Source organism: Equus quagga, chromosome 22 (assembly GCF_021613505.1).
Source record: "Equus quagga isolate Etosha38 chromosome 22, UCLA_HA_Equagga_1.0, whole genome shotgun sequence".
NCBI classification, from domain to species: domain Eukaryota; kingdom Metazoa; phylum Chordata; class Mammalia; order Perissodactyla; family Equidae; genus Equus; species Equus quagga.
In genome coordinates this window covers 9,825,110-9,947,005 of record NC_060288.1, presented here as the reverse complement: position 1 = coordinate 9,947,005, position 121,896 = coordinate 9,825,110, and the positions used below count along the sequence as shown (strand labels likewise).

At 43.0% G+C, this 121,896-nt stretch overlaps 2 protein-coding genes and 1 long non-coding RNA gene across 4 annotated transcripts; 1 reads left to right on the top strand and 2 right to left on the bottom strand.

Moving 5' to 3' along the window:
- Nucleotides 1–210: 210 nt before the first annotated feature.
- RNF122 (ring finger protein 122) lies at nucleotides 211–13,919 on the bottom strand. The gene is made up of 6 exons (XM_046648382.1): nucleotides 13,502–13,919; nucleotides 8,204–8,360; nucleotides 3,227–3,272; nucleotides 2,875–2,916; nucleotides 1,550–1,632; nucleotides 211–1,273 (listed from the first exon to the last, which is right to left on the bottom strand). The coding sequence occupies exons 1-6, from the start codon at nucleotides 13,524–13,526 to the stop codon at nucleotides 1,159–1,161; spliced, it is 468 nt and encodes a 155-aa protein (XP_046504338.1). The 5' UTR covers nucleotides 13,527–13,919; the 3' UTR covers nucleotides 211–1,158.
- An 11,524-nt stretch (nucleotides 13,920–25,443) lies between these two features.
- Nucleotides 25,444–31,271, bottom strand: DUSP26 (dual specificity phosphatase 26). Of its 2 annotated transcripts, XM_046648381.1 has the most exons (5): nucleotides 31,007–31,271; nucleotides 29,136–29,207; nucleotides 28,734–29,029; nucleotides 27,064–27,278; nucleotides 25,444–26,319 (listed from the first exon to the last, which is right to left on the bottom strand). In XM_046648381.1, exons 3-5 carry the CDS (start codon nucleotides 28,952–28,954, stop codon nucleotides 26,120–26,122), a joined length of 636 nt encoding a protein of 211 aa, XP_046504337.1. In that variant the 5' UTR covers nucleotides 28,955–29,029; nucleotides 29,136–29,207; nucleotides 31,007–31,271; the 3' UTR covers nucleotides 25,444–26,119. The 2 variants fall into 2 exon arrangements, with proteins under 2 accessions (XP_046504337.1, XP_046504336.1); XM_046648380.1 differs by lacking the exon at nucleotides 29,136–29,207 and having other exon boundaries at nucleotides 31,007–31,269.
- LOC124231600 (uncharacterized) lies at nucleotides 29,283–88,973 on the top strand. Its single transcript, XR_006886612.1, has 5 exons — nucleotides 29,283–29,595; nucleotides 30,551–30,626; nucleotides 45,714–45,757; nucleotides 46,606–46,681; nucleotides 88,381–88,973. It is a non-coding gene; the product is annotated as an uncharacterized LOC124231600 (long non-coding RNA).
- Nucleotides 88,974–121,896: the final 32,923 nt, after the last annotated feature.

Below are 121,896 nucleotides of genomic sequence, written 5' to 3'. Positions count from 1 at the left end.
GTTAGTCTTACCCCATGTTTTACAAGCAATAATCTAATACCAACTTTTCATTTTAGAGATTAGGAACCTTTGTGTGTGTTTGATCTGAGTATGGGGAAGTCGGGAGAGGCAGTTAGAGAACTTTGTTCCCTTTCTTGGCAGAAAAGGGCAGCAGACATGGGCCACAACCAGAGGCAAAGATTAGAGAAACTTGTTATTAAATTTAATTTTCTTAAATACATACCTTTCTCCCACCCTCACCCACTCCAGGGAGGAACGGAAAACCCCCACCCCCTCCACCCAGGGGATCATGTGTATAAAGCCTGAGATGGTGAGGATGCAGTATAAAAATACTATTTACAAAGGGGAAGAAGGTATCTGTTGCTACCTTAACCTTCAGACACCCCCATCCCCAGGCCCCTTTTGCTCCTGGGTATCCACTTGAGTGTAGAACAAGCCCTTCCTCTAGGGGGGCTCTCAAACCCCAACATGGAGTAGGAAGCTCTGAGATTAGCTGAGGAAGACAGGGAATGGATAAGCACCTCAGATCCTAGCAGGGGGAGGGGATCTGCCCTCTATCACCCCGTAGTCAGCAGGCCGGCCGGCCAGCCTTTGTTTCGATAGGTCCCATGTAAACATTGACTTTCCTTGTATATGTCCCTGTTCCTCCTGATTTCCTACCCGGCCTCCCTCACTTCTACTGGAGGCACTTGGTTCCTCCATCTTTCCTTCTTTCCCTTCTAACTTTCTTACGGAAGGAGTGGGGAGGGGAGGGGAGGTCACGGGTGGGGCAGAGCCCATCTCATCCCCTCTTTTAGGTCAGGGCAGCTTGTCCTCACAAGGGGAACTCTCAAGAGGTGTACTCCAAGTTCTTGGCCAGATAGAGGTGGCTTTCTTTCCCCAGAGCAGGGACAAGGCAGGTAGATAGTCCAGTACCAGGATACAGTGGTTTTGAAGGGCAATGCCATCAGTACTGAGTAGCAGGGAAGAAGACTTAGGAGGCAGAAAGGTGGGGCAAGACAGTCTCACCCTGATGGTGGGAGACCAGCCCTGCACTACCTCCCCTTCAGGTGAGCATGACCGTCACCACCCAACAGTCTTGTTCACTGCAGCTATGCAGAGGGACCAGGCATCCATGAGGCAAGAGGTCTTCTGCAGGCCTTGGTGTAGAGACAGCACTCACACCAGCTCATCCAATAGGATCCCGATGCTCTGAGCGGCCTCTGAGGGACCAGCAATGGGCTTGTTACACATAGGGCAGACACAGCGTACTTCCAGCCACTTCACCAGACATCTGCGGGCAAAAGAAGACCTGTTTTTCCCCTAAGAAGATTCCCCAACCTGCTCCAGCTGTCTCTCATTCATAGAGCCCAGCTGCTTCTCAAAACAAGAACATCCCTATCCTTGCCCCCATTTAACCCCTCTGGCTTGCTTGGTGTCTGGACAGGATGCAGGGCATTGCTGGCAAGGGGTAGATGGGAGGGGGTAGGGATTTGGAAGTTCTAGATGCTCCCTGCTTATTGCTTTCAAAAGGCACCCCTGGATACGCATCCCCAGTGTAGACACTTACTTCCGGTGAAAGGCATGTTGGCATGGGAGCACACCTAGCTCGTCCTTCCCCTTGAAGTCTTCCAGACAGACTGCACAGGTCTGCTGTGGAAAGAAAGGGGGCAGTGTGAGAGGAGATGGGGAAGACCCTCCTTCACTCACGCCGAAAGCCATTATCTCCTCCCTATCCAAGAAAAATAACTCTAGCACAATCTCCTTAACAGCCAGAGAAACTTGAGTCATTTCATAAAACTACACTGACAGCATGTTAGCCATTAACCACGTGACTGTTTTAAAGGTAAACTGACCATAATAAGAAGAAATTAAATTTACTTCCTCAATGGCACTAGCCACAATTCAAGTGCTCAGTAGGCACATGTGGCTAGTGGCTTCCATAATGGACAGGGCAGATAGAGAACATTTCTGTCATCACAGAAATTTCCACTGGGCAGTGTTGTTCTAAAAGAATGTTTTTAAATCCTTTCTATCCTAGAACATTTGGCAAGGGGGCATTTATCAGTAACTAGAGGTAAGGATAGCGGTATGGTATATAGTTTACTTTCTTTAAATCCAGCTCTACGTCCCTCTATAGTAATCCCCTCTATCTCAGCTGGATTACTCTTCCAGAGCAGGGCTTAGGAAACATCTGAACTTGTTGAGATGTAATAGCGGACATCAAAAAGAGGCGAAATGAGGCCATGTCTAGGCAGTCTCATGTCTAGCGATACCTGTGCTCCTCAGGCATGCAGACAACCACAAGCACATTGTGCAAGACAGTCGTCTGTGGTTATGGAAGGAAGCCTTGGGAAATGAGTTAGGTGACCTCAAAGGCACAGGTGGGGAAGAGGAAATGGCCTGTTCCTAAAGAGTCAGTGTTGAAGGGACCCAAGGAGTCGGGGTTGGGGTGAGGGTTAGGGGGGAACAGAGAAGACCCACAGCGATAGAGACACGAGTTAGTCCCATAGTCTGCTAGGATAGTGTACATTCAAGGGTAACTTCTTTAGTGAAAAACCAAGACATGGGGTCTGAAATGGGGAAAGTTAGCTGAAATCTGCATGGAGTGGTATGACCATCCTCCTCTTAAATCTTATGCCTAGCAGGCTTCCTGGGGCCCTGTGTCACCACTTACTCAAACACTTCCGTGATCCTGTTTTCTGCCTGAACTGGTTCCAGACACAATGAATTCTACACATTGATCACCTGCTGGGACAAGTCCTTTTATTTGGCTCAAGGAGATACGAAGCAGGGACTTAAAAGGTTCCTGAAAGGGTCCAGGCTGAGAGCTAGAGAAGGTGGCACTTGCCCTACCCCGCTGGGGCCCTCCCACGTGCTGCCCCAGACACTCACCCCATATAACTGTAACTTCTTAGCATCACCTTTAAGCACCACCTGGGAAGAAAGAAGGAGGCATGGTGTCAGAAGGAACCAACCACAGGGGCTAGGTGGTATCAACCAATGAAGGGATCCCCAGGTCCTGCACAGGAGTCCCTCCCTCTCCCTCCAGTGATGGGCAGGGCTTTGGGCACTGCCTGGCTCAAGGCAGCCTTGAGGACGTGAAAGGAGTTAGCCTCAGACAGGGCCAGAGGTGAAGCCAAGGGGGATGCCAGGCCAGGCCAGCTGACGCTTGCTTGCCATCCTTTCCTTTCTTGCAGGGCAAGTGGAAGAGGAGGAAGTCTCAGGGAAAGACGTGACAATTTACCTCCTTATATCCGTATCGTTCACTCTGTGCCTGGTTCCGGAGCTTGCTGGGGGAGAAAGAAAAAGGGGAGAGAAGAGGTTACTGTGCTTCTGTACAAACAGAGCCATTCAAAGTAGGAAAGGCAGGCAGGCTGGCTGCTTGGGGATTCTTCTGGGGGTGGGGAGGGGTGCTCCCACAGGGATGTCTTGCCCTGGATGCTATGGGGTATGGTTTGGACCTATGCAGGCCACCCAGAGTGGATTAAGGACTCAGACTCTTACTCAGGCTCAACCACCTCAAAACTTACTGCCAGGTCCCACGGATTGGGGAATTCAGTGGCAGAGCACCCCAAATAGTTCATTCACTCACCCTGCCATTTCCCAGAAGGTAAATTCCTACAGGCTCCCAATCTACACAGATCGACAGTTGCTTACTGAGTGTACAAAAGAAGTTAGATATTCTTAAAAGGGATACACCATTAAGTCAGGGTAGCAGGATAACTAAGTCTCTGTTGAACCCGGGGAATTTTCCACCCAGAGAACACAAGTATTCTAGAAGCAAAGCACACTCTTCCCTTCACACTGCCAGGCAAGCACAGACGATCCCTTTTTTGTTTTCTTCTTTTCGTTTCAAGCCGGTGGCCTGCATACAGCCTAACTCTCAATAGCCAAAACATGGCATGTTGTTACTAATGGCAACAGGGTACTAGTTATTGAGGACTCGCTATGCATGGACCCCCGCACTAATGTACTCACATACGTTCTCATCGATCCCAAACACTGCTAAGAGGGAGATACTCTCCTTTTCACAGAGGAGGAAAATGAAGTCCAAAGAAGTTAAGTAACCTGCCCAAACATCAGAGCCAGTTGGCAGCAGAGTCTGGATTTGAATCAAAGTCTATCTTATTATAGAGCCTGAGCTCTTTAACACACAATGTGGCTTGCTTCACCAATTAGGTAGAACTAACATCATGGTCCTGAGAATATGACCTGGTCTTGGGAAACACCCTTTCACTCAGCCACTGCAACTCTCTGAATGGCTTGCTATGCAAATGGCTGGGACCACATATGCATACGTATATATAGCTGTCTTATTTTCAGTGAAGTGAAACCTTCTGAATTCTGCAGGCAGCTCTATGGCGTCGCATATGCAGAAGCCAGATGGGGCTTTCTCTCTCACTGACCATTCTATCACAGGTCTGGGATATTGGCCTGAGTACCAAATCCAGCTAACCACTTGTTTTATAGGGCCTGTAAGCTAAGAATGGCTTCTATCCTTAGATGGTTGAAAGCAGAAATCAAAGGACTATTTCATATTATGTGAAAATTACGTGAAACTCAACTTTCAGTGTCCATAAAACTTTATTGCAATACAGCCATGCTCACAATTTACATATTGTCTACAGCTGCTTTTGCACAGTAGGGGTGGGTAGTTGAGATAGAGATCGTACGACCACAAAGCCTAAAGTATCTTGCAGCAAAAGATTGCTGACCTGAGTTAGAGGGGGAAAGTCTCACATCATAAGCCTCAACCAAAGGGAGTGAGATAAGACGCTCCATGGGCATCACAGAGAAGCAGAAACTGCCACCAGAGTGGTAGAAGATGCAGAAGGTGGGGCAGAGCCATGCCCAAAGCACACCCAGGGAGCAGATAAGAAAGATAAGTCTGCCAGCCACCTCCATCGTTCCTAACAGGAAGTCAGGGGACCTGGCAAGGCCATCTATGCCAGGAGCCTCCTAGGAACTCCAGTCCAAGTGGACTCCTGCCGTGAGGTTGAGGCCTGGACAGCACATCCACTGGTCCCCTTCCTCTTCCCTCATTGGAGGGTTTCTGGTCACTGGAGGGTTGGACTAAAGGCCTAACCAGGGCTCCCACTGTCCCATCCTTAACTTGGCACGTTCATAAATACACACACATCTCTGTCCCCACTTTCAAATGAGAGGGGCAGGGAAGGATGCATCCAAAGCTTAAATGAACAACTGTTACCTGACGGACATGGAGTTAAGCTGGGGAAGGAAGAAAGTGTTCTTATTGCTCACAGCTGCCTTCTGAGGGTGACGCTGTTGCTGTTACCAGTATGTACAGAGTAAACAAGGAAGTGGTGAGGAGCCCACTTCTTAACTCAGAGAATGAGCGGATGCCACGCATCTTTTGAGCATCAATAACTACATAGTGTGTGCAGCACCTTTCTGCTTGCTGTCTAGGATGCCAGGGGTGCCCTCCTTCCCCACCCTCATCCTTTTTGTCTGCCTGGCTCCCTTTAATGGTCTTACCCCAGGATCCTCCAGAAGCTTCACTCTCAGAGCCCAGGACTATGGGGACAGTGAAGTGCTTTAGGGCTGCACCTTCACCCTGCATGTAGATTTCCAGATCAGGAAAGTATACATTGTGAAGAAATGCAGCCAAAAAGGTTGCAAGGGAAACAAAGCAAAAAGCAAGGACCCTGGGCCATCCCAGCAGGGGAGGTAGTGCCAACAACTCCGGACAGGTGGCCTTCTCAGCTGCTGGGTGAGCAAAGCAACTAAAAATATCCTGATTTCAATGAGACCATTTCTAGCCACTGCCAGCGGGCTCTCCCTTACTTCTTTTCCCTTTTGGAACAAACAATGCAGCCAGGTCCTGAAAATAATTGTTCCTTTCCTGCCTATTTGTACTTCCCTGGCCCCTCCATCCTGTGTGGGGCAGAGGTCGCCTGTTGGGGGTGGGAGGAGAATGAGCGAGGGGCAGCTGGGGAGTGGAGGCTGGCCTTGGCTGATGAGCTCACGAGGTCAGGAGTGGGGGCCGGTCATGGGCCTATTTTGGCTGAGGAGGAAACCAAGAAGCAGGGAGAGGAAGTGGCTTCTGTGCTTGTGTGTCTTTCTATATATAGACACTCACAGGCTGCCACACACCAGCGAGCCTCTGGAACCATGAAACTCCAGGGTCGACAGGCTTTGGGCAGGCTGCAGAACAGAGGGCAGGGTGGTGAGGGAGCAGGCTACTGCAGAAGGGACAGGTGGTGCCGAGCAGCCCCACCGTGGGGAAGGCTTTTGGCATCATGTGGTTCCCGCTCTGCTCTTTTACTCTGGCCAAACGAAAATAAATCAGCCAGCCTGTCTTTCTGCAGGACCCCAATGTCTAACTGCAAGGGGGTGGCCACAGATGCCACAGCTGCTCCTCCACTTCCCGTTCATGGAATAAGAATCAGAGAAGGCAAATGTATGGAATCTGATAGACTAGCTAATTGTCACCAGACTAGCCCACCTCTCTCTCTTCCTTGATGTATGACCTTGGGCAAATCCTTTAACTGCCTGAGCATGAAGTTCCTCATTTATAAAGTGGCTTAAGACCGAAATGGGAGGGATGTTCTGAGCACTAAGTGAGCTAAATGTTTTACAAAATGCTGACCTCAACGCCTGGCACACAGAGGCACTTGGTAAGAGTAGCTAAAAACTAAAGATTACACGTATTAGTGGCAGATTTAGGAAATGAACCCTGGTCACCCACTTATGGGCCCAGAATGATTTTCTAGATTTTCTTCACTTGACAGGCATGTGTGCCTGTGCATGTGTGTTCCTGAGCGTGTGTGCCTGTGTGTGTGTGTGCATGTGTGTGTGAAAGGACCAAATAGAGTTGGTTTTACAGACTCCTCCCAGCATCACACATAAATCTTTGGTATTTGGTGTGTCTCTATCTTCTGTCTCTGGGAACTGCATAAATTGCTTGAGATGGGGAAATGGGGGCGGTTGGTGGTAGAAGAACCTGAGTTTGAGGAAGAAAACTTAGGCTTGGGGAAGGGGTGCAGGGACACCAGAAATCTACCCTCACCCCTACTTAATATAGATGCAAATTTTAGACTCCACCGTACAAGAGGGAAAAATCAACTACTATCTTCTCTGCAGATTTTTAAGTGGAAATTTCAGTCCTAGGGATTTTTCAAAGTTCTGAAAAAGAAGAGGCCCAAGGCAGTGGCTGGGAGCAGTGGGGAGCAGGGCCTGAGGGCACTTCCTCTTTTTAGAGGGAGTCTTCCAGCCTCAGGAATATGGACAATTGTCTGCCTTCCCTCCGGCCTCCTTCCAGGTGAAGCACTCACACTGACCAGGACATCTCTGTAGGCAGCCAGAACTTCTTTTTCTTTCATCTTCATTTACTTTTCTTAAATGATTTGATCAGACACTAGCCTAGACCCTAGCTGACGTCTACTCAGGCACCAGGTAATATGTGTACGGTGCGGGCTTGGTCATCACGGTGGCTCTAGGGACCACTATATGTTCCACTGGTCAGGAATGCTCAACACTCCCCAACATCCAGGACAGACCCATGCAATGAGGAATTGTTAATACCAACAGCACACCCGAGTCAGAAACACTACCCTAAAGACCAGTCCTGTCCCAAATTTTTGGCAGAAAACAGCACCAGCTCCCATGTCTTTCAACAGGAAGTGAAGAAACAGTTCCTGGAGCTTGGCTGGCCCTGCCAAACTCAAGTCCTTCCCTGGATTCCTACACAGTAAGAATAAGTGATGTTTTTAGACTTTTCACTCTCAAAAATAAGAACTTACAAGGCAGAGTAAACAAGCAGCTCTCCAGATAACAGTTTGCTAATATTAGTATCTGGCGGGCTGACAAAAGGATTTCCCAGAAGGGCAGAAGAACATGCCCCTCACGTAACTGATGCCCATCTATCCCTGGCCACCCAGAGGCGTGAGTGGGGAGTAGAGATGGTTACGGGACAACCAGTGATATTATTTGGTCAGACGGTAATTCTAGGCAACCTCAGAATAACTGGCCGAGGAGTAGGATGTAGCTCAACCCATGGTGACCTTATATGCTCTGGGACAACTTGATAGGCTGATGTAAATAGAAACACCAGGCCTCAGGGGCCCAGGGAAGGGCAGGCTAAGCCCTGTGCCCCAGTGGGAGGCTAGTGACCCTGCTGTGGGAGCCTCACACGGCCCACTCTACCTGTGGCCTGCCCCTTCCTGACTCCCAATCCCAGCTCAGCCAGTGAGCCACCCACCTGATAAAATAGCAGCAGAAGATGAGGCTGAGCATGAAGATAAAGATGCCTGTGCCAAAGATGACCATGTAGATGTTGAGAGGAAGGTCTTGGAAACTGATGGGTGGCATTGAGCAGGACTTGTTGGTACTAACCAGTCCCAGGCCGCAGAAACACCCTGCAAAGAAAGGGGAAGGAAAAATTACATTACGGGTGGAAATTTACCACTGGAGCTGATGGTACCCTGTGGCAGCAAGGATGTAGGGAGAAACGGCAAGTTCTGGGCTCCTAAACTAAACATCTGATTAGGGGCTTAAGTTTATACCCTAGCCCTAACACTTACTACCTATGTGATCTAGGGTAAGTTATTTAACCATCTAAGAAATGGGATACTACACATAGTTCTTAAAACAGTATCCCCTTCTAGATCCAGGATCCAGGCAATGGGCAGAAAATGGAAAACTCAATTCCATCAGGTAGAAGCCCATATAGTGTAGTAGCAAAATGAAGAGGCTGAGGTGAGTAAAAGAATATTTGTGTTCCAACTCCTCCTCTCCCTGGCTATGTGACCTTTTAAGAAATTACCAATCTAAGCCTCACTTTGCGTATGAAAACAAGCAAAACACAGAGACCACTGAAAATGATGGTGTAAGAAACATGCTTTGTAAATTGCAAAGTGGAGTTGCAAAGGTCATTTGTCATTATTAAGCCACCTGCTCAGAAGAAAAGCTGCACTAGGACCAGAATAGAAATTGTTCACTCCAAGGCTGGGCCAGCATTCCAGAGAGTGGCAGGGGAGCTGGGGGGAGGGGCAGCTGCAGCTTACTTTTACTGGCCACCTTCCCTCTTTCTACTCAAAGCCTGGACTACGTGCAGTCCCACAGTGGCAGTGGCATCTCCTGGAACTTGTTAGAAATGCAGAATCTCAGGCCCACCCCTGATGAAAATGAATCAGAATACACATTTTAACAAGGTCCTCAGCAGATTCCTAAGCATTCAGCGTGGGAAGCACTGGCTAGCTACTAGATGCTTTCCTTTCTCACATGAATCAGGGCTTGATCCTGATTGGTCTACCATTCGGGGTAGTCACCTTCCCCTTGCCAGGGTTTGGCATTGAGAAAGGTATGTGACAGGGTTATGGCCAAAGAAACAAAGAGAAGATCTGCTGGAAAAGGAAAGATTTTTCTTTTTTTGTTACATCTCCCTGAAACACCTGGAATGGTGGCAGCCAAGTTTTAGCTGGAAAGAGAGCAGTTCAATATAAAGCCAATGGCTGAGGGTGGCAGAGGGGCCATGGAGAGAGGCGGAAAGAGAAGAGAATATTCCAGTGGAGTTGCTGGATTAACTAATCCTGGAGGCACTCTCCATTTTGGGATTACTAGTTCTAAGACTTAGTAAATTTTCTGTAATGTTTAACAATAAAGAAACAAAAGGATATAAACAATAAACCAGTTGAGTGTTTTTTCCTGCTTGCAGGGAAAAATATCATAGTGACTCAAAAGTAAGCATAAAACTCTTGGACTACAGAAAGTGGTGAGACGAGAAAACTAGAATTTACCATATACCTGCTACATCTCAAGCACATTCTCATGCTACCAATTCAATCTTTGTAATGCCACAGTAAAACGGCACTTCTCCCACCAATGGGAAGACAGGCTCAATCATTAAATAACCCATCTGCAGTCAAACAGCTAAGAAGGCCTGGCTCCAAAGGCCTCTGTATTCAAGGCTTCAGCAGCATGGGTTTTAGGCAGTTTCCTGACATCTTGGTTAGGAGCCAGAACCCATTAACATACTTCGGAATTCTATGTTATAATTCCCAATGCTACCACAACTCAGCAGAAGACTGGGAGTCATCTTTGACAATGTACATCTCATTCCTCTTCATCCCCCAGATCAATCCAGTGGCCGTATAATGAGCCTCCCTCCAAACCTGTTTCAGATTTGGTGCCCAATTCTATTGCCAAGTCCCTATTTCAAACAGATTTTGGGCCCAATTCTATTCCAAGTCCCTATTCCAGACACCTAATTGATATCTGATCCCTCCTCTAATTTAGCCCACATGTCTGACATATCCTCCCACTTGGTTTCCAGGATCTGTTTCCCAAACTCATGACTGGCCTCAAGTCCTCTGAAATAGGCATGAACTGGGTCCCCTCTCTCAACCTCCCCTGCTCAGTGTCCTCCTGCATCACCCCATGTGGACCAGTCTCCTCACTATGTCTTGCCCAACCTTGTCCTCACCTGTCTGTCACCTCTGTTCATGCAGCTTTACCTGCCTGGAACTCTCTCCCTTCCCCATCTCCACCAAGGCTGGTTTTGTGATAACCCAGTGACCTCTTTCTTCCTTGAATTCTATAGTGCTCACAGCCTATACCACATATTCTGGCTCTTGCATAGTCAGCAACTGTCTTACACGGCCTAGGTGTTCCTAGCATTAACTTCATTTAACTCAAACATGCATTAAGCACTGATTATATGACAAGTGCCAAAAGAGACACTGAACACTGCAGATAAAAAAAGCAAAGAAGAATGACTGGCTGATTTTGCCATCTAGAGAAGGCAGACACAAAGGTTTCACCATCTTGAGTGAGGCAGCATAGCAGAGGTGTGACTATAATCCTGAGATCAGAGATGAGAGCCCTAACAAGCCTGAATGCCCCTCAGTCTAAGGACAGCAACTTGGACTTTTCTATATGCTCCAGTGCCTTGCCTAGTATTTGGCTTGTTTTTGATAACTAGTTAACAGATAACTGGTTTTCTCCACACAACCTGATACCCTTGGCAAAGTAAGGAAACTGATGTCGGGGAAAATTGCCTAAAACTGTCCTTGGCTAACGGATGACCAGTCAACTAACAACTGTTGTTGAGGGCCTGACTTATGCACTGACCTAGACATTGTCGGGAAAGAAAAAGTGAAAGTAGCAGTTCTTGTCCTGAAAGACTTTTTGATTAAGTTGAAAAAAATTAAATAACTAGCTACTAAACTTTGCTATGCCTAACAGGAAGCCCTGGCTTCTAGGCTCCAGCAGGGATTAGAAAAAAAGTTTTTACCACCTCTCCACCCTCCGCTCAAATATTTGCTCTCCGTAGGCCAAAGGGGATCAATTTTTCATGAAGACATCATGGTGGCCTGGCTAGAGAGGAACAACTTCCAGTCTGCTCTGGAAAAGGGCCTCATGACTCCCTTCCAGGAACTGTGTCAATGCCTGGGAGGTCTTCCTCCCCACCAGGCACATCTCCCCAACCCCTGCCTCAGCAATATTTGATGCTCCAAGAGGGTCGAACCCCCAAACTGCCTTGGCTCTCCATGCACCTTTCATGAGCTGGAGCCTGGTATCTTCAGGGTCCCAAAGAACCTCATTTGGTTTCCTGTTCTGAGATGTCACAGAGCAGTGACAGTGGGTTTGCAGAGGGTATGTGCACGCATTCTGCAGGCACTATGGCCTCAGCAGTCCTCTGATCAGTTTATCCTGTCCATCTTATCTTGTCTGATAGACGCTTTCCCTGGGGCTCCAGGATAGAGCCAATGAACTTGGGACTTTATGGGATAAAGAAGTGGGAATGAGAGGAGTTTCATAGCCACGAGGAGATGGTCCATTTGCTTGTATTACAATTAAAAAGACATGGCAAAATATATTGGCTAAAAACTGAAAGTGGAGTCTTTCTTCCTCTAAAACTTACAAGGACAGAATACCAACCCCAGGAAAGGGGGGCTCCAGATATTTTTCAGAAAGGGGTGGGGGAGGGATTGCTTCCTCATTTGGAGTCAAGGAACAGGATCTCTTAGTCGCTTTAAGTAGTGAAAACATAAAGCAGCAAGTCCTCTGCTAGTCTAAAAACCTCATGAAAGAGGGCTGCCCAGAAGAAAGGCCAGTGTTTCTGACAGCGGCCTCGGTTCTTCTCCTGAAGTCTCTGTTCCATTGTCTCAGCCGACCTATGAGAGCCTTGACATCAGAACGTCTCCTCTCCGTGAGCCGGCTGGGAGCAGGAATGACGTCAAGAGAAGGGCTGGCCAAAAAAGACCAGTGGATCTGGGAAACGCTTCTCTTTCCCAGTCAACGGGAATCTCTCCCAGATGCTGGGATGCACGGTCCTTCCTCACCCTCCATCCTCCTCCCCCTCCCGCAATGCGGGGCTATCACACACAGCTTGGTTCATTTTCAGGAAATTAGATCCTACCAGCCAAGAGGAAGAAGGGGGGTGGAGGACACTTCATACACATGCTGCCCAAACTCTGCCTTAAAACAAAAGCCTCTTGAAATAATTAATCCAAGATCTGGCAGGAGTCTGCTCTCAAGAATGGATTCTCCCCCCACCCCCAACAGCCAGCCTGCCATACTCGAAGATAAGGCCAGCTGCTTCCCTCCCCCCACCCTCTTCTCCAGAAACTCTCCAGGCGTTAGAACTATGCGGTCAAGACCGTAGAGCCATTGGACGGTCTCAGTACCCAAAGTTTTAAACTGACCAACTCAGAAAGGCACTCCTTTCAGGTAGCCTGGGTGAGGAATCAGACCCAAACCCAACCTGTGTCACCTGAACCGCCAAAAAGCCTCAGGTGAGATGAATTTGGCATCACCCAGGCCGGAGGGAGGGGAGGGAATGGGGTGGGAGTGGTGAATGGGTCTGGAGGTGCTGCTACCACCGACCTCGGGAGCTAGTACTGTAGTCCGGTCTTGGGGTCAGAAAGCACAGCCCCCGCCAGGCGAGCCCTGCACCCAAGGGGAGCCGGGCGCCGAGATATCTGCAAGGCTTTATCAGTTTAATAAAGCCACGCTCTTTAATCCGGCGTCTTCGACAGGCACAAAGCCCCCTAACAGTCAGCACGAAGGCAACAAAGACGCGGGGACGGCGCCCCCACGCCCAGTCCCGTACGCTGCATTGTATACATATTTAAAATAGCCTGCAAAGTTTCAGGCCGGGAACTTGAGCTCCCTCTAGGAGATCCCAGCCCGAGCGCGGATTTAATTCTCCTCCGACAACCACAACAAAGAGCAGAGTTTGAGCGCACAAAGGCAAGGGAAGGGGGTAGAAGAGCGAAGCCGCCACACAAAGGCCGCGGACCCCTCGGCTCCCACGCCCCCCGCCCGCCGCACGTTCAGAGACCCTTTCCGGCCCTGAGTTAAACCTGGATTTTTTTCAAAATTCGCGCTGTGCATAGCACAGTTGGGCGCCAAGGACGCCTTCTCGCCCGTCCCATTTCATGAGAAACTTGGCTCAAGAGGGAGAAAGAGCCCTCAGTCTGATCTTCAGGCTTGCGCACCCCTCCGCCTCTCCAGCCAGCCCAGCGCCCGCTCGCCCTCCCGCCCGGGGACTCACCGTTACACCACTGGAATGGGTGCATCAATGACCTCTCGGCTGGCTTCCTCGGGCGAACGAACGCAGGCAGCGGGTAAGGCGGGCGGGGTGGGCACCGGCTTGTGGGTCCGCGGCAGCCGCCTTTCTCGAGAAGTCGAACTCCCTCCGGAGTGCGGGGCTTCGGCAAGACCGGTTTTAGAGCAACAAAGAGGAAAGAGGAGAAAACAAACAAACAAACCCAAAGTCCCCCTGATCAAAGCAGCACAGAGGAAATGCAGGAGAGACCCCGGGGCTGGGGGAGATGCGGGGCGCCCACAAGCTTTCGCCCCGCGGAGGAGGGAAAAGCCTTGGCGGGCAGCTCCGCTCAGGTCCCAGGGCGCGAAGGTGCGCGGCAGAAGACTCCGAAACTGACACGAGCCGCGCACACCCCCTCCCCGAGAGTCCCCCCGACCCCGGGAAACTCCGCCCCTGCCCGTCACCCGCCCTCTGGCCAATGGGAGCCTTCCTCCTGGCCCCGGGTATTATTTGCAGATCCGCCCCCCTACAGAGGGGGAGCTTCTTTGCTCCGGGGCGCCTCCCTCTTCACCTTCCCAGTCCTCGGGAAACTTAAGTCCGCCCAGGAGCGCGCTGTGCCGGGCGATGGCCGGAGCAGGCGGGGGCCAGCCTCCTCCGCCCAAGACCTGGAGGACGCCGAACAATTAGTTCCACATTGTTTTCCTCCTCCAGATCTTTGACTGCTTAGCATTTCTATAGCTCTTTGAGAAGCCAGTTCTGGGGAGGCGTTCCATTTCTGCTCGGTAGGCAAGGACTTGGTCCTGGGTGGCGGCTAGCACGTGCCTTTGCTCTGTGCGAAAGGGGAAACTGAAGCAAGACGGTAGAGCAGATGAATTACAAAAGTGAGATCTGGAATGAGCGTTAGTTGTCATCTCATTTTTGGCCAGCCCCTCATTTCACAGACAAGGAACTAAGGTCTGACGCTTCAGCTTAAGGTTGACTTGCCAGGCCTCCACGCTCCTGACTAGCAGAATCAAACCCAGAAATCGATACTGGCACCACCTTAAGAGCAGTATCTTCGGCATCTAGCACCGCGAAGGTGTTGAATAGATAGTAGTTGGAAGAAAGACTGAATCTCTTAATTACCCGTCCAAAATGCTTTCTTTTACCTGACGTTGCATCGTTTCCTTATTTCTTTTTCTTTTTGTCTGTTTTTCTGTGTTTCATTTATTAGAATACATTCCCCGCGAGCCTGCTTTGTGTCAAGTACCGTTGCACCGGAGACCCATAAACGTCTCGGAGTCAGCAGTTTCTACTCTCCTGGGGTTTACATTGTGTGAGGAGACAGTAATCAAGCAAGCAAACGAATAAGAATGACTCAGTCTAATCTTCCTGTTAAACTTAACCTGTTAGTTGAAGGTGATAAATACTTTCCCTAACTCTTAAATAAGATTATGCATATGAGTGCTTTGTCACTTAAAAGCGTGATGGTTAAGGCATCAGGTGACTTGCCCAACATCACACAGCAGTCTGCAACAAACTGTTTAGCATTTCATTATGTAATTGTCTTAAAACCATTGTTTTTCTTAGTGAGCTAGTCTGAAAGGGCATCTTGTACAGATCCAACTCATTTCATCTCCTAAGTGGATGATTGCAAAACCTCTTAAGTGGAAGACTGCAAAAGCTTCCTAAGTGGCCTTTCTGATTTTAATCCATGTCTCAGACCTTAGAGCCCACGAGAATGACTGTTACATTAGAGGTGTTACATATGCAAATTCAAGGCCTGGAGCTTAGAGATTCAGATTCAGTATTAAAGGTGAGGCCCAGAAATGTTCATTGAACATGGCTTGTCCTCCAAAATTCTCAGGCAGTTATGCTGAGAGGAATAATGCTCTGATCTTCCTCTCAAGTCCGTCCTCTCTGCTGGCTCCAGACTTATGTTTCTAAAACATCAATTTGATCATTTATTTCCCTTGCTTAATAACTATTGGTCCCTGGTGTTTACAGGGTAAAGTGAAACTCTAGATTGTGGTGTTCAAATCGTTCCAGTCTGGCCTCGGCCTGTTTTCTAACACCAGTGCACTCTTCTACCCTACACGCTGTTCGTCAGCTATGAAGCTTCTGCTGTTGTTTCTTGAACACAGTATATTCCCTCTGGACTGTGATTTTGTACGTAGTATTTCTTATGTTTGGAATGCCCTATTTACTTTCTGTGCCTGACATTTGGTAAGATTCGCCTAAAAATTCACCTCTTCTGAGGCTCACCATTGTCGTCTTTTCCCTCTCTGCATCTCTTTCAACGTGTTGCATGTACAGTGTAGTGTGCTGTGGGATGATAAAGATAATTATGTGATTTCCTGAATTTGATCCCTTCATGAGCCCTCCTCTTAAGTGATTTTTCAAGAGTATGAACCACTTTTGTGGTGGTTCCAGGGTCTGGTTCATTAAGTATTTTTGGAATGGATGTATGTACGTGCCTGTGTATAAATTACCATACAATTGAAGCCATGTTCTAAGTACAGGGTAGAGGATTAAAAAATATGTATAATTATTACTTAGCCAATAGTTCTTTCTATTCATTGGCTCAGGGGAGAGGTGTTGATAGGTGAGCCTAATTGCATTATGGAGTTCCTGCTAGGGACCTGCAGGGCACAACTGCGAAAGAGGGAGAGCCTTTGATGGGAACATTGACAGGAAATGAGGAATACCTCTTCCCTCACCCCTGTACTTAGACTAAGGACCCCAGGTGTGAAGACACCTTGAAGGTAGGAACAATGAAAGTTCTCATGGAGATAGAGCTGATCAATTAGGACACTGAATATCTCGAGTGGCACCTACCTGGACCATGAGGACAGTCATTAGACAGAATGTTCTATAACAATTTATGGGTTGTTTTTTTTTTTTTCTGCTTTATCTCCCCAAATCCCCCCTGGTACATAGTTGTATATCTTAGTTGCATGTCCTTCTAGTTGTGGGATGTGGGACGCCGCCTCAATGTGGCCTGACGAGCCGTGCTGTGTCCGCGCCCAGGATCTGAACCAGCGAAACCCTGGGCCACCGCAGCAGAGCGTGCAAACTTCACCACTCGGCCACAGGGCCGGCCCACAATTTATGTTTTAAGCCCGACATTTTAAGCATTCAGTAGGGTCTCCTGAGGCACTGAAGGACTCTAATTTGGAAAACCCAACGCATCCCTTCCCAATCTCGCACCTTCATCCCTCTTGGCCGTTGTGGCCATAGGGCAGCCCCCGAGAAGACAGCTGAGTTTGGGAGGTAGAGTTTGAAGGACATTGGTCTTGGGCATCCCTGAAAAGGTTCATTCAATCCCAGCATTTTCCTAGGCTGAAGGTGCTATCAAAGACAAGCTGATTTCTCACATTATGTCAATACAGTTCAGATAACTCAACTCCCCCGCCAGTGACATGATGGTTCATACCCCCAGCTTCTTGCTTCCTATGAGTCAGGAAAACGAGTCTGGTTATTTTACTGAGGAAGAAACTGAAACACTAGAGAAATACATTCAAAGCCGCTTGAGAAATCTGAAATAGAATTACGTTCCTACGTCTCCCATGGAAAGAGGGAAAGGTAATACGAGGCATCCAGAAAAACTTCTTGGGAGTCAGGGATTCTCTTTATTTCCACTGCCCCACCCTAACATCCTCTAGTCCACCCCCTGAGGCCCCTCATTTTATGGCTTGCAAACACTAGAGAAACACTTCGGGGAGAGACAGCTAATTCAGTGGAGGAGCGTGGGGCCAGAAGCCTTCATCACCTCATTTCACCTTTAGTAAGAGACTCCCTCTTCCATGGGCCCCAAAATCCTGCCCTAAAATAGGGAAGAGAATGTTATTTCTCTTGTTGTGACATTTCCCCCAACTTTCATTTCTTAAGAGTTTTTATGAGAGGAACATGCAATTCTTTGAAAGGGTTGAAAGTTGTTCATAGTATATTTGGGCAAGTGAGGCCCTTCACTCATTTTAAAATTCTTAAAAGATTTGGCCTTCCTCTCACCATATACCATGGAGGTCTCAGTACCAGGATGCTTTTAGGGAATTGATGTAACTCTTGGCCAAGGGTATTGTTCATTATTTGCCCAGCAAGGCCCCCAGGTTCTGGTCTGTGTTCTCTAAGAAAGAGAGGTAGCAATTTCCCCACTCCCTACCCTAGCTCCCAACCCACATGGGAAGTCCAATAGGAGAAAAAGGCATTGGTGTGACTAGGAGGCAAATCTTTCTCTCTTGCTCCAGAGGTTGGGTCAGTTCTGGGATAATGTCTGGGGCTTTTCCCTGAGTATCTCTTAAGCATCCCCTGATGCTCTCTAAGTATGGGGAACCTGGAAAGAAACAGAGGCTATGGGGTTCAGGCTAACCTAGTTCTCAGGAATTCTTCACAGTCCTGCCGTGTCTTTGGATTTCTGGAATGAAACCAATCCTCAAGGCTGGAGCTGAATGGTTTCATTTATGAGAGTGGAGATTCAAGAAAAAAGCAGAGGAGGGGAGAGAACCGTCTTTTACTGACTGCCCACTGCAGGCCATGCCCTGTGCTCAGCACGTCCCATATTTTCATTTATCCCTCACCATAACCCTTCAGGTGTTATTATTTTCTACCTTCCTGTATGATAAAATGGAAGCCCAAGAAGTTTAGGTCTTCCCCAGAATCACGTAGCTCTTTAAGTGTTGGTGACAGAATTTCAACCAAACTTGGTCTCTTTCCACAAAACATGCTCCCGCTGTAGAGTCTGGCATGGTAATAACAATGTTAAACCTTCGTTTTGCCACCTGAAAAATTAGGGCTTGTACCAATAAATGTTAGTTATAGTTGTCGTTGAACTACATCATGAAGTGTCATGGCTCAGAAGGAGCACAGGACTAGGAGCCAGTAGATCTAATGTATTAATTAGGATACAAGCTAAGCCACTATGGTGGTTTTGGGAACATGCCTACAAGTTCTTTGATATTCCCCCTTCAAGGGGTGAAGCCTAGTTCCCATTCCCTTAAGACTGGGTTGGACTTTCAGACTCCTAACAAATAGAATGGGAGGTGACGGTGCTTGACTCTGAAGACTGGGTCACAAAAATGTCCTGCGGTTTCCTTCTCTCTCTCTCAGATCACTTGCTCTAGGGAAGCCAGGAATTTTGTCACAAAGACACTCACCTTTGGAGAAGCTCGGAAGTGGGTATTTCAGCCTTAGTCATGCTTCAGTGACGAGGCCCTGCCAGCACCCTGGCCGCAACCTCATGAGACCCTGAGACAAAACCACACAGTTAAGCTGCCCCTGAATTCCTGACCCACAGAAACTTGGAGACAACAGATGTTTATTGTTTTAAACCACTGAGTTTTGGGATAATTTGTTATTTAGCAATAGATAAATAATACCGCCACTGCACAAACAGACATAAAAATACAGAGGCTCAGACAATTGAGTTTATTTCTGTCTCATGAATATTCCAAAGGAAGGAGGTGGTTCTGCTTCATGAAGCCACCCAAAGACCCAGGTTCTTTTCTCTGGCTGCTTGGCCCTGTCCTAAGATGTGTTCCTTGTTCATACAGTAGAAGCTGGCTTATCAGTTACATATCTTTTGTTCCAACCCCAAGGGAGTGGGGGACAGCACTTTTTGGTAAGAAATAGAGCATTACTTTTGTTTCCATTCCCCTGGTGAGAACTTAGTCACATGGTCACACCTGTCTGTAGAGGAGGCTGGGGAATGGTCTCTAGCTGGACAGTCATGAGTCGGAATAGGCTGAGGGCAGTTCTATTAATAACAAGAAGAAGTGGAGAATGGAATCTGGTGGACGCCAAGCAGTCTCCCCATTCCTCAGTCCTGTTGTTAGTGCCTCCTCTGTGACTTCCAGTTATTCACCTCTCCAGGGCTCAGTTTTTTCAATTATAAAGTGAAAGATTGGATAAGACTCGTGGTTTCCAAACCTTTTTTTTTTAGTAGCAGAATGTTTTATTAAATAATATTTAAAAACAGAACCTGTGTGTATAAAAGAAATAAAAACAGAGCCGCTCTTTTTGAATCACCGTGGGGTTTGTCACCCCGTGCCCCCTGCACGTCTGTGGCCCCATGAAAGCTATGTGAAATGCTAGGGCTCCGTGAAGCACGATTGGAAAATCACTGAATGAGAAGTTCCTGGATCCCTTCCAGTTCTGGTATTTTTGAGGTTGCAATCATTCACCTGTGCCCTGAGCTGGGCTGGATCACAGCCTTGTCTTGCTTGGCAGCTGAGAGCTTATTTTACCTAACATCTATTGTCAGAGAAAAGTGGAATGAGCCTTTGCCTGGGGTGTCCAGCCTCACCTCACTTCCTTTCACCCCTTTCCTCGTCTTGTGACATAGCTTTCTTTTTTCTTGATGCAAGTGAGGGTCCCTCCATCCCTGGACCAAGGGCCGAGGTGCCGGCATGGGGCCAGGAAGGAGTGTTCTGATTGGCCAGTACAACTTAGACTCATGGTCCACCCCTCAGGTGGGGACGTGGAGATTCTTGGAGCAGACTCCCCAGGTTGATATTTTTACCAACTCTCTTGCTTTGTCCTCTTCTGGGCTGCCACTGGCCTCAACTGGAATTAGGAGCTCAGGCTCTGTCAAGGCCATAGATGGGGAATGTGGACTTGCCCAGTCCTGACCCAGTTTGTGAGTCAACCCCAGGGACCAGGGAGGAGAGGCCTCTCCCCTCTGACTTTTCCCTACCCAAATCAATCTCAGAATTCTCAAAAACACAGACTGTCTCAGGGAAAGTTACCTAGAGGAGAGGGTTCCTTTCTGTGAGTCTGCGGACTGTCAGAAGCTGGCTCCCGCACTGATAAACACCCCCCCTCCCTGCTTCCCGAGGACAGGGCTGGGCCTCTTTCACTTGCTTCCAAGGTTCCTTCCTGAGAGAGTGTGCCAGCCACCTTCTCTCAGGCCAGCTCCAGATGCTGAATAGGAATCTGGCAGAGGGCTTAAGTATCTGCCAAATCAGGGGAACAATCCCAGGTCATTTTGAAGGCCAGTGACCACCGCCCATAAACAGAACATTCTAAGAATGGCCAGGGATGGGGTGGGGATTGGGACAAGATGGAGAAGTGGACTTCTTAGGACTCTGGGCTTCTTAGGATGAGGAGTATGTTACATTTCTGGGTAAGACTTTAGGATACAGTGGTGGGGGGTTGATTTATCCCAGGGCTTGTAGGTAAATAATCTTAAGGAGTGAAGCAGGTCCAGTGTAAGAAAACAGACAGTGATGGGTCGTGATGAACTGGAGAGCAGGCATTACCTTACCTAAATGAGGCAGACCCTACGCAGACTATTGTCATGTGTGAATGTGGACTCACTCTCCCTTTCAATTTTTTAAGAGAAGCTGAAAATGCACATTTTGTTTAACGTTTCCTGGTATCGAAACACTGCAGGAAAACAGAACATGCTCCGCTGGGGAGTTTTGCTCCCAGGTTCCCTGTTTGCTACCCTGATGTAAAGCCCTTGCCAGATGAATCTTCCTCCGTGTGCTGTGCATCACCAGTTCTCAAGTTTTTTCTCCCCATAGTCCCAGCACATAGTTGTATATCCTAGCTGTAAGTCCTTCTAGTTCTTCTGCATGGGATGCTGCAACAGCATGGCTTGACGTAGGTCTGTGCCCGGGATCTGAACCCATGAACTGTAGGTTGCTGAAGTGGAGTGCGCCAACTTAACCACTACACCACTCAGCTAGCCCCAGTTCTCAATTTTTAAAACCACCTTAGAGATTAATTGTGGCATTCTTAGCCAGTGGCTAGATATTCATGGGGAAAGGTCTTCATGGTGAGTCAAGGGGCTTGTATTAGTGATACCAAACCTCTTAATCTCAAATTCATGTGCCCAATTCGCAGTAACCCAATCACTGAGACACTGGTGCTTGGAGGTAGAGAAAGGTTTATTCCAATTGGCCAAAATGAGAAGGCAGGAAGACAGGTTCTCTCAAATCTACCTTAATGAAAGAAGAAAGCAGGGGGTCTTTATAGAGCTGAGGGGTTTGAGAGGAGGAGTTTCAGAGAAACAAAGGGGAAGTCCGTATTTCTTTCACTCCAGATAAGCCCTTGGAGAAGCAGACTTCTGGGTATCATCAGCAGCTGGGGGCTGGTTATCTGGTGGTTGTAGCTTCCTTAAAAGCCTTCTTTTTCTTCTGCAAAACAAGCTCATAAATCCTTGTGACTCTTGAGTCAACCCTCAGGTTAAACAAGAAAATGGCAAGTTAAAAAACTGATAATGATGCATGGATTAACTTCTTTTCATCAGTGTCTGTGTTGGGAACAAGGTCAAAGGGGAAACATGTTCTTACTGAATATTTACAGTACCCCTCAGGAACCTGGCTTCATTAGTTTCCTATCCCTGTTGGGACAAATCACGTAAACTTAATGCCTTAAACAATGGAAATTTATTATCTTGTGTAAATCAGAAATCTGACGTGGGTCTCACTGGGCTAAAAACAAGCCCCGTCAGCAGGGCTGCGTTTCCTTCTGCAGTTTCAAGGGAAGAATCCACTTTCTTGCCTTTTCCAGCTTCTAGAGGCTGCCCGCATTCCTTAGTTCCCGGCCCTCTTCCTTGTCTTGAAAGCCAGCATCCGAGACCAATCGTCACAACAAATCTCTCAGCACAATTTGAAAAGGTTCTCTGCTTTTAGGATTCACATGACTGTGCTCCCCAGAGAATCCAGTGTCACCTCCAATCTCCACGTTGTGGTTTTAATCCCATTTGCAAAATCCCTTTTGCCACATGAGGTAACAGCTTGGGTTCCAGGCATTAGGGTATGAACAGGGCTCTCCCCAAAACTTTTGGATCTTTTGCTCTTCCTCCTTCCTCTGAGGACAGAAACCTATGACAAACAGGGTTTATCTTCCCTTCTCACCTGGCCCACTCTCCCTCTCTTCAGGCTGCCTTTTCTTTAAGGGGTCGTTTCTAGCGGGGGTCCTTGGGTGCAGCCGCCTTGAGCCCTCTCTAGCCAGCAGAATTCTCAGCCACGTCTCTGGTTGCAGCTCCATCTGTTACCTTGGGGCTCAGAGGCGGCAGTCTTCTCTCAGCTGCCTCTCCCTGTGGAACTCCTCAGCCAGGATTAGTTACAGGGATGAAGGGCTGGTGAACATTCCTCCATCTCCCAGAGGTGGCAAGGCTCCCGGGCCTGCCACAAGGGTTTGAGTCAAATCATAGAGCCGAGGCTGGAGGCGGTAAAGGGCAGGAGCAGGGCAGGATGACAAGATTGCTTTGGGTCGCAGCTCCCAAGGGGCGAGGCTCAGCTGGCTGGAAACACAGGCTGCATTTAACAAGAGCACATTTATTCCTCTTCATTTTCAACTCCTTTGCTTGGGTTCAAACAGTCAACTGCCCCAGAGCAAAATGTGGGAGACTGGACTTTCAACCTCGGTTTTGGCGGGTCAGAGCGAGACCCACCTGTGACAGGTGTCACCCTCAGCCCCTTTGGAGGATAGGTCTGATTCTATCTGTGCAATGACCAGGCTGTGGCCCCCCTTCTCTCCCTTGAATCATCTAGGTCCCCGTCATATGCGTGTGTGTGCACACACACGCACACTTACAGTCTCAAATGGTGGAGTTAGAGGGAGGTGAGGCACAGCAGCATGACGGTTACACACACAGATTCTGGAGCCAGAGCATCAGGTTCGGATCCTGGCTCTTCCCCTTACTATTCATGTGTCCTTGGGAAAATTACTTCACTTCAATCGCCCTCTTCCTAAGCAATGGCAATTACACTTATTTCATGGGGTTTTGATGAGGATTCAGTAAGTTGATATCTGTAAAGATGGAAGAGTGCCTGGGCATAGTCATAATATGGCTTTCTTAAATAATAAAAATACAGGGGCTGGCCCAGTGGCATAGTGGTTAAGTTCCTGCACTCCAATTCGGCTGCCTGGGGTTTGTGGGTTTGGATCCTGGGCATGGACCGACACACTGCTCATCAGCCATGCAGTGGTGGCGTCCCACATACAAAATAGAGGAAGACTGGCACGGATGTTAGCTCAGCGACAATCTTCCTTAGGAAAAAGAGGAAGATTGGCAACAGACGGTAACACAGGGAGCATCTACCTCACACACACAAAACACTAAAAATACCTAATCTGCTCTGTGAGGATAATCTGGAAGCCTGTTCTTTGGTCAAATATACTGTAGTAGCAATATCTCTCTACTAGAAGTTAGAATTAAATTCTCAAATTATTCAACTTGAAAGAAGTCTAATGGACGTAGCTGAGGCACATTCAGACCGTGCAAATATGGTTGTGGCTGTAGGTTACATTAGAAGTAATATATTTTCTAGACCGGAAAACGAGAGGTGACAGTTCTACTGTATTCTCTACTGGTCAGATCATTAGCTACGTCAGTCCCTCTAGGAACTTGAGTTATTTTTGTTTCTGTTTTTTCAGTTATACATAAGTGCTCTCCCCTATGGTCTGCACGGGGAAGCAATGCATTTTATTTAGAATCAACAGTCGTAATGAAGACCTCACTCTATCCTTTAGATAAATTTGTCCCTCAACAGTAACCAAAGTTTGAGACTGAAGTCAATAGGTCTTGCTGGCCTTCCATCTTCCATCTGGAAGCGTTAAGACCAGCTCTGGTTGCCACCATGAGAAAGAGCTGCCAATATTGGCAAGACTGGGGAGGAAACTTGGAACATGACAAATGCAGACTCTTGGAAACAGAGCCGTTAGGCTGAAAGTAGGAGGACACAGGAGAGCTGGCTCCCAACCATGGGAAGGGCTGTCATGAGAGCAGGAGCAAGAGGAAGAAGACTTATTAGCTACTGGCTGTGCTCAGAGCTTTATATCTCATGTCTAAGCAAATGCCCGTGGCAACCCTGTAGAAGTAGACAGCACTACTGCATGTAACCATGCAGTGCCCTGACTGCTGTGTACTCCAGCTGGGCCAGGGATCCTAGGCTGCCAGGTCTTTCAGCCTCATCTCACTACCACTGTAACATGACTGCATGATGCACTTGTAACATTAGAGCTTTCCCATATTGAGAGCTGGAAAAATGGTGTGGGAGTTATATAGTGTTCCCTCCCCACAAAGGTGTCCAAGCAAATGCTTGATGACTATCATCAAAGATATTGAAAAGGTGATTTATTTATACCTTGTCAGAGAGTGGACATGGATCATCTAAGAAGGCAGCTTCCAGCTTTGAGATTCTGAGTTTCCGTACTTTGGGATAGGATATAGACTTTAGATATATTAAGTGATTTTCCCCCCGTATTTTTCACTTTCTCTTCCATCCCATCCCCTTCTCCCACTCAGGCAGCTATCCTGTTCTGGGAACATGTCTTGTTTAAAAGGAGGAATGTGGTGTTTGGCAGTTTGGCGGTTGGGTAACAGAAAGACTGTGCTATTCCCTCTGGTCGTTGAGTCGAATTTTTGACTAAGTTTACTAAGGAGATTGTATTACCCTCCTCTGAGGCAAACCTGGAAAGATTAGAAAGAGGAAGCAGTTATAACTACCCTTCTTTCTTCCCCTCCAATTCCTTGGTATTAGGCTAAACCCAACCTCTGATTGTAGGAGTTCGGGCTGGAATTGATTTAAGACAATATTCTGCTATCCCACCAGAATGGGGACTTGACAGAGGAATCAGGTTGACTCTTTGAAAATAAAGTTATATTTCTTACACATCTGAGCTTGTGAACAGAGACTTATTTTAAGCTTGGGAGATGGAGGCTGTCCCTTTTGAGCCACTGCACAAAAGTGGTTGCAAACCTCAAGTTTTTGGTCCTCTGCTGCCCCTGTGTGGACATAGCTGGAAATAACAGTTCAAGATTTCACTTGTCGCAGGAGCGTCAAATTGGACTCGGGAGAAAACTCCCCACAAGCACTGGGGTAGACTTAAAGGTTAGTAGGGGCTTATGACCAACATGAGGGAGTCAGGAACTGTTGCTAACACCAGCAAGGCTGGGGTTCTCCGAAGATAGGTGGGGAACGCATTCAAGCTGTCAATGACTTCAAGAGGCGCCTTCATGTCCACCATCTTTATTTTTCCTTGGAACACTTGGATCTAGCAAGCGAGTGATCATCTAGAGACTCTCAGTCACGCACCTCTGCAGTTTTTGGCCATGACCAGCACCCACAGGCACAGTGCCAACCCTCCCACACCTCCTCTTCCCGGGCTTGGAGTAACAAGTCTGTAGGTTTCTCCCTCTGGTTTCACAGCTTTCACAGCATCTCTGCACCGTCTGTCTCTACACTACTGTCTCCACACAAATCTACACCATCACATTCATGCTGGCCGCATCCCTGACTCCCTTCACAGGCACAGGACAGGGTCGGCCTTTTTGTTTTAATAAGTGAGAGAGGGGAACACTTGAGCACAAAGAGGGGAAGGGACCGTGAACCGCTGGAGCAACCTGGCTGGAATCCAGTGGTGTCCAAATACTGGGACCACTTTGACCTATAGCCTAACTGCTCCTCTCCCTGGTCAGCTCCCTCCTGGGTGCCCACCACCCTGCCTAACCTCACTCCCTATGCCCTCCCGACAAATAGCAACAGTGGCCTGGGGCCGCATCCAAGCCCTCTCGCTCTCCTGCTTACAGGAGAGGAGGGTTATCTGGGCTTCCTACTACCTGCCACCTGAGCCTCCTCTCTCCAGCTGGGGACCAGGGACCCACACACCTGGCCTGACCTCCCTCCCCTCCCCTCATGCTTCCAGACCCTGCCGCAGCCTGCGGTCCAGGGCCAGGAGCTGCCTCAAGAAGCCCCGGTTGGGGATGATGCCTCGGTGGTCCTTGACCTTCTTGATGGCCTCCACGAGGGTGAGGTGGTGGTACAGCATGAGGTAGGCCAGCACCAGGGTGGCAGATCGGCTCACTCCCACAGCACAGTGTACCAGGATCTTCCCTGTGAGGACAGACACAAGAGACAGCTGGGGGACCGTTTGTGGTGGGTTGGAAGAGACTAGGGAGAGGGCTACACAGACAGGTGAGGAAGAAGACAGGTGAGCAGAGGTGCATGGAGATGGGAGGGGGTGCAGTCAAGGGGGATGAGAATGCAGATCCCGGCAAATGGATGAATGAGGTGGAGAACAGGCAGCAGCTTAGCGTCCATGAACCCCCAAAAGGGCTTCAAGAGACTCATCACTAACGTAAAACCGAGCTTCTCCCAGAGCAGGGACTCAGTGTATATTTGCCGAGTGCATCCAGGGAAAACGCCCTGTCTCTAACCTGGCCCTTCCTCATCTCCCCCACCCTTCTATCTTGCTGTTTCTATCAACCATTTATTGGGGTAGTGTTTAATATATTTTTATTTATATATATATATATTTTCTCATCACTGAAGCAAGACATACTCAAGGTAGAAATAATTGGAAAGTATAGAAATATGTAAAGAGGCAAAAAATTGAAAAATATATCACCCATAATCTCACCATCCAGGAGCAACTTGCCCCTCTCTTAACATTTTGGATTATTTCCTTCTCGTCTATTTATGTATTGCCTTTAAAAAATGGTTGAGAGAGTATTTTTCCTGCCCGAGCATTTTGTCATGTCATTAAAGTCTCTCTCTCTCTCTTCGTTCTTAAGCCCTTGGGCTGTTCCCTAACTCAACATCCATCGCTCCTTCCCTCTTTCTTGCTTTCCCTCCTACCTCCCGGCTGGCTCAGCGCCCGGTGGATGAAGTCGGCAGCCGTCTGGAAGTGGATGCTCATGTCGAAGGCTGGCGAGTCATGGGCCTCGACACCCAGGTAGCGGATGCCCAGCCCCTCATAGGCCTCGGGTGTGCCTCGCCACTTGCTGTGTGAGGCATTGAGGACGTGGGTGATGCCCAGGCGGCGGAGCTCGCGGCGGTTGTTAGCTATGTCCCTGCATTGAGTAGAGGTTAGAGGTTAGAGGGAGAGTGGGGAAGTTAGGCCATGGACAGAGAAGCCCTTGTCCCTACCCTGTCCACTGCCTAGCTAATACCATCGGCTCCAGGCCTCTGCTTTCCTTACTGATGACCCATAAGGGAGGAACCAAGATGGGCAATGACCTGGAGTCTGGTCCTTGAGCAAGGGTGGAAAGTACTGGGGAGGTTTTACCTGGAGAAGAAAAGACTAAGGGGGTGGGTGGACAATAGTCATAGTGAAATACTGAAAGAGTGCGCTGAGGCAGCAGAATTTTGCTTGATCTATAGGAAGCATTTGCTGGATCTGTACTTCATGTGAGGAAGTACATTCTAACAGTGGGATCTAGCTGAAGAAAGATTGGAGGACCTTGAGAAAGAGAGTGAGTTCTTGTCCCAGGGTATTCAGGCAGAGAGGAGGTCAATGTGTAGGCATGGATGCAGTGGGGGATGTGGACATCAGCTGGGCTGCTGGACGCATTCACATTTAACATCCCCACGAACCTTGAGATGATACGATTCTGACACTTGTTCCCACGCCTAACTGCCCTGGTACCATATACTCTCTTGGACACCCAGAAGCTTCTTGTGTTTTACCAGTTATTCCTTGCTCACATTTACCCTGTTTGGTGATGTCACCTTCAGGGGTTCATGTGGCCCACACCTCTCAGCTTAGTGGTAGACACCTCTCAGGCAACATGGTCATACTCAGGGCAAACGCCCTGTCCAGTGCAAACTCCTCAAGTAGAAAGAGCACTGAACTTGAACCTTCAAGTCCTGGCTCTGCTACTTACGACCTGTGTGACCTTGGGCCAGTCACAAGTTCTCTGAGCTTCAGTTTCCTCATCTGTAGCCTGGGGGTAGTGGTACCTACCTCACAAGGCTGTTGCGAAGATTAAGAGAGAAAATGCATGTGAAAAACTCCGTGTATACTATAAAGCCCTTGAGAGCGAGAAGTGGGGACCACTCTTCCTTCGACGCTCTTCTTGCCACAGCCCCCTTCTTGCAGAACCTCTGCACACACTGCGGCTTTGCTTGGTCAACCCTTTGGCTTTCTACCCACTGTACCTGGTTCCCAGTGACTACTTTTTTCTGAGCCATAGCACAATAGATGGAAGGTCAGAGAAGTCATCTATTACATCTGGGACATAGCATTAGCACTCAACAATAAATACTTGCTAAATGAATGATATTCTTACTCAAACATAGTCTTTCTGTCAAGAGATGGGTATATCAACCATCGTGCTCAAATTCCCCCAAACCCTCCAGCCTCCATTCTCTGCCCAAGCCCCCTCCACCCCATCCTCAACCTGGAATCAACAACGCAACCCACCCTCTCTGCCACCCTTCTCTTTTCTTCTTGCATGCACACACACATGCACACACATACATGCACACACACACTCAGCCATGGTCCCAGTCTGCCGGGTACATACTGGTCTCCGAGGTAGAGGCCTGGCCAGACCTCATCTGCATGGTTACAGGCTGTCTTGCCTGTGTAGAGGAGCCTCTCCAACTCAAAGACATTGAGAAAGGGATGTTGAACTGTTGGCATCTCCTCCAGGGCCCCTCTAGTGCGGACAGGAGACCTTGAGCTACTCCGGGAGAAGCGAGCCATAAAAGTCATGGAGGCCCAGAGCCAGTTACCAGGGCACATCTTAGAGGCGGCAGAAACCGTGGCAGCTGCAGGGGTGGTTGCGGTGATGGTGGGTCAGTCTCCAGGTAGCTGTTGCTGGAAGAGGCAGGGATGTGAGATACACCTGAGTGAGTCCAGAGTGGCTGCTTCCCTTCCTGCCAACTGGGCTGCACCCTGGGGAGAAGATTCGCAAGGAAGGTACCTCTGGCCCTGGTGGGGCCTTCAGGATTATCTTCTTCAGCTGCGGCAGCTCCTTTCTCCCTGCTCTTGGGCTCTGCCACGCAAGGAGGTGGGAGAGTCACATGTCCTTGTTTACGGGGAGAGGGAGCAGCCCAGCTGCTGGGTTTCTGCTCCACCACCCCACCCCCACTCCCAACATACATGCATAAACACAAACAAACATTTGGTATTTGGGTGGCAGTGCCCACTGCTGGAGCTCTTGCCAGCCCAAGTCTGGGTCTCATCTGCCTGGGGCGACAGGCAGAGAGGCTAGGGAGCTGGGATGGGGGGTGGGGTGGCTTTGGAGCCATCCAGAGAGAATTAGCAGGGAGACTAGCAGCTGAGGCCATGGCCTAGGCCAAGCCTGCCTCCTCAGTGCCAGAGAGATAGGCTGCCTTAACCCCTTCCTGCCCTCCCACCGCCTCAGAGAGAAGCCTGCTGTGGTAAGCGTATGTTGGGGGATGTGGTGAGTGGGGAAGAGCAATACAGAGGAAGCGTAAGTTTTCAAAAAATACTTGCTGAATGCATGAGCTAATGAAAGAAGGTGCCAATCTATGTGCACAACAGGCAACCACCCTCCTTTGATCACATAAAGAAATGATGGCTTAAACCTCATCTTTAATGTGGGGATTTCTGAGTCGAGGCAGGGCTGGAGTATTGTGTCTATGTGTGCCTGTGCAGGCGAGGCAGAGGGTGGGGCACTGGAGAGCGGGGAGGAAGGCAAAGGAGGAGGGATTCTGCCAGGCCCAGGGGCTCGGAGGCTGGAAGTGCCACCCATGTGTTGCTGTTGGAGTCAAGTGACCCTACAAAGCACAAGGGGTTGGCAATGAGGGGTGTAGCAGGAGAATCTCTGACTCTCTGTGGACAGCTGGTCCTTCTGAAAATGGGACCAAGCGTAGAACTGCAGAGCGGGGAAGGGCCAGCCTTGAGACTTGCCCTGGGACCCTCAGGCAGAGAGGGGACTCCAGCAAGAGCACTCCCCCATGCCCTCATGCTATGGTCCTGCATGTCTGAGACGGTGGGCTGGCCAAAGAAACCCGCCCCCCACCCCTCAAGTCTCCTGCCCCTGGGACCTCAACTGAAACTCCAGCAGTGAGAGGCCATCTTTGTCCTGCCCCTACTCTGAGTCCCTGTCCCACTCTCTGAGCCAGGGCGCAGCTCTCCCTTTCCCCCAGGCCAGGAGAGACCCAGCAGTTTATAGAGCTTAAGAAGCGGGGGTATTAGGATCAGCACTGGTGAGGGGAGACTAGATCTTAGGGGGTTTAGGGAGAAATGTTTTTCCAATGGCTAGATCAGAAGGGGCAAAGAAATACAGCACCACAGCCATCCTCCTCCTCCTCCTCATTATCACCACCATCATCATCACCATCATCCTCATCATCTCCCTTGTCTCCTTAGGCCTAAAGATCCCATCACTTTATTCCAAAACAACCTTTTCTGGAAACAGCTTCTGCTGCCTGGGTGATGCTTAAAGGTAAAGGGAAGCGGGAAGAGACTACGTGTAGGAAGGAGATCCGTGGGACAACCTTTCTCTTCGGGGTGGAGAAGCCCCATTCTGTCCCGGGATACACCCCTCGACATTCTCCAATGCCATCCGCCGGCTTTCAGGGGCCCGGGTCTACAGCCCCCCTCCCTCCATCTGTTGTCGCGGTTGTAACAGGTTCATGGCTGTCGCCCCAGCCCTTGCAAACCCAGACAGCCTGGCGCTGAGCGTGGAGGGAGGGAGCCCAGGAGAGCGCAGCTTGCTTGGCTCCCAGGCCCCCGTCCCTGTCCCTGCGCTCCCCACAGCCGCGATCTGCGCGCCTCCCCCCGGGGGAGGGGGTGTAGGGCGCCCACCCGCCGCAGCCCCTCTACCTCTGCGCGCGGTGGGGTCTCAGTCCCGGAGGCGGATCGCGGCGGCCGGCAGCCCCACGGCCATGACTCTCCTGCCGCCGCTGCGCTGTGCTGCCCCCGCCCCGCCGCCGCGCTGCCACCGCCAGACCGGTTGACGGATTAGCATCTATTTTTAAGCCATGACACGCACGTCGAAGCAGGGCTCACATCAGTCGATGACACACAGGGACACAGTCTCACACCCCGGGGTCGGCGTGGACACGCAGCGTGGGCTGGCCCGCCCCGCTCCGAGCCGGCGGTGTTTACAGACCAGACACACCGCGCAGCCGGAGAAGCCCCGCCTCACATGCAGGCTCGTGTGGATGTGTGTTTTCTCGAGCTGCGCCAATAACGAGGCATTTTGCCTAAAGATGACATTATACAAGTCGTCCCAGATAGTGTCTTAAACACACACGCTCCTCCCCGACATTAATTACACAGGCACGATTATGTACACTTACTTGTGTATTTCTCAGTCTCGAGAACACCGTGTCATAAATAACAAAAGTCAGTAATCTTTATTAGTATTTACTGTACACCATGTATTTCACCTATCTTCACTCATCGTATCCTCACTACAAGTCTATGAGGTAGGTAGTATTATTTCCATTTTCGGAGGAGGAGACTGAGGCACAGAGAGGCTTAAATAATTTGCCCAGGACACACCCTAGTCGTTGCCAGATCCAGCTTGAAACCCTGGCAGTCTGGCTCAGAAGTTTGTATCCTTAATGGCTTTGTAAATCAGTGCCTCTCACACAATGGAGAATGATTTCTACCGGGAAGCCATTTTACCAGCTCAGCTCATAGTGAACTCCACTTTCCCCGACTTCTCAAGAAATTCATGTCCATACCTCTTCCCCTCTGCTGCCTTCTAGTGATGTTTAGCTTCACTACTTTTCTACTGTCAGCACCTTGTCAGCTCCAAGACTGTAAACACTTTGAAGGCAAAGGCTATGTTGCCTTCCCCAGTGCCTAGCTCCTCTGATGGGGGAGGTGGCGGCCATAAATCTTATCAGATGATGTTGAGAATCAGGGGGACCTGTACTCCAGGAGAGCTGTCTCCAGGAGAAAGGAGGAAATAGATAAGGTTGGACCTGGTGTAGGATGAGAGATGGCATCAGCTTCGGCTGAAATCAGGATGGACCACATTCCCAGCAGGGGATCCAGATCAGGCTTTGATCTCTGGGTCAGAGAAAGTGACACAATCCCCAGGTCAGCTCTGTGCTGGAGAGGAGGTTCCATCACAGGCTGCCCTCGAAGATTAATTTCTCTCCTCCTAACCTTTTCCTCTCTAGAGAAGCAAATGCAATTCCTTTCCATTTTCCTTGTGCCTTCTTGTTTATATCAGTTATACGAAGACATGAAGTCTTGATAATTCAAAACAAAAAATTTCCCTGGGAAATTAAAAACTTTAGTTGGTAGATCCGGGAAAACCCAGGTGAAAAATTGTCACAAATCAAATTGTGAAAGGGCATGTATCATACTAACCTCATTTTAAGTGACAGAGTCTTAAAGTTTGGTAGTTTGAGAAGACGTAGATGAACTTGATCTCAATCTTTAGCAAGACTCCTGTTTCAACCCTGCCTTGTACTTTTCTCAAAAAGTTGGGAAAATACGCTTTAAAGCATACTGTGGACAATATGGGTAGATGTTTAGGGGTAACCAGGGAAACTGTCCACGGACAACATCTTCATCAGGACCATTCCAGGGGTCAACCTACAACTCAAGTAGCTTCATATTTTTCTTCATAACTAGGAAGTTTATTGTGTTTCCCGGTGACAACAAACTACACTAAGGATGGAGAGGAGGAGGGAGAATGGAGGAAAGAGTTAGCAGGGAGAAGGCAGTAGACAAGGTTGGACAGGAAAGGGGAGGAAGGAAAGAGAAATAGTATGTATTGATAATTTATTATCTGTCAATTCCTTGGGCTTTCAAATTTATCAGCTCATTTAATCCCACCCACCGTTTAGGTGGGCGTTATCATTCTGTTGACGACATGAAGACTGACACTTGACCAGATTAGTTAACCCACCCGCAGCTAGTGAGTGGGAGAGCATGGGTCCAAACCCAGGGCTCTCTGCTTCCAAACTTTCATACTTCAGGATTAGGCTGAAGAGTCACTTCCTCGATAAAGTCTTTCTGGATCCACTCTTATTTGTCCATTTCCTTCTTTGTGCTCATGTAGACTTCTACCAAAGGACCTAGGAGCTATATTTTACTTCACTTATTTCTACATTTATTTAAATCTCTGTTCCCAATACTAGAAGTCATGATGGACACCCTACACTGGAATGAACAGGGCAGAGATGGAAAAATGAGGCTACTGAAAGATAGGAAGGTTTCCAAATGGTATCAAAAGAAGTGCCCCCGCACCAAAATAACTAGGTAGAGACAGAAGGGGAAGAAGTTCAGTAAGAATAGAATGGGGAGAAAACCCTAGGAGAGACCAACAAATATGTGTTAAATGGACTTCTAACTGCTACCATTATCTATGGGCTGGGCACTGTGCTAAGCTCGTTAGGTATATTAGTTACTTTAATCCCGTAAAGTAGGTATTATTAACTTCATTTGACAGTTGAGGTTTAAAGGTTTACAGGCTTAGAGTGGTGGTAAACCCACTTTGCAGCAGCCAAATAGCTAATAAGTGGGATTTGAGCATGAATTTAAATCTAGAACTGTTTTAAATCAAAGCCTGTGCCTCAAACCACTGTAGTAAGTATACTTAAATGAAAATAATAGTAAATAGTTAAAATGTATCAAGCCCTACTATGTGCCAGGCATTTAGCAGAAATTCCATGAATTTTTCACAAGAATCAGGAGAAAGGCATTCGCAAGGCCCCACCCCCCACCTTGTCCCTTAAAGAGTGTGGTAGCTTCTGTGACTTGTGACGTGTGTGTGCTGCTGGTGGTTGGGAGAAGCGGCCTTTCAGAGCCGGGGCGCCTCCTGCTGCTCGGTAATCATTTCCCCTACACAGAGTGACGCAGAAAGAGCAGAGCCTTGTTTCCTCCCAACCTCGCCCTGAGTGCCGCCACGCCCGTCTTTCTCGGGCTAGACTGTCCTTGGACTACTTGGCTGTAGGTTTAAACAGCGCCTTCTCCTAAAGGTTCAAGTAGCAGAGGGCCGACAGTTGTGACTTTATTGAGCATGGGGATGTGGAGACGGGAGGCGGGGCAGAGGAAGACTCAAGTCCTTTGAGGGTGCCCCGTATTGATACTGACTTTTTCTTCTATATCATCATCCTCCCAGTCCTTTAGCTTCTTCCGCGGCCCCTGCTTAGCACCTCCTCTGCCCCAGGTCTCCGCTTGCGATGTGTGTTCCTATCCTCCCAGGCGTTATCCAGGTGTTGATGCGGATTATCCCTGCGGGCTCCTGTGGGCACTGAACTGGGGAGGAAGGCACGTGGAACCTTTGAGTAGAGTGCGAATCTGATTTTTGCTTCATCTCGAATACCTTTCTTCTTTGCCTCTCTGCCAGTGCATTCATTCCTCTTTCCTCTAATTTACCTAGGGGTAAACACATATTACCGCTGTGAATATTAATTTTCTTCTAAGAACCACACATTATCGCAAGGAGCAGGTATTCTTTCCATGAGGCTGACTCCGTAAGGAAAATAAACTCCACGGAGGCTGGTGCTCCTATAGCGGAAATACACCAGGTGCATTGCAAATAAAACAGAGTGCAAAGGAAATATGCCGTAAATTTTACCATTACAAAAAAAAAAAAAAAAAGTTAAACTCTAGCCAGAGTGGGATTACAGATACTTTTTATCTTCTGCTTTAAACTATCTACACTTCCCAAATTTTCTGCAATGAGTATGAATTAATTTTAAGTATGTCAGTTCTGTGAAACTGGTTGAGACTTCTTCCTGGCTTCATATGTGGCCAGTTTTAGTAAATGTCCCACACATGCTTAAAGAGAATATTCAGTCTGTTTTGGGATGCAAATTTCTGTCTTTATTTCTCTTTGATATCAGGTTTTCAAATATTCTAAATTCTTAATTGTTTGGTTTTGTTTTACCAGCTTTTGAGAGAGGGGTTAAAATTTTGCACGTGTTTGCTGGCTTGTTAATTTCTTTCTCTAATTCTGTCACTTTTTGTTTGGGACAGTACCAGGCTGTGTTATTACGGTACATAAAGTTCACAGGTTCTTAAACATTCTTATTATTAATTTTTTTTTGTCAATAGACAATCTCTAAGACTCTTTTTAAAAATATGTCTTTTGTATATATATATTATATAATATATATATATCTTTCTTCTATTTAAGAGTAACCTATAAACTGTTTATAGTTTGATTAAAAAATTAATCTATTTTAATCAATGAGTCTCTTTTTATATTTGTTGTGTTTACTGGTATTTTAAAAATTATTTCTGCCATCTTCTTTTGTGTTTTCTCTTCATCAAGGTTTCCCTTTCTTTTCTCCTTTCCTTTCTTTGGTTGAATTTATCTTGTGTTCTTTATTCTCTTTATTGAGCTCTGTTGATTTGGAAGTTAAAGTCTGTATTTAACTGGTACTTTTACGCTCTCCCTGAATAGGACAAGGATTTTAGTTTTAATTTCCCTCAGAAATACTTTCTCTCCTATCTTCTTTATTATCATTATCCAGTACTTTGAATCCAGCTTATAAAAAACTTGTTTTAATAGTCATCCGTGACGTAATGCATATAGTTTAAAGACCCGATGCTTTGTGCTGCTGCTTTATCCATTCATTCATCTATTGATAGGCACTTAGGTTGTTTCTGAGCCTTAGCTATTATGAATAATGCTGCAATGAACTCAAGAGTGCAAATATCTTCTCAAATTAGTGTTTTTGTATTCTTTGGATAAACACACAGAAGTAGTACAGCTGGATCATATGGTAGTTCTATTCTTAATTTTTTGGGGACTCCAGAGCGGCAGGGGGCAGGGGAGGGTGAAAGGGGTAACAGGGCATATGTGTATGATGGCAGATGGCAATTACACTTTGGGTAGTGAACATGATGTAGTCTTCACTGAAGTCGAAATATAATGATGTATATTACACCAATTTTACCTCAATGAAAAAAGAAGAAAAAAATCAATGCATTCTGTAATACTTATACAAAAATAGTGGCCCTCTGCCTCCTGTCCTCCTTCCACGTCCCACGCAAACATATTGAACAATTTCAGGTATTTTTAAAATTTTACATCTCTCAATATGTAAATATTGGTATTTCTTGATTTTTCACTTTTAGGCATTATCTATTAATTTTTCACTCTGAATGCTGAGGGTTTATTTCTCTTTTATTCCATCCTCTCCAAGATATATGTAAACATCCCCTCTCTATGCATTTTTCTTATACAGTTGTATTATAATTTCGTTATATAAGTATTCAGTATTTAAGATACTGCAACTATATAATTGTTTTAATTTTATTGCGGTAACATTGGTTTATAACATTATATAAGTTTCAGTTGTACATCGTTATATTTCGATTCCTGTGTAGGTTACATCATGTTCACCGCCCAAAGACTGACTATAATCCATCACCACACACATGTGCCTAATACCCCTTTTGTCCTCATCCCTCCCCCTTACTCCTGGTAACCACCAATCCAATCTCTGTCTCTGTGATTGTTGTTGTTTTTACCTTCTGTTTATGAGTGAGGTCATATAGTATTTGACTTTCTCCCTCTGACTTATTTCGCATAGCATAATACTCTTAAGGTCCATCCATGTTGTCACAAATGGCTGAATTTCATCATTTCTAATGGCTGAGTAATATTCCATTGTATATATATACCACATCTTTATCCATTTGTCCCTTAATGGGCACCTAGGTTGCTTCCAAGTCTTGGTTATTGTAAATAATGCTGCAATGAACATAGGGGTGCATGTATCTTTATGCATTTATGTTTTCATATTCCTTGGATAAATACCCAGCAGTAGACTAGCTGGATTGTATGGTAGTTCTATTCTTAATTTTTTGAGGAATCTCCATACTGTTTTCCATAGTGGCTGTACCAGTTTGCACTCCCACCAGCAGTGTATGAGAGTTCCCTTCTCTGCATATCCTCTCCAACACTTGTTGTTTCCTGTCTTGTTAATTATAGATATTCTGAAAAGAGTGAGGTGATATCTCATTGTAGTTTTGACTTCCATTTCCCTGAAAGTTAATGATGTTGAACATCTTTTCATGTCCCTGTTGGCCATCTGTATATCTTCTTTGGAGAAATGTCTGTTCAGATCTTTTGCCCATCTTTTAATTCGTTATTGTTTTTTTTTATTGTTGCAATGTATGAGTTCTTTATATATTTTGGATATTAACCCCTTATCAGATAAATGGTTTGCAAATATCAGCTCCAAATTGTTAGGCTGACTTTTCTCTTTTTTTGATGGTTTCCTTTGCGTTTTAGTTTGATGTGGTCCCATTTGTTTGCTTTTTCTGTTGTTTCCCTTGCCTGGTCAGACATGGTAGTTGCAAATATTTTGCTAAGACCGATGTTGAAGAGTGTACTGCCTATGTTTTCTTCTAGAAGTTTCATGGTTTCAAGTCTTACATTCAAATCTTTAATCCATTTTGAGTTAATTTTTGTGTATGGTGTAAGATAATGGTCTACTTTCATTCTTTTGCATGTGGCTGTCCAGTTTTCTCAATACCATTTATTGAAGAGACTTTCCTTTCTCCATTGTATGTTCTTGACTCCCTTGTTGAAAATTAGCTGTCCATAGATGAATAGGTTTATTTCTGGGCTCTCAATTCTGTTCCATTGATCTGTGTGTCTGTTTTTGTGCCAGTACCATGCTGTTTTGGTTACTAAACCTTTGTAGTATATTTTGAAATCAGGGAATGTGGTATCTCCAGTTGTATTCTTTTTTCTCAGGATTCCTTTGGCTATTTGGGGTCTTTTGTTGTTCCATATAAATTCTAGGATTCTTTGTTCTATTTCTGTGAAAAATGTTGTTGGAGCTTTGATAGGGATTGCGTTGAATCTGTAGGTTGCTTTAGGAAGTATGGACATTTTAACTATGTTAATTCTTCCAATCCAAGAGCATGGAATATCTTTGTGTCTTCTTCAGTTTCTTTCAACAAAGCTTTATGGTTTTCAGTGTACAGATCTTTCACCTCTTTGGTTAAGTTTATTCCTGGGTATTTTATTCTTTTTGTTGCAATTATAAGTAGGGTTATATTCTTAATTTTTCTTTTTGCTACTTCATAGTATATAGAAATGGAACTGATTTGTGTGTGTTGATTTTGTATCCTGCAACTTTACCATATTCATTTATTATTTCTAAAAGTTTTTTGGTGGATTCTTTAGGGTTTTCTATATATAAAATCATGTTATCTGCAAATAGTGACAATTTCACTTCTTCCTTTACAATTTGGATCCATTTCATTTCTTTTTCTTGCTTGATTGCTCTGGCTAGGACTTCCAATACTACGTTAAATAAGAATGGTCAAAGTGGTCATCCTTGTCTGTTTCCTGTTCTTAGAGGGATAACTTTCAGTTTGACTCCATTGAGAATGATATTAGCTGTGAGTTTCTTGTATATGGCCTTCATTTTGTTGAGCTACTTTCCTTCTATACCCATTTTATTCAGAGTTTTTTTTTTTAATCACAAATGGATGCTGTACTTGTCAAATATGCTTTCTCTGCATCTATTGAGATGACCATACGATTTTTATTCTTTGTTTTGTTAATGTGGTGTATTATGTTGATTGATTTGTGGATATTCAACCATCCCTGCATCCCTGGAATAAATCCAGTTTGATCATGGTGTATGATCTTTTTAATGTATTGTTATATTCGATTCGCTAGTATTTTGTTGAGGATTTTTACATCGATGTTCATCAGTAATATTGGCTTCATATTTTGTTTTGTGTGTGTTGACCTTGTCTGGTTTTGGTATCAGGTTAATGTTGGCTTTGTAGAATGAGTTAGGAAACTTTCCCTCTGCTTTAATTTTTTGGAAGAGTTTGAGAAGGATAGGTATGAGTCTTCTTTGAGTGTTTGGTAGAATTCACCAGGAAAGCCATATGGTCCTGGACTTGCATTTTTGGGGAGGTTTTGGATTACTGTTTCGATGTCCTTACTCATAATTGGTATATTCAAATTTGCTATTTCTTCTTGATTCCGTTTTGTAAGGTTGTATGATTCTAAGAATTTATTCTAGATTATCCAATTTGTTGGCATATAGCTTTTTGTAGTATTCTCTTCTAATCTTTTGTATTTCTGAGGTGTCTGTTGTAATTTCTCCTCTTTCATTTCTGATTTTATTTATTTGAGCCCTCCCTCTTTTTTTCTTGGTAAGTCTATCTACAGGTTTGTCAATTTTGTTTATCTTTTCAAAGAACAACTTCTTGGTTTCATTGATTTTTTTCTATTTTTTTTTTAGTCTCTATTTCATTTATTTCTGCTCTGATTTTTATTATTTCTTTCCTTCTACTGACTTTAGGCTTTATTTGTTCTTCTCTTTCCATTGCCTTTAGATGCACTGTTAGACTGTTTATTTGAGATTTTTCCTGTTTCTTGAGGTAGGCCTGTGTTGCTATAACCTTCCCTCTTAGAAGCGCTTTTGTTGTATCCCATAATTTTTGGCATGTCATATTTTCATTTTCATTTGTGTCTAGGTAGTTTTCGATTTCTTCATTGACCCAATCGTTGTTCAGTAGCATTTTGTTTAATCTCCACATATTTGTAGCTTTTCTGATTTTCTTCCTGTAGTTGATTTCCAGGTTCATGCTGTTGTGGTCAGAAAAGATGCTTGGTATTATTTCAATCTTCTTATATTTATTGAGACTTGTTTTGTGGCCTAATATGTGATCAGTCCTGGAGAATGTTCCATGTGCATTTGAAAAGAATGTGTATTCTTCTGTTTTTGGATGGAGTTTTCTTTATATATCTACATCTGGTCTAATGTGTTGTTTAAGGCCAATGTTTCCTTATTGATCCTCTGGATGATCTATCTATTGGTGTAAGTAGAGTGTTAAAGCCCCCTACTATTATTGTGTTACTGTCTATTTCTTCTTTTCTGTCTGTTAATAATTGCTTTATATATTTAGGTGCTCCTATGTTGAGTACATAGATGTTTATATCCTCTTGTTGGATTGTTCCCTTTATCATTATGTAGTGCCCTTCTTTGTCTCTTGTTACAGTTTTTGTTTTAAAGTCTGTTTTGTCTGATATAAGTATTGCTGTGCTTGCTTTCTTTTCTTTGCCATTTGCATGGAATATCTTTTTCCATCCTTTCACTTTCAGTTTGTGAGTGTCTTTAGGTCTGAAGTGTGTCTCTTGTATGCAGCATATATATGGATCTTTTTTTTTATCCAATCAGCCACCCTATGGCATTTGATTGGAGCATTTAGTCCATTGATGTTTAAAGTAGCTGTTGATAAGAATGTGCGTATTGCCATTTTGTTACTTTTTTCTGGGTGTTTTAGTAGTTCTTCTCAGTTCCTTTCTTCTTCTCTTGCTCTCTTCCCTTGTGGTTGGATGGCTTTCTTTAGTAATATGTTGGGTTCCTTTCTCAATTTTTTGTGTATTTATTATAGGTTTCTGATTGCCATGAGGTTCATATATAATAACCTACATATATAGCAATCTATATTAAGTTGATGGTCTCTTTAGTTTGACCTCTTTCTAAAAGCTCTACTCTTTTTCTCTCCTCCTCCTACATTTTATGTTTTTGATATCATATCTAACCTCTTTATGTGTGTGTGTATTTATTACCCTGTTATCATGGAAATAAGTAATTTTAGTACTTTTGTCTTTTGACCTACATATTTTCTTCATAGATAGTTGATCTGCTACCTTTACTGTATTTTTGCCTTTGCCAATGATTATATTGATTTTCTTTTGATAATTTTCTTATTCCTATTTGTGGTCTTCTCTTTCTCACTTAAATAAGTCCCTCTAGCATTTCTTGTAAGACTAGTTTCTTGGTGATAAACTCCTTTAATTTTTGCTTGTCTGGGAAACTCTTTCTCTCTCCTTCCATTCTGAATGGTTACCTTGCCACGTAGAGTATTCTTTTTTTGTTTTGTTTTGTTTTGAGGAAGATTAGCCCTGAGCTAACATCTGCTGCCAATCCTCCTCTTTTTGCTGAGGAAGACTGCAGAACATACAAACTTAACCACTGTGCCACCAGGCTGGCCCCCAGGTAGAGTGTTCTTGTCTGTAGGTTTTTTCCTTTCAGCAGTTTAAATAGCTCATGCCACTCCCTTCTAGCCTGTAAGGTTTCTGCTGAGAAGTCAGCTGATAGCGTTATGGAATTTACTTTGTATGTAACTTGATGCCTTTCTCTTGTGGCTTTTAGGATTCTCTCTTTATCTTTAATTCTTGACATTTTAATTATAATGTGTCTTGATGTGGGTCTCTATGGGTTTATCTTGTTTGCTGTTCTCTGTGCTTCCCGTACTTGGATGTCTGTTTCCTTCGTTAGGTTAGGAAAATTTTCAACTATTATTTCTTCAGATAGATTCTCTGCCCCTTTGTCTCTCTCTTCTTCTAGGACACCTATAATACAAATGTTAGTGAACTTGATGTTGTCCCAGAGGTCTCCTAGGCTGTTCTCATGATTTTTAATTCTTTTTTCTTTTATCTGTTCAGCTTGGGTGATTTCCTCTAGTCTTTCATCCAGCTTGCTGATCCATTCTTCCGTATCATCTACTCTGCTATTGAGTCCGTCTAGTGAATTTTTCATTTTCAGTATTGTATTCTTCATTTCTGATTGGTTCTTTTTTACAGTTTCCAATTCTTTCTTGACATTCTCAGTGAGTTCATCCATTCTTCTCCCAAGATCAGTGAGCATCCTTATGACTTTTTGTTTGAACTCTTTGTCAGGTAGATTGTTTATTTCTGTTTCATTTAGTTCTTTTTCTTGGGTTTTGTCCTGTTCCCTTACTTGGAGCATATTCTTTTGCCTCCTCATTTGCCTCTTTCTCTGTGCTTACATCTATGTATTTAGTGGGTCAGCCATGTCTCCTGATCTTGGAGAGGTGGTCTTATGTAAGAGATGCCTTATGAGGCCCAGCAGTGTGCTTCCCTCTCATCACCAGTTCCAAATGTTCTAGGAGTGACCGTTGTGTGGCCTACATGTGTCCTTCTGTTATGGCAGGCTTGCTCTTGCTGCAGGTGCCCAGGGAGGATAGACCATACCCCTGGCTGGCTGGTTGTAATGCTCAGCTACATGTGGCTGCTATGGACACTTCAGTCACTTTACTGGGTGTGGGGAGCCCCAGCACATTTGGCTGCAAGGTCTAATAGCATATTTTGTTGCAGTTTTTCTGTTAAGTGAGTAGACCCCTAGCGTGGCTGGTTGCTAGGCTCAGGGGCTTACAATTGATATAGGCCTCCAGCCTGCAAAGCTGTTAGCTCTCTCAGGATTGCAGCTGAGTGGAGCTGGCCCCAGGCAGAGGATCACTCACTTGTTTCCTCTAGCTTTTGAAGGTGGGGCCAATCCACTATGTGGCTGTTTGAGAAGCACAAGTCTTCTGCAGGTGAAAAGCCCCATTGCCCACAGGGCCACACACCTCATCAACATGGTCTTGCCCTGTGCGCATGCCCCAACCCCTTGCAGTGGACCCAGTTGCCCCACTACAAAGGCCCCACACACTCCACCCATGCCTTACACACTCCACCTGCTGCTCACGCATGCCCTGCCCTGCAGAGGTGGACCCATACTTCCAGCTGCAGAAGATGCAGGCATCCAGCCTACAGTCTCACAAGTTACCTGAGGGCTTGCTGTTGGGTGGGGCCAGTCCCAATGGAGAGCTGCGTGCCCTGGTTGAGCTGGATTAAATTGGTGTTCTAGTGATTGGGGCAGATCCTGTGCTAGCAGGCCAGGGGAAGAACTCCAAGGGCATCAACCAGCATCTGTATCAACACGCCTGTACAATAATAGCTGTTGCCAATGTCTCAGTCCCTGGAGAGGTTTTACCTCTCACCGAGATGCACCCAGAGGTTATCAGATGAGTCTCTTTTCAGCAAAGGACTGTGCACTTTTCTTTCTGGTGATTTTAGTTTGCTTTCTGAAATGAGTGAATTTGTGTATGGACCCTTTAAGAGCCAGATATTTTCCCCTTATGTCCCATAGTTTTTCTGGGGGTATTTCCTATTGTAGTTAGTAGCCAGCAAAGCCAGATATTATGACACTCGTCTTGGTTGTGCTGTGTTGAAAGGATGCTTATAGCAGTAATGTTCCCCCCACTCAGGTCCTCCACTCCCCCAGGGAAGGCTGCATATTTAGGATTGCTCCCAGCTGGCCATGAATCACCATGGCTTGTGAAGGTGGCTTTTTTTTCTCTCCAGAATTTCTGCCTCTTCCGTCTCAGTCAGGACTGTCCCTTGCTGTGGAGGTTCTTTTTATCCAGTTTTCACTTCTCTCTCAGGGGTAATTGTTCCAAGAGTAGTTGTAAACTTGCTGTGTCCATGGGAGGAGGTGAGTTCAGAGTCTGCCTATGCCACCATTTTGACCTCCAGTCTACAAGTATATAATTATTATTCACAGTTGAATCATGTTGTTTGCTATGATGACTTTTCCTTTCTTGCATGACTTTCTTTTTTCCTTTCAGTTAATAATTAGTTTTTGTTTGGTTGGTTGCTTAATTTTCAATGGATGTCTCACTAATTCAGCCCTATACCTTTTCCCATTTGCCTAAATCTCCTGTCAGTAAACATATCAGTTATTTTCTCAGGATAATTTTTATCCGTAAGTCTTTTCTGGAACCTTCTGACTTATCCCCATCTGGATCGGTTGCTCTTTACTCTGGTATACTTATTGCTTTCTACACTGATACCCTGGGATCTTCTTTCATTTGCAAGCTGGGAATTCCTTTTACCTCTGGAAGCCCTGTTTCCTGGGCATCCTCTACTTTTGGTATAATACCACCATGCTCAATTATTCCTGATATCCCTCCAGTCAAGAAACTCCCTTTTTCACTTCTTCAGAAATTAAGCCTTCAATCTTATGCTGGGGAGGGAAGGAGAAGTTGCCTGACTATGCAATGATAGGAGGCCTGTTGAGTTTAACTTAAATAAGCTTCCAATCAAGTCTATGTTTTTGTTCATTTTCATACTTCCGGAGATAGCTAGCATTGCAATTTTTCTGGACTTTTGGTTGCTCTGTGGTGTAAATCAGATTGATCACCAATATTCCTCAGTGGACTTGCCTTCTACTTTTCAGTATCCAACATTTTGTTGCTATTGAAATATTTCCCATTCTTTTCATTCTGGTGGGTTTTCTGTTTTTAAAAAGTCTTTTGACTGTAATTTTTGTGGGGTTTCAAGAAGAAGCAGAATTAAATGCTTGTTTTAAATATGCTATCTTTAACAGGGAATGCCAGCTGGCTTTTGAAAACATACAAAAATTATTGATATTCTAATTTTTTTCACATTCAATATTTATTTAGACTTACCAGCGTATTTTAACAATTCTTTTGCATACTCTTGCTTCTTTATCCTATTCACCCCTTCTAGGTTCATTCTTTCTTATTTACCAATTCTTTTTGTAAGGGACTATTAGTACTAGTAGATTTCTAAGTGCTTGAATGTTGAAAAATCTCTAATTTTCTTTGACTTGTAAGTGATGTTTTGCCTGGCTTTAGAAATTTGGCTCTCAGTTCTGTTTCCTCAGCACATCAAAAATATTACTTCATTGTCTTCCAGCGTTTATTTTTGCAAACAGAAGTCTTTTTCTCAGTGTTCTTGCCATTACTTTAGTGTAATCTGCCTTTTTTCTTTGTTGGCTTTACAGTTTTCTCTTTGTCCTTGTAGAATGCTTGCTTCCCAAATATTACCCAAATAACTTCTTGGTAACAGATAACTGAATTTATTGCTTATTAGAGTAAGTAAGAATGCTAATTTGATGGAAAGCATCTCTGAGAAGGAACTGGAAGTCCTGATTTATTGAGATTTTGAAGTCTGGTTTAAGGTGGGCCTTTTAGTGAAGGGACTTGACTGGAATTGGGTAATTATTATGATATAAGAGTTTAGGATTTGTGGAAACAGCAAGATGAGGATTTTGAGATGAGGCATTTAAAGAGTTGGAATTTAAACTGTATGTTGATACTTGCTTGAGTTGCTGGGTCTTTTGATAAGTTCCTATGATGAATTAGGAAGTTATTTACAACTTTTACCTTCTTGGGCAAGAGTCACCCAGGGTAGAAAAATTATGCTAATGAAGACAATGGAATAGTGAAGTCATATTAATGCAGACATCAAACTAGGTGAGGGCAGACAGTTTTGATTTTCATTGTCCTCCCTTGCGGCCATTTTTCAGTCTGAGATGAAGGATAATAGGCCATTAGTATCTGGCTGTGTGATCAATCTAGAACTTCCCTGCTATTTGAGGTATTGCAGTCATGTACCAAATTTCTGGAAATGGTTGGTTCAACATCCAAGATTCTGAGGGTATTTGTTTCAACCTCCATAAACATCAGATTTTCCTGCTCTTTTTGTTGGATGATTATTTGTGAATTATTTGATGGGACAGCTGTTGTGCTTGAGCATTTAAGACTCTGGAGATCACCCTTCTGAATACTGCAGCACAGACAGATATACTAAGAGAAGGATCATGTTCAGAGTTCATAGTCCACTTCTCACTGAGAGCCAAGAGTGCCCAAATTAAATCAAGACGATAGGTCACATCCCTAACATGAATATCTAAAATCAGATTTGGTATTATTAGCCAAATTGTCTGATTTTCTGATTTCTTTGTTTGCCTTTTAGATCTTTTTAGTAACAATAAAAATTCCGGAGACACCTGTAAAGATGTAAGTATGACATTCTTCCTCTAAAAGAATACCTATTCCTCCATGAGGGGCCAATGTCAGATCAAAGACCACTCCATTCTGCACCATTGCCTATCTAATTTCATGAACCTCTCAGGTGAGAAATGCCATAGACTTGGTGGCACTGTCTACCTCATCTGCTATTCTCTAGGATTCATTTTACTTCTCAGACCTCTTGTAAAGCATGAAGTGAAGAGGTTTGGGGAGGAAAAAAAGCAACCTGGAGTGCCCCTTGAATGGGTAGGGTAGAGGAGGATATTTTTCCTCAACCCTTCTAAGTTCTTGACTGCGGGTCTTATAACAAAAGACAGATTAACGAGAGAAAAGCGTACAAATGTATTTAGTATAAGCTTTATGCGACATGGGAACCTTCATAAGGAAGTGAAGACCCGAAGAAATGATTAAACCTGAGCATTTTAATGCTAGATTTGATGAAGAGTGGAGAGTTGTGAAAAAATGGGACAAGTGTCATAGGACAAAAAGAGTATGAGCTGAGTAGTAAACTGGAGGAAACAGCAAGGCCTGTTCTTTCAGATTCCTCTTGGTGCCCTTTTGATGTCTTTGGAGATAAGGGTGCTCCTTTCCTCTGGATATAGAGAGGGCACCTCTTACATGAGGGTCTGATGCCCTGCTTTGGGAGGTCAGAAAAATCCTTCCCACACCTGCTATTTCTCAAATTCCTTCAGCTTGAAATGTTCAATGTGCCACCATCCTACATTTTAGGGTAGCATGTCCTGAACCCCTTCAGTAGGATTTAGGTTTTAAAGTCAAGTCAAGGGCCAGTTTTTCTTCTACTTGAATTAAGTCATCTAATGATCTTTTTTTCCTAGAGGAGAAACTGAGGGGCCAAAATGGACCCTGGGTGACATTGGTGACCCATCTGGAAGCAGGCATTGGTTAACCAAGGTAACCTGTTCCTGTCCAGCTTAAAGAGAGTAGTGTTAGGTCTTTTTTCCACAAATCCAATATAGTCATTGGAGGATATCCAATGATCTATTATTGGCCAAGATAACCCTATGAGATTGTCTAATGGTTGTACAGTTTTGGTACCACTCATCAAGAATAATTTGGCATCAGGTAAGGAAATCTGTAGTATCAAGATCACTAGGTAGATTTCTCAAACTCTGCACTGTTGATATTTTAGGCCAGATAATTTTTTGTGTGTAGGTGTTGTATAATAAAGAATTTGACTGGGCTTTATCCGTGGTGCCTGGAATAGAAGCTCTAAATCCTTGGAATTTCACAGTGATAGGAGTGTCTTTGATATGTGATTGAGGTGGTTCATGCTGGGTTCCTAGATACTTCAGGATCAGGGCTGGTCACCAGAAAGACCAAATGCATGATTAGAAGTTTGGAACTTTCAGGCATTCAACCTTTGAGTTTTGGAAGGGACCTGGAGATTGAGGTCATTCACGTTAATCAATCATGCCTACACAATAAAACTTCAATAATACCTCTGGACACCAAAGCTCAGAGAAGCTTCCTGGTTGGTGAACACAATGATGTGTCTGGAGGTTGATGTGCCCTGCCTCCATGGGGGAGAGGACATGGAAGCTCAGTGCCCCTTCCCAGACCTTGCCCTGTGTGTATCCTTTATAATAAAACTAATTGTAAATATAGAATTTTCGGTGACTTCTGTGAGTTGTTCTAACAAATTATCAAACCTGAGGGGGTTGAGAGAGTTCTAAGATTTATAGCCAGTTAGTTAGAAGTTCAGGTAGCCTAGGGACCCCTGAGACTTAAAAATGGTGTCTAAAGTGAGGGCAGTCTTGTGGAGGACTTTGCCCCTAACCTGTGATATCTGCATTAAATCTAGGTAGTTAGTGTCAGAATTGTATTGCAGTACCTCGGTTGGGGTTGGTACCAAATGGAGGGATATCCTGTGAATTGTAAGATGTTTGGCAGCATGCCTGGCTTCTACACACTAGATGTCAGTAGTACCCCTGTGCCCCCTCCCCACCCCGCACAGTGTGATAACCAGAAACATCTCTAGACGTTGCCAAATATCCCATAGGGAGAAAAATTGTCCCCAGTAGAGTACCACTGGTCTAAAGCAAAATGAAAGGAATATGCTCTTCTTGGAAGATTTTTGAAACTGAGACAGCTTCCAAATATGCACTGTCTATTCTCTAGTCCCCTTCCAAATTCTATTTCAAGGAAATTTAGTTATAAAAGATAGCTCCAACAAAATGTTGCTGAGTATGGTCTTGGTGGAGATAGGAAGTTTCTTTTCTAGGTATGACATGATAGGGGTTTTAGGTTTCTAGATGTCTGGGCTATTGTGGAGTGTGCCATCTGAACAGTCACTTACTGGTTGAGTTCAGTTACTCAGGAACCCAACTGATTTATTACAAGGACCTGGGGGCCGGCCCGGTGGTGCAGCGGTTAAGTTCACATGTTCCGCTTCTAGGCGGCTCAGGGTTTGCTGGTTTGGATCTGGGATGTGGACATGACACCACTTGGCAAAAACCATGCTGTGGTAGGTGTCCCACGTATAAAGTAGAGGAAGATGGGCATGGATGTTAGCTCAGGGCCAGTGTTCCTCAGCAAAAAGAGGAGGATTGGCAGTGGTTAGCTCAGGGCAAATCTTCCTCAAAAAAACCCCCAAAAAACAAAAAAACAAGGACCTGGAACTAAGGAGAACTGGGTGGCTCTTACAGGAAAAGAGTGCAAGCTCAACAGTCAGCTTGGTTGTATGCTTTAGGCAGTTCTTGAGTAAATTATGCAAGGTATTGGACTCACATTAAGGAATGTCTGAGGATGCCAAAAGCAATATTAAGAATAGAGGTCTAATGCATAAAATAGTTTAAAATATCCTTAACTCAGCAACAGAGAAAAGAAAAAAGCTAGGAAAACAGAGAACAAAGGAATGCATATTAAAGAGTGACACTCTGGTTTTGTTGCATGGATCTCGGGTGGGAGCTGTCTACATCTCCCACCGTTATCATCTTGGTCCAAAGTTCTTGGGTCAATGCTGCCTTTTCCCAAAGACTGTTCCTGCAGCTTCCTAAGAATGCTCAGCTTTCCAATAGGGACGGTCTTCCAGCGATCTAGGATAGTTTGTTTCTGTAACTGAGAGATGTGAATTAGTTTCATATTGCTGCTACAACAAATTCTCACAAACATATGGCTTAAAACAACATAAATTTATTTTCTTACAGTTCTGCAGGTCAGAAGTCTAAAATCCATCTACATCTGGAGAAGAGAATCTGTTGCTTGCCTTTTCTAGCTTCTGGAGGCTGCCTGTATTGCTTGGCTTATGGCCCAGTCCTCTATTTTAAAGTCAGAAAGATTTTCAAGTCTTTCTCTCTCTGCTTCTGGCATCACATTGCTTTTCCTCTGTCTGTGACCCTCTTTTTTCTTATAAGGGTGCTTGTGAACACATTGTGTCCACCTGGAAAATCCAGGACAATCCCCTAATCTCAAGATCCTTAGCTTAATCATATCTACAAAGTCCCTTTTGCCATGTAAGGAAACATTCACAGACTTCTGGAATTAGGATGTGGACACCTTTGGGAGGCTACAGAGATGAATCCAAGAATCAACTCTGTACAGTTTCCCTTCTGTGCTAGTTGTTTAAGAGTACCTGATAGGGTTCTTTCCATAATAGTTTAAAAATTGTCTTTCTCTGATGTCTGTTTCAAAAGATCAGGTCTCCCTATTTTAAGTCATGCAAGGATTATTTAGGGCTATATTGAAGAGAGGCTGCTTCTACCTGTTGATGATAAGACTGGGTATATTGCATGAGTCCCTTGAAATATTTGAGCATGTCTACTTGTAATAGGTGAAGTCTCGACTTAGAGGTGATATTTCTTGACTTGTGGGCCAGACTGTTACTAACTCATGGGAAGAGAGAGTTGATGAGCCCTAGAAGTAGTTGATCTCATTATCATTAAAGCCAATGGGCATACCTTAGGCCATAGAAATTTGAGAGTCTCCAAGAATTTTGCTAATTTGAGTTTTAGGATTCCACTTTTTCTATCTTTCCTGAATATTGGGGTGATATGGACAATGAAGTATCTGAGTGTGGCAGGGCTTTGCCAAGCTCTTTAATAATGGTCTAATAACAGTCCCAGTAAAATGAGTTCCTCTGTCACTAGAGAGATAAGTTGGAATTCTCCAGGTTGGAAACACCATCTCAGGTAATTTCTTTTCCTCTGCAAATTTGTCTCTGTCCTGTATAGGCTTTCTAAAGTTTTTCACAGTGGCTCACAGCTAAGGGCAAGATAAGACCTTCAAGTCAGTTATAAGGACTTATCCTAGTTCAAAGAAAAGTTTAATTTCAAGAGGTAATTAAGCTTTGAGGGTTTCTCGCCAACCAAGAGGGAAGGGGAACAGATCAGAGGAAGAGACAGGGACAGAAGGAAGTTGAGGAACATAGAATTTGGGAAGAGGAATAGTAAGATAAAGGCTTTAAGGTTCGGAGTTGTGATTTAGTGGGATCTAAAAAGAGGGATTATTTTGTTGTTCACATTTTCCTTTTCTCTTGGCCTAGGAATATCTTAAGGAAGCAATTTTGGGATATGAATTTCTTTTAGGCATTTTCTCATAACAATGAAAAAATGCAGACCACTGGATGTTTAACATTTTTATTCTAATGTGCCTCTCAATCAATTTTGCTCATATAGAATTTTCCTGGATTGGCCACTATAATTCTAAATTGTCTTTGTTGAAATTATGCCATTTACAAAGATAAGTATTCCAATGTGAGTTATGCGTATATATACATGGAAGTAACAGAAATCTGGGCCAGGGGATTGCAGACTTGGGTTCAGACTGAGACAAACCCATCAGAGTCCAGGCTCAGTTCACAGTGTTATTTTCCTGCCTCATATTCGGGTACCAACCTAATGACCAGGCCATCTAACTACACACCCTGACAAGGTTTATAGTGCCAGGAGAGCAGGGGAGTTTTGGAAAGGAAGTCTCTTCCAGATCTAGACTATCATGGACAAAACAAGACAAGACTGAGGAAAGTTCTCTAAACAGTTTGATGAACGACTCAGGGCAAAGTTTGTCTACAGATTACTGATCTGAGAAGAAACTTTCCACACAACTCAGTCTCCAGGGCTAGTTTGATGAATAACTTTATTATGGGACTTATGCCCATCCTTTCCCTGTGAACCTTTCTCTAATAGATGCACAACAAAATAGTGACAGAGATGAATATTAGTGTTGTTACAAAGCAGATTTCCACCAAAATAAGTTTTTTCTAATTTAATCATATAACCAAAGGATTGCTTAAAATGGATTCTTACTCTCAGGAGACAAAATAAATACAGCATTTGGGGAGCTCAACAAAAAGAAATCGGAGTTCTACCCAGACCTACTCACCCCTCCATTGCAGTCAGAAGGCCACCCAGTGGGGGCCTCAAGGGATGTGCTATTTCCAAGTTCAAGGTCTTGGACCTTGGTGGAAAAGACATCTTGATCTTGACTAGATCTCAGTGGGGGCTCCAAGACTGTCAAATGCCAGGCTATAACTATCATCAGAATAAGACAATGCTGGATTTATTGCTTAACCATGATAAGGAAGTATGCTGCGTGGACAGAATCGGCTATGGTCTCTCAAGGGGAAGGAGAAAGTTGAATTAATGGAGATTTTGACGTCTGGTTCAAGGTGGATCTTTCCATTTGGGGCCTTGATTACAATTGAGTAAGTGATATGATAGGTTAGGATTTGTGGAAACAGCAGGTGAGGATTTTGAAATGAAACGAAAAGTTCAATGGATCTTGGGATATAAACTGTGTGTTGATACTTTCTAGAGTTGCCAGACCTTTTTACAAGTTCCTATGATGAACTATAAAGTTATTTGTAACTTTTTCCTCCTTTGACGAGAATCACCTGGGATAGCAAAGTTACACTAATGAAGAAAAGGAAAAGTAAAGTCATGTTACTGTAGACAGTAATCTGTGTAAGAGCAGATGGTTTAGGTTCTCAGTGACTAAGCTATGTGGAAGCAGGTGATTTTATTTCTCATTCTTGATGTTCTGTAGTTTTCTTAAGAAGTATTTAGATGTGATCTGATGCAAGCCTGAGTGTCCCCAAGATATGGGAGCTGGCTTCCCCTAGAGCAAGTGATGGAAGGGAGAGAGAGAGAGAGAGATTACCTGAAATGGAAGTCATGGTCTTTTTATAATCTAATATTGGAAGAGATATCCCACAAATTGAATACATTTTAAAGAGAGTCATTAAGTCCAGTCTATACTGAATGGGAAGGGAATTAATTTCCACTCCTGAAGGGAGGAGTATCAAAGAACTTGTGGATGTATTTTCAAAACCACCACACTCAGGGAAGTCTGGCTTCTACCCTCCTCCATTTTGCCTTCCTCCCACTATGTCTAATGATTTAAAAAATTATAGTTTATTTTTCCATTGTTTAGTATAAGAAAAAAAATTTACTTCCCCCATCTTTTCTTTTTTTTTTTGATAAATTGTAGCTTGTTATTTATGCTTTCTCCAAAATATTTTTTTTCTTAAACTTAACAATATGTCCTGGAGATCATTTATTTGTAGTATAAAATATACTCCTTATTCTATTGTGTAGTGATACCATAGGATATTCAACCAATACTCCACTGATGGGCATATGGCTTGTTTTCAATGTCTTGCTACTATAAACACTGCTGCAATGAATTTCTTCTGATGTTATTAAAAATTGTGGACAGTGGGTTTCAGTCCGTTGAATTGTGGAATGGTAGCTTAGTTCAGTTTAGCCAAGACCCTGTCTCAGGGTTTTGTTCTCAGAAGAAAGTTCACAACTGTGTCCAGGACCAACATGTTGTGCAAACTCAGGGTTCTCATCTTACATGGCTACTTCTGTTGACAGCAACAGTCAGGGGTGAAGAATTCACTCTGGCTTCAGGTATAAGGTGGCAGTTTCTGTTCACAGGCAGGAAGTTGACTCCCAGCTCCTGGTCCTTTACCATTTCTCCACAGGAGCTGATGTGCCTGTGGTCTCAGCTCTTGTTTTTACGCAGACATTGAAAACCAAGCCTGTGTGGTCTAGTTCCGGTCTTGGCCCCACTGTGGGGCCCTTAGCTTCAGCTCCTTCTTACTGCTCTTCTAGTTTTTGGTATATAGAGGTTTCCTTTCCTATTGCTATGTATTTTTCTCATCAACATTTTATACTTAAAAATGTCAAACTCAAAGAAAATTTGAAAATATGGTGGAACACATGCTATCTATTCACCACCTAGATTTACAGTTGTGAACATTTTGCCACATTTGTTTTCTCTCTCTATTTGTGTATGTGTGTGTATATTATAAACCTATATTTATATAAATATGTGTATGGTTTATTTCTTTATTTCCTGCTGTGATTATATATATTGTTATTATATGTATTTATATTATACATAAATTAATTATATATATTTTTGTATATATAACTAATTCACAGACTCCAAAATACTTTCACCCCAAATACTTTAGCATGTATCTCCTAAAAATAAGCACATTCTCATATATAACCACAGTGCCATTATGACACCTAGGGAAATTGACAATAATTCTTTAATGTCTTTAATACACAGCCCATACACAATTTTCTCCAACTGAGGAGAAATTTTTATAGCTTATTTTTTTAACCAATGATCCAACCAAGGTTCATGAATTACACTGGTTTTTATGCCTTTTGAACTTAGAATATAACTCCTCCACCATGTCTCCCCCCCCCCCCCCCCCCCCCCCGGCCCCATTACGTTAGCTTATTAGACACACCAGGCCAGTTGTCTTAATGGATGTCCCACATTACTGGACTTGTTTCACTGTTTTTTCATAGTGTCATTTAAAGTTTTTCTCTATTCATGTATTTCCTGTAAACTTAGAGTTATGTCGAAGGCTGTGATTAGTCAAACATTTTTGACAAGAACACTTGATAAGTGGTACTGTGTACTTGATATTATAACACATTGGAAATGGCTATATGCTTTTAAAATATAATTTTATGTTTTATTAAACATGTCTATGTGTTTTTACCTGGGTAGGAGTGGTAAGATTTGAGTATGTGCTCAAATCATAGGTTATGGTCGCAAGACAGTTTTTTTTTTTTTTTTTAACAAGAAAACAGATGGCCTGGCAATACAAATTTTGAATGAATGAATGAGTACAAATTTGAAAGGAATGCCCAGTGCTGAGTTGCGTGAAGGGGAGTGTGCTCCAGAGAGACCTTGAGGAAGATCATCTTGACATTTTTCTCACCAATGGTCAAACCCCCCTGGTGTTTCATTCAGCCTCGTGTTTCATTCAGCATTGAGCTGTGAAAGTCTATTGTGTGTAAGACACAGTCCCTACCTGTCAGACTCCTTTATTCATTTCAACAATACAGATTCCAGAGGTTAGAAAATATGATCACCGAAGAAAAGCTTATATTACCTGTAATTTGGCTGCAGAAGGGAAGACTGGAGAGAAATGAAGAGTTTTCTTCTTTAGTTTATTAGTGTATTCTCCATCCTCGAGGTCAGATGTGCCTTCATATTAGAGGGTAAGAGTAGATTAAAAGGACTTCTAACAGTCTTATATCTGTTACAAAATGTTCCTAGCAATAAATATTTGCAAAGAGTAAATAATTAGTACAGTTTCAAGCCAAGATTAATTTTCTTCCATCTGAAATGGTTTAAGTTCACTTCTACAGTGTGTCAGGTCAATGGTCTCAGGGGTATCTTTAGGGCTTTTCCATACTTCTGATTCCAGGCTCAAAATAAGTAACAAAAATTAGTTTAGCCAAATCTTAATTATCCATGGGGGGAGGAAAAGTTGAATGTGTGACAGACTAAGCAATAAATGGCTGCGTTTTTTACTAGTGGTTCTGAGAAAGTGTATCGCATGAACTCATTGGGATTCTTCCAGCTAGAGTTAGTGAAGGGTATCTGGAAGTTCCTTGTACTATTCTTGCAACTTTTCTGTAAATATAAAATTATTTTAATATGAAAAGTTAAAAATAAAGCTTCTGGTGCTTAAAATGAATGAGCTAGATATATGGATTCTATTTCTTTCTTTCTTTTTTTTTTTTTTTGAGAAAGATTAGCCCTGAGCTAACTACTGCCAGTCCTCCTCCTTTTGCTGAGGAAGACTGGCCCTGAGCTAACATCCGTGCCCATCTTCCTCCACTTTATATGTGGGACACCTACCACCGCATGGCTTTTGCCAAGTGGTGCCATGTCCGCACCCGGGATCCGAACCGGCGAACCCCGGGCCAACGAGCAGCGGAACGTGCCCACTTAACCGCTGCCCCACCGGACTGGCCCCTGGATTCTATTTCTATCTGGGCGTCACACATGCATTATTGTTAATATATTTTACTTACATGCCCTTATCAAAGCATATTTCCCTTGCTCTGGATGTGGTTCCAACATGATTGGTCTATCCCTTTAAATCTGTAGGAGACTAAAGGAGGCAAATCAGAAATCTAGAGTGGTGATATTTAGCAGGTTAATAGCATTGGGAGGTGCAGGAAATGAGAAAAATCCAAGAACTAAAAAATGTAGAGACAAGTAGTCCCCAGTAGCCCTGTTTTCCGTGATTGCAAAATAATTGGATGGATGAGTTGATACTGGTTAATGAATTTATATATGTAAAGCAATTAGAACAGTGTCTGGCACATGATAAGTGCAAAATAAATATTAGCTATTATTAGGCTTATCATGATATTCTTGTCACACACAGGACGTGGTAGAGATATTCAAACTCTTTTTCTAGGAAGACAAGAAACTTTGCCATCTATAGTGCTGGGTGAACTTTTGGAGGAGAGAATGAAACCTCATTGCCTCCTCTGTGCTCTTGAGAAACATAGACCCAGTTGTTTCCCCTGCCCCCACCCAGCTGCTCTAACTTATGCAGTGTGTTCTGCCGGGAACCTGCCCCCGTGGCTGGAATAGCCATGTGGACAGAGTGGGGACTATTAGCTCACATGCAAAGGCAGCCATATATAGACCATCCCACATGGTTTGAAAGCAAGTAGGGGGACAGAAGGGAGGAAGCGGGATAAAGGGAGGGGGAAGCAGTGGAAGTGGGTGATAGGGAAGCAAGCCCTCAGCTATCTAGAAAACTCAGCTGTTCATGATGAGTCATTTCTTTCACGTTCAGTGGCATCTAGGACTTCTTTCTAACGATGGGATGAAAGGTTTGGAATCTAGTAAGGGAATTTCAGAGCATAGGAAAGCACGAGTGAATCAAAGAACCCAGGGTCTGAGTATTGGTTCTAGGCCTTTTTTCACTGCCTGTGGCAAATCATTCTCACTGAGCCTCAGCTCCTCACGTGTAGATGGGGGTGAGTATCTCTCCCCTGCCCTGTTGACCTCACAGGGCTGTTGTGAGGCTTGTCGATTTTGTGCGTGCCCACGCACACACACACACTCCCCTATAAAGTGTGATGTGAATTGAAGGGGTTATTTTCAAGTTGAATGGTGGAGCTAGGAAGCCTTTCCTAGACTCCTCCAAAATCACCCCATGAGGGCGGTAGGACATATTTACTAAGGGCATGGGCTTTGGCATCAGATACCTGGGTGTGAACCCTGGCTTTCTGCCTGAGTGATCTGGACAGGTTACTTAAAGTCCCTAAATCTCAGCTGGCTCATTTATACTGTGACTTGATTTGCTGTGAGGATTGAAGGAGATAAAGTACGTAAGTCACTTCCATGGCAAGTGGTTCACAGTAAGCACTCAGCAAATAGCTGTTATTATTATTCCACTGTATGAAAAGCATATACTAACTCCTCCCCTGTAAGGACTTTATTTGTCCATTTATTCCTATATTTATTTTTCATATATATATGTGTGTGTTTGTATAATGTCTTGCTTGAGTGTTCTCTAATTCAAGTAGGCACAAAAAAAGCGAGAGAAGTATTAGGGATAATTTAAGGAGGACCTCTCTGGTGACCACATTTTCTGAAGCAAGAATCAGAACGCACGGTCTGACGAAGACTCAAGCGTACATGAGGGGATCATGGGACAGGAGGTTTGTAGTTGGGTTGCCTCAGAAAATCTGGGACTTGTTGTAGGGGCAACGGAACTGGGAGAAAAAAGCAAAAAGAAGGGGCTCGGGGTTGGGAAAAAGAAAGAGACCTAAGAGGAATTCACCTCTTCAGCCACTGGAGGCTGCTCTGGTTTTTCTTATCAGAAGCTCCATGCAGCCCACATGCTTTCCTGGCCAAGGAACCTCACACTGAACCCTGAAGAGCCAAAATATGAGGGAAATAGGATCAAAGGAGGAAACTGCAGACACAGAGCTATTCGTCCCTGGCAGGAGAGGGACGATTCATGAAGAGGGCGTCTCCTTTGAGGACAGAACAGTGATTTATGAAAGTCCGGTGGGGCAGTAGGTCAGCTAAGCCACATGACTTATGAACTTTATAGAACTTAGATTTCCTCCTAATCAGAGAACATAATAGCAACGTAAATACCCCTTGGGGAGGATGTCAAATTCACACTGAGTTGCAAATGACTGACATCAGGTCCTTTCCTGATAGTGAACTTTTTGAGACAGAGGAAGGAAATAAATCTATTTCCTTCTAAAAACCTGTTTCTAATTATAAACATTTCTATTATGGGAAAAAATGCCAAAAAAAAAAAACTATAAAGAAAATATATTACTCATATACGCACAATCCAAAGATAACTTCTGCTGATTTGGTGAGTTTATTTTCAGTTTTAAGGGTTGACACTGTAGGTATAGAATGTATTTATAAGACAAAACATTTGGAGAGAATATTAATTTTTAAACTCTAGTGTATTAAATATTCATTGTTTTGAATTTGGCAAATGCATAAAGGCACAATAAGAAAATTAAAGATCATTCCAAAATTCCAATACTCGGAGACCAACAGAATGATATTTTGCTGTTTTACCTTCCATTTTTCCCTCAGTGTAGATATACACCTATTTTTATGAAAATTAGAATCATATGCACTATTTTATAACCTGCTCTTTTTCACTTAGGAATATTTCATGATTATTTCCCCATTCATTAAATATTTTTTAATACAAACCATTTTAAATGATTGCACAGTATTTCATTGTATGAATGCATTGTGGTTAGAATCAGAAAGGGAATTTTCTACTGTCAACTAGAAAGGGACATTTAAAAGAATATGCAGGAAAAGAAGTTTTTTAGTACCTTTAAGCATTTGGGAAATAATCATTTCAACCCAAACAATGATACAATTCTTGTATGTATACAAAAGGAGATTCAATAAGGCAGATCAAATAGGAGACAGTAAAAATAAAAACAAAGCAAAATAAAAATAATAGTAAAAAGAAAATAAAGCAAAACAGAACAAAAACAAGAACATAATTTTTCACATAAAGTCTGTAATTTATTTTTCTATGAACTCAAATTAGTCTCTGCCCAATGAGCCCAAACTAATGAGGGGCTTTTTGATTAGTATTTATCCTACAAGCACTCTAACCCAGTATACGTCAAACCACATTGATTTCTTTCTTCTCACCACTCTTTCTTCACTTCCTATCTTATTAGGAGTGTGGCTCTCTTTCTTCCAGTTGCCCCGTACTGAAGCCTAAACTCCTTGGCATCCTTGGTTCCTATCCCACTACCACCTGATTCAATAGGTAACCAAATTATGTCAATTCTTCATCCTCAATCTTTCAAATCACGCCTCTCCTCTACCATCACTGTCTTCTTGGGTTGGTCCTCATTGCTTACTTGCACTACCCTAAGAGTCTCCACACTGCTCTCCCACTCTCCTTTTAGAATTCACCCCAAGTATATTTTCTTCATTGCCAGCTGAGTAGTGATTTTTTGAAGTCCATGCTTCCTTTTGTCCCCATTGCTTGAAGTACTTTGATGGCTCCCCACTGGCTTTAGAGAAAATCTAAACCCCTTAACATAGTGGCCCATGTCTAACCTCATTTTTTGCTGTTTCCCATTCTGAATCCTGTTGCACACCAGTCCTAAGAAACCATGGGCAAGTTCCAAAGTATTCCATGTTCTTTCTCATCTTCCTGCCTTTGTACCAGTCCAGGATCTCTTCATTTGTTCTCCCTTCTTTTTCGCTTAGCTGTGTTTACTCATTATTTAAAACTCATCTCCAACTTTATCTCACCTGCTAAGTATTTCTCTCCCTCTTCTCGCTCTCCAATCCGGTATAATTATCCCTTTTATGTGCCCCAGAAACATAATTCTATCATAGTACTTATCCCACTGCAGTGCAATACCTGGTTACTATTTCTCACCTACACTCAACTCAGAGCCATCTTTTATCTCTGCACCTTCTCCAGCTGCTCGGTACTTGGGGCATAGAGGGTGCTCAGTAAGTATTTTACTCATTAGTGAATAATTGATACTTTGGGCTGAGAAAGGGCTCACACCATTCATAAACACACATTAGAGTCAAGAATAACTGATGTGTGGGAACTACTCAGAACCTGGGCCATGTTGGGACATTTACCTGAGAGTTCACTTCCCTGGCATCTCCCCCAAGAGGAAGGAAGAGGTGTGTGTTTTAAAATTAATTCTGTCTTCAGTTGATAGGTACAGTGGTATTAAAATATGTTCATAAATTGTTTTGCTACTTCTGCCTTTAAAAAGTGGAGCCTCATCTCCTCCCCTTGAATGTGGGCCTGTGCTCACTGATTTTTAATGAATAAAATGTGGTAGAAGTGGTGGTGTGTGACTTCTTAGACTAGGTCATAAAAGGCACTGTGGCTTCCTCCTTGTTATCTCTCTTGGATGACTTTCTTTAGGGAAACCAGCTGCCATGCTGTAAGTGTGATATTGTGATTTATAATAAAGAATATATATATTTGGTCCTTGTCCCTGTTCCTGGCACAGAGCTCCTAAAACCCTTGGAAATTCCTGTGATGACAATGATAAAGGTGTCTTGCTTTCTTAATGAAGTGACTTTTGGAAAGCCCCTGGGTCACGTAAGGAGGTGGGATGGTGGCCAAGGGAACCAACGAGGTAATTAGAGGGCTGGGACTTTTAGTCCTACCTCCAAACCTCCAGGGAGAGGAGGGGGAGTGGAGATGGAGTTCAATCACCAATGGTCAATGATTTAATCAATTATGCCTAAGTAGTGAAGCCTCGTAAAAACCTGTAAGTATGGGGTTTGGAGAGCTTCCAGGTTGGTGAACACGTGGAGGTGCTGGGAGAGTGGCACACTCAGAGAGCATGGAAGCTCTGCTCCCCTTCCCGCATTCGTTGCCTGTGTATCTCTTCATCTGGCTATCGATTTGTATCCTTTAATATCCTTTGTAATAAACCAGTAATCTAGTGAGTAAACTGGTTTCCTGAGTTCTGTGAGCCACTCTAGCAAATTAATCAAACCCAAGGAGGGGGTTGTGGGAACCTATGATTTATAGCCAGTGGGTCAGAAGCACAAGTAACAACTTGGACTTGTCATTAGCATATGAAGTGGGGACAGTCTTGTAGGACTAAGCTCTTAACCTATGTGATCTGATGCTAAATCCAGGTAGGTAGTGTCAGAATTCAGTTGAATTGTAGGACACCTAGCTGGTGTTGAAGAATGTATTGGTGTGAGGAAAGAACCTACACATTGGAATTGGTATCAGAATTGTAGTGAGGACACTCCAGCAACTCTGTGGAGGCACCCAAATGGCGAGGATCTGAAGCCTCCTGCTAAAAGCCAGCAAGGAGCTGAGGCCTCTTGATAACAGCCAGGTGAGCGAGCCAGCTGAGAAGTGGATCCTCCAGCCCAGTCAAGCCTTCAGATGACTGCAACCCCAGCCAACATCCCGACTGCCACCTCTTGAGAGACTCTGTGCCAGAGCCATCCATCCAGCTAAGGCACTTGTGAATTCCTGACCCACAGAAACTGTGACATAATAAAAGTTTGCTGTTGTAAGCTTTTAATTTTGGAATTGTTTGTTACACAGCAGTATATAAGTATGCAATGGGCAAGGCTAACATCACTTTGGGCTCCTTCCATTGAAGCAAGGCTGCTTTCTGGCAGGCATCGCTGAGAATCCCCATGCCTAGAAATTTTTCCAGTTCTTATGAAAATGCCCTTATCCTGAAATGTAACTGTGGCTGTTATAGTCACCTCAAAGGTCCTACAGAGCTCCAGGCACAGACTAATTAGGTGGGTAACTCAACCAGTCCATTGTATTGGCTGTTTTTCTATATCAGCAAAAAGGGAGGGTTTCCAGCAAAGTTCTCAGGCCTTAGTATTTGATGTCAGGGCCCTCAAAACATATGCAATTGCAAGAGGAAAAAAAATTATTAGGAAAAGGAAATGCCACCTTTTCTTAAACTTCCCTTGCCCCACATCTTATACATACAGCCCTGTCTTTGATTTATGTTCATTAAGTATGAGCTGTAAAGATTTTCACTGGATAGTGAGGAGGAGTTCTGGTGGAGCCTTATGGTAAAATAAAAGAAGAACTGAGGATTCCAATGGGATATTTCGAATAGTCCTTGATTAATTTAAATTTTCACATATGTTGGCAGAGGGATGTGCTTATAATGTGGGCTATTGAGCTGGAAGGATCGGGGCTCAAATCTAGGTGTCTGGCTTCCAAGCTCTGTGTCTCTGGAAACATTCCCACACCTCCTTAGCTCCAACTTCATCTTCTCTAAAATATAGGAAAATAATATCTATCATAGCCATTGAACAGATGTTTGTTGAGTGACTAGCATGTGCCTATAATAAGTGAGGTTCTGGGTATACAAATGGTCCCTATCCTTATGGACCTTTCAGCTTAGTGGAGGAAACTGGCAAGTTAACACCAACTTTCATTTTAAGAGTCTGATCAGTTCCACCATGGAGATAATAATTGGGTTCTATGGGATCTTGAAGGACTGGTAGCTAATTAGTTTGGGAACATGAGGGGAATGGAAAGTTTTCAGGAGGAAGAGACTTCTGAGATAGCACCTGAGAGATGAGTAGACATCAGCTAGGAGAATGTTGGGGGTGGGGGTGGTGACAGATGCAGACAGTCCAGGCAGAAGAAACACCCTTTATAGAGGATTGGAGAGGTTTGGGCAATTGAAGCTGGTTCTGCCAGGCTGGAGAACAGAGTGCTAGGTAGAGACTGATGAGAGAGGCTAGAGAGGTAAGCAGAAATCAGACTGAGAAGGACTTCACTAGGCTGATGTAAAATTTAAATGAGATAATGTGTGAAAAGTCTATCAATCCAGTTGGTTCCTGACTTTGTCTTGTCCGATGGGGGAATATATTCTACAGTTAGGGGCTCTTTTAAGTGAAAGATTCTTGTGCAAAGACAATTGCTGTCTCCTGGAGGAACAGGGACCGTATGTTATTAATCTTTTTTATATGTTGAACCAAGTTTGGTGCTATATTGAGTTGAAGCCCGAATCCAGGCTGTTTTCAGAGTGCCTTCGTTCAGATTGTCTCCTCTTTTGTGCCATGTGCTTCTTATCCTTTTCAGGATTTGTTAGTGTGTGCTTATGTTTGGGGTTTTGTGGTGATGATGTGTGGATCTCTTGTGGCAGGGAGAGGAATTGGTAACAGCTGAGAGTACAGTAAATAAAACAGATGAGAAGCAATTGCTTGTGGTGAAAAATACTTGGCAAAGCCAGTCTGCTGTCAGATTGGAGAGAGCTTGGTCAGTGGGTCTGGCAAACGTTTCCTAAGACTCTTGCAGATGGGTGGGAGTGAAGGAGGAACGACGGGAGGGGCAGGGGAGGGGAAAGAGAAAGGCCCCTGCCTTTTAGGTCCTCAGAACATGCTAAATGAGACCTGTGCAAACATAAGCCTTACATGAGGGCAGATTGTGGAACTGTCTTAAAGAGGCTTGAGAACATTGCATATAAATTCATTCTGACTGAGGGGTCTGGAAAGACACAGAGGTAGAATTCGGGCTTCAAGGAGGGGTCAAGAACACATGTAACATACTTGGCACACAGGGCACTCGCTCATTGAATGTTCTCTTCTGCTGTCTCTCCCTTCACTGTGTTCTTTCTGCTCCTGTCCTCTCTGCCTGAGACTAAGTGATTATTTGCATCTAGAGGGGACTCTGGAGGATACTGTGCCGGGACAGCAGGTGTCTTGGCCATGCTTCTTGGGTTCCTCGCAGGATTTCTGGGAAGATCAAGTGGGCCAGAAGAAACTCAACACATGGTAGCTGAATACAGATGTGATTTGAATGAGTTATGTGGCAGGCCTTGGGATTTTTTTTTTGTGGAAAAGGAAATTTAATCACCAAATGCAGTCACTTAGAAAATGCCACTTACAAATCTGTTCTTAATTTTGCATGCTAAATTGTTCTAAATCCACCCAATTACTACTATTTTTAAAATTTATTTATTGTGGTAAAATATACATAACATAAAATTATGTAAAATTTAGCAGTGTTAATTACATTCACCATGTTGTGCTACCATCATTAGTATCTTTTTCCAAGACTTTTTTTGTTACCCCCCAAAAGACTCTATAACTGTTAAGCAATAACATCCCATTTCTCCCCTCCCCCCAGCTTCTGGTAACCTCTAATCTATTTTCTGTCTCTATGAATTTGCCTATTCTAGGTACCTCATAGATACCTCAGATAATGGAATCATACAGTATTTGTCTTTTTGTGTCTGGCTTATTTCACTTAGTATAATGTTTTCAAGGTTCATTTATGTATAATATTTGTCAGAACTTTATTCCTTTTTATGGCTAAATACTATTCCATCACATGGATATACCACATTTTGTTTATCCATTCATCTGTTGATGGACACTTGGGTTGTTCCCACTTTTGGCTATTGTGAATAGTGCTGCTGTGAACATTGGTGTACAAGTATCTGCTTGAATTCTTGCTTTCAATTCCTTTGAGTATATACCTAGGAGTGAAATTGGAATTGTTAGATCATATGAAAATTCTATATTTAGCTTTTTGAAGAACTGCCAAAGTGCCTTCCACAGCAGCTGCATGATTTCACATTCCCACCAGCAATGCACAAAGATTCCAATTTCTCCGCATTCTCACCAACGTTTGTTATTTTCTGTTTTTTTGATAATAGCCATCCTAATGGATGTTGAGTAGTATCTTATTGTGATTTCGATTTGCATTTTCCTAATGACTGTGATGTTGAGCATCCCAGGCCTTGGGATTTTATATGCATCTTCTCACTTAGTTTCCCAGACAATCATTAGTATCATTTTGTAGACATTGAAACTGAAGCTCTTACGCACTGCAACTTGACCAAAGTTTCACATTTTAAGAGTTGAAGCCAGCATGGAAGTTCAGGATTTCTGACTCCAATGTCTCTTCTTATTTTTTAAATTGTTAAGCACCTTACAATACAAGGCAATCAATGCTATTTTTATGTGGTAAAGTGTAAGTCAAGATTTTGGGCAATGCTTTCTGTTTCAAGCATGAATATTTCAGGCTCATAAGAGCAGTAAACTTTTACCTCTTAAGAGTGGACAGTAGTTCCCCCACCCACATTTAAGGACATGAAGAACACAGGGGACTTATTGCTGAAAAGCTTAACAACCGTTTATTGACCAGGAAGGGTTGGGGAAAATCTCTGCTTCCGGTTCAGCAGTTACAGCTCCAGAGAGAAAATAGAAGGCAGGAGTCTGGCCAAAAGAAATCCTTCCATAATCTTGGAGCTGAATTCTATTTCCTTTTTCCTGGGCTTAACCTCACATTCCTAGAGAGCAAAGTTCCCGTTCGTACTTGGAAGGAAATACAAGTCACGTATGCAAAATCTTTGATTTTTGTTTTTTCAAAGGCTCACCACTCGCCCCCTGGTGGAGAGAATCTGAAAGCACGAGGCTGCATTTTTCCTCCTTTTGACATTTGAGGCCATTTGCTCAAAGTCCCCTGATTGCTGTCTTCCTGCACGTGAAGTACCCTAAGGTGGCGGGAGTCAGTTTCCTTTCTAGTGACTATTTATTCATTTGTTTAGTTTTTCAATTTTATGTCCATGACATTGGGTTTAGGAAAAGGAAGTAGTCATGAGTATATGGAACTGAGATACCCCCTTGTCTTTCAAATGGGATTGAGATGAAGGTTCCAATTGTCTTGAAGTTCTGGATCTGGTTCAGGGGCAGCAGAGGTCCGCCACTACTGCTGGGGAGGGCTGGGGGGGTGTGTTGGGAGAAACCAGGAAACGGGCATGGAGAGACTACGGAGGGTTCAGAGTTCAGAGCACCCAGGAAGATCCTGATGAGCTCAACGTACACCACTTTCAGGGGAGCAGAGCCTTTGTGCCATCTCGGCCACTGTCGAAGTTCAAAGTCCAGGGCAGAGTAAGAGTCCCGGCGACAGCCACCTCAACCAGAACAGCCCCTGCAACCACAGGGCACACCCTCCACCAGTCTGCCTGCTTCCTGCTGGCTTTAGGGAACCTGGGAGGTGCAATTTCTTCCAAAGTTTGCATCCCAGAATCCAAATACACTGTAGGCAACACAAATTGTCATGACCACGTGTTTTCCACTTGGCAATCAGGTTTGGATCTGCGTAGCCTTCTTTCAGGCAATATTCATACAGTTCTCGGCTGATGGCTCTCTGCTTATGAAACAGTTTGAAGATGTAGCAGGATTGCTGATGGTCAAGATGGGCCAGACAGATCCTGCTTTTCTCTTTCCTCCATGAAGTTCTCTCTCAGCTTCCTGCATTTTCCGATCCAACTCACCAGTGTTGGCTCAGTCAGCTCCCAGCCATCAGGGGAATGTTCCGGCTTCTTTTCATTTTCTATGTGTAGGCTGCTTGAATTAAGCTGAGCCTCAGGGAATGTAGAACTCATTTTCTGTGTCCTTTCCCCTCGGCTGCCTGCAGTCCCGGAACCTCCGTGAGGGTCCGTGGGCTATGTAAAGGGCTTCCACTTGATTGAGTCATGCCCAACCAGCACCTTATTCCTCTTGATTAACTCAAGGATTTGGGACTTCGTTTACGTCTGCCAAATGATTTCACAGTTGCAACTCAGCTAGGGTTTGATTGGGTAACTGGGAGATGGTGTCCTATGGACCATCTGGAGAACAAGGATCACAACAAAGCCCAGATCATCTCAAAACTGTAATTGAAACCATTCACCAATCCAGAATATAAATACTATTGTTATGAATTTAACTAAATGATGGACTGAAAATGTTTGCAAGATTTGGCTCTTGCTAGGTTAATTGCCTCTTTATATGGCAAGAACGATGTCATATTTCCTATAATATGGGTAGAACATTAATTCAGCATTTTCTCTAGCACAGTTGATCCCAGTGAGTTCTCTATGGTTGGTCATTTAAAAAAGTTCCTTTCAGCTTCATAAGCCCTCATTGGTGGTGTCCCTTCTTAGGCTCCTTCGTGGTTTCTGGCCAAGCAGGTGCCAGCTGCTGGGAGAACCTCTTGCAACCCTCTCTCCCAGTTATAGAGAAGAACTTATGCAGGTGAGGGCCCTTGTGGTAGGTTGAAAATGGCCCCCTAAAAGACACTCATCTCCTAATCCCTGGAGCCTGTGAATGTCACCTTAAATGGGAAAAGGATCTTTGCAGATGTCATTAAGTTAAGGATCTTGAGATGGGGAGGTTATCTTGGATTGTCTGGACCATCACTTGTTTCTTCATAAGATGGAGGCAGAGGGAGATTCAACACTGGCAGAAGAGGAGAAGGCAATCTGACTATGGAGGCAGAGACTGGAGTGACATGGCCACAAATCAAGGAAGCTGGGAGCCACCGGAAACTGGGAGAGACAAGGAACGGCTGTCCCCTAGATCTCGTGGAAGGAGTGCGGCCCTGCCAACACCTTGATTTGAGCCCGGTGATACTGATTTCAGACTTTTGGCTCCAGAACTGTGATAGAATAAAAATCTGTTGTTTTAAGCTGCCAAGTTTGTGGTAATTTATTGCGGCAGCATAGGAAAATAACACAACCCTGAAGATTAAGTTTTATTAGCTTCACACCAAATTCAACTGTTTTTGTATTTTAAGCCTTTGGACTTGTCTGGCCATACATCCAGTTGGATAAGCAGTGTGGGATGGGTTGTGGAGACTAAAGAAAAGATCTGGAGATGGCAAATGAGACTTACAGGTTTATTGGGAGTGACTTATGGGGAGCATCCAGTGTTGGCCGGCTGCATGGAGCTTGCACCGCTACCGTGGGCAAGAAGGGGCTGCTTATATAGGCAGGGGGGCACAAAGGCTGTGTGCTTGCCAAGAGGGGCTGTCCCTGGTATGGCCCACATTCCCAGGAACAGTAGCTCATGTGGAGGGGCTCTGTGTTCCTTTAAGACGTGATGTTCTTTGAGTGAGATAAGGTAAGATCCTGGCTGGCCAGGTCCTGGATCATTACAAATCCCAGCAGCTGGGCATCATGCCCAGAAGTTTGGCATCCTGCCCAGAAGGGGGCTGGAAGGACACATGGTTGCAGTGGGCTTGTGGGTTCTTGCTGAGCAAGCAAGTCCCAGGCCCTACAGGACTGAAGATAGGTGAAGTGAGAGATTGAAGAGGGTGAGAGAGTCCATCTTCAAAAGGGTATTCTGGAGCTCCCACATTTTTGCTAAGAAAGGCAGTCAGGTATGAGTGAGGGGCCTTTGGGGGGCTCACTGAGCCTTAGCAGTTTCCCACTTTGGCCATTTTGTCACTGCTGTGTTGACTTTCACGCTGAGCAAGAATAGGAGAAGGGCTTGTGTGTTTGTTTTGGTGGAGAGTGTAAAGAAGGAACTTGATGAGAACAACAAATTCTTTTACACACTAAGTCTTGGGAGAAGTAGGGAATAGAACCCTATGAAATAAAATTGAGCTGGCAGTTTTGAAGCGAGATTGGAAAAAATAGATGGAAGTCCTTGGGGCTCAACACAAGAAAATAGGAAACCTGGAGCTGCTGCATACCCCGAGATGGGTGCCGAGGGGCTCTGCCCTATTGGCACGGCACAACCATACACGGACATCATTTCTATTAGTGAAGATGGAAGAGGAAAGCTCTTCGCCTGCAGCAGATTGCATTATTGTGCCTGATTATGTTCTCTTTCCCTCCTGTAAGATGAGTATTCATTTCTGCCTGTTGTCATGAGATTTACCATGCCTGCCATGGGAGGAGTATGCTTCCCCATCTCACCTATATCGGGCTTAGCCATATGATTTGATTTGGCCAGTATGGTTGGAAAGGGCAGTATGCCAGTTCCCAGGAGAAGCTTTAGGAACCATCGGAATATTTCTCCAGCTTTCCTGCTTCTCTCTTTCTGCTAAGGGATAAGTAAGTCTCAGATGGGGACGGTTCCTCTGACCTGGACTCCAGAAGACAAGAAGTGAAGCCACGGCCAGTACTCCACTGACAAGCAGTAAGAACAATCTCTATGGATCTCAGCCTTTGCGGTTCTCGGGTTGGTTGTTATAATTAAGAGCTCTATAATTAAGTGAGAGTGAAGGGAAGGTCAGAAGGGAGGCATCCCTCATCACATCTCAGTTACCTTACGTGTTAAGGCAAGAATCGTAGTGGTGTTGTGAATGAATCTTCAGAAAATGAAGCATGGGTGGGAGTGGAGGAAAGACAGCCATTTTGGTCAGGGAGCTTCCTTGTAAGAGTGAACTTTGAAGTTTTAGGAGGTTGTGAAGGTGCTAGCTGAGTGGAAAGTGGGCGAGACTTCCCAGCAGAGAGTAGGGGACACATTCCGGGAAAAGTAGGGAAGTGCACAGTGGAATGGTGTCTATAAAAATCATGGACGGAATGGCTGTGCTTAGGTGGTGTGTGGTGGTGTGTATGTCTTGCAAAGGCATTCGGGTTTCATCCCCAAATCTCTGGAGAGCGAATGAAAGGTTTTAGACGGGAGCAATGATATCAATTTAGATTTTAGAATGGATGGAATGGATGTTATCTTAGGCAACAGGATGTGCTCAAAACATCTACTGAATGGGTGACAGGAAACAGTGAGATCTATCACCTGCTAAGTGCTCCTAGGTGCTTGGTTTGCAAAGGTGTCCAGGGTGACCACATCGCTAGAGGCAGCAGCAGGGGATTTCAGTTTCTATGAACAAATGCATATAATGGTATTTGAGTATTTTTTTGTCCTTTAAAAAGGGAACAACATGAGATCTTCTGAGTGTGTTCTAAATGAGTGCCTTGTGATTCCCTCATTTGGAGAACGGTTACTGCTCAGCTGAATGCCAGGAGCTACCATGATGATCTCCATATGCTTTCAGTTCTTACTCTCGGCCAATTATTGTTCAACATATTCTTATAATGTGCTGTGGTTTGAAGAAAGGAAGTGTAAGGAGCACAGATTTTTAAAACATAACAAGTTAGGAGTAGAAATTGAAAATATTTCTGCAAATTTCCTTCAGGTAGATCTTTATCATTGGTTTGAGTTATCTTCCATTGATCAAATGTTTTAGTGACACGTTGAATGTCTCTGGCCTAAAATATAAAAAAAAGAGAAAATAGAGTGGTGTTTATATACTAGTATTCCTTTTCATTTAATGTGAGTAAATGTGAGTAAAGGCCATCCATACTCAAGATAGGTCATTTGCAGAGAAGTGCTTGCAAATACAAACTTTGCTCATCTTGTCAATAAGAAATAAAATATACAAATGTTAAATCCCTTCATATTTTAATGCAAAATGAGTGAATTCATAAGTTTAGGTAGTAAAAGCAATTTTTGCCTAGACTTAATGGCTTAACATAGGGTTGATTTGACTACATATTTTGGTATAAATTCAGTCTTCAAATCATGTGATATGATGCCAGTTTGGATTTTACTTTTGTCAATGAAAATATTTTTTATATGTCAACAATTTAGGATAAATTAAACAACATCTCTCTTATTAAATGAGAATAAATTAAGATGTGCCTTTATGAATCAGAACAGTACCTGTCACAGTTTATGGCCTCAATCCATATTTATTGAGTAAATGAATATGTATTAAGATTATATTAATATAAACTTTACAATACAATCTTTCTAGATATGTAGATCTAAAATAATATTCTTTCTACATAAAATCACTTAAATATCATAGGTTAAGTAAAATAGTGAAATAATTTGAATAAATCTTAAAGTTTGAGAATCCATATTATTGTTTAAGGGTCAGGCACACAGGGTCACTGGCCCCCAGGGGGCACTAATCCCGTGAAATATAATGTGAAGGGCACTAGAACTGAATTCAGAAGTCAAAGAGATTGAGAGCACCTCTTTACATAGACTGCCTCATCAATCCTCCCACCATCTTGCAAAGGTGGAATTGGATCCTATTTTAGACGTGAGGAAACTAAGGATAGCAAGTTATTGCCTTGTTCCAAACCACTTGGCAGGTTAGTGGAAAGATTCAGGTCTGAGCACAGGTCTCCCTAGTTCAAGTGCCTGCCCACTGCCTCATGATCTCGTCTAAACACACAATGAGGAAGGCTTGAAAAAGGTGGTGGGACGGAGAAGGGACAGTCCAAAGCATTTAGGAGAGGGTCCATTGGGTGTGAGGTATAAGCTGTGAGGTGTGAGGGGTGATGGAGCAGGAGCTTGAGGCTGGGTGGGTGGAAGCTGGGGTGATGTTGTTGGGGGGTGGGAGTCAGTTTAGTTTTTGACACCTGGTGTTTGTGGTTCCATATGACGCTGAAATGGATAGATCCAGTTGGCAGTTGTGTGTGTCTTCCTGGAGCTTAGGAGTGTTGCCTAGGCCCCTAAGATGATTTTGAGCAAAAGTTGTGGGGAGAAGTACCAAGGACAATATTTACCTCCCTCTAGATTTTGTCAGGGGGTAGACAACCTTGGAAAGGAAACTTGATAGCTTGACTCAGGGTTTACCTGGAAGCAGATTGAGATGAGGGCCCTAGGAGTGCAAGTGGGCTCATCAGAGTCTCGGCTCCCTCCCCAGCCTCATATTATATTTAATAGAGTTTTAGACGAGTCCTTACCTCTGTGTGCAAGAGGCACTGTCCAGTCTTTGCTGTCTATAAACCCAGCACAGTCTTTGACTGAGGTGATGTTTGAGATACTTTCTTAATATTGTACCAGGGCATGGATACTGATGAACATCACTGGGTCAGGAGCTTAGCTCAGAAACTTGAATAGAACCCGTGGTCATTCCCTAGTTAACCCCTTCCAGGCAGACCCAGCCGAGATTCTGCCTTGCCTGTGCCTGTGTCTGTGGCTGAGTCATGGGGCCTTTTGATGCTGAGAAAAGGTTTGATGTGGGAAGGGATCTGTACTCCAGCTCTGCTTCAAGCCAGGGCTTGGAATGTGACAGTGGTGTCTATTACAATCAGTTCATAACTTTTAATGGGAACACAAAAGCTGTATACAGCAGCATCCCCCTTCCTTTTCTGAGCTGCCAGGTTGAGGCTTTATAGGTAAGAGATGTGTAAACGTGTGTGTGTGTGCGTGTGAGAGAGTGTAGGAAGGAAGCAGGGTGGGGATGGGGGTGGGCATGGGAGAAGGGCAAGGGTTTATAAAGAAAATGAAAAGAATCAAAAGGATGAGAGAGAGACAGAGAAAGAGCTAGGAGACAGTAAATCCTATCTAAGCGCACAATGATAATTTACTTTAGGAAAGGGCAGCAGGCGTCAGCTGGTATCTAACATTGTCTCACTATGAAAGGAGTAACCTTTCTAGAGAGCAACGGATTCACCCAGGGAAGAGGAAGAAGAGGTATTGTTCCCTGCAGTGCCAGAGAGAATGTGGCTTTTATTAAAATAAGAAAGGTCGAAGGAAGACAGGTGTTGAGAGCAGGCAGAGTTCTAGTGAAATCGTTCACGGTGCCCTGAAGCAGAGGCCTTACCTATTGGCTGCTGGCTCCTTCTGGAACCACCAGGAGTGGGAACAGGCTGCCCAGCACTCTAAGCCACCTGCCCTCCCACTTTCAGCCTATTCAGGATGGAGAACCAGCCTACTACATGTGTAGTCAGAAATATGCAGGGCCAGCCCGGTGGCGCAGCAGTTAAGTTCGCATGTTCTGCTTCAGTGGCCTGGGGTTCGCTGGTTGGGATCCCGGGTGTGGACCTATGCACCGTTTGTCAAGCCATGCTGTGGCAGGTGTCCCACATATAAAGTAGAGGAAGATGGGCACGGATATTAGCTCAGGGCCAGTCGCCCTCAGAAAAAAGAGGAAGATTGATGGCAGATGTTAGCTTGGGCCTAATCTTCCTCAAAAAAAAAAAAAATATGCAGCACAAATTCTATGTGGTCTCTATGTGAGGGAGCTTAGGTAAATTACAAGTACTCAGCTTAGACAATGAATTTGCCTTGAGCGTGAATCCTCCTAGATATCGGTGTCTCTACAGAACTTGTTCATTTGGATACGTCCTGTGCACTGGTCTTATCAGTGGGCAGGGAATGTCAGTTCTCAGTATAGTGTGCTAAGGGGACTCAGCTCATGGTTCTCCTTTGTAAGCTGCTAAAATTCACTACTTGGAGTTCCTTTCTCAACAAGAAAGGCTGTAGAGTGGGAGAGCAGCTCTCCAATTCCTTGCTGTTTCGTGAAAACAAGCCAGGTCTGCTAAGGGTTTTAGTGTTGCCTAATACAGGTTGAATTACGTTCCCCCAAATTCATATATTGAAGTTCAACCCCACAGTACTTAAGAATATGACCTTATTTGGAAATGGGGTCGCTGCAGATATCATTAGTTAAGACGCAGTCGTACTGGAGTAGGGCATTCCCTTAATAAAACGTAACCTTTTATAAAGTCCTTAATAAAAATGTTTGGAAACAGACACCCGGTAGGGAGAATGCCGGGTAATGGTGGCTGTTTAGAAGCCAAGGAGACAGCCTAGACAACCCTTCCCTTGGTCCTCAGAAGGAACCGACCCTGCTGACCCCTTCATTTTGGACTTCTAGCTTCCAGAATTGTGAGACAGTCCATTTCTGTTGAAGCCACCCAGTTTGTAGGACTTTGCTATGGTAGGCCCAGCGAACGAGTATGCTGATTGTGGTGGTAACTAATCAGAGATAACAAACGTGCATGTTGCAAAAGTAATTAAGTTTCTAGAATCTGAAAAAACCTTTACCGTCAACCTGGTGAGGTCCAGGTTGCTTTCTGAGTGTTTCTTGGCCTTTGCCTTCAATTAGAACTTTATCCAGAACAGTCTAGTGCATTCCATTTGAAATTACTCAGGGTCATTATAATTAATAAATAGAGTGTTTTATTTGTCCACGTTATTTATTTTCTCCACCCCTGCCATGTTTCCTTGAGCAGAGTTCAGGCTTTGGTTTTGGCCTTGTACCTTGGATCGACCAGTGGAGTGTGCGTGGGTGCAACACGTGCATGCCCAACAGAAGCTTTAGTACCAAAGGTTTGTATGATACCACTAATATTATTTGACTAGACGCTATTTCTACAATCTTAAAGTGGCTGGAATTAGAAATTAAAAAAGCTTTGGCTGATTTTTTTATTAAAAAAGTGAAATCTCAGGCACACCAATAATTCCTTTAAAAACCTTTTAGTACTATCACAGTGAAAATATCATTTTCTTGGAGGTGGCGACTGCGGGATGCCCTGGACTTAAATCTGAACTCTACCTCATTAACTTGATATAGTTAGAATTAGTCAGAAAAAGGCTGATTGTCTTATGGCAAACTAAATGTGTACTCATTAATTAGCCTTAGAACATGATTATCTGGGACTGCTAAGGCTTAGCTCATCCTTACTCATGTTGACGATGGTTAACTATTTCTATGTACTATTACTAGATATAAAAATGCCACCTATAAAAATAAATAAAAAGTAAAAAATTTATTACATAAAATTTAATAAAATTTTAATTTTTTGCCTGGCAGTTCACAAAAAAGAAGTGAAATTCAAAGAAGCGGTTTGACTTCGGGGCTTATATACCATTTTTAACAAAGGAAAGTGGGTTTGGGCTTTGAGGGTTGGTAAATCCAGGGGAAGTGGCTAGGAAATACATAGGGGAAGTTAATGGAAGATGGGGATTATTTTAGTGAGATTTGTTTATACTGACTTATCTTCATCTCCAGCGATAAGAGTTGCTCTCCTCTTCATGGTTCAGGAGAGAGGGATACCTTCACGAGGGAAATATATGTTCTGCTTTTAGGCAGATAAAGAAGGAGAAAGAGCTCTTCTTGCATCCATTGATTCTCAATTGCCTTCAGCTCAAAATAATCCTTATGCCAACGTGGCATATCTTGGGGTACCATATCCTGATCCTCTTCACAGTCTTTATCCATGACTCTATGACTGTTATTACTTCATGGACATTTATCTTCCACTTGGTCCCACAGGTACCTTAAGAAGAACTTCTCTTAAACTGAAGCCATCTTTTCTCCCACCTTTACCAGACAAAATTCTCTCCTCTTATAGTGTCTATTTGTGAATAGCATCATCATCCACCCTATATTAGCTAGGAATAGGACTGAATAACAGAAAACTCCAAATAACAGTGGGTTAAAATAGACATTGGGCTCTCACAGAAAAGAAATTCAGAGCTAGGCCAATCAAGGCTGGTATGGTGGCTTCCTAGCTGTCACATCCAGGCTACTTCTATCTTTCTGCCCCAACATTGTAGAACATGGTCTCTGTCATCAGGATCACCTCATGGTCCAAGACAGCTGCTAGAGATCCTGCAATTGTGTGAGATTCTAGGCAGCAGGAAGGAGGAAATGAGGAAAGTCAGCTAAAGCTGAATGTGATACTGAGATATATGAACATTAATGGAATATATTGCCACCCTGGATAAAACTGAAGCTCTGTTACCAAGCAAGAAGGGTAAAATGGTAATATGTAGCCAACCAGCAACTTCTGCAACCACTACTCATCTACACCCTTCCACTGCCAAAGCCAGGAGCCCGAGGTCATCCTTAGTTCCTCTTTCTGATTCTTCACATGCAATCCATCTTCATCTTTTGTAGATTCGTCTTTCTTCATTTTCACTTCCCTTAATTCATAATTTCCTCATTTTTAAGCTGCTGCTGATATTGATGATAACAATAATTAATATTTATTGAACTCTCACCAAGTATCACTATGCAAAATGCTTTATGTGCATTTTCTCATTTTATCCTTGCAACAACTCTATTTGATGGATACTATCCTTATATCAATATGCCAGATTATCAAACAAAGGCTTAGGAGGTTAAGAAACTTGCTTAAAGACCCACAGTTAGCAAGTGGCAGAGCTCGAACCAATCCTAGGTCTTTCTCCCTCTCAGTTACTGCCTCCTACCCCGTCATCGAGAAAGCCCACTGTAGCATAGGCAGGAGTTGGCTTGGCCTGGGCCTCGGGGGCATCAGAGAATCCAATCCCTCGACCATATTCACTTTCAGGTCTGGCTCCCTCCAGGCCCTTTCCCACAGGGAGTGATCACTGAGTAGTCTCTCATAAGCAAGTCTGACTCTGCTTCTTCCCTGATTAACACCTTTAATGGTTTTCCATGTCTTTCAAAATAAATCAGTCCTTAGCTGTCACGTCATCTCAGCCCACCATCCCTTGATGGTTCCCTATAAATAGCCTATGCTTAAACTATACTGAATGTTGAATTTCCTGACAAGCAGTATCTTCTCTCTGGGCTTCAGCATACGCTATTCCCTCTGCTTGGACCACTTTCCCCATTCTCCCACCCACCCACTTCAACAGGACTCAATTCATACATCACCTCTTCCAAGAAATACTCCCTGACTTTCTCCTTCACTCAGTTTAGGCTAATTTCCCTCCCTCTGAGCCCTTTGGCAGCCTGTATAGACTTCTACACTAAGGGGCGGTAAGCACACTATTTTGTAATTGTCTATTTCTCTGTCTGCTCTCCCCAGTAGTCTCCAAGCTCCTTGAGGAAATGGGCCATGTCTTAATTGTCTTTGCATCTTTAGGACCTAACAGAGTGCCGAGCTTTTAGTAAATGTTTGTTGAATTACTGAATGCCTGTCCAGAATAAAGTAGATTCTAAGTAAATATCTATTTCTCTATGATTAAATCATATTTACACCAACATTTGTAAAATTTCAAAAAACGTAGTAAAGAATCGACACAACGTCTTTGTCATAAAGTAAATACAACACTAAGGTCTCTGGTGCACTTGAGTGGGAAGAGATGGTCTTACCTGGCATTGAAGGGGAATGGATCTTGAAGTTGGATGGAATTGTGTTTTAATTCTAGCTCTGACACTTAATAAGTCTTATAACCTTGGGAAAATTGTTTAACCTCTTTGAATTTTGGAATCCTTACCAGTAAAAATAGAGTTAATAATGGCCACCTTTCAGATTGTTGTAGAGAGTGAGTAAGATAAAATCTAACCTGAGAGGTCTGGTTTAATGCTTGCCACATAGAAGAACATCAACAAAGAATCCTATGCTTGATTCTTCCTCCCCACTCTCTCTCTTTCCGTCTCTTTGCTTGGTTCCACTTTTCTTGCCCCTTTTGCATCCCAGACAGACATCATGTTAATGAAATAAACAACTCTGGATATAAAGATAGGAGTTTGAATCTCAGCCCTGCTACTGACTGTGTTTGTTATTTTCAAAAATTGTATAAGCTGTTTTTATTGTATTCCTGGGGTTACATTTCTTTGTTCCACTCTCAGCCCCTACCACAGTGCTATGCACAGAGTTTATTCAGTAACGTGTATTCAGGAAATATAAGTTGGGTCCCTATGGTTTCTAGTTAAAGAGCTGCTGCTGGAAGAAGGATTCCATGATGGGGAGGGCGGATGAGTTCCGGGATGAGGCTGCAGCTGCTGACCTGGCCGATCAGGACTGGCTTGGAGCCATCTACTTGGCCAGCACTTGATTGGTTGGACATAGAAAGGAATGAAAACCAATCAAGAAAGATGACCTTTCGTGGAATTAAGCAATTTGCAAGCAGCTGCAGAGATCCTGGGACCCCAGTAAGAGCAGGCAGATTTGCCTGGCTTTTATGTTGGACTCACATCAAACTCATTAATGTCAATAAGAAAGAAATTGAGCTTGTCTTTGTTGTGAGCCTAATGAAGCCTTTGCTGGTTGCACTAAATTTCTCCCTTTGATTTCCGTCTCTTTCCCTTTTTCTGTTTCATTTTATTTAATGCCCTTCTGGGCAATGGCTCTTTCACTCTTTATTTTCAAACAAGGGAGGGGAGATAGAGAAGAGGAAGAAAAGTTTAAAAACCCTAAGAAAAACTTTAAAGGGAGTGTTTAGCTTTTCTCTATGGTGATATGCTTAGATCTTCCCAAATCCACATCTGGGAAAACTCTGCCCTAGGCTGATGCGTGGTGAGGAGAAGGTGGGGTACCATTATGTGGCAGGTTAGCATTCACGCCAAGGGAGAGCTGATTCCCTCCCTCTCCGCTGAACCACTTCCCAGTGTGAAGTATCTCATTTGGAAAGATTGCTAAACGAGGCCTCTAACTCACTTCTAAGTGGTAAGTTAGGTTGTAGATAACGCAAAACCCATCTCAAACTGACTTAAGCAAAAGGGAGCCTTTATTAGCTCATCTACCTGAAAATCCCAGGGAAAGCTGGCTTTAGGTAATGTCATCAGGTATCAGTTCCTCTCCATCTCTTGGCTCTATCATCAGCTTCATCTGCAGACTTCATGTGGTAGTTTTTATCCACTTCCACGGTGATGCTCAGATTATTTTCAACTCCTGATCTGTGCCTGTTATCAATTTATTGCCTTCTTTGCGGAAACAAATATAGGCCCTTTTACTATTTTTCTGTTGTCCGCTGATACAACGTTAGGCTTTGTCAGCAGAGGAAATTGAACACGTCTCAGGAGGAAGGGGTTTCCTGCCTGGCTCTGATGTGACCTTTCTTCAGGCTTCTGAGCACAGGCAGCTTCTCGGGTACAGGGCTTCTGCAGTCCAGAGTAGTCAGCAGCACCCAGAGGTCAACAGCTGTCCCCAGGACCACCTCCTGCTACGATCAAGTCCTTTCACAGCAGCGTGCTTACAGCTGCAACCTGCAGTGCTTCCAGCCTCTCCAGGGCCCTGCTCTGCGGTGCACAGCAGCCGGTAGTCCCCACCAGCATTCACTAGCACTCTCCTTCATGCAGTTTTGTAGTCTGAGTGTTTCTAGTGAGACACTTCCCCATGTACAGCTTTCCCCAGCACCCTAGATGGTGAATTTCTGACAGACTCTAGAGGATGGATTTCTAGCAAGTTGCACTGGCATGGCACCACAATGACTTCTCTGTCATCCAGTGAGCCACAACCCTGCTGTCTCCAACAAGGTCTGGACCCTAACCCTGGAGGAGGGTAAGACTGTTCCTTGGGTACTCTGTCTCAGTGCTAGGGGCATGGCTACTCCTTATGTCTGCCACTCCTATATTCTTTAGAGTTCTCTTTCCTTCACACTAACCAATGCCACATTACTCCAATACCCTGTCATAACCAATCATTCGTTATATTCAGTTTTCCTGCTCAAGTTATTGTGTGGTTTCTTTCTCCTGATTGGACCCTGGTTGATATACAGTCATCCCTCCGTATCTGCTGGGGATCGGTGCCAAGACCCCTGCGGATACCAAAATCTGTGGATACTCAAGTCCTCATATAAAATGGAATAGTATTTACTTTTAACCCACACACATCTTTCTGTATGCTTTAAATCATCTCTAGATTACTCATAATACCTAATACAATGTAAATAGTTGTTATATGATATTGTTTAGGGAATAATGACAAGAAAAAAAAGTCCTTATGTGTTCAGTATAGATGCCACCATATAGGCCTTTTGGTCCAAGGTTGGTTGAATTTTTGGATTTGGAAACTGCCCATATGGAGGGCTGACTGTATCACCTTCCCAAACGACAGTGCAAAAAACATCTTTATACATGTGCCCTTATGGACTTGAAGTTTTATTTGGGTATATATACCCAAAACTTGACTTGCTAGATCATAGGGTAAATATTTAACTTAACTAAATCCTTCCTCACTGCTCTTTCAAATAACTACACGCGCCTATACCTCCACTAACAGGGCACATTGGTACTTGCGTCTCACCTGACCACCAACTTTTGACCACTCAGCTGTCAAATTCTTGTCCAATGATGTCAGAGTGGTACTTTATTTTTCTGAATTCCATTTCTTTGATTACTGATGTCTCTTCAAACACTTATTGGGCCCTCAGAGTTTCCTCTTCTGTGAACTACCTTTTCATATCTTTTGCTCATTTCTTTTTTTTTTTTTTTTTTTGATTAGCCCTGAGCTAACATCTGCTGCCAATCCTCCTTTTTTTGCTGAGGAAGACTGGCCCTGAGCTAACATCCATGCCCATCTTCCTCTACTTTATATGCGGGATGCCTACCACAGCATGGGTTGCCAAGCGATGCCATGTCCGCACCCAGGATCCAAACCAGCGAACCCTGGGCTGCTGAAGCAGAATGTGCAAACTTAACTGCTGTGCCACCAGGCCGGCCCCTTTTTGCTCATTTCTTTTATTGGTGTTTATAATTTTTTTTTGTTGAATTGTAGAAGTTGTTTGTGTATTCTAGAAAACATTCCCTTGTCAGTTTTAGACATTGCAAATATCTTCTCCCAATCTTCCTCCTGTCTGCAAACTTTGCCCCTGATGTACTTTATTGAAAATAAACCCTCTTTTTTGGCGTCATAAAAAGAAGTTTCATTTAAATGTTTTTCACTCTCCAAAATATTCTGCCACATATCTTCCTCTGACATACGTTTACTTTCATAGTTTGGTTTTATTTTATTTATTTTTAATTTTTTTTTTAAAGATTGGCACCTGAGCTAACATCTGTTGCCAATCTTCTTTTTCTTCCTCTTCTTCTTCTCCCCAAAGCCCTCTGGTACATAGCTGCGTATTCTAGTTGTGAGTGCCTCTGGTTGTGCTATGTGGGACGCCACCTCATCATGGCCTGATGAGCAGTGCCAAGTCTGTTTCCAGGATCCGAACCAGTGAAACCCTGGGTCGCTGAAGCAGAGCGTGCCAACTTAACTCCTCGGCCCTGGGCCTGGCCCCTGGCTTTAAATACTTAAAATACACTTTTGATTATGGTATTAGAAGTGATCCATATTTTTTCTTCTATTTATCGAGCCCAAAAATATATATTTTAAAGGAAAGAAGAATGTGATCGTCAGCCTTTGTGAGGGACCAAAAAGCAGTGCATGGCAAAGTTTAAAGTAAAAATGAATTGTCAAGACTAATATACATAAAAGGAGACAATGTATCACAAAATCTATTCCATATCAGTATGGTAATTACTGGAATGCTGATTATGATTATGATAATTATTGGAATATTAGAATAAAGCATTAAGCCTGGAGACCTCATGGTGATTGTCTAACTGTGGCTTTGAATGGCATTATTCTGCTTAAGAGAAATTTCATCTTTCTACTCATTACTCAGTTTTTGTGGATAATTGTTCGGTTTGGTTTGGTTGCCTTGAATTCATTCCTCTTTTTTTTTTTTTTTAAAATGGCAGTAGTATACCAAATTTCCTTTTCTATTCTCAAGAATACAAACCTTCTCTATTTTCAGATCACATAGTTTGGGTGGGATTAACCCCATGTCAGGAGTAGAATATGTTACCAAAACTTGACATTTAGAGCCACAAAATTCCTCAGTCCAGTGATTGGTCAATGAGAACATATGAGCTAGGTCTGGCCAATGGGCAAGCTTCATTCCCTTGCCACAGGGATTGGTTCAGCAATCTCAGGTTGGTCCAGTCATAGTTAACCCCAGGAGGTATGCAGAACTATAAGAAAGAGACACTCTTTTCTTTTTCTGTTGCACTTAGACTTGGGTAGATGTTATCCTGCAGTTGCCAGAAACTACCACATGAAGCCTGCAGATGAAGCTGACTCTACAGCCAAGAGATGGAGAGAAACTAGTTTCTGATGACATTACCCAATGCCAGCTAGATAAGCTAATAAAGTCTCCCTTTAGCTTGAGTCAGTTTGAGATGGGTTTTGTGTTATCTACAGCTTAGCTTACCACTTAGAAGTAAGTTAAAAGCGTAACTTACCAATCTTTCCAGATGAGATATTTCACACTGGGAAGTGGTTCAGCGGAGAGGGAGGGAATCAGCTCTCCCTTGGCGTGAATGCTAACCTGCCACATAATGGTACCCCACCTTCTCCTCACCACCCATCAGCCTAGGGCAGAGTTTTCCCAGATGTGGATTTGGGAACATCTAAGCACATCACCATAGATAAACACTCAAAAGTAATTTTTTGGTTTTTAAACCAAATTACTATATGGTGTTTAGAAGCAAAAAACTATATACATATATAACTATATATATAAGGACTATATACATAAAAAGGATGTGGATAAAGCGACATGGACAGAATTTAAACCAGGTGCTGAGTGAAGAAAGGAAGAAGCGCAATGAGATAGAATAAAATACTATCTCTGTAAACACACATAATGACGATATATCTTTTGCTAGATTACATTCAGACAGAAGGATATATATCAAGCACTTTAGAATATTTGCTTTGTGGGGGATGGAAATAAAAGTAAATATAAAGTAAAAAAGGAAGGCTTTTATAGATAATTATGATAGTGTGTGACAAACTGAAGAGTATGATTAAATTAACTCTTGGTACATGAGTCTGAAGTTCAAAAGAAAATTTACTTTTATCATTACAAATGTTCAGACAGTATCTGCTCAGTGGTCAACAAGTACCTCTTAATTTACCTAGTCTTTTGGGATGAGTGATATCTTTTCATTAGTTTGAGGACTAAAGGGAATATTACCAAAGCAGTAATATAGGCCGTGATGAAAATAACAACAAAAATATAGAAATTAAAAAATATAAATACTTGAAGTTCTGTTTTAGAGACAAAACTTGTAGAATACAAAAGATTTGTTCAAAAAGGATTGCAGGATAAAAAGCCTAAAAAAAAAAGATGTTATTGTTTTGAGTAGCAAGCCATGTTGATTCACTTATATACAAATTAAGTAATAAAACAATGAGGTCATAGAGATTGAGTAAATTGTCACAAGGTAGGTGGTTAAAATAAGGCTTCTGTGACAAAAATAGTTCACAACCTTAGTGATCTAACAGTTTATTATAGTAAATATTTTGACAAATGTAGTTTCCTATAACTACTCATAGTATCAGAATTAGAAGTCAACAGTCCTTGGGACCATTGAAACAAATCTTTCAATATTACAGGAAAGGTTTTTGCCATTCTTAGTAAACATTCTTAGACAGAAACTCAACTTTATGTTGACAAGATAGCGAATAAATCTACATTTAACTTAAATTTTGTGATATATGAATGTTCACTAAGCTTTTTTCAAATCTAACAAGATGGAATGTCTAGTTGAATACTTTGTCTTCTCAAAGCTCCCATTCAACAGTCTTCCAGTTCTTTTCAAGGGTTTTCATTATACTGCTAATTAGGTTTTGTAGCCTTTGGCTTCCGTTACATTTTCCAGACAAGGCTGAATTAAAAAATATGGGGCACCCCTGAAGGAGAGATGTTATCAGTGGGCTGTGATTTTTCTGGCAGGTGCCATGAGTCAAACATGTACCATGACTGTGAGGGGTGATTCTTGGAAGTTTACATTTTGGCCTGATGAGGACCAGGGAAATAGGTTACCAGACCAAGTCTAAGTGCTTTGAAGTTAAGGATTCCATTCCTTTTTCTTTGTGTTTCCCACATGAAATGCAGATGTATAATAAATGCCATATACATATTGAAATAGATTCTCCTGCTCTCATTGAACTCAGCAGCAAAACCAAAGAGAATGTGAAAAGCAAGTAGACAATGTTACAGATTATTGCCCAGATCCACACCTTGGGTTTTACATTTTTCTTGTTCATGTTGTTGTCTGAAATATTTCTGTATGCGGAGCGATGCTTTCTTCTCGAGCACCAAAGACTCCATGGTTAAAGCTCAGAGCACACGATTTTATTTCAGCTGCGTAACCAATATAGGAATCCTATCCTTATCTATTCCAAATTGGTGAGCAAATGTTTACTTACCAGGGGAAAATATTAAGCGCTAATATGGCAATAATATCAATCTCTGAGCTCGGAAAAGCAATTCTGAAATTACACACTATGATATGATTTTGATAAAAGATATCATTTAATTGATTTCTGCCATAGTTGCAAGGACAAATTATCTGGCAAGGGGTCCTTCTGCATAGTTTTCCTATTAAAGTTTGGGCTTCTTTTCTTACAGGGGTTGCTTCAACCGGATGGGATAAGTCTTTTAAAAAGGGCACATTGACACATAGGGACAACCTCCTGCTTTCAGCATGGAACTTCTGAGAAAAAGTAATAGAACATTAACCCAAGATGATGAAGGCGCTCACCTGACGTTTCATGCCAAGAATGATGTGTTTTCCCGAAAGTCTGCCCACTTTGCTACCTGAGCCACTGTGTGGGTGTAAGGTGGCTATGGTGTCATGGAAAGAGCATGTGAATTCTGGACCAGTCACTGCTTCTCTTCTCTTGTGTGAAGAGTGTCTAGAGATACTTAGGATGTTTGTGTTTATAGGTGGCTGGCATTTTCTCTCCTTGGGGAAGTCTTTGCACGCGTAGAGGTGTAGGTGTGTGTATATATATATACGCATGGGTATACAGCATAAAGATATGTGTGTGTGTATGCGTGTTTTAGGAACCCCTAGACGTGGATAGATCAGCTGGCTGCTCCCTCTATGCTACGATTTAAAGGCTGATGCTGAAAATTTCCCTCATCTGACCCGTCTAAATATTCCCCTTCTGGCTCTGTCAACATTCATGGTGCCTAAAATCCTGCCAGTTATCCATGCTTTTAATTAAGTTATGGGCTGACAGAAGCCTCTGTCAACATGCAAACATTGAGGGTAGTTAATATATTAAATAATTAGCCACAGTAACATGGCTCTCAGTTTATGTAATTTGCCAGAAATAATTAACCAGATCATTCGGGAGTAGAAAACTGGAATAGTAAGTTTTGTTGGGGTGATGGTGGGTGGTGGTTGAGGAGAAACTGAGAAAGGTCCCACATCTGGGAGGTCCCAGGCTTTGCAATATGCTTCACTGAATCTCTCGAAAAGGTAAATTGGACATCTAAAGCTCATCAAATGTTGTAGGTGTGGAAAGCAGAAGGAAAGGGAAAATACATCTCTAAAAGGTGAACAGAATGCTAAAGATCTACTTTGCTTATGTCATAAATTGAAATCTGGCCCCATCTCTTTTTCACTTAATGGCTCTGAGGTCCTTTTGCATACGTTTTGGGTGTAATAGAGGGTCTGACATGTCTATATTTAACTAAATACTTTTTGTGTCTGCATTTAAAAGAAAATAGTCTCCTAGTTAGTAAGCCTTGATATGTACATATATAAAACTTGAGAGGAGATGCGTGATGTGTGCATATTTATATTCCCAGAAGAAAGGGAGGTCTGCTATGCACTTGTTATCTCTCTGGCTCCCTTGGACACAGGCTGTCCTGACATAAGAAGCCATGAGGCTCATTATTACAAATTCTGACTCTACAGTGTTTCAACACTAAGTAATTCATCTTGAGTCAATGAAATGGAAGAAATCAGAAAGCCAAGTTGCTGTATAATGCAGCAAGTTAGTGAAACAATGTAAGAAAAGGAGTAAGTTAGCCAAACAGCACCATGAGTTTAGCTGGGTCGAAGAGTCACCTACTTCACTCACCTGCTGAGCTTCCCAGAGAACAGAGCTATTTACCTGAACTGAGCAGCACTGATTTGTCATGCCATTGGATTTTTCTATTCTTTCCCTCCGAGGAAAGCGATTTCCCTTCCATACTGCAGGTGGCAGCATTGCCGGCCTCAATCCCTGCTCTGCCGTGGTTGGCTGAGTGTGTGATGATGAATCTGCCAAGGCAGAAATGCTTGTTTGCATTACAGGAGACTGTAGCTCTTTAGAATTTCATTAAAAAAAGAAAGACCACTCTTATTGCTATTATAATCATTTTACATTTTCACTATGTCTCTAGAGCAGGCAAATATGGCAGCAGCGTTGTAAGCTTCTGTGTGGCTCTTTCAAAATCAGAGGTAAGAATTTTTTAAATTCCTGCCCACGGTCAAAATAGATCTACTACTTTTAATTATTTTTGCAAAAGAATATTAGTGGCTACATCTTAGTGAGATTACAGTGTGGAAATATTTATTCTGTTGTGCTAAAGCCACATGGTTAGTTTTCAGCTGGAGAAGTTATTCTTTTATATATTTTATTTTCCTGATTCTATCTATTGAATAATGTCTTATTAAACAGTAATAATAGGTAAGTTCCTACCATGTTCTGAGTTTGGTGCAGAACATATAAATTCTTAGATTATGAGCTCCTTGAGAGTGGCCATTTTGTCTTAATTATGGTGTATTTCCAATACTGATTAATACATATAAAATAATGATATTTAATATTTGGATGTGCCAGCCACTGTTGCAAATGTTTTACACATATCAACACATGTAATTCTCATCACAATGGTCTGAGGAATGTATTGTTATTATTATCTCCATTTTATAAATGAGGACATTGAGACGCAGAGAGAGTAAGTAACCTCTAGGCAAGTTTCAAGGTATGGTAATCTTGGTTACTTTTTGGTCTCTGAATGGTTTTTTGATTTAGTATCCCTTAGAATGCTAGATGTGTGAGTTCCTTAAAAATTGAAGCAAAGCAAAATTTCACATATTTTAAAAAATGTATTTTGTCATTTATGCAAATATTGTGTGATTCCACTTAAATGAGGTATCTAGAGCAGTCGAATTTGTAGAAATAGAAAGTAGAATGGTGGTTGCCAGAGCGTAGGGGAAGGGAGAAATGAAGAGTTCTTGTCCAATGGATATAGAATTCTAGTTTTGCAAGAAGAAAAATTTCTGAAGATCTGTTGCGTACCAATGTGAGTATACTTAACACTACTGAACTGCACACTCAAAAATGGTTAAGACGGTCAATTATATATATTTTTTTACTACAATTAAAGATTTAAAAAAGACACTTGTCCAAGAGAAACAAACAAATCATAATTTGTCATTATGTAATGAATTCAGTTTGTAGTTAATTAAAGTTTCAGTTGAGGCTCTGAGCACATTAAAATCATATTTGTTGGACCAGCAAGCAGGGTCAGATGTTTGCTTGTGTTTTTTTATGTTCCTAACAGTGAACTCAAAAAAGTATATGCATTTGATCGCCAAATGCTCTCGATAAAGGAGAGTTACTGATAAGCAAATATTTTTTTTATTGTGGTAAAAAACACATAACATTAAATTTACCATTTTAACCATTTTTAGGTGTACATTCAGTAGAGTTAAGTATATTCGCACTTTAGTGAAAGAAATATCTAGAACTTCTTCATCTTGCAATACTGAAACTCTATACCCACTAAACACTCATTCTACCTGCCTCTCCACACCAAACCTTTGGAAACTAGCTTTCTGTTTTCTGTTTCTATGATTTTGACTATTTTGGATACTTCAAATGAATAGAATCATACAATATTTGTCCTTTTGTGACTAGCTTATTTCGCTTAGCAAAATGTACTTCAAGTTCATTCATATAGTAGCATGTGACAGGATTTCCTTCTTTTTTAAGGCTGCATAACATTTCATTGTATGTATAACCACATTTTCTATATCCATTCTTCTGTTGATTGACATTTGGATTGCTTCTACCTCTTGCCTATTGTGAATAATGCTGAGATGAAAATGGGTGTATAGATATCTCTTCAAGATCCTGCTTTGAATTCTTTTGTATACATACCCAGAAATGGCATTGCTGGATCATATGGTAATTCTGATTTTAATTTTTTGAGGAATCTCTATACAGTTTTCCATAATGACTGCACCATTTTACATTCCCACCAACTGTGTACAAGGGTTTCAATTTTTCCACATCCTCGTGAATGCATTATTTTCTGTTCTTTTGATAGTGACCATCCTAGTGGGTATGAGATGATATCTCATTGTGGTTTTGATTTGTATTTCTCTTATGAGTAGTGATGTCAAGCATCTTTTCATCAGCTTGTTGGCCATTCATATATCTTCTTTGGAGAATTGTCTATTCAAGTCCTTTTCCCATTTTTTAATTGGGTTATTTTTGTTGCTGTTGTTGACTTGTAGAAATTCCATATATATTCTGGATCTAAACCCCATGAGATATATAATTTGAGAATATTTTCTCCCATTCTGTATGTAGGTTGCATTTTCACTCTGTTGATTGTTTCCTTTGATGTGCAGAAGTTTTTAAGTTTGATGTAGTTCCATTTGTCTCTTTTAGCTTTTGTTGCCTATGTTTTTCGTGTCATATCTAAAAAATCATTGCTAAATCCAATGTTCCAAAGCTTGCTTCCATGTTTTATTCTAGTTTTACAGTTTTAAGTCATCTTATGTTTAGGTCTTTAATCCATTTTAAGTTAATTTTTGTGTATGATGTAAGGCAAGGTAACTTCATTCATTTGCATGTGGATATCCAGTTTTCTGAGCATCATTTGTTGAACACTCTGTCTTTTTTCCATTGTGTCATCTTGACACTTGTTGAAAAATCACTTGGCCATGTATATAAAGGTTTATTTTTAGGTTTTCTGTCTATTCCTTTGGTCTATGTGTTTGTCTTCCTGCCAGTACTACACTGTCTTAATTACTGTAGCTTTGTGGTATGTTTTGAAATCAGGAAGTGTGAGGCCTCCAACTTTGTTCTTTTTCAAGATTGTTTTGTCTACTTTGGGTCCCTTGAAATTCCTTATGAATTTTAGGATGGTTCTATTTCTGAAAAAAAATTCCTTTGGGATTTTGATAGCCATTGTAGTGAATCTGTAGATTGCTTTGGATAGTATGGACATTTAGTTAGCACTTTTAAATGGAGAAGAAAAGTGCCAATACAGGCATGATGCGGTCATTTGTTAAGCACCCCTAGTTTGCAAAATTTCACGATAAATATGGAACAGTAGGAAGAGTCCCAAGACTTTGAAACAGAAGACTTTCATTTAAACCATTACTTTGCTCTGTGACCTCATGCAAGTCATTCTATAGCTCTGAGCCATAGTTCCCTCATCTTTAACGAGGATAATAATCCTTTGTGTCTCCTAGAATTGTTGAATGAATTGAGTGAGTTAATGGCAAGAGAGCACTTTGGAATATTAATGATTATAATTATAAAACTATGATCAATACTAGTAATGACTTACATTTATATGGCGAAAAAATTGTAAAGAAAGTCTATACTTTATGTCAAAGTAGACTATCTTAGCTTGTGAATCCCTAGAAGGCAAGGAGTTGTTCTTGTTTAGTTTTGTATGTGTCATGTAGAAACACAAACAAATTTATGGGCAAGCTTTTTGGTGGTGCTGACAAGGAGAGTGGAGATAGTCATGGATAATGTTCCGGAATAGCAAAGGACAGTTTTTACTTAGGAAATAAATATATGTGTAGCTTGACTCTTTTATGTAAGCCAACCCAAATGGATATCAGGGACAACTCCTTAATATAGGTGTGGATGTTTTAAAAAGTAGAATTTCTTTCTTTTTTCTTTGCTTATTGCTTTGTTCATCCTACCATCCAGACATATAGAATCTACCACTGCTAACATTCTGGGACACCCTTCCTTCTTGTTTTTTTCAAGCATGTTTTTTGCATAGGTGAGCTCAAACTGTACATGTAATTTTGCATTCTACTTTTGATACTTAAAAATATATTGTAGACATTTTTCTACATCTTTAACTCTCCTTAAAATCATATTAATGACCGCATAATATTATATCATGTGGATTTATACTAATTGACTTAAGCAATTGCCTAATATTGGACTTTTAATATTATTCAATTTTTAGCTTTAATGCTAAGATTTTGTTGCTTCTACTCTGGAACTACTGATCTAGACTCAACTTTGTTTCTTTCTTAGGAGAAGGAGACAGACTCTCTGGGTCTAAGAACTACGGTCCCCAGGAGAATTTTCAGTCAACGTGGAAATGCCAAGGAGGATGAGGAGGTCTTTCCGAGATTCAACAGGGTCTTCATGAAATCTCTGAAATATCTGTATTGTGTTGGTCCCCCAAGTTTCTTTTGTGAAGATGGGAGCAACATGTGATATTCCCACTTCCTCTTTTTAAAACCATCGCTGGGCTGTCATTTCAGCAACATCTTAACAAATGAAAATCCTCCTCTGAGTCAATAGTAATTATAGGAATTTATCACAATTGCCAATCAAGGTGTTCTGAAGAGACTCATCTTTCTTGTTAAATTAGCTTTCACTGCACGCAAACAGTGAGTTATCTTTAGGAAATCAATTGCAGGGAAATTACAGCTTTCATGGAGTGATATAACCTTGCCAACCGTCTTGTTATACATAATTCCTCTACCAAAAAATTCAGCTGGGCTCCTGTGACTTATTTTCAGGGATTATATTTCAAAGCATGAAATGTGGAAAAGTCAACTTCTAAAGGCCCAGGATGGAGGTGGAGGCAATGACCTTGGGAACGTCCCAAGACACTTGTAGCCAATTAAACTGTCACCCCAGATGAGGTCAGTAGCCTGGGGCTTGTCATCGTAAAAGATTTTGATCCAATGGATTTGAAGGAAGCAGTCCATTACTGGGGGTAGATGTTACTGGCTATTCTTTACATCCTACAGTAGAAGAAACTTTGGTTCGAGGATACTTTGGGTAATTACTGAGCTCTATTAAAGAGGCAGTAACATAGCAGATTTTTCTGAAAATGATCAGTGGTGTGGAGTGATCAGGGATCATTTCCTGTAGCAGTTGGAGAAAATCCATTTTAACATTTAATCTCTGCTACCGGTTCCCACATCAAATATACGGCTCATTGATGCTATAACAAGATGGTAATTAATATGCAATTAAGCCAGCATTACTAGGGAATTACCATGTGGTTTTTAAATTAACTTGACTTAGCAGTTTTTATATTTATTGGCTGTGCCAGCGCATGTTTTCCTCCTGGAATGTTTGTGAATGCACTGCATGATGCCAGTAGTCATGAAAATCAGACAAAATGCTAGACTCTCACATTAGCATGACCCACCTAGGAATGGCATGTGTATAAAATAGATATGTTTTAGGAGGTTGTTAGTAGAAGGTAGAAGAACCTCTTGTAAGTTATATGTCAGTACCTTGTTAAACATCTCTTCCATATCTCATTTAATCCTTACTTCAACACTGTGGGGTCAGACTATTAGTGTTCCCATTTTACAGATCAGGAAACTGAAGCACTTGCCCAAGGTCATGAAGCTAGGAAATGACAGAGGCGGGATTTGATTCCAACCAGTGGACTCTCAAGTTCACGTTAAATGCCTCTGTCCTTACTATGTTCTTTAACAAGGGCCCCTGAAGGTTATACACTGTAAAATGGGAACGCTAATAGTCTGACCCCATAGTGTTGAAGTAAGGATTAAATGAGATATGGAAGAGATGTTTAACAAGGTACTGACATATAACTTATAAGAGTCATGCAGGAAAGTGAAGCCGGGTACTTGAAGGGTTCTGTAGATATTCAATAAGAACACGATTGCCTTTTGCCCTTGTTCCCATCACAGACAGGGATGAATCTTGTCAATTTGCTGTTTTCTTGTTTAACTTGAGGGGTGACTGAGGTCTCCAGGATTTGTTTATTTTGCAGAAGAAAGAGAAGGCCTTGGGGGAGGTTGTGATCACCAGATGGCTGGCCCCCAGCAGCTTTTGCAGATTGCCCAGAGGCTTAATGGGAGTGACCCCTTTGTTTCTCCAAAGCTCCTCCTGCCAAGCCCCTTAGCTCTATAATTCCCCCGCCCCCCCAGCCTGCCCAGAGGCTCAATGTGAGTCACCCCTTTGTTTCTCCAAAGCTCCTCCTGCTAAGCCAACTGCACTGGAGGTTTTCTCCATCTCCAAGCACCGATGTCTCAGTGTTTGGCTTGTTGGACATCAGGGCACAACAATTTGAGATTAAGAGGTTTGGTATCAATAGCATCACACCTTCGTTATCAGAGTCGGTTGGAGAGTGCCTTTTTGAGAATATCAGAGACAATTTCTCTGTACAGAGCTTGGTCTCTCTTTGGCAGGTGGATACATGCAGGTTCTGGGGAGAGACACATTGCAAGGCTGCACTCTATTCCTGTTTGTGCAACAAACACCTGTGTGATTTTGGGTAAGTCACTAAACATTTGTAGCCTCAGTTGCTTCATTTTCTTTTTAAAAGATAAAATTGCCTCAGATGAAGGCCAAGACACTTCCAGAAAGTGGATTTTTAATTCGGCAGAATTAATCATTTTAAACCCACTCCTGAACTATCATATAGTTTCAGGGCTCTGTAACATAGTTCTAAAATTGTGAATTCGAAGCTGGATACCCGAGGGGTACTTTAGATATTAAATCAATTTGCTGTTTTTGCTGTTTAACTTCAGAGGTGACTGGGTCTCAGGCATTTGTGAGCTTGTTTTGCAGGAGAAAGAGTGTGGCTTTGGGGAGGTTGTGATCACCGGATGGCCAGCCCTCAGCAGCTGTTGAAGCCCAGAAGTCAGATTGCCACCCCTTTGTTTCTCTGAAGCCCCTCCTGCCAAGCCCCTTAGTTCCATAAAATCCCCCACTTTCTGTTCTTGGGGAAGCAGATCTGAGTGAACCCAGGCTCTCACCTACTTGTTTTGGCCAATTCAAATAAATCTTTCTCCATCTATCTTTTTTTTTTTTTTTTTGAGGAAGATTAGCCCTGAGCTAACTACTGCCAGTCCTCCTCTTTTTGCTGAGGAAGACTGGCCCTGAGCTAACATCCGTGCCCATCTTCCTCTACTTTATATGTGGGACGCCTACCACAGCATGGTGTGCCAAGCAGTGCCATGTGTGCACCTGGGATCCGAACCAACGAACCCTGGGCCTCGGAGAAGTGGAAGGTGTAAACTTAACCGCTGTGCCACTGGGCTAGCCCCTCTTTCTCCAACTCTAAGCTCGGATATGTCAATGTTTGGCTTACTGGGCATCAGGCACACGAATTTAAGATTAAGAGCTTCAGTATCAAATTCAGACAGAAAGCCTGGTTAGGATCCAAGATGACATTATTCTCAAAGGGTCACTAAGGCTGGAGGAAGGTGCTAGGCAAGGAAGACAGGGCTCTGAGAGAGGGTGGCCAATGAAGTGAGGTCTGAAGGGACAGTCAGGGAGAAAGAAGTAGGGGCTGCCATTTGTCAGGGGTCAAACACAGTGGAAATTATACAGGAAAACTACTGAATATTTTGCAAAGAGAAGAACCACTGACTGTGGGATGGACCTAAGAGGAAAATCTGCTCTGCAAGTTAAATGAAGCCTAGGGTAGTTTGTCAGCATGTAAAGAATTTTTGTAAGAAAAGAAAAGAAAATGCTAGGCTTCTCTACTGGACAGTTACTGTTTTTAGGCAGATTTTTGTGCTCCTCAGATACGGGACACACAGACATATGCAGGATGGCTTTCTCTTTTTGCTCAGATTGGGCCACTGCTTGTGCATTTGGTGTTTTGTGTGAAATAGAGTCACTCTCATGGATGGACCTTGAGGGTATTTTGCTGAGTGAAATAAATCAGACAGAGAAAGACAAATACTGCATGATTTCACTCATATGTGGAAGATAAACAAACAAATACATAGATATTGAGAACAGATTGGTGGTTACCAGAGGGGAAGGGATCCGGGGGAGGGTGAAAGTGTAAAGGGGCATGTGTGTATGGTGACGGATGGAAACTAGACTTTTAGTGGTGAACATGATGCAGTCTGACAGGAGCCGAAATATAATGATGTACACCTGAAATTTACACAATGTTATAAACCAAAGTGACTTCAATAAAATAAATAAATTAAAAAAATTAAGAAAAAAAAAAGAGTCACTACACAGAGCAGGCACGGCCCCTTGGCAGTGTGGCTTGGGAGCAGACCATATGTTTGTGAGAAAGGTGTTCATTCCTCCGGGCATCCTTGTGCTGGAGGTCTGCTCCCATCTCCTGCTTAGCCAGGCAGCCTTGTGCCTAAATAACCTTCACCTTGGGAATAGGGCCTCTGAAGCTGGAAGAATCAAAGGCCTGGGCTGATGGAGCTGTCCATGCAGCTACAGGGCTAAATTTTCTTTACCTGGGAGAGTGGCCTTCTCTGCACAGCAAAATTGAGATGTCTGCCTGCTTCTGTAGGCCACGGCTTCCGATGTATGTCAGGGGTGCTAATACTTGTTGGTTCTCCAGGTTGACAGACTGGAGAGATAGTGCGAGGGCATAAAATCAACCTGCCGTTCCTAGTTTCTCTCCTTGGTCTAGTTACGAGCTGAGCGGCCAAAATAGTTTACGGCCTGCTCCTGTCTGAAGAGGCTATTGGAGGAACCCAGCTCTGAGAAGTGATGCCCTTGCACTAATTCAGCCTGCATCTGAGCAAATCAAAACCAGAGTTGCAACATCTGGAGTCAGTACCTTTTCTTTCAGCATAGGAAGGGCGAGCGCCTTGGAAGCTACAGCCTTTGAATCAGGGCCCAAGGCCAAACACAGTGTGATGGCTCTTCCTGTGCCCTCAGTGTCCCCTGGAGCCGCGGAGTCACAAATCTTTAGAAGGTGGCTCTTTACCCTGAAGGGGCCTTGGAGCATCCTCCAGTTGTTCTATGCAAGCTTCTGTCATTGCTCGAAGCAAAGGTTACCCTCTAGGTCCCTAGGGCTTAAAAGTACAGCGCCTCCGATTATCTGGGAAGCTGGTGGGGGCAGGGATTGTGGGTAAGGAGTCTGCTAAGAAACTAGGTGATAAATGCTTAAAAAGGAAGTATAATACTTTTTCTCTTGTCCTCATTTGTTATTGAAAAAGCAATGAAACAACATAAAATGAAACAAAAAAAAAAAAGAAAGAAATGAGACCCATAGCCCCCCCATCTCTGCTCGGCAACAATTTTCACTTTGGCACATTGACTTCCAGTTCTTGTACCTGTATACGCACACAGTTATAAATCAGAGTTGCAATTTATAACGTATTAGACGGAGGAAGCAGAATACTAAATGCTTTCTCATATTTCTTCCTACTATCTTCCTGTGTCTCAATTTTAATGGCTGGATAATGCTTATTTATTAAAATAATAGCATACTTTAAAAATCTTACTCTTTAACCTTTATTACTTCTCTGCCCTTACATCTTTCTTAACTTCATTCTGTGGCAACAGGAAGGAGCGTTTATCATGTTTAGACTTTAGAAAAATATCTCGGGTTCACCAGTACTGATAGAATGTAAACTTGAAAGTCTCGCCTGCCAAAATTATACTTTATGTCACTTGTTATCAGTGAATTTATATCAGAGAATCCTCCTCTAGTTTATAACACCATTTCAGACATGTTATCTCATGAGATCCTCACCACAAGTGTATGGTAGGTATTTTTTCACTTTTATAGATGAGGAAAAAAACCATGTAAAAGCAACTGGCAACTCCCAAACTTAATGTCAGACTTCTGACTCATTGTCCAGTGAACTCCTGTTCACCCTTCAGAACTCAGTTCACACATCATGACCTATCAATAACTTTTTTTTTTTTGAGGAAGATTTGCCCTGAGCTAACATCCGCTGTCAATCCTCTTCTTTTTGCTGAGGAAGACTGGCCCTGAGCTAACATCCATGCCTATCTTCCTCCACTTTATATGTAGGACGCCTACCACAGCATGGCTTGCCAAACGGTGCCATGTCCGCACCCGGGATCTGACCCGGCAAACCCCAGGCCACTGAAGCAGAATGTGAGAACTTAACTGCTCCACCACTGGGCCAGCCCCATTTTTTTTTTTTATTATTTTTTATTTTTAAAGATTTTATTTTTTCCTTTTCCTCCCCAAAGCCCCCCCGGTACATAGTTGTATATTCTTCGTCGTGGGTCCTTCTAGTTGTGGCATGTGGGACGCTGCCTCAGCGTGGTTTGATGAGCAGTGTCATGTCCGCGCCCAGGATTCGAACCAACGAAACACTGGGCCGCCTGCAGCGGAGCGCGCGAACTTAACCACTCGGCCACGGGGCCAGCCCCAAGCCCCATTTTTTTTTTAAAGATTTTATTTTTTTCCTTTTTCTCCCCAAAGTCCCCTGGTACATAGTTGTATATTCTTAGTTGTGGGTCCTTCTAGTTGTGGCATGTGGGATGCCGCCTCAGCATGGCCTGATGAGCGGTGCCATGCGCGCCCAGGATCCAAACCAGCAAAACCCTGGGCTGCCACAGCGGAGAGCACAAACTTAACCACTTGGCCACGGGGCCGACCCCTCAATAACTTTTGTTATCAATGTCCTCCTAAATCCCATTCTCATGAATGAAAATTTTCCTTCATTGCTTTTTTAAAAAATTATGCTAAAATACTCATAGCATAAAATCAACCATCTCAACCATATTTAAGTCTACAGTTCACTGGCATTAAGAACATTCATGCTGTTGTGTAACCATCACTGATACCGGCTCAACACAACGTTGACATAAGGGAAGCCATAAGGTAGAAAAGAAACCGTATGGTAACTTTAAATGACCTCTTACCCAGCCCAGACGTCTTCTGTAGATTTTGTGGCTCCTTCCAGCTGCTTTAAGATGATAACTTTTGTTCTTTTGAGTTCCTTAGGACGTGATGACCCCTGGGCAGACAGCCTATGCTGATAGCCATCATCAATGACAACTGAAAGATCAGGGTATATGGCAACTGCTCCATTCTCTGATGCATATCCAATAAAACAAAGGACTATTGGGAACTGGGACCAGATGTCTGCCCCACCCAGAGACCAGCCACCTCCCCGACCTGGAGACTGGCCTGTATATAACTAGCCTGTAGTCTTTGTTCTGTGAGATGGTTCTTTCTGACATGAGTTGACCATCTTCCCTCTTGCTAGCAAGCTGGAATAAAGTTCTTTCTCTCCTACCACCTTGCCTCCTGAACTATCGGCATGTCTTGCGGTGGGCAGACGAGCCTACTTGGGCAGTAACATCACCACCATCCCTCTCCAGAGCTTGTTCATCATCCCAAATAGAAATTCTGTTCCTGTTAAATACTAAACTCCCCCTTTCCCCTTCCCTTCAGCCCCCAGGAACCTCCATTATTCTTTCTCTGGTTATGAATTTGCCTATCCTAGGCACCTCATATAAGTGGGATCATGCAATCTTTATCCTTTTGTGCTGGCTTATTTTACTTAACATAATGTCTTTAAGGTTCACCCATCTTGTAGCATGTGTCAGAATTTCCTTCCTTTTTAAGGCTGAATTATATTCCAGTGTGCATGTGTGTATCACATTTTGTTTATCCTTTTATCTGTTAGTGGAGACTTGGGTTATTTCTATCTCTTGGCAATTATGAATAATACTGCTACAAACACTGGTGTACAAGTATTGGTTTGATTCCCTACTCTCAACTTTTTTGAAAGTGGAATTGCTATATCCTGGAAGTAGAATTGTTGGATCATGTGATCAATCTATGTTTATGTTTTTGAGGAACCACCAAACTGTTTTGCATAGTGGTTTCACCATTTTACATTCCCACCAGCAATGCCCAAGACTTCCAATATTGATACTGGCCCTGATATTGGTTTCCCTACATTAAATCCAGGATATATGGGGTTAAAACCAAAGCACTCATTCCCTGCTTATTCCCTGCCTTCCTGGCTCCAGAATCCACTATCCTCCATGGAGACAAACAGCCAAGGACAATCACCTGGATTTGTTATCTCCTCCTCCTCCTCCCCACAAGGAGCTACAGGTTTGTGGAAAAGCTGCTAACCAGCAAGATCACAGGCTCCCTCATCTCTGAAAGTAGTCTCAAGGCCAAAGACAGGCTGAGGGAAAAGCTCTGACCAGCAAGGTCATATGCTCCCCCTCCCCTACCGAAAACCCCAAATAAAAACCCTAATGTTTAGCTTTTCATGGAGTTTGGGATTTCAGCGTTAGCTGCCCTTTCTCCTTGCTGAGTGCTGTGCAATAATAAAATTCCTACTTTCCTCCACTACACCTGGTGTCAGAGATTGGCTTGCTATGCAACGGGCAAGCGAACTCACTTCAGGTTCAATATCAATATGTCTTCACCCATAGTTGTTTTTAATAATACCCTCCTAATGGGTGTGAAGTGGTACCTTTGTTACCTTTTAAACATCTATTAAACATACCTCTAGTGCCCACTCCACCCTGTGCACTATGTTGTGTGGTGTACATGCTTGAATCCTGTGATAGACTGTGAAGTGCTTGAAGATAGGGATCATATATCCCCAGTCCCCAGCACAGTGCCTGGCAGAGCGTAGGCACTCAGGAAATGCTTGTTGAGTTGAATTCTGACTGCTCACTATCTCCTCATTTTGATTTACCCACTGCCATTTCTTTTTTAAAAGTGCTCCTTCACTGTTTTGGCATACGAGGGAGAGGTGAAGATAAAAAGGGTTTTTGTCCCCTGAGGAGTCTGGATGGAATAATGAAGTGTGCTGGGCATAATTTGGCCTTTCTCTTTTATCACAGCTACCAAGAGCCTCACAACTTAGCAGCACCTTCCCTGGTTTTTATTTACTGAAATGCTTGAGAGCACCTCTTGTATGATAGACAATGGGTCAGTGCTAAGGATCTGAAACTGAACAAGACACTGCCTGTACTTGAGTAGTTCCTGGCTTATTGGAGGAAATGCACATAAACAGAGCCACAAAGCAGTGTGGAAATGGCATTGTATTCTACACTATGATAAGACCGAGGAAGAGGGAACTGACAGCGTGGGGAGCTGGGGTGGTCCACCAGAGGAGTTAATATTTGATGTGTCTCTTGCAGTATGAGTAGGGAGAGAAGGGAGGGGGCTGATCCCAGAAAGAAGTACCAGCTGGTGCAAAGTCAGAAAGGGAGAAGAAAATGAGCATCTTGGAGTAATGGGATATTGAGCAAGATTATGAGCCAAAGGGAACTCACTGAAGAATTTTAAATAGGAAAGTGAAGGATGGGTTGGAGGGGGCTGAGGTAGGAGGGAAGGAGACCAATTGGGAAGGTCTTGAAATACATATTCTTGGACAGAAGAGATGAAGACCTGAGCCACGCCACTGACAGTGGGGATGAGAGGCAGGGGAGAGGTGCCACAGTTACTTCTAGGGCTGGAATGACAAGTTGTAGGTAGTTGCCAACTGGATACTTATAGAGGCTGAGAAAGAGGAAAGTGAAGTAGATGACTCCAAAGTTTCTGCATGGAGTGATTCCTCTCTCTTCTTCTTCAATGTTTTAAGAGTATTTTATATGGAACACTGTGTGATGAGTCTTTTACCAGACCTTTGGGTGTGGCTGAAAATACCAAAAGTACAGGTAGCATTTATTTATTTACTTATTGTTCATTTTTAGAGGATATCTTTTGCCTGTTTTTGACCTGTCTTCATTGTCATATAATCATATATCAATATCAATTGTTCTGAGCCTATTTATTATGTGCAAAGTGCTTTATACTCATTCATCCTGCCCAAATTCCCACGAGGTAGTTATTATTATTCTCCTGTAGTGGAAAGATATGTTTGTTATGTCACAGACAGAGATGTTGAAGATGTCATATTCTTTTCTCCAAATCAAAGCAATCTGACTTTACGTACCCCTATTCCATTGGAGTGGCAGGATATTCAATCGTCATTATGGGGATTATTTTACCACTCCCTCCCTTGGGACAGTGCAAAGGTCTTGAGGGTCTTACGTCAACAGAAGCTTTGGAGAAAGCCCTTTGGTTTCCTGTCCATGGGGATCACAGCTCATTTGCTCTTTGCTCAAGTCCATGTGGGATTTTAAAGGCATCTTTGTGAAGGTTGAGGACAAAGGTACTTAAGGTCCTGCCTCCTTTTGAAACTCTCCAGCCACCTGCTCTCGTGTAGTGCATTCTCTTAGGGATCCTGCCAGGTTAGGTTTTGGAAAATAAAAACCAAGAAGAAAAACTGTCTTCAGTCATCATAAATCCCCTGAGGTGAGGGAGGCCTGGCTACCTTCTTAGAGTGGGGAAGCTTAAAATGCAACAATAACAAAAGAAGACAAAAAAGTAATTCAATAAAGCATCCTGCCATGCCCTTTTTAGAGTTGAGGATTAGTTACTCCGGTCATCTGTCAAAGTCACCAAGGTAGGCAGAATAATGACTCTCCAAAGATGTCCACATCCTAATCCCCGGGAGATGTGAATATGTTACTTTACACGGTACAGGGAATTTGCAGATGTGCTTAAAGGGAGAACGATTCTGGGTTATTTGAGTGGGCCCAATCTAGTTGCATGAGTCCTTAAAGTGGACGTGGCAAGCAGAGGGTAGGTCAGGTGAGAGAGAGGACTCAAATCCACATTGCTGGCTTTGAAGATGGGGAAAGGGAACCATGAGTTAAGAAATGTGGTGGCCTCTTGAAGCTGCGAACAGCCCTTAGCTACAGCCAGCGAGAAAACAGGGGTCTCACTCTTAAAACCACGAGGAACTGAGCTCTGCCAACAATTGGACTGAGCAAAGAAATGGGTCCTCCCCTAGAACCTTCTGGAAAGGAACACGGCCTTGCCAACACCTTGATTTTGACCCCGCGAATCTGTAGGTATGACCTGCAGAAATGTAAGATAATAAATTTATGTTGCTTACACTGCTACGTTTGTGATGATTTGTTTTGGCGGCAATGGCAAGCTAATATAGTCACAAAGCTAGTAAAAGCCAAGATTGTACCTGAGGTCATATTCTAAAACCATGTTCTCTCCATTATTTTATGTTTCATCATTTTAAAATGTTCCCAGGTCCAGCACTATTTTACCCAAAGTTAAATTAGAAAATAAAAGATGTGGATTTTTTTCCTTTAGAAATAATCTTATTGTTGTAAAAACAATATATCTTATTCAAAGAGAGTCAAACAATACATAAAAATACACAAAAGAAAGTAAAAGCTCCCAGAAATTCCATAACCTAAAAATCAGCTCTGACATTATTCTCACAAACATCCTTCTAGAAAATTTGCTTTGCATGTATGTATGATAAATATTTATATTTTTATATATGTTTCTGTAATTGCTTTTTTGACTGGACAATTTTTCATAGACATCTTTGTGTCAGTAAATATAGATCAGCACCATTATTTCAGGTGACTGAGCAATATTCTATTGTATGGATGTTTCATAATTTATTTAAGCAATTCTTATAAATGGACACTTATTTTTACAATATTTAGCTCTTACAAGCAATACTGTGATTAATGCCTTTTTATCTTACCTTACTCATTTAAATATCCCATAAAGGTAATTCTTGGGGGTGGAGGTTTCCAGAGTATGCATAAATTACATTTTTATATATTTTGAAAAAACTGCCTTCCAGAATGGTTTTACAACTTAAATTCTCAATAACACTGCATGAGTCAGTGTTTCCTAAACTTATTAACACTAAGTTGTGTTAACCTTCTTAATCTTTGTCTTCCTGATAAGCAAGTAAATAAATAAATCATTACTCTTTTGGTTTCAACTTTTTGGTTAGTATCAGAATTAAATATTTTTACGTATGGCCAACAGGCACATGAAAAAATGTTCAATATCATTAACTATCAAGGAAATGCAAATCAAAACTACAATGAGATATCAACTCACTCCAGTCAGAACGGCTATAATTAACAAGACAGGAAACAAAAAGTGTTGGAGAGGGTGTGTCCTCATACACTGCTGGTGGGAGTGCAAACTGGTGCAGCCACTATGGAAAACAGTATCGAGATTCCTCAGAAAATTAAGAAGAGATCTACCATATGATCCAGCTATCCCACTGCTGGGTATTTATCCAAAGAACTTGAAAACACTAATGCATAAAGAGACATGCACCCCTGTGTTCATCGCAGCATTATTCGCAACAGCCAAGACTTGGAAGCAACCTAGGTGCCCATCAAGGACGAATGGATAAAGAAGATGTGGTATACATACACAATGGAATAATACTCGGCCATAAGAAATGATGAAATCCGGTCATTTGTGACAACATGGATGGACCTTGAGGGTATTATGCTAAGTGAAATAAGTCAGAGGGAGAAAGTCAAATACCATATGATCTTGCTTAAAGTAGAAGATAAAAACAACGACAGACAAACACATAGCAACAGAGATTGGATTGGTGCTTACCAGAGGGGAAGCGGGGGCGGGGGCGGGGATGCAAAAGTGGTGATTAGGCACATGTGTGTGGCGATGGATATAATTAGTGGGTGGTGAACATGATGTAATCTACACAGAATTAGAAATATATTATGACGTACATCTGAAAGTTATATAATGTTATAATCCAATGTTACTGTAATAAAAAAATAAATTAAAAAATTTATTGGTCATTTGTATTTCATCCTTTGCGGGATGGCTGTGAGAAATTGATATGCACAGTGTGAAAGTGTAGACTTTGAACAGGTAGACTTGGTTCTGAATCATTGTTTCATCATGTGCTAGTTGTGCGATCTTGAACAAGTTACTTAATCACTTGCACCTCAGTTTTTCTACCTGTCAAATGGATATAACGTTATTTACCTCCTAAAGTTTCTGAGAGAGTTAAAGGAGATGATTTAGATAAAGCTGTTAGCTATTCCTGGCATAGAGTAAGGTTTTCATAAATATTCCTTATTAACGAGATCTTTTGTTTATTCTTTTTGATTTGCAAGAGCTTATAAGCTCTTTAATTATTAAGGCTATTTATCCTTTGACATATATGTTACAAAGTGTTTTGTGTGAGTATGTTTTAAGCTGATAGAAATGGAAAGGAAAAATATACCTATACAGCCACATACCTGGTGGGAGGCCACACCATCATCACCTTAGCTGTACCCCAAACCAAACCCGTTAGTCTTGCTCAGCCCTACCTCACAGACCCTTTCATTAGCATGATGTTAGCAGCCCTCAATTTTCAGTCTCTAGCAGAGGAGGATCCCTGCCCTTGCTGGCCCCTCTTTTGGCTCTAGGACCACACAGGGGCTTTCTGGTTGTCCTTTATAGCTCTAATTGGTGCGCATCCCCTCCAAGGCCTCCTTGCTATGCTGACTCCCCTTCTGCTTCCTCAGAGGTTCTCCTGAGCTTGCAGGGGCTGGCCCAGGTCAGGAGAGGGCCCAATGCCCTGCCTCCGTCCCTTACTGAGACTTTTCCTGAATTGTCAGTTTCCTTCCTCTTCACTGCCTGACTCAAGGCCCAGCCCGACAGCTGCTGACAGAGAAGTGATTCGTTGATTCATGTTAACAACTATTAATAGGGCTCATTATTTCCTGGGAAACCGACAGGATGACGCTCCTCCTTGTCTTCTGTTTTCAGGGCACAATTGATTCCTCTTCACCACATTAAGTGGCAACCGTTTAAATCATATTGATGTCTACAGTTCAAAGTGATGCCTCTGATGTCTTGCGTGTTAACGAATTAAATATGGAAGCTGGAATCCTGAACATGCCATTTACCTGTTTTCAGGCACGCGGTGGAGCTCAGGGCCTGGAGTGAAGCTCTCGGGGTTTTTGTTTTGAGGCATTCGTGTGTGCATACAGCCTATTGTGTGGAGCTTCCATTGATCTGGGTCTCTGTGTCTGACTCCTGTCTGGGTATGCCTTTTTTCCTGGATTTCCCTCTTTTTCTTTATCACTAATTTTTATTATATACCTCCAGTGCCTCAATGGAATTAATCAAGAAAGGTCTGATAGTCTCTAGTCTCTTCCAGAAGGATGCCGAATTTGTTTTATTGCTGGTGGGTTTTAATTCCATACTGAGTGGGTGCAATGGAAATTCAGGTGAGTGAGAATAGGAAATTAAAGTGGGCTTGAGAGGAGGAAACATAAGATTCAAGATTAGTTACCTCTAAAAAAACATAAAAAAAGATCGGGCTGAAATAAAATCACCCTGTAGATAGCCACGCAGCCTGAAACAGTGTGACACTGGATTCTTGTGGTTTGCCTGTTGCTTCTTTCTTATCAAAAACAAACAAAACCATTGTCCTTTCATCTACTGTGGCCAGCACGCCTGCAAGAGGGGACACGAGTGATGGATGTTCTCTTCTGACGTGGTATGTCCAGGCTTCCCGTTGGGGTCTGAGCTGTGTGTCCCGCTCAGGGAGGCTGCCGTGGATGCCAGTGGTACAGTACACTAGGTGTGAGCGTCTTTCTGTGTGTCTGCTGGAGGATGCTCCCTGCCTCCTTGGCCAGTGTATTTCTGTGTGGGTTCATTTCAGAATATTTGTGACTTTTCTGGGAGTTACTGATTTGCCACGTGCAGCCCAAAGCCACGGAGAGAGGAACAACTTTCCTAAGGACTGATATGTAAAGGCTTCACAAAGTGGACTGGACTCGAATAAAACCGCACGGAGAAAGCTTATGTGGTGATTGCTTCCCTCGCACCTCTTAAGTGAGTTGGCAGCCCTAGCTTCTGCGAGTGGCACACCTGATTGATTGATTTAACATTACAGCCTCCAAAAAAATGTGGAGGAGCTGTAATTGTTGCTGGAGGTGGCTGTCAGCTTCATGCTGTGTGAGTGACTGGTGCCTGCGAGACCCCTGGAGGGGCTCCTGCTGACTCAGAGCCAGAAGACTACCTTCTCCCTTCGCTGGCACTGCTGGTGCTTAGCAGACCCCTCGGGGACCAGATAGTTTAAGGACTCTGGAGGTTAACACATAGGCAACATGCACACGCACACACGTTATATCTATTGGGGTCTCACAGTGAACGGGCAGGGAGAATGAGATCGTTGTTAGCTGTCTATTTATTTGTTTATTTATTTTGAGGAAGATTAGCCCTGAGCTAACACCTGCTACCAATCCTCCTCTTTTTGCTGAGGAAGACTGGCCCTGAGCTAGCATCCATGTCCATCTTCCTCTACTTTATATGTGGGACACCTACCACAGCATGGCTTACCAAGCAGTGCCATGTCTGCACCTGGGATCGGAAACAGCAAACCCCTGGGCCGCTGAAAAGGAATGTGCACACTTAACTGCTGCACCACCGGGTCGGCCCCAACTGCCTATTTATTTTTTTAATAAGAGTCACAGATTGAGTCCCTGCCTGCAAGGACAAGCAGCCAGGGCGGAAAGGGTGTGCCACACAAAAGGAGTAACGTGGGGGCAAGCCTGAAGTGTGGTTACCCCCGTAGGATCCTATTTCCTCCTCTTGGGATGAGTGGGAATGAAATTGTCAAGGAAGCCACTTTGAGTTGTGCCTGTGGCTCTCCTATTTTCTCAGCAGGTGGCTACAGAGTAATATGAGTCCACGGCCACTGACCCTTACATTCCCTTAATCTGATGACCAATATTCCATTACTATGTCCCTTTGTTTAGGGTGTCAGCTACTGTAAAATGTTGATATCCCTAGGGCAGGGAGTATGTTCAGTTTTGCTGTTGTCGTTTACTCATTTACACCTTACTGCAAGTTGATTTATTAGGTCTTCTCCCATGAACATATTTTGAGGGGGCAAGCGAGTCGGGGTGGTGGGCACAAGAGGATTCTTTAGGAGAGAACTAGCGTTGTTCTCGAGGGGGATTGATGAGACAATTCACAATCTAATTGAATGTGACTCCTGGGAACTCTTGGCTGTCCTCTTAGCGTCTCAGCAGAGGTGGACTGGCCATGAGGTGGAGGAACACTCATATAGATACACTGATGCTTCCTTCAGTCTCTGTTTCTTTGGGTTTTTTGTTCCATTGCATCGGGGAAACTGAAGGCTTAGGAATGCTTCAGAGTGATTCCTGCTGAAAATGGCCTGAAGGCTAATGGCCTTGATAAATGATGTGCTCCATCTTATACCCAGGCCCAGCTACAGAGAAATGTGGGAGACGGGAGGTTTATGCTCTCAGCATCCCCTCTACGCCCATGCCCCTATTGCCACTTTCCTCCAAACTCCTGATCTTCCCCCAGACCTACTCCAGTGGCAGCCTTCCCTATCTCAGTTGATAGCAACTTCATCCTTCTAGTAGCTCTGGGCCAAAGCCTTGTACATCACTCCTTCAACTGATCCTATGGTTCTACCCTCAGCATACAGACAGGACCTAAGACTCTTCACACCTCAGTTGCTGTCACCCTGGTTCAACTACTGCCAGTGCTCACCTGACAAATTCAACTACAAGGGCCTTCTAGAAGCTCCCTTGCTTCTACCTTTGTCCCTATAGACTTGAGTCTCTTCTTAGCACAACAGAGTGATCTGTCTAAAATGTAATCTGGATCATGCCGCTTCTCTGTCTCACTCCCTGGCAATAGCTCCCTATGTCAAGAGTGAAACCAAAGTCCTTACAGTGACCCTCGAGGCCTACGTGATATGGCTCTTTCAACTGTCTCATCTCCTTTTGCCTATTCTTCTCCTTGGTCGCTCAGCTCCAGTGTCCTGGTCTTATTCCCAGGACAGCCCAGAATGTTCTCATCCTGGGCCTTTGCTCTAGCTGTCCTCTTCTTCTGGAGAATTCTTCTCCATTGAGATCTCCCCAGCAACCTCCCTCACCTCCTTCAACTCTTTACTCAAATGTCGCCTTCTCAATTAGCATTTCCTTGACCATCCTATTTAAAATGAGATCTCCCACTCTTTATTCCTCCACCGTGCTTAACCTTTTCTTGTTTCTATAGACTATATTACCTTTTATGTACTATATAAACTTAATTATTATGCTTATTTATTTGCTTATTTTTTGTCTGTCTCTTTCGCCAGAACCTATGTTCTATGAGAACCTGTTTTGGTTAGCGATGTATTCCCAATATCTAGAATGATGGCTGGTATATCATAGATGCTCACTATATTTGTTGTTTACTTTTTGATTGATTTTCCCTCCTAGTTTGATGCTCCTGCCTTAAAAACTCTCCCTTGACTGCTCATTCTAACCTTCTAAACAAAATCTACCTTCCCGGGCAGTGCCTCAAGCTTGTAGATATTTTCAGATTTTCTACCAATCCCCTTTCTCAAAACTCATATATTCCGTGTTCTGTTCTCTTAGGATTTGCTTTTCAGTAGAAAATGTAACTCCTTAATTTATGCTAAGATGCTATTATTCATTTTTTTCCCTTTGAGGTGTTTACAGTACAATATAAGTTGGTCCTAAACACCAAATGAGCTACTCCAAGGAGTCATTACTATTGGATTCTCAGGTTCTAGCAGGCCAGCGGGGCAGCTGTTTTTCAATGGTAGAGGAAGAAATTTATATCTCAAATCAGGTAATAATATAGGTGGTGCTGTCTGGGCTAGCCCTGTCTGCTTCAGAACGGCAGTCCAGAATCCTAGTACCCAGTCTCTGAGCCAAATTTTACATATTATTTCTCCTATTATTATTAGCTAGAGAAACATTGGCTGTGTCTATAAATATTACTTCATTTTAACCATTGCAACATTTCTGCCTGGAAGATTTTATCATTCTCACTTTATAGATCGTGTCGCTGAGACATAGAGAAGCCAAGTAACTTGCACAAGTTTGCATGGCTGGCCTGTAACCAAGACCGTGATAGAGTTAGCGTCCTTATCTTTTGAGTCCAAGTTTAAAGCTTTTTAAAAAAAATTATTAAAGTTAATTTTTTAAAGCAGTTTTAGGTTTACAGCAAAATTGAGTGGAAAGTATAGAGAGTTCTCATATTTTCCCTGTCAACCTACACCCACAGCCTCCCCCAACAACAGTGGTACATTTATCACAACTGATGAACCCGCAAAGGTACATCATTATCACCCAAAGTCCATCGTTTACATTAGCTTTCACTCTTGGTAGTGTACATTCCACGGTTTTGGACAATTGTGTTAATGACATGCATCCATCATTATAGTATCATACAGAGTAGTCTCACTGCCCTAAAAATCCTCTGTGTGTGCTCTGCCTATCCATCCCTCTCTCTCCTCTCCCCTCTGAAAATCACTGGTCTTTTTACTGTCTCCGTAGTTTTACCCTTTCCAGAATACCATAGGTTGGAATCATACAGTATGTAGCCTTTTCATATTGGCTTCTTTCACTTAGTACTATGCATTTAATGCTCTTTTTAATATAGCAGATTCCTCTTGGGTCCAAAAAATTACCCTCTGTTGCCCAGGGTATAAATGCATTTAAATATGCCTGATTTTGTCATTGTAATGCATTTGTATAATAGGTATTTGTAAGATGCCTAATTATAGCTGATTGTGTACATGCAATATGATTTCATTTATGCTGACTTCCCTCCTCCCAACCCTCAACGTCTTATGAAGATGGACCCTCTCCTAAGCCCATAGCAAGCTGATGGCTTCCTTACAACTAATGAGGTGTAAATGGTACGATGAACAAGATGAGGAAGGAGAAGCCAGAAAGAAGGAGAACACAGACACAGAGACGTGGTGACCTCTGATTATCCAAAGCTGTTTATTGAACACATTTTTGTGCTAAGACCGCCTGCTGTCTCCAGTCTGCACGCTGCCTTCACTCCTCCTAATTAAAGCCAGCGGGCTAGGATGGAGGAAAAGCAATTTCAAGGCAAGGGGGTGGGGTAGGGATCAAGCAATAACTTTTTTTCTCTTTTTGTAGGGAGACTGAGCTTGTTCTAGGTGGAGCTGGCCTGAAGGACATGCCTGGGAAATTAAAATCCAGTGCAGTCAAAGACATCATTTGGATTTACTGCATTCCATTTCACCATGGCCTCTGGACTATGGCTCAGCATGCTAGAAGAAAGGGAGCCATAAAAGTGGGAATGTTAGCTTTCATCAGGCCGATGTTCTCAATCTGCTTGACTCCGTCGTTGCCTTAATTATTATAGGTGGAAATAGCTATTCAAAAATGTTTGTCATTACTCTCCTTTCTTCATCTACTACACAGGTGGTCCCCAAAGTTTGGCAAACATTAGAATTCCTTGGAGGGATTCTTAGAATGCAGATGACTGGGCCCCACTCCAGAGTTTCTGATTTGATAGAACTAGGGTATGGCCTAAGAATATGTATGTCTGCCAAGTTCCCAGATGATGCTGATGCTGGTGGTCTGGGGACCACACTTTGAGAAACACTGCTCTCAACCAGCTGTTCCCAAACTTTCTTATGTATAGAATGTCAAAGTCATGCATTCTTGTATTTTCCCCACTTGCATCATCCCACAACAGACAGAGCTGAAGTGTATTAGTGGGAGAGGTAATGTTTTCAGTTCAGGGCATTCTGAGCTAACATGATCCCATGGTCAGTGGGCAGTGATGCTTCTATCCATAAGACCTTGGGGGAGGAGGTGAAGTTCCTTTTATTTATTTATTTATTGAATTTCCTTTTAAATACTGTCGGGCAAGTAGGCAGATGGGGCTGAACGTCCTGTCTTTTCAGGAAGGCCACATGGTGTGGTGGAAAGAGCATGCGTGGCTTTAGAGTTAAACAAGCCATTCAATTCTTAGCTCTTCCTTCATAGTTGGTTAACTCTGACCATGTTATTTAACTTATTTGAGCTTCAATTTCTTATCTGTAAAATTTACTTCTTCAACAAATATTTATTAAGCACAGACTATCTTTCTAGCTTCTGGGGATACAGCGGGAAGAGCACACAGTCTGTGTCTCATGGAACTTAGATGCCAATGGAGGACAGACTACACACAAGTAAACCAGTCAATAGGCATTGTCACTTCAGCTAATGATATAAACAATAAAGAAAATAAAATGGGAGAAATACAGCTTTTCGATAGAATTGCTTTGTGGGTGAAATAAGATAACTGATGTAAAGGGCCTGGGACACAGAGAAAGTGTTGTGGCATTAATGGCTTTTCTCCTTTGCTCTGAAGTACTGGAGCAATAGGCAGTGACCAGGTCTCAGGCCAGGCCTTCGTGGTGTCTATCAGATGCTTGGAGCTGATTCCTCACGTGGGTGAGCTTCCATATTGGTGGGCAGAGTACCACCTCTCTGTGCTTACTTAACACTCAGGGAAAGCAATCTCCAAGAACCTACAGTATACATAAATTTGGTCCTTTTCCATCCTGCTCCTAGTTCTACAAGCCAACTCATGCTACCCCAAACATGAACCCAGATGGAGTGCCTGGAGCCCCACTCCATCTTGCTTGGAGAGTGGAAGTGTTGAAAGATTCCGGAAGGAGGAAATCCGTGTCTTAGAACAAGTAGGGCAAATCAGAATTGGCAGGGGTTGGAGAAGAATGTTTAATATTGGACTGTTCTGCAAGATGAAACCTTACCTACTGTTTGGGCTCCACTAAAACTTCTCAGTTGGTGGGAATACTCAGCAGAGAGGCCCTTTGTTTCCTCTCCTTAGGGACTGTGAGATTGTATGTTCATCAGAAGGGGTTTCAGGTGACAGGGTTCAGGACATGCTGCCCCAAAATATGGTACCTTGGCATACTGAATATTTCAAGCTGAAGGAATTTGAGAAACAGTAGGCGTAGGAAGGATTTTCTGACCCTCCCTGAAGCAGGTTTTAAGACTCTCAGGTAAGAGATGCCTTCCCTATACCCAAAGGAAAGGAGCATCCTTGTCTCTGAAGGTGGAAGGAAGCCAGGAGAAATCTGAACAGGCCTTGCTGAGTTTCCTCCAGTTTACTACCTGGCTCACACCCCTCTTATCCTATCACATTTTTCCGTGACTCTCCACTCTCTGTCAAATCTAGCATAAAACTGTTCAAGTTTAAACATTTCTTTGGATCTTCATTTCCTTATGAAAGCTCCTGTGTCACATACAGCTTATATTAATATAAATAAATTTGTATGCTTTTCTCTTGCTAATCTGTCTTTTATTCTAGGAGCCCCAGCTGACAACTTAGAAGATGTAGGAGAACAGAATTTGCCACCCCAAAATGAGTCTCTTTGGCTTGAGGATTATTTTGAAGAACGAAAGCCTCAGGCGAAAATTTTGACCTTCACCCTAACTGCCTAAAAAATTTAAGATAGAAGGGCCTGTTATAGGAAGGAACTATCACCGTAGATAACTCTAGTATAACATGAACTAGGTGTAGCAGACAGGAAGGAACCTAGCAAGGACTTTGATCTATGTCCTCTCTGTGTCCCATTGTTTGTAGATCACCCAACAAACATTTGTTTACCAAACATTAACTCTTCATCTTCTTGTAAATTGCCCTCTTTGCCTTTAAAGGCTCAGACCTCTGCCCCATTATCCTTAGTCCAGAATGACACATATAGCTCATTTTGCCTACTGTCTTTGGAATTCTTCAGGCTTATGTGACTTCCCCATGCTCACATATTAAACTTTGTTTGATTTTCCCCTGTTCACCTGCCGTATGTCATTTTAATTATTTGATCAGCCATAAGAACCATGAGTGGAAAGGGGGGCATTCTCCCCTCCCCAACAAAGAGCAGAGGAAAAAGATATTTTTTTCTCACCCACATGGGGTTGTAAAAGTTGAGAAAGATTACTGGATGCCTCTTAGACACTATTTATCACTGGTTCTGAGGATCCAAATCCTTTAGACTTTGGGAAAATTACTTAACCTTTCTTTGTAATCCATGAAATGAAAATAATGATCATAATAATACCTATTTTCCGAGGCTGGAGTAGAAGAATGAGTAGTTCCTGGACTGAAGCCTCTGCTCCAAGAGCACTTATTATTCAGCTCCTTGGTCAGCGGCCCCTTCTCCCTGTCCCTTGACAGTTCCCTCCCTGCTCTGGTGAGAAGTGTCCCTCCCTGTCTGGGCTTGACATTTTAGGGAAGAAAGACATAAGATATGCTAATTTGCATTGAGGTTTGTAGCACAATAAGTCAAATGCTACCTTTGTCGTAGGTGCTGCATTTTAAAAGAAAGCATTCTGTGGAGAAGAGAAGCTTCATATCTAAGCTGGAATTTCAGGCTTCCATGGCAAAACTGACTTGAGGTGATGGTTGGCAGAAGAGCTTTCTGATGTGGGTCAAAACTCCCTCAAAATCACTTATCTCGTTCTCATCCCTGGATGCCAGAAAGTGGATATTTGCAACATCTTTGCAATTGCCATGCTCATCCAGGGTGGGGCTTCTTCAACAGAGAAGGCAAGTAAACAAGACGCTCCCTGAGCCTTCACTGGTTCTGTATCTTCTGCCCACAATCTGGCGGTGGTGGTTGTAGTGTGTTTGTGTGCATATATGTTTGTGTATAATTATATATATTATATATTATTCATAAATGTTTATATATATTAGCTATATATAATAGCTATATAGATAATAGCAGTATATATATAATAGTGATACATATATATACAATTTGTTATTGTCATTATTTGTTTCCAAGATAAGTTGTGAAAAATGCTACAATGGTGGTAGAAATGAGGGGCTCCAGGCCACAGGTAAGGTGATTGGCACTGGAAGGAAGGAAGGAAGGAAGGCTTCCCAAAGAAAACATCTGGGCTGTTCTTGAATGAAGAACAGAAGTCAGCAGGCAGGAGGGCATTTCGGGCAGTGGTAGGAGTCTGAGCAAATGCACTTATCAAGACGGCATGTAACCTGTGTGGTGGAGGGCAGCACTGGAGCGTGTGTAGAGCTGCTGACCTCTGGCCCTGGATTCCTGTCCCCATCCCATACATTTCACGGCCTTCCTAACCACTGAGCTGATAAGAATTCATTTGTCTTGAAGGACAAACTCAATGTCATTCTTTTAGTGCTGCATTCTTCAAGTGTCTGGTCCCAAACAGCCAAGGGATGGTGAAGCTGTCTGTCCACACATGCCTTTTTGAGAGGCAAATGTAACCTTTTTGGTCCCTGGGTGGCTAACCTCTGTGATTGTTTTGCCTATTTGCTATAAATGACTATCTCTACCACTTGGTTAATTATGTGATTGCAGCACCCGGTGACAAGGAGAAAATTAAAAATCCATGCTGCATTTTCCATAACACTTTATTGCTCTATGCAAAAGAGGGCAAATGCAATTTAGTTGAGTTGCAGTGCACAAGAGCTATCTCCTTCCCCTCATTTCAGCCCCTCCCTCATCTTCCCTGGAGAGGAGCTGTGTTAGCAGTTGGCTAGAGCAGGGAAGAAAGCAGGTGTGGAAGAAAACATAAATTACCATTATCCCTGACAATTCTGGACAGTGCCACCCACAGAGAAGGAGCTCAGCCAGACATCTCCCCACCCCACCCAACTTCAATAAAGGCCAGTAAGTTGTGGGCTTTGGGTAAGTGCATTAGTGTAGAACACGGGTTCAGCCTGGGCTGCACATTTGATCTTTATTTCTTTATGTTCGCCTGTTGTGGTTGTGCCTCTTTTGAAAAATCCAAGAGACACAGAGGGTGACACACTGCTAATGTGGAAAAACTACAGTTCATGAAGCCATGAGTTTGCCTGGTAACTGTGTCTCATACCTGGTGTCTGATGTTGGGCCAGTGCTGATGCTAAGTGTTAATTTCCTCACTTATAAAATGGAGAGTTTTAGGGTTGGCCCTGTGGTGTAGTGGTTAAGTTTGTACACTCTGCTTTGGAGGCCCAGGTTCACGGGTTTGGATCTTGGATGAGGACCTACACACCACTCATCAAGCCACGCTGTGGTGGCATCCCACATACAAAATATTGGAAGATTGGCACAGATGTTAGCTCAGGACCAATCTCCCTCACCAAAAAAAAAAAAAAGGAGAGTTTTAAGATACTTTCTTCCCCCTCACATTTCAACGTCTCTGAAATCAGGATGCCCTTGTAAGGGATGGTGTTTGAGAATGTGTCAAAGTTTAATTGATTTCACCTTTTCCTTTTTAATGTTCCATAAAATGATATTGGGTCTTAGAATTGGCATTTTAGGCTTGATAAAATAAAGCAATGTGCAGGCTGTTGCAGGGATCTAAAGAGGACATACACGCAATCCATTTGGCTCTCTATAGTATTGCTAGACTCTGAGGACATGAATTCTAATTCTGGCACCCTGTCTCACTTAGACAAGTTATTCAAACTTGACTGTCTCATCTGGAAAATGGAACAATCTCCAAAATCTCCTTAAGAATTATCACAAGGCAGTCTAGGACTGAGGAACTAAATGAGGATTAGACGTCAATATTATCTGCACAGTGTCTACCTTCTTCAACAAATATTTGTGCATGCAAAGATTCATGGAGGATGCAAAGATGTAGAAAAACTGGTCACAGATGGACTTTATGGTTTATGGGTGGAGGTGGCATACATTGACACCATAATATTAATTATAATTAATAAGTTAATTATACTATTAATACATTAGTCATAATTAATATTAATAGAATAATATTAACATTAATAATATTAATGCATGGTGGAATGGGATACATATGGTATAAAAAAATTGAGGTATAAAAAAGCATCATGAGTAGAAGAAGAGAGAATTTCAGCAGAGAATTTCAAGAACTATAATATTGGTTTTGCATTTTGAATTACGTCTAGGGTTTCAAAAATGCAGAAATGAAGGAAATGGACAATGAAACACATTACAAAAAGTAGGTTGTGCTCAAGAGGTGACACATTATCTAGTTTGACTCTAGGGTTTAGGGGCAAGAGGGGCACTAAGGGGATATGATGGGAACTATATAAATGGCTCCACTGTCTGCATATTTACTCAAGCCAAGCACTTTGAAATCATCTCTATCTTTCATTCTTCTTTTTCCTCTTCCTCTCACATGTGACCCAAGAATACGTTTTGTTAATCTATATCCCCACATATCCTTACTCAGTTCATCTTTTTCCATCTTCCGCTCTGATCCAAGCCACCATCATCCCTCAATCGAACTCTGCAAGAGCTTCCAACTGGGCTCCCTGCCTCATCTCTTGCTTCAGTTCAATTCCTTGTCTTCAGAGCAGCCAAACTGACCCATTTAAGCTGAATGCCACATTAGTTTGCTTCCTTGCTTGAAATCCATGAATGGCTTCTCGTCAGACATAGAGTAAAAATCCAAATTCTCACCTTGCCTGCAGGGCATATGTGGTCCAGGCCTTGCTCTCACCCTCCATGTACCTGATGCTCTACCCTCCCTAGCTTTCTTCATGGTTCCACAGGGCCTTTGTCTTGGCTGGTTCTTTTGTTTGACACACTCACACCCTAGAGGGTCACATGGCTTGCCCCTTATTATTCAAGTCTCAGCTTAAATGTCACTTGCTCAAATGCCCTTCAAAATCCCCCACTCTAATGTAGCTCCCCTGTCCATCTCTACCGCTCTGTTTTCTTTATCGCCATTGCACTTATCGCCATTTGAAATTATTGTTTGCTTGCTTAATTTGTCTCCCTTGTACCATACTATATGAAATTAGAAATCTTGACTTTCTTGTTTTTCCCCATATCTACCATGCATAGAACAGTGCCTGACACTTAATAGATACTTATTGAATAAATAAGGAAGGCTGGAACAGCTGGTTTAGGCCAGGTTTTGGAGTGCTTGGTGCCATGCTAAGGAGTCTGGACCTCGCTTGATAATCAAGGAGCGATGCACTGCAAGTCTTTAAACAAGGGATTGCCACAATTAGAATTAAACTTTAGGAGTATTACACAGTGGCAGGATGAAAGATGAATTAGAAAGGAGGATAGAAGTAAGAAGACAGTTGGGAAACCAAACCTCAAGTACTAGACTAAGTACTTGACTCTTTCCAAAATATTTGATGGTTTTCTGGCTTCTCTCTTTAGCCTTGTGCATAAGAAATAATACTTGGATGCCCATAAAATAGTTTGAACATAAACCATTAGAGCATTTATCACTTTCAAACGTCCCTATTAGTTTCTCCTTTGTTCCCTCTTCCTTTTCCTGCATTGCTAGGCTGTGAGATCTTGGAAGATGGGGACCAGGTCTTGTTCCTCTCTTAATCTCAGAGTCTGGCACAGTGTAAGGCACATAGCAAGTGTTTCCTGCATGTTTGTAGAGTGAAGAGATGTGAGAAGTAAACACTTTCAGGTGTTTTCAGAGGGCTATTACCCCGAGTCATTTCAGGTTGGCCCATCGGCAAAAGCCTTTCTGTTGTAGAAACCAAGCCTTTAATGACCTGGGATGCTGAGGTAGAGATAAAAGAATGATGAGTGAAAATATGGTGCTCTTTCATTTTGATCTCTTCTCTTGACTTTGACCTATTACTAAAGAGAGTTTCAGGTCATAAATGAAGAAGAGATGTTTGGATCATTTCTAGGAGTCGTGAGAAGGTGTCTGTGGTCATAATTCAGTATGTTTTATTGTAGGGAATGAGAAATCCTGTTTTCATTTCATTTGTTGTTGCTAAGCTCTGAAGATTGCCAATTAGCCCTTGCCCTCACTGGATGCCTTGGTAAATTTTTAAAATTCGTGGTCCTTGCAAAAACAAAGCAAACAACCCTATTATTTTTCTGTACTTTGGTATCTTTATTATAGTACTTATTATAGTTTACCTTACATTACAGTTATTCATTGCTGCGTCTTTCTTCTCTGCTAGATTAGGAACTCTTTAAGACAGGTTCTATACTCATTCATCTCTTAACACAGTGCCGGGTACGTGGAAGGAGCTTAATTGGTGCAGGTTGTATAGAATCTGCAGTAATTGTGCATTAAGACACAGAGAAGGGAATGTTTAGCTTCTTCTCAGTTCCCATGGGAACTAGGAGTTAATACCAAGTTTTTCCATCTTCCTGTTTGAGCTGAAAATATTTGTACATTGCCTTCAGGTAATTCATATAGATTATATCCATTGGGGCCGGCCTGGTGGCGCAGCAGTTAAGTTCAAATGTTCCGCTTCAGAGGCCCAGGGTTCGCTGGTTTGGATCCCAGGTGCAGACATGGCACCACTTGGCAAACCATGCTGTGGTAGGCGTCCCACATATAAAGTAGAAGGAGATGGGCACGGATGTTAGCTCAGGGCCACTCTTCTTCAGCAAAAGAAAAAAACAAAGAGGAGGATTGGCAGCAGATGTTAGTTCAGGGCTAATCTTCCTTGGGAGAGAAAAAAGATTATACCCAGCTATGTGTGTGTCTATCGATCAATCAATCATCTATCTATCTATCTAAGTCTAAGCATACAGTTATCTCTCCCTCAATAGATTGCTCTTCAGAAACTGGGCAATATCCTTGGAATAAAGGTTGCCTTTGAAAGACCTCCTCTGATATCTTTCTGAGATTTTTGCATTATTTTGCAGCTTCAGGGATTTGGGGCTGGAGGTGTTCCCTGAGGCATTGTCAGTGAGGACTTCTGTGGAGTTTTCCTAAGAGGGGACTATGTTTGGAGTAGAGAGAAAGATCAGAGCTTAAAGCAATTCTTCCTTGGAGAGTGGGTAGCTGCAGAGACTATCTGTGGCCTTGGGCTGAACTAGAGTAGTACAGATACATTTAGCCTTGACATAGGCACTCAGAACTCCCAGGAGATATTGATTACGAATCCCCACTGTGATTGCTGGGGCTACCATCACTGGCACACTTATCCCCAAAGGTCTGAGCACCTCAGTCAGGGAGGGCTTGGTCAGGTGTCCCCTGTTTCCTTTAACTCAGGAAGAAAGTAGCAAACTGGGGATGGAAAGGCCACCTTCCAAACAGCAGCTTGGTAGGGCTGTGGAAATGTAGGCAGATGCTAGAGGCAAAAGGTGTTCTTGGCTGCCTGACTGTGATCATGCTGGAAATCCGGATTTGGACTATACCTCCGGATGGACATCCAGGTTACTTTTTCCATGAGTACCACCTTCTTCTTTGGATTTGATTTCAAGTTTATGCTTCACAGGGCTAATTAAAAAATCAGTGTTGATGCATGGATGGAACTGGGGAAGAGAAAGCTGGAACCTCAGGGAAACGCATCAGAGTGATGCCAGAAGACAGACGGTACACTTAACCGATTCACAAAGGTGGCCACAGCAGTTGAAAGAAACTCCTCTGAGCCAGCCCCAAGCCAGGGATCTTCAAATGATAGCTTGGGAGGGAGATTTTCAAACAGTGGTCCATTGGGTGGCTGATAGTTATTGATATCCAGAGGAAGCCATGGCACTAGATCTAATTGGCCACAGAGTGGAGTATTCAACAGAATGGTACCTTTAAGAATGAACAAATTTCTGATCCTCTCAAGATAAATCAGTGTAAAAGATTTTTAAGTAAGTGGTCATATCAATGATGCAGAAAATGATTACTGTCAAATATTAATTAAATCAATTCTGGAGATGGAGGAGAGATGACTTCAGTCTGCGACGAACGGGCACAACATCCACAATCCATGCCAGGTTCTGATTTCTTGATTTCGGGGTATTTGCTAATCTGGGTCACGGATGGGGAGGACATTAGCCATGAAGCTCTTACTACAGAGGTGAAAACCATCAATTTATTCTTCTTTCCAATGGAGCCTCCCTTAGAGATGACCTAGAGAGCAATATACGCAGATCTCCCTTGTCTGACTGGGATAGGTTAGGGACCGTTTTGGACGGCGGCACTGGCATGGCCATACCACACTATGGCTGCTGCTTCCTGGAAGAGGTAGAGGAACCCTCAGGGAGACTAACAGGCAGCCATAAAGCATTGCCCAGGGAGGTGGTTAGGAGACCATTGTTATGGGTTTAGCAGTGGACAACCTCAGCGTGGGTCCCGGCGCCGGCACTCACTACCTGTGTGACCTGGGCAAGTATTTCACGTCTTTGTGCTTTGGATCCTTACCTGTAAAGTGAGGATAATAAAGGTACCTCTTGCAAAGGCTTTTTCAGGGAAAAAATAACAACATTAAGTATTATTCTAGAACAGGTATCCACAAACTATAGCCTGTGGGCCAAATCCAGCATGCCACCTATTTTTGTAAAGAGTTTTATTGGAACTCAGCCACACCCATTCGTTTTGGATTGTCTGTGGCTGCTTTCATGCTACAATGGCAGAGCAGAGGAGCTGTGACAGACATCATATATCCCACAAAGCCTGAAATACTTATTCTCTGGCCCTTTACAGAAAAAGTTTTCTGATCTCTGTTAGAGGCTTCCAGAAGCAAGCATAAAAGTCAGGAGGCACAAGGTCTTAAAAGAAATGAGAAAGGGAATTTGTGTCTTACGGTTGACAGATAAGAAGACTGCAGGGTGCATGTAGGGTGGTGGGGTATGACTCACAATGCCAATTCTTCCTGAACTCCCCTGTCAGTCATATTAAGTATGTGGCCCTGTTGTATTTTTTCCCACTGTGGCATGCATCTCGTGCACAGGCGCCAGGCTTTATTTCTTGCCAGGCAAGTATGTTGACTACTCGAGGCCTTCCTTTTTATCCTCCACCTTTCTACTCATCCTTCCCTGAAAATGGCATATGGTTGTATGTTGGTATCTTCCCAACCAGGGTGGATGCAGAAGAGAAGGAGAGAGAGGGTGGTATTTTCGTTTAATGTGAAGGCATTTTTGTTTATTGTGTTTGAGTTAACATGTTTCCAGAACCTCGCTCAGGCAGAAGGGAGTCTGCAGTCTCATAAAAAATCAGTTTACTTTCTGACTGATCACAGCTTTGGGCTCACTCAGGGGAAGGCTCAGAAAATGCTTTGAATCTGGAGCCTTGGGGGGCAGGACAAGGCTTTGTGGCATGTAACTGGAAAAATTCATATGAACCAGCTTTAACAAAAACCTCCCTGTTCCCTGTCAGGGGCCGAAGCCTGAAGGTTGATACCTAACAAGCTCCCAGTATCAGCCTGAAGAGTCCTTAGGAAGGAGACCTGCGTTTGGATGGTATTGATGATACCCTGCTACCTGGGGGAGCTGTCTCCTAAATCAGCAAACACATTTGAAGGGTTTGGGTCTTAAAATCAGAGGATGACAGGGCCAGTAAGGCTGTAGAGATCATCCAACCACCTCCTCTGTGTTGCAGAAATTGGATGAGACCTATCCAAAGCCATGCCATCAGTCACAAACCAGTGTTCCGACATTACAGAAGGTGGGATGAACGGTCTGTTCAGTGGGATCTCCAGGGAGCCTTGAAAGTTTTGTTAAGAGATTCGTGAGTGGTTTTCTGTACCTATATTTATTTATGTTAAGGTCAAATAGGTTAACTAAAATGTCAGGTTTTATTATTTTGGTTAGAAATATATTAACCTAGTGTGTTAATACTGGTTATTGCATGCAACCGGAAAGCTCTGATTGGCTTTATATACACATATATTACATATGTAAAACCAGAGTTTATTATTCTATAAATATAGTATACATTTAGCATATTTATAATGAAGCTAGAGAACAAATTCCATCCATACTTAATGCAATGGATTTGATAGATGCAATTTTTCTAAGTATAGCATCCGTAAGGGGATGCCTAATAAAAGGGATTCCAGATGGGGAAATAATTTGGAACCATCGATCTAGGCCAAGGGTCAACAAACTATGGCTGGCAGGCCAAATACGTCTTTGTGAGTAAAAATTTATTAGAACTCAGACATGCTCATTGTATTGTCTATGGCTGCTGTCTTTCTACAATGGCAGAATTGAGAAGCCACACAGAGACCATATGGCTTGCAAAGCCTAAAACGTTTACTTCCTGGCCTGTTACAGAAAAACTTGCAGACCCCCTGATCTGGTCTACGCTCTCATTTCTCATTTCCTATGAGGCAACCATACTGGGAGGTAGAGGCACCTGCCCTAGGTCCTACAGCCATACCTGGAAGAGTCAGAACTGAAACCATCTTTTAGTTTCCCATTTTGTGCTTCGGCACCCTGAACCACATGGTACCACACACACCTGTTTGAGCTCCTGCTTCTCCAGTTACCATCCATTTGCATTAAGAGAAAGCAGGTCCTCCTGAGGAGTAAGTTTTTGAAAAGCGAAAGGGCGAGAAAGGTCTGGAACATGGGGGACTCTTGGGTTCAAGGGAGGTCACCGTGGGAGCAGTTGGGCAGAGTCCACAGTAAGAGGGAATTCATAGTTAGGTGTAGGCAACTTTTTCCACTTGACGTTTTTGTCTTTTTGCTGTAGGAGGCTTAGGCACCTGTTGTTGAACCAGCATTTACAGACCATGTGCCAGCCGCTGGTGTGTCTTTGCAAGTGTATGTCATTGATCCTTATGACAAACATATCGGGCAGAGGGTATTTTTATTCTTATTTGAAAGATGATGAGACAGAGGCACGGAGATGTCAAGTAACATGCCCACAGTCACAAAGCTAGAACGTGGTAGAACTGGGGTTTGAGCCTATGCAGATAAACTCTAGAGCTAGCCTTGTCTAAATAGCTTTTTTTATATGATATTCTTGCTTCTTTTTTTGATGCTGGGCCTGTCACGGTGGGGAGAAGGACTTTTCTTTTCTCCTTTTGGAGAGAAAGTAGAATTTACATTTATATTAACTGCGATTTCCTTCTCTGTGAGTCAGCACGGAAAACCTTTTTGTGCCTTCTTAGAGGATGAGACTGCTCATCCTTCAGACACCCCACAAAGAGGAAGCAACTAATAGTATTAATAATGCTTGTTTCCTGGTCTACAAGGCCCTTCATATAATTTACCCCGAGAGACCAGGATGCTCAAAGACAGAGAAAGAATAAGAAGATTAATTTCTAGGGAGGAAGTTCTGTAACTGAATCAAATTATAACTTGAAAATACTAAACAAATCCAAATGAAATTATCTTTGAAACTGTGTTTAATGTGATTAGAAATAAAATTATCTTTTTAAAAATAGGAATTTATTTTTTTCAGACTATTTTTAGTAAATCATTATAGATTCACAGGAAGTTGAAAAAAAAAAAAGACAGAAAGAAAATGTACAGGGAAGACACATTTTTCCCTAATGGTAACATCTTGCATAGCTATAGTACAATATCAAAACCAGCAAACTGACATTGGGACAATCCACAAAGCTTATTCAAACATCACTAGTTTTACACACACTCATTCTTGTGCATATATATGTATAATTCCATGCAATTTTGTCATATGTGTACATTTGTGTAACTACTACTGCCATCAAGATGTGGAATTGTTCCATCACCGCTGGGCTCACTTGTGCTGCCCCTTTATAGCCACACCCATGCGCCTACCAGCCCTCAGCCCTACCCCTGGCAGCCACTCCTCGGTTCTCTATCTCTATAATATTGTCATTTCAAGACTGTTATGTAAATACAATCATACAGTATTTAGCCTTTTGAGACTGACTTTTTTTCACTCAGCATAATGCCCTTGAGATCCATACAAATTGTTAATATGTATCAACAATCCATTCCTTTTTATTGCTGTATAGTGTTCCATGGTATGGATGTACCACTATTTGTTTAACCATTCACTTATTGAAGGACATTTTGTATGTTTCTAGTTTTTGACTATTACAAATAAAGCTGCTATCAACATTTATGTACAGGTTTTTGTTATTTTTTTTTGATATAAGTTTTCATTTCTCAGGGATAAATGGCTAGAAGTACAATGTTGAGTCATTCAGTAAGTACATGCTTAGTTTATAAGAAACTGCCAAACTATTTTTCCACAGTGGCTGAATCATTTTTCACTCCCACCAGCAATATATGAGTGATCCAGTTTCACTGCATCTTCACCAACATTTGGTGTTATCACTATTTTTCATCTTAACAATTCAGATATGTGTAGAGTGATATCTCATTGTGGTATTAATTTGCATTTCCCTAATGACTAATGATGTTGAACGTGTTGTCATGTGCTTATTTGCCATCTGTATATCCTTTCCAGTGAAATGTCTATTCATCTATTATGCCCATTTTCTAATTGGATTATTTGTTTTTTATTATTGAGTTTTGAGAGTGCTTTATATATTTTCCATACGAGGTCTCTGTTGAACATGTAGTGCGCAAACATTTTCTCCCTCTCTGTAGCTTGTCTTGTCATCCTCCCCTTCACAGGTAGTTTTTTTTTTTTTTTTTTTCAGAGTAAGAGTTGTATTTTAATGAGGTTTAATTGATACATTTTTCCTTTTATGGATTGTGGTTTTGGTGTCAAATGAAATGACCTCTCATGGGAGGGTGGGAGTTGATTGGGAGTAGTGGTGTAGAAAGGACATGGGAGTTAACCACAAAACACTAAAAGACTAAGTGGTCCTCTCGTTCTCCCTGCATGAACGGTGGTCTTATGCCTTGTTTTAGCATCAAGTTTTCAGGAGAGTGCAAGTTGAGCCCTCGGCACGCCATTGGGGTACACGAAAGGAGACAGAGGTGGGGAGTCAGTCGTGTGGGCACAGAATAAAACCCTCAAAAGCCAAGAGCCATCTTTGAGAATTAATGGACTACTTTCCTCCAGGCTATTCAAATAACCTAGCTCGTTTCATGTGAGATAAATTACAGGACCTTGTCACCCTGGCTCCCAAGGGAGGACACTTCTGTGATTCATCGTGCTTGCCCCCTGGGAGCCTGAGGCGGGGAGAGGACCAGCCTTGCTGACTGATGACTTGTGCCTGCTCGCCTCACTGCAAGGCTGCTGTTCAAGGAGGAAGGCAGGGGAGGAATTCCAATGAAGCCACTGCCCACAGGACAGGCTGGGAGCATACCCTGGCAGGGGGGCAGTTAATGACCACTGTCAGGTTAAACCCAACATCACTCTTCAGCATTCTGAGGGGCCTGGCGTGACTCAAGCGAATGCCCCAAATAGCCTGTGTTTAGCTTTGTTGTGCCCAGCCTCTGTTACTGTTGGTGGTTGTATTGGTTGGAGCTATTGTGTTTGTGTGGAGGCTGGGGGGTGTTGTTTTGCAAGGGAGAATAGAACGCCAGGTGTAAGCTAGAAAAAACAACGTTTACCAGAAGTGGAGTCTAG

Excerpts from the sequence above, each read along its gene's own strand:
- RNF122 (XM_046648382.1), bottom strand. The coding sequence starts at position 13,526 with ATGCACCCATTCCAGTGGTGTAACG. Across the intron at positions 1,633-2,874 it reads AGAAGTTACAGTTATATGGG|CAGACCTGTGCAGTCTGTCT; the intron begins GTGAGTGTCTGG and ends TTCTTTCCACAG. Across the intron at positions 1,274-1,549 it reads CAACATGCCTTTCACCGGAA|ATGTCTGGTGAAGTGGCTGG; the intron begins GTAAGTGTCTAC and ends TTTTGCCCGCAG.
- DUSP26 (XM_046648381.1), bottom strand. The coding sequence starts at position 28,954 with ATGTGCCCTGGTAACTGGCTCTGGGCCTCCATGACTTTTATGGCTCGC. Across the intron at positions 27,279-28,733 it reads GGCCTCTACCTCGGAGACCA|GGACATAGCTAACAACCGCC; the intron begins GTATGTACCCGG and ends TACTCAATGCAG. Across the intron at positions 26,320-27,063 it reads GGCGCTGAGCCAGCCGGGAG|GGAAGATCCTGGTACACTGT; the intron begins GTAGGAGGGAAA and ends CTGTCCTCACAG.